The sequence below is a fragment of the Pomacea canaliculata genome, linkage group LG7, assembly GCF_003073045.1.
Source record: "Pomacea canaliculata isolate SZHN2017 linkage group LG7, ASM307304v1, whole genome shotgun sequence".
NCBI lineage: Eukaryota > Metazoa > Mollusca > Gastropoda > Architaenioglossa > Ampullariidae > Pomacea > Pomacea canaliculata.
In genome coordinates, this window is record NC_037596.1 from 26352293 (window position 1) to 26473632 (window position 121340).

Consider the following 121340-nt stretch of genomic DNA (forward strand, 5'->3'; position numbering starts at 1 on the left):
CTTACAGTGTATACATACTGTTTACAGTCTATTCAAGGCGTTCCTGCAATGACAGCTCCGTGTATATAGTTTATACAATGTATGTAGTGTATGTAGTGTACTTTTAGTTTTTAATTTCACACAAGTCAAAAATGGCAGGTAGCTGCTGATGTATCTTTCCCCATGTCGATTTGTACGAGACCAGATGTCGGAACTTGTTTTCTGTCTGCATTACAATTCATTACAAAGGTTACTGAACATTGGGATTTCTGTTATATGTCTGCATTCTCTATACTTTTGTGGCTTGTTAATGTATGATACGTGTGTGATTATCTAGTTCAGAGGATGAAAATATTGGTAAAGATGTATAAAAGTCTTAGACAAACGAACATCTCACCCCGTACTTGTATTACTGGACTGCCGGCAGACGATTTATTTCCAGTTAATGCAAGCCTCCGGTTTAGTCATATTTCAGATTAATTATTAAAACGAGGCATGAGACAAGAAAGCTTCCGGCTTAGTCACATTCTTTGTTTAGGCTCACTGAGACTAACAGCGGAGAACTTCGCAAGAGGCTAAGTGTTGGTCTCGGCAGACAGACAGCTATCCACCTATACACATCCATGCTAAAAATACAGCGCCAAGGGAGACAACGTCGAAAGCTGTTAGACACGGGGAAAGGGGGGTAAATCATCTTTACAGCGAAGCGAACTCAGTAGTTTCCCTTGACATATGACATTCACATTCGTGTTAAGTGTTAATTTTAAAAAAAAAGTATTAGCCGCTTAAATTAAGTAGACAGTTTCAACTGATGCTGTTAAGTCGACTTCCTTGGGCAGTGTGCTGTGAGTCATACTCATGACAACTAACCTTGGTTATATGTTTTACAAGTGTTTGTGCGTGGACATCATAATTCCTCTTTAAGCAAATTGCAAACTTAAGAATGAAGCTTTGAATATTTTGTTGTCATTTAATTATTGCCGTACCCATGTGTTTTACTCCTTTGAAATCAGAGTCAGCATGTTGTGGACTTAAAGGATGGCCTTATAGTATAACAACTGGGAATTGAAGTCTGAAATCAAGTCTGCAAAACAGTTTTATCTTAATCTCACTCTGTTTGGTTGTGTTCATACAGATTATAAATAATAAGTATGGGTGCAAAGACTGTCATTTGTTGAAGTTCATAATGACTAGAATTTATAATCATTTTGCTTATGAATGTGAATTGGTAAATAATTTTTACACTGGTCATCAACTTTTTTACAGTTAAATAGGTAATAAAGTGCATCGCTTATATCCTTAGTGTTAAAATTCTATAGAGTTGTTTATTTCTAGGGATATCTGTTTGCCTACATTTATTCACTGGAAGATGGTTATTCCAGGACTTTAATTTTATTAAAGGAAGATAATCATGGGGAAATATTTTTAGGTAGAGTTCTAGTAAAAAACTACTTTTAAAAATTCTATAGCTTGAATATATTTGTTTGAAGTCTAGTTCTCCTCAATCCAGTTCTGGATATACTAATCAGTCCTGAAAGGAACTCATTTTTTACTTTCTTCTTGAACCAGACACCTGACCTGTTTATGTGTTTCTGGTTTATTCATATTCCACTTAGACCAAGATCTTGCAGTATTCTCTGAACAGTACTGATATAGATAGACTTAAGGATATTTTTTCATGTAAATTTAAGTGTATTCTATACAAAATGCTTGAAAGTTTATTACTATTATTTGCATTTATCAATTGAAAACTGAAACTGAGCATTCTACTTTTAAAAATAAGACACCAGGGAAGTGACCACACTCTTCAAGTACTGTACAAGATGGGATGGAGTTCTTACTTTAAGGATTATTTTGTAAAATTTTAGCTGTAGTTTAACACAAATATCACTAATTTCTTGGTGCCCATATTTACCAACCCTAAGGAAGTATTGAAAGAACAATTCTGTCAAATATATCAAGTTGTATATTTAGTAAGAGCTGTGACTGTTCACATTTTCTTAGTCGAACAAATCAGATTCTTGAGGCTCTGTCATATAAAGCTTTTTGTGCTACAAGAAATTCATTATAATTTAGTTTCATGCCAAGACAGAGAAAATAGTCTACTATTTCAAGTCTCTCACTGTTTTGTATAAATGTTGGTTTCTTTCTAATTTACCTCTAGAAAATATAACTATTTTAGTTTTGTCTGATTTGTTAGGTTGCACTTGTCACAGTATTTTTTCCCCTTCAATCCTGATTCGGATATCTGTTGCAAATAGTCTTCTGTCATCTGCTCGAGCTGTATTCCATTCACGTGAATCATAATTTTCTGGTTGTCTTGTACATGTATATTAGAAAGAAGCAAAGTGCACAGTGCAATAAGTTGGTTTAATATTTTTAATGAAACTAAACACCTAATTAGCAGGTCAGTGAGAGCAGTTGTCTTCCTTGACTTGTCTAACAGTGTAGAAAGGCTGCATACTACTTATGCTAATTAACTTTTGGGAATAGTAATCTGAATTCATTGCTACAGAAAAAAAATATTCTTATGTTTCTTGTGTTACAGGACATGCTCATAGGGGGACATAGAAAATGTATTAGGAAATTGTGTTTTCAGCAAAGTCTTGTAATAATTGTGTTGTTTGTGCTTTCTATCTTATTTGAGTTACTGAATGAAACAAAGAAAAACTGGTCAGCTTGTAAATTGATAGTTATAATTAATGTACTCGATTAATCATTAAGCCAATTAAGCAAGAAAACTTACACTAAAATTTCAGCTTCGGTAAAACACACTTGTTTATTTCTCAGTGGTTGTTTGTTTGTTTGTGTGTGATGGGGCAACTTAGGGTGGGACATGAAAATCTCCCTAATTAAGGTCTAGTGCTTACGTGACCACACGCCTCGAACTAGAGAACACTTAAAAATATAAGAATGTATTGGGTACAAGCTGTCAGAGGGCATAAAGTAAGACATTTCACCTATTAGTGACTAGAAAACAATCAAACCAAAACAGTGATGTTTATTCTTTTGTCTTCCTTTTGTGGAAAATTTCTATACTTTATCTTCAGTTCAAAATATTTAAATAAATGAATAAATGAATAAAGTCGACTGCACATTAAAACTGAGAAAAGTATATTCCAGATTTTTTCATGTTTAATATATGTATTGGGACATGTATGCTGTGTGACCTTAGAATTAAGGGGCCTAGATGGCTGTGTTTAGAATATCCTATGTAAAGATTTAATTTAGGAAAGAAAATGTGAGCCTTAGTTGATGTCATGTGTGACAAAGACTGTAGAAACATCAGAAAACAAGCTTTCTTGTGTGCTCAGTTCTTCTTTCTCTTTGACAGAAGCATGTACAGAAACACGCACACACTTGCATCAGACGCCATCATGTACATACATAGATACAGATGGCCAGGGTAAAACATACAGTGAGAGAGTCCAGAGATTACAAGAGATGGAGAGGATTTATGAGCCATAGAAAGGAAGAGATTTTAACATTAACAACCCTTATCAACCATCACACACCAAGTGATTACAGTCCCCAACACATTGGAATTAAGTGTTGGTATTAACTCATCCCTTGTCATGTTCACAAAACACTGTTAAGGAATTAATGTACATTAAAAATGTGTTGCTTGTTGATAAAAGTGTTTTTGAATGGTGTCCTTCAGATGATTTTTTTTTTATTGAAATCAAGGCAGCTGGATGGCAGATGGTTTAATCTGTAACACTTGCTCAAAATGATAGTCAATAATGGAAATGTAAGGTGTGTGTGTGTGTGTAGGGGGTGGGGTGAGTGGGTGGGTTGCTCGATTGGATGTTGGTGTGAGAGCCCACACCCGTACCCACGTGTGCACATACATAAACACTCGCTCATATGCGCCCCACTTCCAATTACACACATGCAATCACACAGCGATAGACACACAGACAAACACACACACAGAGTTGACAGAGACTAATGTCTTATCAGGAAACATGTTTATTATCTTGAAGTTTCAAAGCCGAACGGTTTCCGGCTGATTTCAAGGCTTCGGGCTGTCAGGCGATTAGTCACATTCAGACTGTGGTGTCCAAACTTCTGTCTTTCCTCTTACTGGCTAAAAAGAAACTCATAATTTAAACGATAATTGTAAAGATTGTAAAAAAAAAAACTTGTAAATGTTTTGATAGGTAATTGTGAATATTATTATACCATTAACGCCCAATGTGTTCATTAAGAAACCCATATTTTTATATTATTAAATTAGTTCATCGCATTGTCAAGTCTTTGCTGACATACAAACAAACTCCACTATGACATGAGGAATATTTTGACAATTTCTTTTCTTCATATGACCTGCTTCTGACAATTCAAGAACAAGACATGAAAGCATTTGTCACTGTTTGTGAGAATAGACTGAAGCAGTGCTGATTAATGGATATGAACAAAGAAGACAGAGGTTACAGTGAAATGACATGATAACCAATGTGTTGTGGTTGCTTCAAACTGCAATAGTATCGAACTGTTGGGAAAGGCAAGAAGGTGGAGTTCTGCCAAAAAATTTCAGTTTTATTCCACAGCCAGCGGTCATTGGTTTATATAATGTTCACATGGGTGGGGTAGACCGACTGGACAGGCTACTGGACAACTATCGTCAAGTGTTTCGTTCAAAGAAGTGGTGGTGGTGACTGTTTGTCAATAGCATCAACATGTTGATTCATGTTAAAGTTGAAGGCAAAAGTTACCACTAGAATTTCGTGTGCACATTGTAACTTACTTCAGCACTCAGAACATCATGCACCATCAACATCTATACCGTCTAGTACGCCAGTTAGTGATGTGAGGTTTGATGGTAACAGTCATCATCTAGTCTCATCAGAAAAACAAAGAACATGCAGGCTGTGCAAGAAAAATACTCATAATTTATGATCTGCTCAAAGTGCAAAGTTCTCTTCATCTACACTGTGGACATCAGTAACACAGCCGCTGAACTCTGGAACATTCAACTTTTTGAGATGACATTTTAGTAAAATGATCATTAGAGCAGTTGTATAAAATAATAAAACTGTTGTTCACATATGAGAACAGAGTGCCATCTAGTGTATGTAACCAATATCAAAAACATTTTTTCAATATGCTTTAAGATTTTTGTTTTATACTGTAAGTAAAACTGAATTTGTATAGGAAAGTTTGGGCTATAAAAGGTCAAATAAATTTAGAAAAGTAATTGGTAAATAAAGATAATTATAAATATTTTGAAAGATATTGTGTTTACATACTTATTGTTACAAATATAAGGAGCATGTCCACATTCCAAGCTTTTAATACCCTAAGGCTCATGACAGTTGGTAGACTTTCTCTCTACAAGTACATGCTCTTTAAGCATTATGTGTTATGATAATGAAAGCATCCATGCAAATAATATTAAGTTGTATTTAAATACAAATGTAAACACAAGCCAGAAAAGTTTAATCCAGTAATATATAAATATACACGCATATGATAGAAATTGTTTTCCTACAAAATAAACTCCGAGCTCACGTAGATAGCATAAAATCCAAGCAGCTTGTGGTATCGGCCATAAGGTGTTGACAAACCACACGTGGAGTAAAAATATTTAAATCCAAGAGCTCAATACCGTGAATACCGTGAAAACTTTGAATACCGTAAATACTATAAATACCGGGAATACCGTGAATACTATGAATAATACCGTCAATACCGTCAATAGCGTCAATACCGTGAATACCGAGAATACCGATCGTCGACACAGCAGAAAATTCACATGATCCCAAAATGTCGCATTTGTTACCGGATAGCGATTATTTCAAGAAAAATGACAACACACATAATATTTGTTTGGAAGTATTTTCAAAAAGGTTGCTTTTTCTAGCAATCATAGATTTATTTATTAAATAATAATTACGACTATAAGATTTAGAAAATGGGCTTAAAATTTCATGGGATTAAACAAGGATCAAATATGTTCCCGGATGGTACATTTTCATTATAGTTTCCTGCTGAAGCTCACAAAGTAGATTAAATATGTTACCATCATTACCAAGTCCAAAGAGTCAAAAAAGCTAACCAACCTTAGCAGATACATTCTTCTAGTCGCCATTTGCAACACTGATTGCACATCAAAAGGAGAATCATGTATGACTGCACTCAATGAACTCCCTGACATTTAAAGTTAAATTTTAACCTGTGTAACAATTCTAACACTGCAATATACCTCTTTTAATGCTACTAATTTCCCTAAGCCCACTCTCCATTCACTCATTAATGTCCACTCCCTGTCAATGTGTCGTCTGCCAACAGAATAACGCCTCTTTACCGAACTTTGACTGCGCTACCCGTTAATATCTCTTTGTTCTCTTCTTGATTTTCTCCCAACTATGTGCGTATAACTCTTCATAGCCCCCTCCCCACGAGCAAATCCAAATGCGTATGCTTTAACTCGTTCTTATTATCAGTATTTATTTTCATTCTCCCTCTCTGATCTGTTCCCTGTCTTTCATTCCGCTTTCTTTCCTTTTGAGATAGACAGCAAGAAATAAAGCAGACTTGAGCGAGATTAGCTAGAAAGAACAGAGCAGGAATGATTAATGTAGAAGACAAAGAAAAGAAAATATCAAGGGAAGATATATATAGAGAGAGGGACAAATAAAGTAAGAAGAAAGAAAAAAGAAGAGACCGAAAAGAAGAAGATTCGGAAAGAGAGAGGGAGAGAAAGTAAAAGAGTCAGTGAGGTATAAAAGAGAAACCATTGTGGCCATACTTGCAGCATCAGAGGAATCGCTGTGTACATGACATCGTGAACACGTCTTCCTGCAAAACTCTTGTACAAAACTGTCGGCACAGCGCGTGGCGAGACGTGGACAGTCCGTTAGGTTGTCTGAACACTCGGCTGGAAACACTACAATACACGAGTTGTGTTTAGCTCCTCAGCCCTCAAGTGTTAAATAAATTAAACAGCCATTTATTTAAAGACACGTTCATCTACGAAAGACCCCCACATGCATTCACAAACATGTTCACTCACGTGTACGTATATACCCGCACAAAGGCATGTGTCTGTTTTCAATAGGTAGCCGTACAAGACGAATTACAATTAAACAGAAGTGATTAATCATATACAAGACTAAAAGACAAATTATAAATAAAAAATAGTAATGACACGTACACGTTACGCGAAGTGTCCAGTCTCTGTCAGCAAACGTATTTCTCGCCCAGTGTAGACGACAACTGACTCTGGCATTGTTGTCCTCACGAACAGCGTCACGTGACAAGACGATGACCTTCTGACCGTACTGTCCCGTGTGTTGTAGCTGGTCATTATAGAATAAAAGCAGACGACCTTGAGGCTCTCCTACATCGCTCGTGCTGCACGTGCAGTTGATGTTCGAGCCTTCCATGACGTCAGCAGGGCAGGTCAGTGTCGGCGCCTTGGGAGAAACTGTTGCAGATGAATAGCCAACATAGTCTTAACAGCAGTTTTCAAAAAAACGTCTTACAGAGAAGCGAACTACAGTAAATTCTGCCTGTGTTTTACCTAGTGAAACTTGTAAACCTAATGCCTGCCTGTTAAAAAAAAGCTAAAAGCCAATTCCTTTTTCTAAAACAACTTCTTGTATTCTAAGGGCGAATGTCTAATTTTATTAATAATTGTAAAGGGGATGACACCACAGAAGCTGTTTTACTCCTGGAAATAACACGATCTCACAGGTGCTTTAGCCTTTGAAAGTGGTGAAAAATATGCCCCGGGGTAAACAAACATGAATCAGTATCCGTGTGGTCTGAACATCGAAATTTAGCTACGAATACAAGTCGCTTTTCTCTGGGTTCTGCCATCTTGCCCTGAGAAATGTATTTACATCATCTTCATAACTACGGCTCAAGATCATTTCGCCATTTGTTTAAATCTTCTATGACAAGACATCTTTTTCCAGGCTGCAATTTCTGACAGGTTAGTCAGTTGAAATAAAATGAAAGGGGATTATTAAATGTTGGGCCAAAATGATATGAAAGTAGCCAGCAACAAAAGACAGAAGTTGAGTGCTTCTTTGGTCAATAAGGATAAGGGATTGTTGATGAAGAAGTTGCCAATAGAGAAGTTATTAGGTATTAAGGGTGTCACACGCTGAAGTCAGTCTGTCATCTTTTACTGTCTGCTGACATATTTCACACAAATCAAACAAACAAACAAACAGGTACATCTTGACTGTTATCTTGATGTCTGCATATCATTCAAAAATAACTTTAAGAAGAAAACTGAGGATTTTCTGTTATCTTCAGACATTTATTTTTAAAAAATAAGCTCCAAAGCAGCTTTATTTGATCATGAAACATTTACAAAAGAAATCTTATACAAATCATTTTTGAAGCTAGATAATCACGTCCATATACTGACAAAATGACAGAAAATGTGAAGTGAATTATGAAAAGAGAAAGAGCATGTTAAGATAGACTTGTTTACTTGCCTACAGAAACATTGATGATGGGACTCCATGTACCTCCAGGGTTAAAGTACATTTGATATTTAAGTTCTCTGCTTACTTCACTCAGTTCAGGAAAGTCTCGAGGAATACTTGTCTTAAAGCCACACTTTCCTCTCTGTAGTTTCCTTCCAGGTGTGATTAGAGACAGATTGAAGGAACTGGAGATATTGTTTGTCTATGTAAAACATAAAAATTCATTAATTCAGGACTAATGTAACTTGTCGAACATATTTTCTTTTTGCTGTTAAAAAGCTCTAAAATCTTGTTTCTTGTGGCTTGAAACAACAACGAAAGACTTTAAATAGTATTAAAATAATGTTTGGGTTTTTTTTTGTAAGCATTTGACGAAATAAATGTTGATGTAAAATTTGTAATTACACCTGTCACCTTGCAATTCCTCCAACATTTCAAAAGCAATTGACAGATTTTGATAAGCGATGGACAATTATTTACAACCACACTTCAGCACACGTAGAATTGTGTATACTCGCTTCTCGTTCAATAAAAATAACTCATATTAACAAATAAGCAAAAGTGCAGACAGACAAACAAGTATATAGAAAAAATCTTTCTGTTTAAATATGAGAGATTTTATTTAAGTCATACTCACATTATGTCCTTTAATTTCACGCCATTGACAGTCATACTGATTGTTACTTGAAAATACTTTAGTAATGTCACAGTAACCCATCACCTCCCAGGTGGCGCTGCTGGCTGACACATGACATTCTCCAAAAGATGCATTTTCTGTAAGTACACAGAACATTAACATCTACCTTACAGGAATAATAAAAATAAAATGTAGATAGGCGTTTTTGTGTGTATCTGTTATACTACGTTCACCTAGGACAGTACATTAGTGAACTCGTCCTTCCAGTCTGCAACGATGACCAGTAGAAAAGAAATAAATATATTTTTCTACCGATATTTAAACAAATCATTTACTTACGGTCAACACGAAGTACAATTGACTTTTCCTTTGGTGAGACCGTGTTGTTGGCCTGACATTTCACACTCAGCCCATCGTCTTCAACTGATATGTTAGGTATCTCAAGACGTGTTGTGTCATCATCCACTAGAGAGGTCCTTGTTCCTTGTCTCGCAGTGTCCCACGTTAGTGTCGCTGGTGGAGATCCCAGGTCAAGGCTGCTGCAGGTTAAGGTCACCGTGACACCGGCACTTAATGGTGAGGTTTGTGGGTCTGTGGTGATGGAAGGTACAGCGGGTGCTCCTTGGAATAAAAACGTTTGAAATGAAGTGTTTGTGTTCGTCAGGTCTCAGCCTTTATGCAGTCACAAGCACAAAACACATGCAGTCAACTTTAGTTCGATCACCTTCAATCGGCCGAAAATGCTGATATTGAAAGTAAGAGCTCAATACAGATTTTGAAGACAGCAATTTTAGCTGTACATTTACAACACACACACACAAACACAACTACACCTTAAAATTAAATGATTTATAAAAATTGTTAAATGAACATAACCTTTCTTTCCATTGTCGTATTCTTTTGCTTGTATCATACATGTATTCACAGACAATAGAAGGTAGAGAGACAAGAACAAAAACTAACGAGAAGAAATTCTGACAGAGAGTGAGAATAGCGAGTGATAAAAAAGAGAGCAAAAGTAAACGAGAGATCATCCTACAGACTTAAATTATTCATTTTGACTCACTCGGACATTCCTTAACATTGCAGTCTTGGTATTCAGAGTAGTTCCCCTGACAAGGTCGTACACAGTCGTTGGATTCTTCACACGTCCTTGACCTTGTTTGTGTTCCTCCACCACAAGATCGAGAACACGATGACCAGCTGCCCCAGATGCTCCACTGTCCATGTCTAGGAACTGTAACAACAGAACTGAGCTGCTAAGTGATGTGAACAGCAGACGACAGCAACGCTCAGTACCAGGTCCTTGTCAAACGTGTCTACACAAACAGGTCAAAGTTCACAAGTAAACTATGCTGGAGAGGAATCTGTTGGAGTGAAAGCATTTATTCACATTTTCATAGAAAAAAACCGATATTATATAATTTTTCAAATCTTTTCCTGGCAACTAACACATGTGTAATCGTTTCCATGGTGGTGGGGAAAAAAGCTAAAATTAAAATTAAAGTTTGAGTTTTGCTCTCGGTACTCAATAACTACATCTGCTTTGTTTAGCTAGTTGTCTCTTTTGAGGAAAAGTATTTGTAACTATGTACAATCTGTTTATAAACTAGTAATATGCCACCTGATGTATCCATTGATAATGTCATAAAAAGTAAGCATTTTCATATGATTTATTTCCATTAAAGAAAATTGGGAACCTGTCTCTTGCGTTTATGATTGCTATTGTAAGAAAGGTAGCATGAATGTATTTTATAACTTACTTTATAATTAGCGTGTGTCACATCAGGGTTAGACAAAGCTAATCTACTGATAAATGTTTTTTATTTATCATCTACTTGTTTCAGTCGGTTACTTCCAGTGGCTGGTGTCCAAGTCATTTGATTATGATGCTGTTATTCTTGCAGGCATTTGACATTCGATAGCAATCTTGTCTAATGTGATGCACGCTTAATTCCTGAGATGATGAAGAAATTCTGCTTAAAGATAATTTAACATTTTTAACGTTTTAAGCAATAGATGGTCTCAGTGGACCAGGCGAAAAGCTCTGTTAACAACTGATAAACACTGGTTTCTGTTGACGAGGAACAGCCTGACCAGTGACAAGACAGGATATATAACAGTAACCATGACGACAAAACGTGTAAACATTACCGCAACACGCTGGTCTCTCACAATCTCGTGTTTCACTCGCGACACCTGCACACGTGGCGCCTGGCGGAGTACAGGTACGTGTCCTTGTCTCTGTTCCTCGTCCACAGGTGACGCTGCATGTCCAGCTGCCCCACACTCCCCATGCTGCAATGTTTCGTGATTACAAAATTCAATAATTACAGTCTACTTCTGTTTAGTTTTGAGTGAATATTGAGCAAATGTCTTTTTCATGTTTTCTACTAACAAAAATTAAAATCAACATGCAAATGAATCTGGACATTAGTCAATACAATATAAAACAAAAGTAATACTAGTGTACAGTAATTGGAATGCTATTTTTTGGCGTAATAAACACTAGCTGAAGAGATTCTTGGGAGGCAAAAAAATCGCGGGAGCATTGTGGGATTCTAGACCTTCGCGAAGGGAATGTTTTGAATACAAAATAACCACCCAGCAAACACGCAAGATTAGACCAAGATTGGTCAAAGCTTAGTGAAAGCTTGTAACGTTGTTTGCCCTTTGCGAAGCACCCGCCAAGCAAACGCCAGAGTTAGCCAGAGTTCGCGGTGTGCACTTAATGCGATCTGTGATGGAGAGATTGGCAAGCCGCTTAACCGCCACGATTTGCGACACAACCGTGGCCGCCGTCACTGAGCCAGTCTTGCTGACATGAATATTCATGACTATTGGCAGGCGCTTGTTTATAAATATAATTATTCTGTAGATTGTTAAATAACATATAAATTTATTTTATACAGTTTTCACAGCCTCAACAAATATACAGTATAAATATTAGCAGGAACGCTTTCTCGCGCAAACCTTTGCACGTGTTTCTGTGTTTGCCATGTAAATACAATGAAATAATGTCCCTTGCTGTCTGTTTTTTTTTTAGTCTTCAGTCACAGATCTTCGTATATCATACAAAGTTTTCAAGGTACTAGTGTCCAGGTTTGAAATATTCATCGTTCAGTATCTCAAATATTAGCAAAGATGAGCGATTCTTACTTAGCAAACTGGAGAGGCACCGACAGAAATGACACAAGTGACATGGAATTCCCCTCATAGAAACGTAGATCTGTCTCTTAGGTAACTTTTTCAAACAGAATTTTAAGTCTTTTCATAAAATTAACGGAGTTATAAGCTTTTTAAAATCTTTGTTTGGGCGCAATTTTGGATTGTTTCCATGGCAACCGATAGTGTGAGAAGTGCAGTAAAACCATTTTTTGAAATCCCTTTCAAGGGCTAAATGGTTGATAAAAATGGTTGATGAAAGGAATCCGCGCTATGCCGTGAAACGTGCTAATTTTTTTCGACAGTAATCTCCTTTTGTGTGTTGCTATGGTCACAGTGTCCACTGAACTCATGTATTTAGTGTGTTTCGGTGTCACTAGAAGATTGTGATTTTAGTTATAGAATCGTATCAGTATAGGTATTAGGCTTGAGATTAATGCAAGCAAACCCATTTCAAGCACTCATGAGCAGCTAAAAGGCTATACATTCAACGTGTGAGATGTGGTTTTAATGAAACTGAAAGGAGAAGCAACTGAACTGACAAAGATTCAGCTTTACAGTGGTATTATCGCTTTAAAAGGAAAAAAAATCTCTCGGCTTTTGCATTATCATTTTCTTCTGTTATTATTTATTGCCTAGGAAGTTTGACCTTTGGAAACTCATGCTGATTATGCCCAAAGTATGTTTGTAACAGAATCTGCAAAGATATACTACTGTGTCCACTAACAGACTGGTGCGATCTACACTTTTTTACTTCTAACTTTTACTCCTGTGTGTTAAATGTCTGTATGAGTATGTATGCCTGCCCTTGTGAGCTTAAGACAAATTTCTGTCTTGGGTATCCTGGACAGACAATAAAGTCTGTTTTGATTTTGATTTTGATTTTGAGTACCCGTCTCCCAGTCCACCGCTAGTCTAGTGGTCACTCCTGGGTGCTGTGTGAACACGGCACCTAACCTACCCTTTGTCTCTCACCGATTTCACACCCACCCGCTCCTCTCAGCGTCTTATTTTAAACAGGGTAAGGCCGAGCACAGTGTACTATGTGGTTGATACTGAAAGGTCGGTCAACTACACAAAAGACTTGCCGTTAAATACAATTTCACAAATAAGTATCGAAAGCCATGCAACTAATACGACTGTAAATCAAAATTTTGCTTGCTTTATAGTGTCTCAGAAAAAAAAGAAATTTAATAAAGCTGATGGACAAATGTATAAACAAAAGAAATATTATTGCTACTTGTGCAGATAGAATGATTGACAATGTCTAGCTTTGTTACCAGGTGTTTCATAAAATACAAAGCTAAAAACAAACAAGAAAAATATGCTACGGAGAAGGGGGGAAGAAAGAGAGCTTATTGTAAGATTGAATTTTTCAATGGGAAAGTAACAACATAAAATATAAAAGTGATGTATTAGATTTTAGCTCGTACTTGTAGTAGTTGTCGAGGTTGTGAAGGTCGTAGTTTCATCTCCCACACCTCCTCCTCTGACCTCTTGTACACAGGCCGAACACCTCTTCCTACACTGTACTTTCCACACGTTATTCCTACAGTCGGCTACAGAGCAGTCACTGCGCAAGTCCATGCACTCTGTGCCCAGAAACAAAATAAAAGAGCAAACGTGACATTTTACAATTACCTTACACATATTCATATTTTTAAAGTATACTATGAAACAAAACTCTCTCTCTCTCACACACAAATTACGAAATGGCATCTCGCAAGAAGACGCTGACCTTTCAAGAGGCGGAGGTCATTTTACTGAAAACGATGTTCCATATTTCACCTATAGTCGTTTCCACGCAGTGGTTTTACTGTTTTGTACTGTATTGTACTGTTTAAGTGTTGACTCTTACTAATCAGTAGCTTTCCATTTTACCAGTGCATTGATTAATAATAAATACCACTGTAGGAGGCGCTACTCTGTAGCTTGACCCCAGCGCTGTTTCGTCCGTAACGCTTTTTGTCTTTTTCTGCTTATAAGTTGTTGCCAACGATAACAAAAGGCCCATTTGTGCATTATAACTGCATAAAACTAAATTAATTAAAAACATAATAGCTGTCATGCACCAATGTGAACACACGTCAAACAACAGAGATAGCTGTGACAGAAATATTTTTTTATAAAGGACATGGAAAAAGTGTAAAAACAAACTTGATTGACAACTACATTTGAAGTGCTTGGTAACAATATTTTCTTGGCACCAGATACTATTTATTCATTATGCGCTGTTCCAACGGGATGAACTTAAAAATACCAGCTAAACCGATTTTATTCATCTGAATATTGAATAATAGAATTATTAAGCATTTACTTACTGACTTTTTCTATAATATAAGATCTCTCAAAGTGAAAGTAAAGACAACCACAGGCTACCGTGAAATTTTAATTCCCTTTTACTCGCAGTATTGAGCTTGCTCTATTTAGGAAAGTTCAGAGAACAAATGTAAGACATCGAAACTAACTGACGTTAAATGCTGTTTCCTAAAAATACTTGTATTTTCGGATTAAGCAGAGAGTTTGTTCATATACTGCACACATCAAGCCGGAAGGTCAAACCCTTATTATGAAGGAAAGGTCACATGCATGAATAATGCTCCGAAATAGTCAATCACAGCGACTAATTAATAATCTTTTCATTGGGTGTTCTGTTTGATCAATGCAGCAAACAATTAGCCTTTTCGCAGGTGTTTATGTATTTTTTTATGTTACCCCTTTCGCATATTTCAGGGAAATTACCCTGGTGGCCTCAACTAATCGTTGGCTAATTAATGAGTCGAGAGTAAGTCTGCTGAGTTTACTTTTCCCAAGTTTAAACATATTTTATCTGTCTATAAATTGCAGATGATCATGATTGTAAGCACTATAACTAGAGGAATCAAAGTATTTATTAAGCATACTAGTCAGTGCTTGGTAAATCTCAGTTAACTTGATGTGAAAAACCAGGTTTTCTTCTAAATGGTATCATGATAATCGTGTAGCTAAAGTGTAGGAATATTGTGTATCTATGTGGTAGGTATGATAAAATGGAGAGTCACAGCGGTTTTTCCTTTTTAGAGTCGAGGGGTGAAAGGTGCATTAATCTCACAGATAATAGCTTGCCTTGTCTAGAATGTAGAGATTATTGTTCTTTACAGCGCCTTCCTCATTCACGACAGTTAAGTGATCAAGCTTTAAGACATTTTTTTCTACAGGTAGATGACTCAATCAAGTAAACTAGTAAAGTAAAATAGGATAAACAGAAACGACAAATGACTTGACATTAGGTCTTTCTGACAAGAATGCGTTCCCCAAAGATATGAGAGCTTATTACTTACCGTCACATAATCCACAAGTACTCCTACACTTGGGTCGGTAATAGCTATCATTACATATTTTGGGGTCTCTGCTAAACGCATTCGAGCAGTAATTATCATCCCATGTGTCTTTACAACCTGAAACAAGGAACAACGTCTTAAAAGTGATGAAAATTAGCTACTAACTCATTATCAAACTTGCACGTACATACATATGTATATATTTGTGCGTATGTCTGCACGTGTGTTCCTTTTTATTACTATGCATATGCGTACGTGTGAGTATTTGCACAGGTGTGGGCTTGTGTTTGTATGTGTGTGTCGATGAGTGTGCATGCATGCAGATGTATTCGTGAATTTATGGATGTGCAATCAAAATGACTCTTTTGATAATAACAATAACTCGAAATCAAGTGGATTTAACAAAACAAAATAGTTTGGACCCTTCTATCCCCCATACGCACACACCACACAACAAACATACCTAGGCTCATTCACAGACAGCTCACACACATACATACGTGAGCACGTACAACACCTCCCGTACAAAGACACCGCTCCGTACACACTGCACAAACCCTGCAAACACACATGCACAAGCGCATAAAACACACACGCGCACAAATACACATAAACACTTTGCACCTGCCCTTGATCACACACACACAGAGAAACACAGAGACACTGCAATGTCTATTCACGCACTCAGAAAGTCACTGCAAAACTGGCAACAGAAAGTTTTCATTCCACTACAACTTACCAGCAGAGTCCGCCCTGCAAATGGCCACCATATGACAAACAACGACAAACACAATTATTGTCTGAAGACACAACATCATTAGACAGTCAACATCAAGGGCTAACACCGTCTGTCGAAAGCCTGTCGCTCGCTGACTACAACAACCTCAACATCGTCTGATGAAGGATGCGAAGTGAGCAGCACTGTCCCTGTCCTCGCGCCGCCCGCACTACACCACCAGGAAGTATTTACAGTGTCTAGTCATATATACAATGATACAGTATATCACTTGTTACACTGCAGATTACAGTGAAGCAGCTGGTAACATTGGGGTACACATACAGACACTGAGTCAGCTTGGGACAGTGATGATAAAACTTTATGTGACACATGGATTCTACACCAATAATAGTTGTAATAATGGTGTGTACATCCATAATGTAAAACAGTTGATATCAGCGGTGTGTAAATAAAAACTAATAATAAAATGTTTATAGCTCACTTCCTCACACGGAGGCCAGATCAGTGTACTTTACAAAAGATAAGGGACAGCAGATAACATGCTTTATGAAAGAGATACTCATAGCGATCAGTCAAGCATACAAACACACACACACATGACAGCATTTAAATGTGATTATCACTTTAATCTTTTGATCAGACTGTTGTTTGTACCATGTATGTTTTAGTAAGATAAAATTCAAACTTGTAAAGTTTTGAAATATTTCTTGCTGGACAGACTCAAGGAATGATTTTGATGGTATATTGAAAACCCATCTTGATGGAAAAATAATAATTTTGCTCACAAGAAAAATTTTGGTGGTTTTACATAGAAAATACAGTAGACGTGTACTTGCTGTCAACAAGGGAGCGCCATTGTAAAGTACGGACTGAGGTGAATTCAGATGTTGTAATGATGTTTTACACCTGTCACGATTGACAAGTTTATTAAAGTATAATGTGCTTGATATTTTTCTTTACTAGTATGGTTCTGAGATGTCTGTTTTTAAAACAATTAAAGGTAGAAATGTTTCATGTGAGAGTTGGCAGAGAGCAACAGGGACGTCACTCCTGTTCCTTCCTCAACTAAATATTGAGTTGTCCCCCTTGATACGAGAATATCTGAATCTTCATCGCTGTCGGAATTTGTATTTCTTTCTCTTACCGCTAATCAGTGTTCGTGTGTGTGTGTGTGTCTTTTTAATTGATAATATTCCTAAATCGTAATTTTTAAAAGTCCTGGTGCTGTCATAAACCCCTCGCTGGTTGATACGACGCCGTCCTGTAGGTTGCACGGGTATCACCCTCCTCTCCATCACCTTTGAACAACTTCGCAGGCACATTGTGAACTTTCTAGGAGTTCCATCCCTTCAGGCTCCGAGTGGCCCGTTCAACCTCTTCTCGCAGAACTTTGGTTAGATGATCGTGTCTGTTGTCATCAGAAAATTGTCAGGGTCAAACGGTTTAGGGGAACTTTGTCATCAGAGACCAGACGACTATCAATGGCGAGCGTCCCTCTTTGGTCAGGGTATTACAGTTGTCGCCCCACGCCACTGTTTCGTTAATCTCGAGTAATCTGTCTTTGATTAAGGTTTCTTTGATTGCCTTTAAAGATTGTCACCACTTAGGGCTGTCTCCCTCTGTCGACACCTCTGCGCTCCCAACGCACACAACACCTCTACACTGGCACGTACGCCACCCTTTCCTCGTCTGTCCCTCAGCTTGTCAACAAGCCACCCCAGACCTTGTGCAAGTATCAAATCTTTCGGTGTAAGTTGTTTTCGCTTCCGCGGACAGGTACATCGACAGAGCAAGACAAGTGGTGAACTGCTCTCATTCATGCTTTAGGCCGCTCAGACAACAGTTTCAGTCTATTGGAAGAAGAATGCATAAAAAAGTAGTTATCGTATTGTTGGCTTACTTTTCGCCTTCTACTCTCACCTTTTCTGTACATGTTTTAGTTCGCGACTATAAGGCTTAGACAGTTTTCACACAGCCGAAGATACGCCCATAAACAAATTTAGTTATTAACAACCAAGTCATTCATTAAATTGCTCGAGAAGTGTATTGATTCAATATTCTTTTTATTGTTTAAAAAATCGTTGTATCTGAACAAAGACCAACGCCAGTGATTTCAGTTCACCCACCTTCCCCACAGAGATGATGCTCGCCGTTATTTCGATTTTAGACCTACACATGGTTATGTCGACTTCAGACTCTGATTACCTCCCTGTAGCTGCTACACAAAGATGTGATGTCGAGCTGTCACAGTAAATTTTCATGCAATACAGACATGACTGACATGACTGACATCAGGTATCTCCAGATCCACGAAGCTCAGCTTACAATGACCGTTAGTGTGTTGTTCTCACAAGACTTGTGTTGATGTAGCGATATTTCTATCTACGAAAGTTGGACACTGCACGAATTTTATATAAGCGAGAGACCAAGGTGAAACATATATGCGAACACTTCAGTGATTGTAGATCTTCGTGTTTATGTGCATTTCACATTATTTATTATTTCATGAGAATGATTCCAGACTAGAGAAGCAGATACTTTTGTGTTCTAAATAGGCAACAGTTTCGTTAATAGTGCAACAATCCAATGCACTGAAGGTAATTATATTGTTGATATCACAAGTCTCATTAAATTCCATCTTCGCGCTGCTCCTCCGGAAGTAAGGTCGTCTTCTGGTTCGCCGAGACTGACAGCGGAGAACTTAGCAAGAGGCCAAGAGTGAGTCTCGGCAGACAGACATCAGTCCACCTATATACGTGCAGGCAGACACTAAAACACAAAGGGACATTACTCTTTTGCAAAATCTTTATTAAATAAAATGTCAAAGTAATGTTAGTGTCGTATGGCATTCACACACACACATAGATACTCACACACGTATACTGCGGAGAGACAGAGACAAGGAGAGTTTACAGATCGGAGGAGATGGAGAAACAGAGATAGCACTCAAGCACTTCCTTGGGGAGGAGTTTTTTTTTTTTTACCAGACCTATGTTATCGTAGTTTTCTAAGACAGATGGTAAATTTTCGTTGTAAAGGATCCATAATACACTCCATCCCTGGCTAGAGTAGTTCTTTACTCTCGTCATCATTGCACTGAACACCAGCCACGCCAACGAAAAAATGTGAAATGTGTTTCGCTTTAAATTGTTTCAGAGAAACATCACCATTTCAACCAACACCAGCTGTAACCACAACAACTATTATATGATGCAACACTTGGCATAACAATACAACTGACAAGTCTCCTCACCTCTCGTACACAAGTCACGTGACGTGTAGACCGTGTAGACATGAGGTCTCTGTCAGTAGCTACTGATGTTGAATAGCACACCATAACGAGGGGCAGCATTTTGTCTGCAAATAATCTCTGGAAACAACACATTAGTTTAATATGATCTGTTATGCTTATTAACAAAATATTTAGTTGTTAAGTTATGTAACGCCTCTTTCACCCACTGACTGAGGGTACAAAACTAATCAACACTTTTTACATGCAGGTGAGTAATCACAAAACAAAAACAAAAAGCTATAAAATCCATCATATCGACACACACAGACACAGACAGACAGAGACAGACAGAGACAGACAGAGACAGAGACAGACAGAGACAGACAGAGACAGACAGAGACAGACAGAGACAGAGACAGACAGAGACAGACAGAGACAGACAGATTGAAACCAAAATCCAAACCCAAGACATTCCAGATATGACTGTGATGGTGACAGGTTTTTTTTTATCCACTGCAATACTAGCTATTCATTTTTGAAACTCCTTACTTACTGTGGACTACACCATGTAACTGTCTCAGGTTTTGTAAGTCTTTTAGTCTGTAGATCAACCCATTATGCTCTGGTTCCTTCTCTTGAGGTGGTTCTCTGTATGAAGCTTTTCTGAACAACATAACACACACGTAAATAATATTTATCTGAAAAGTACTGAAGACACTTCTTGGTATATTTCACGTGTATAATATCTATTATTCACTTTTTCTTCATGTTAATATTTGCAACATTACACATCTATCACTAAATTTATCGACTTACAGAAGGTTGAGTCTTTGTGGTTGTAGTTATGAAGCGAGGTGAAACATTGCCCAGAGGGAAAGTGGGGAACAACAAGGGCAAAGCGGTGTGTAGACCCACTTACATTCCCTTGTGTTACTTTATTCGAAGGAATCTTGGCTACTGCCTTATAATTACTGTCACATGGGTAAAACTACTTCTGTAGTGTCTTGACACTGTTTTATATTTACAGACTTGTTCCACCTGTAGCCTGAGGGCAACTCTCGCTTTATAACTATAGCTACAGGTTATAATCAGCTATAGTAATGCATACTAATGAGGATATTATCAAATCAGTTCAATCATACAGATTTACATTATTAAATAACTTTCCGAAAGCAGTTTTGCTGTAAAAAAAACAAAAAACAAAAAAGTAAACAGGTACTCACGCTTACAGACATTAGTGGAAGGTCGACAGATGATCACCAATACCGATGGAGGTGTAAGACACGTCGCATGAATAAACAAATATACAAAATTCGAAGTAAACACCGATCATTAACAGCCACCGGAAATTTCAGCGCTGTACTCACAGATGTCTTTGTACAAATCTCGCCTTTTACACGAAAGATCGGGTACTTGTCGGAAATGTGTAAGCAGTAGTGTCACATTCGCAGTTTTGTTAACAACCACAGTGTTAATAATTACACACACATATATACAGTATATATATATATCTTCCCGCCAGTGAATTGTATTTAATGTGTCCTCGCTAGTGTCATAGGTCTGTCTCAGTATTAATGTCATGTCTGACACACCAGCCCTTTATGTATATTAATTAAGTCGCAAGGTTTTCATGAATCACATGGGGGCAAAGGAAGACAGGAACAGAAAGAATTATAGAAGTTGTAATGTCACCCTCGTTAGTCTAAAGTGTCCTCACAGACAACACCAGCTATCATGGATCATGGGAGTGATGACTTCACCCTCATCAGTCAGCACCAACTATTGTGGGTCATCAAGTGGATAACATTGGTGGTGCAAACAAGGGAGAAGACTGAAGGGGATGTCTGTGTGTGTGTGAGAGAGAGAGAATGTGTAGTCGGACACGGACTTCGCTCGAACACAAGTGAGACCGTTTAGCTGTTCTGTTTGCATTGTAACACTGGTCTTAAATCTTGAAAAGGGTGTTAATAGCTGGGGTTCCCCACTTGAGAGACTGTAGACTTTGGAAGTTTCAACTTATGTGTAATGAATAATTAATTTTAGTATGTAGAGGTTTTATGACCTTTAGAGTGAGAGTAACTTATATAAGGGAAGTGTTATCACAGGGACAGTTGTTATCAATTAACTCTTACCGGTATGTCCATAGAGCAGTTTTTTCTTGCCTCCACTAACAGATAATCAAAACTCTTGACAATAGCAAACGTGAACAGCCCATGAACAGGTCTTTGTGATTTGTTATGAGAATAAAAACGTGTGGGACACAGTAACTGCTGGTGTGTATTGTCAGCATTGTGTGTCCCGGATACTTTGAGAGGCCTGACAGAGAGTAACCTTGTTTATCTGTTCAAAAACTGTGTACACATTAAGTTTATTAACAGTTAATAACAATTATTCATTCACTGGGACTCAAGTGCCTATACAATTGCTTGTATCCTGGTTAAGTTGACATTACCAATGCTCATACTCCAAGTTTGGAAGTCAACCATACTGTCAATTTTAGAATTTTTTCGGTGCCTCCTTCTTTTTAGAAAACTTTGCTATATTTGATTCGTTTTGAGTTTGCTTAAACAACAGACAAAATAAGTATTGAAGTGGAGAAAGGAAAGATGAAAGAAGCAAGTTAATAACGGCAGAAGAATTTGAAAGAATACGAGAGAGAGAGAGAGGGAGAGAGGGAGAGAACGCATATTCCATACTTCTGCTTGTTTGTTTACGACACCCTGAGCATGTCTTCCAGCAAAACTCCTGTACAAAATGTTCACCACAGCGGCTGGCGAGACTGGGACACTCAGTCAGGTTGTCTCTGCACGCTAAGAACAGAACTCAAATTAATGTTTGTCAATATAAATACGCACTACCAATAAAAAGAGTTTAAATATAAGCACTCAGAATACAAAGCAGAAAAAATAATTACGAATTTTACTGTTAAACACATCAGCCTCCTGCCTATTAACAATTCTATATAGCGAGGAGTAGTAAGAGATCCATATAGATAAGAAGTAAATAAAACAATATAAACAAGTCTTACTCTAAAAGCTAAAAGCACTAATGCATACCTGTCACACGGAGTTGGAAGGTGACAGTCATGGCGCCCTTTGAGTTGCTGACGTGGACACTGTACAGTCCGGTATCTGTAGGCGTGGCTTGTGTAACATACACAGTGCAGGTAGCCAGGTGAAGGTCCGGTGTCTTCTGCTCGCATTTCCCAGTAAAAAGATCGGATCTGACTGGCTTCTCCTGAGAAGAAGAATTCATCTTTTCATGGTGAGAAATATAACCGTCGATAGTTGGAACTGGGGAGGCCATAACTTCAAAGGTTGTCTGTCCTTCTAACCCTTCCGTCACCTTTAGTTCCGTGGTTGTTGCTAAGGTGTCGCTGGCCCACTCTGGTGAACCTAATTGAGAATAGTAGGATTCTATGAATATTTTTGTTAAATCACTTTTTATGATGAATTTCTGTCTTTCTTTCTGTTTTTCTCAATCAGTCTATGAAGTCTCACTTATTTTCTTTTAATTATAATTTTAAATTTACTTTTGACAATTCTACTCAGTGTGTGCAAAGACGTTAGTGGAAGTCGTATGTGTATGTACACGTGTACAAATATCGCCTCTAAAAAAATGCACGTCCTTACTTGTGTTGCTTGTTTAACTTTTCAGTGGGTTACAACTTCTATATAAACTGCTTGTGTCCACTGACACAATCACGTCCAATTATTAAATTTTTGCAATAAAAAAAGGTCAAGTCAGTAAGAGAGCGTGACCGTGAGGTGTCAGGTGAGGAAGATGAATGTAATATTTTAATGACATACACTACTTACACAACACACTGAGCTGTACTGACGTGGAGTTAGTTTGTCCCAGTGTGTTGCCAGCCCGACAATAGTAGATACCCGAGTCACCACATCCTGCTTTCTGTATTCTGAAGGAGGGAGAAGATGTGCTGAGTCCTTGAACTATTTGTAAACCATTTCTTGTGACCTTCAGCAGTTCCAGGCTCTCTACAATGCCGGCACCTACTCGGCAGGTAAAGTCAACACTGTTGTTGACATTCGTGGTGCAGTTGACGGTAGTTTGGTTGTCGATTAGTAAGAAAGGCATCTCAGGAGGATCTGAGATAAACAGGTGAGTAACATAACAATGAGACAACAGCTTGTCAATAGCTATTACTTTATAAACGTACATAAACAATATAAGTTCAAATATCACTTATAATCCGTCCTTTGTTATTGGGCCAGTTAAGTATTTTCGGCTTGTGTTTCAAACCTACATAAATATGTGTCTATGTCGTCGCTGTCTTCCTGAAATATGGGAAGTTTAGTGATATACCCTTGAGTTCTATCATCTCTGCTTCTTTTTTTTTAATATGCTAGCTTCTCTCTTTTTTCTACTTTTTCGATCGCTTCTTTGTTTGCTAATTTTTCCACAAGTCTATCATGACTATCGATACTCTGCAATATGTGTCTAGTCAAAGCGTTACCTTCTTACCCCATCATTTCACCTTTCTTACATTTTAACTGGCCGCATTTTAACAAAAGGAGCAATAATAAAAATATGTTATTTGTCTAAAACCCTCTGGAAAGTACTTGATTTCGAATGTTATCCATCAAAATACAGTAATCAAAAGAAAATAGTGCAATTCTTAAAAACATCGTAATTAAATTATTAACAAAATAAATCAAATTCTGGAGTACCTGTAAATATTTAATTATTACTGATCTGCTTACTAATGTAGCACATGACGCCGACATCCTCCCAGTGTTCACAGTTGTGTGTGTAGAGCCCTCGGTGTTGACACAGCGCCAGGCTGGTTTCGTTCCCCACACACCGCAGGTTATTGAACAAAATATCACCAGAGCCTGCTCCGTACTTGTCTGACCCCACGGCTACTGCTGTTGTGCTGTCAAACATCGGAAACGAACAGGTCAAAATAAAGACATTGAAAATAAGCATACTCCTTACACTGAATAAAGGCAAAGGTATGTAAAAATATAAGTATATACGATCGTGCACACACACCTATCTTGGCGCGGAGCAACCCTTGTTTTTTTCGTGTGACTGTTACAGGCGCTGTTGTTCTATTTGCTGCTCTTAACTTTTCTCCTCTTGAGAAACATTGCCTGATAGTATTCCTTTTAAATTTATTTGCAGTGTGAATTTCCCTTTGTCTACTTTTCTACAACCTTTTCATACTTGCCCTCTATCGTGTTAAGACCAACGAATACGTACGGAGCACCGTAACCTCTCTCGTGGGCCCACATGAGCCCCTTCTGGCAACAGTGAAGCGGCGCAAGCTCGCCTGGTTCGGTCACGTCACCCGCCACAACACCCTGTCCAAGACGATCCTACAAGGAACCCTCGAAGGGAGCCGTCGTCGTGGTCGTCCGAGGAAAAGCTGGGTCACCAACATCAAAGAATGGACCGAACGCGAGATGCCAGACCTGCTCTCATCTGCTCAAGACAGGACCGGGTGGAAAATTCTGTCTGTTGCTGCTGCCGGACGGTCCCCCCTACGCCCGGACCGGGCATGGGATTGACCTGACCTGACCTCTATCGTGGCAGGTTGGATGTTGTTTTTTGGCATTGTACCTGTAGCACCTTTCATATTATTAGCTTGTCTGTATCTGTTTTTACTGGTCACTCAAGCCACATCTTTGTTAAGTTATTCGTTGCAGGCATTTTATAAACTTCTGTGGTTTACAGCGTTTGAATTTTTCAAAGAGTTTACGTCTCAGTCTGTCTGACTTGCAAGTCTTGACTACCTGATTTTTTGTAAATTTGCATTGTTCTGGTAAGCGACACGAACTGCGACATATGTATATATTATTTGTAGATATAGATGAAATAAGTCAAAATAATATATTATACACTTTAAAAAATACAGCGTTAGAAAACGAGTACATACTCCTGTGTGTCGTGAACTCCGGGGAGCGAGCACGCAATGGTGGTCAGAGGTCGCGATTCCCCCTGCCTCGGCTGATCACACTCTCGACACCTCTACCACCTCGCACCGACATAAACGTGTTCGACACTTACACTAAATCGCTAATTACACTTTCATTGACTCGAGCCCCCAGCGTACATCCCCAATAAACAACACAAGGCAATTTAGTGTATTTAAGAAAGTTAATAATAATCGAGAATATTTCCAACAATTTACAAGATAATGCAATCTCAAAATATGGCCGTTATCAAGGGTGTCCCGTTATTTATCTATTTCTAGCCTAGGTAACGTCAGCCACTAATTAGCTTAACTAATACACACAGCACACGCACTCGCCACTTATCTTTTCAGATAAGATCAATATTCTTGATTTATGTATTCTATTGAATTACAGCTGACGGAAAAATAATTGCACTCATGATTAAACACGTTTCGAAAGGTCCCTTGAAAGAGCGTATAAGTATTAGTGTTTGCTGTCTCAGTTTACAGCAGACGACGCAATGTTGTTATGAAGCCTGCATTTTTTTTGGTTTTGTTTTGCTTTTTTTGTTGTTTTTGGTTTTTTTTTTTTTTTTGGCGTGGGTGGGTGGGTGGACGTGATTTTATTAAGATCTATTTTCTCGAAGTATTTTATGTATATATATATATGATGCCTATAACAGCGAATTCCTATGACAAGAGAAAGGAGGAATATAAACAATCCCGATATTGTGAACGTGAAACCGGAAGTTTAATTTCAACGTATAAATATCGATGAATTTTGGTTTGCAAAATTTGTGTTTACCACGTCTCCACCTACACAAAATTACGATAAAACATGAATACGACTATGTCAAACAAAAATGACAAGGTCTATGCAGAATCGACTGAATGGCAAAAGGCCACAAAGCGAGTCGCCACATTGGATATAAGCTAGCGTAGCTGTGCACTGTGATTGGTAGGAGTCTGGAGTATGGCAACATACACTGTGACCGTGGGCCGATGTCTTGTGCTCACTGAACCACTCTGGCGCTACTCTCACCCTACTGAGTGGGGACACTCCCAAGCTGATAAGGTGGGTTCGGTTGCACCGTCGTGCGGCGTCTGTGGCCGAGCGATTGGTTGTGTTTGAGCGGCTGTGCGCGTGCATCCGGTGACACCGGGGACCGTTACGCGACACTCGCTAAGCGAAACAAAATCTCTGACAAGCCGTTAGCTAGGTTTGTGTAATACTTTTTTTTCTAACCATCTAACTGCTGTTCAGGACAAATATCTAGAATATTATAAAGCCACCCTGTGCAAATTGTTTCTTTCCTCTGTAAAATCGCCGAAATTTAACTACGCAAGAAACAATTCAGGTGGTGCAGCGAATGAAATAGTTCTTCTTTTATTTTTATGATTGTTAAACCACTCCCAATTCTCAGTAAACCACACAATTTTTTTACCCATACAACAGTGTGTCCATTTGTTATAAGGCTGCAGAGAAATTCCAACTAAAAGTCATTTCAATTGTCCCAAAGTGTGATCTTATAAAGTTGGATCGCCAAGAAAATCAGTAGCATCAAGCGTTTAACGAGAATGTCAATAAACAGATGGCCGAAAAGAAATTTCTCTTCTAAAGGTTCGATGGGACATAATATCTTAAAAATACTATTTTGAGGCAGAAGGAAAAAATCTTTTAATTTCTACTTCTATTGCAAACTTTCGCCATTGTCATAAAAATTTGCATACCTACAAAAAAAAAATTATCTTCATCCACTAATAGTCAGTAGATGGTGTTTGTTTTACTTATAAACAATCCACGAACCTCACTGGTGGAAAAAGACAATTTCCACCAGAGGCAATACTAAACGTTAAATACCGTTGAACTTACAACGCTTTAGATTACTACGCTACGTGGTTTTTTTTCATCTTTAATGATGATTTATGCCATGGAATCAATTGTGTAAAAAAGAGAAAATAATTATAGGGGAAATGTGTTTAATGATTTCGTTAGACTACACCTACCTGTTGAATCCTAACATTCTGCAGGCTACCAAAGCTTCTTCATGTCCAAACCAGCTACCACACACTGTGTTCCAAGTTCCAGCGTAAAAGATTTCCAGACGTCCCGCCTCCGCTGTGCCACCGACTACACGAGCTCTTAACTGTTGAGCTAACATATAAAATACCAACATGTTCCAATTATAAGTTAGTTACATTTTTGTCGTAAATCCAAATGAACACGATATTAAAAAGTGTCATGTTGCATGATTAACAGATGAATACATAATTTATTTCTTCGTCTTTACTTAAGCTGTGCTAGTAACATCGTGCTCACCTTATGTATGTATGTGCAAATGATTAATTAATAATATAGCCATGTAAAACATCACTATTTGATACATTCAAGCCGTGCACCTGCAGGCTGCAATAATTGGAGGGGCATAACACTTCTTTCACTCACCTGCAAGATCTCAATTGTAACATACCTTGGCTATGTGCCATATTGTTTGTAATTGTAATATTGCTTGGATTTGCCCAGCGTGAGGGATAACTTGGGTCATCCTTCTCAACTCGATGTGTTGGTGACAAGGATTAGTTTGGAACGGATCTACGGGTTGGCGTGTTTCTTCGACCCCCTCTGTAGGAAGAAGGGTTCCTGTAGCCCTGTTTTTTTTACCGAGTGTTTCAGGGCATCTGTCTCTCTGTGACTGTGAACACGAAGGTTGGGAACCGCGGCTCACGATGGCAAACATGGATGTGTCGATCCTTCTTGCCAGACTCTCATTTGGATGTGCCGTCTGGTAGTACTCAGCATGCTCTGGGTAGGCCCCTCTGTATCGCAGGTAGACGGATAAGTCTTTTGACACGTTTTAGTAGTATTGTTCTTTTAGTATCAGATCTCTAAAGTGTTCACAATCATTCGGTATCTGTTTACGGGAAATCCACCTTGCACTAGGATGGACTTTCTTTTTAAATAGGTTCTTCATGGCTTCTGTACCTTGAGGCCGAACAGTCCTAAATTATTTTTTGCATTCTTTTCCTGTATGTGGAAAGTTCCATTCAATAGTCGTTTCTTCCTTAACATCTCAAAACTAATTTCTCCCTTGAGACCAAATGCATGGTACTCATTAAATGCTTTCCTTGTAAATGAGAGGTTAAGTACAAGGGCCACATCTTTTTCGGCCAGTTGAGTATTCGTGCTTGTGCTTCAAACCTATATAAATATGTGTCTATGTCGTCGCTGTCTTCCTAGTAAATGGGGAGTAAAAGATTATATACACTTCAAGTCCTGTCATCACAGCTCCTTTTTTTTATAATTTGCCCGTTTCTTTCTCTCCCTTTCTAATCTTTGTTTTCCTTCCACAAGTATATCATGACGACCTATACCCTGCAATATGTGTCTAGTCAAAGTGACACCTTATAAACCCATCATTTCAACTTTTTTACATGACGCAACATCAAATAGTAGCTGGATATACATGTCGCCCGTAAAAATAGCAGGTCAGGTCAGGTCAGGTCAGTCCCATGCCCGGTCCGGGCGTAGGGGGGACCGTCCGGCAGCAGCAACAGACAGAATTTTCCACCCGGTCCTGTCTTGAGCAGATGAGAGCAGGTCTGGCATCTCGCGTTCGGTCCATTCTTTAATGTTGGTGACCCAGCTTTTCCTCGGACGACCACGACAACGGCTCCCTTCGAGGGTTCCTTGTAGGATCGTCTTGGACAGGGTGTTGTGGCGGGTGACGTGACCGAACCAGGCGAGCTTGCGCCGCTTCACTGTTGCCAGAAGGGGCTCATGTGGGCCCACGATGGAGGTCACGGTGCTCCGTACGTATGCGTTGGTCTTGTGTTCGCGGTACGAGATGCGGAGCAGCTTTCTCAAGCACTTGTTCTCAAAGGCCTGGAGCTTCTTTTCCGTTGCGGCAAGCAGCGTCCAAGTCTCGCAGCCGTAGAGTAGGATTGACACTACGAGGGACTTGTACAGCCTGTGCTTGGTACTGAAGCTGATTGAGTTGCTTCGCCAGATCCTATCCAGCCTGGACATTGCGGATGTTGCCATACCAATCCTGATACGGATCTCTGCTGTACAGCAGCCATCTCTAGTCAGGGTGGCACCCAAATACTTGAAGCTGTTGACCTCCTCCAGTTTCTGGCCGTTCATGACGATGTTGCTGCTGCTGTCGGTGGTGGAAATAATCATTACTTTGCTTTTTTCTGAGCTTATTTCCATGCCATAGGCCCCCGCTCGCCTGGAGAGTCTGTCCGTCAAATCCTGAAGTTCGTTGTTACTGCCTGCCATGAGGTCAATGTCATCTGCAAAGCGGAGGTTGCACAGGGTCTGCCACCAATGGAGATTGAGGTAAGGTGGTTGTGGAGGGTGTCCTGCATGATTTTTTCAAGGAAGATGTTAAAAAGGATGGGGAGAGAGTAGGCACCCTTGACGGACCCCGATCGTCATCGCGAAGAACTCGCCTAGTTGGTTGTTGAGTAGTACCGCGCTGGAGGCGTTCTTGTAGAGTGCTGCTACCATCTGGATCAGTCCCTCCTCTATGTTGAATGATCTCATGACCTGCCAGAGTCCATCGTGCCAGACACGATCAAAAGCTTTTTGAAATCGATGAAGTTATGGTATAGTTGACGTTGATGCTCCAGGTGTTTTTCTATCATAACACGGCAGTTAAAGATCTGTTCTACCGTGCCTCTTCCAGCCCTGAAGCCAGCCTGTTCTTCTGCCAGCAGTTCCTCTGCAATAGGTTTTAAGCGGTTGAGGATGATTCTGAGCATTACTTGCTTGGGTGACTTATCAGACTGATGGTTCTGTAGTTCTGGCACTGCCTCAGGTTCCCTTTCTTAGGGAGTGGGATGATGATAGACTGAGCCCATTCTTTTGGCCATTTCTTTTCTTCCCATATCTTTTGACACAGTGTGGTGAAGGCCTTGGTTGTTGCGTCTCCTCCATGCTTCAGCAGCTCAGCAGGTACGTTGTCCACACCAGGTGACTTTCCTCCCTTCAGACTGTGCATAGCTTCTCTCACCTCATCAGTGAGGACTGGCAGGTCTTCAGCCTCTCTTGTCCCAGTCTGGTGATGCTGGAGAATGCTGGTGTCTGGTTCGATCTTGTAGTTGTACAAGTCTTGGCAATATTCAGTCCAACGACTTAGTACAGCAGCGTTTTCCGTAAGGAGCTGTCCGGCGCTGTCTTCGATGACTGTGGCTGGTCGCTGCTGAGTCTTGGTGAGGGCCTTCAGTATTTCATATGCCTTCTTGCTGTCTCCGCTAGCCATGCCTATTTCCACACTGCAACACTGGTCTTCGATCCAATCTTCTTTTGCCTCCTTCATCCTTGTTCTGATCTGCTGGTTGACAAGTCTGTACTTGTCTGCTGACGTCGGGTCTCGACCTCTCCCTTTCTTCAAGGCTCTCCTTTCGTCGCAAAGATCAAGGATGTCGTCTGTCACCCAGGGTTGTTTGCGCTTCCTCTGCTTCCCCAGCACTTCGTCTGCAGTAGAGAGTAGCACCTCTTTGATACTTCCAGCAAGGGCGTCTATGTCGCAGTCTATAGTAGCCAGGGCTGCAAATTTGCCCCCACCTGGGCCTGGAAGATCCTCTCTGTGTCCGGATCTTTGAGCTTCTCAAGTTGAATCGGATGCGAGGGCTCTTATTGTTGTCACGTCTCAACTTCAGTTTCAACTTGAGGCTAGTGAGGACGAGGTTGTGGTCGCTGCCTATGTCAGCGCCAGGAAAGGACCTCGTTTGTGCTTTGTTGATGCTTGATTTCAAACGCTGAGGCAGCAAGATGAAGTCAATCTGGTTATGGACCAGACCTCCCGGCGAATGCCACGTTACAGTTCTTGACTTCTTGTGCGGGTGGAGGGTATTGGCAATGGTGAGACGGTGACTCTGAGCGAATTCTAGTAGCCGTAGGCCTCTTAAAATAAAGAAAAATAAAAATAAAAATAGCAAACAAACCAAAAAAGAGTTCACCTAAGATTATCTACACAATACAATGTGGATAGCAATATAATCACACTGTCAAACTGTCACTTCACAGTAATTCTCAAAATCACAAAGTGCTGCTGGGTGTTGGACCGAGGGCGATCGAGGGATGGTTTGGTGAGGCGATTCTTCCTCATCCAGAAGGCCTCCAGCTCAATCAGCCCATACAATCAAAACCTCTTCTAGGCGAGGTTAATCCACAAGGGGTCAGTACCGCGCCGCATCCAGTGGATGGACACTACCCTGGTGTACTGTGTCATCTCAACTTGGGACATTTACAGGTCGGCACTCAGACACGTCTTCCTCCTTCACTATCCCCGGCCTGAGTCAATTTTCTACTTCATTCCCGCCTCACAAACTACTGGTAAACTGGGTTCACCATATACTTTGTGTCACGGTTATCACGTCCCCATTTAATGTTTTCATCCATTCTCCCATACAATAAACATACACTTGCAGTCCGTAACCCGTAAACGAGTTAAAACAATCTGAAAAAACAACGAAGCACGGAGTGGTTTGTAATAAACATAAGTGATGTCGGTGATAAACAAGGGAAACTCTTCCATCAAGACATCTCAGTCATTGAATATCATAACAAAGGGAAGAGCAGTCTGATTATCATGGGCGGCTTTTGTTTTTACAGAGGGAAAGTAATGTTTCTTACAGGAGAAAGTCAAGATTTAAGCGACATTACCACCAGCAACACTCGAATAATATTATAACTTTATGCCCTGACTGTTTATAGTCTTAAATGAAATAGCAACTTATAAATGAGACAAACTAGATATTTTAAATATTACCAGTGTAATCAGCATGGTAGATTTACAATGTATATAAAACACATAAATTCTCTTTTTTATATAATTTTTCTAAGTTGTTGCAAAATGTGACAACAAGTGTAGAGACACTGGACACCGGACACCGACAATAATATGTTATTGTCCTCCCGGTGCCCCTCTCGTTCGCACCAATAGCACACAAGTGCCGCCGGTCGTGTGGTGCGGGTGGGGGGACATTACTTTGTTGTGTCGTGTGAGGTTGGTAGGCCGCCTCCATTTACAACTGTCTGATTCGTGCGGTTAGGCGATCTATTTCATCCTCCCTGTCATCATTGCCCTCCTCTCTCTCTACACGCCGTGCGGTCTTAGGAGGTCAGCAACAGAAAAGGACTCGTGGTCAGCCAGATGTCTGGACGTTTCGCTTCGTACATGGCTATTTTTCAGTCCCTTAACAAACTGGCCGTTCGCTTTCGCCTGCAAATTCTGGAGCGTCGCGGCGTATTCGTCGACCGCCTCATCACGTCGCTGTCGGCAAGTGTAGGAACTGGCAATGATGTCGACATCTTTCCGTTCGCCGTACGCCTCCACTAGGACACCCAAGATCTTTCTCGGTGTATCTATTGCGACATGCGGGAGCATCAAAACTTGACGTCTGGCAGGTCCCTCCAGCGTGCTCAAGATGTAACCACGAGCCGCATTCTGAGACATCGGGTTTATGGCGAGAGCTAACTCGACCTCTCTTTCAATCTCGTCCACGCTCGTTGGTCCACCGGCAAACTACTGAAAGCGGAATAACTAGTATGCTCGTAGAGCCTCTGCTGTGCTGTCGTCCTCTGCGACCATTGTGCACCTCTCTGCTGACACTCATCCTGCTCTCAGCGCAAAAGATGAACCGAGTGTTGGGGGGGGGTAGCGTATGTGACGACAACAAACGTCCAGCACTCAACAAAGCAGAAACAGTCAGCAGGTGTGCGCCAAAACTAGTCCCGCCAAAACTAGCAACAACGCTAGACTACCCGCCCTCTCCAAATCCATAGAGCGCTGAAAAAGATGTTGACAGGTTGGTGTGCACAGGAACGTAATGTTCTGCCACAAATACCATCCGGACTGGAGACCTTGCAAATATTCACTCGCTGAAACCGCTCCACAAATTACTCATGACAAATCTCAACCTTCTGTACATATTTCATTTGCACTGAGAAGTCATGAGACTCGAAACGAGCAAAGAAAGCATTAAGAGCATTAGGCATGGCCGTACTCTCAACGCCTGAGATCGAGATTTTGGCTTTCGACCCCTTACTCTGATCGTCAATATTGGCCATGATGTTGAGTCCCTGCCAAGCTACTCGGATGTTACCTGTAGCAAACTGAGACTCGATTTTTGACTTGTGCTTCACCTTGACCCAACGGATAGCATCACGGACCTCTCTATGTACCAATTTTCTGTCATGGGCAGAACCCGTGAAGAACACATGTTTCTTTTTATTACGCACTGTTTTTAGGCCCTTGGTCTCCCAAGGTTTGTTGTTAGGATAAACATAAACTGCTTTGATGGACTGGTGCAATCTACACTTTTTTACTCCTAACTTTTACTCCTAACTGTGTGTTAATGTCTGTATGAGTAGGTATGCCTGCCATTGTGAGCGAAGACAAATTTATGTCCTGGGTCTCCTGGACGGACAATAAAGTTTGTTTTGATTTGATTTTGATTTGATTTGTTTTAAACAGTAAGGAACATACTTATTTCTAGTCTTATCCATCAAAAAGCTTTAATTAAAAGCTCAAAAAGCTATTGTTCACAACACCATGATTAATGTTTTAGGATAATAAAATTAACGCTGAATTAACTGTAAATATTTAATTATGCTTACTAAAGATACACGCGACGCCGATGTCATCCGAGTGTTCACAGTTGTGTCTGTAGAGCCCCCAGTGTTGACACTGCGCCAGGCTGGTTTCGTTCCACACACACTGCAGGTTACTGAACAGAATAGGACCAGAGCCTTCTCCATACTTGTTTGACCACACGGGTATTGCTATTGTGCTGTCAAACATCACATACGAACAGGAAGAAATATAAACATTTAAAATGACTTACTCTATACACTGAAAAGAGACTAAGGTTTGTGGAAACACATGCATGTAGTATAACATACCGTGACATTAACCTAAACTTTGCTCGTTAAGTGAATACAAAACCTCTTACACAGAGGTTTGTGTGATACTTTTTTGTAACCATCTAACTTCGGTTCACGACAAATACCAAGAATATTACAAATTCATCCTGTGCAACACATTTTTTCTTTCCTTTTTAAAATTGCCGGGATTTATCTACACAAGAGACAATCCAGGTGGTGCAGCGAATACAGAGGAATCCAAACTAAAAGCCATTGAAAGTGTCCCAAAGCTTGATCTTGTAAGGTTGCTTCGCCCAGATGGCAGGAAGTATTTTTCTTGTAAACGTAAAATGGCACACACTTGAAAACATTTTTGAGGTAAGAAAAGTTCATTCTGATTTTTACTTACATTGCAAAGTGTCGCCATTGTCATGAACATTTATATAACCAAAATAAATATAAGTTCACCCATTTATGGTCAGTAGACGGAAGTTTGTTTTACTTATAAACGAGGCACAAACTGTCACTAGTTCAAAACACTTTTCCTCTCACAGGCAATAGTGAACCTTTAATAATGCTGAACTTAACACACTCTACTGCATGAGGCTACGCGGTTCTTGTTTCATGTTTAAGCCATTGGATTAAACGTGTAAAAGAAACGAAAAACATTGCGAGTTAAATGTGTTCAATGATTGTGTAAGACTACACATACCTGTTGAATCCTAACATCCTGCAGGCTACCAAAGCTTCTTTCTGTCCAAAACCTCTATCACACACTGTGTTCCAAGTTCCATCGTAAAAGATTTCCAGACGTCCCGCCTCCGCTGTGCCATTGACCACACGAGCTTTTAACTGTTGAGCTAACATTGAAAATACAAATATGTTCTAATAATAAGTTAGTTACATCTTCGCCGAAAAATAAAAAGAAACACGATGTGAAAAAGTGCCATGTTGTATAATTAACAAAAAGCTACATATTTCTTTCTATTTTCATATGCTGTGCTAGTAACATTGTCCTCGCCTTCTGTATGTACAAATGTTTTATTATTATTAAAGACGTGAAAAACATGACAACTTGATACATTCAATGGCAACCTTTAACATGTACACACTGTGCCCCTACAGACGGCCACCACGCCAGTATATATTAAATATAAAACAAAGGACGAAGGGGCCGCCATTCGTTTCTCTGCCCTGACCCGCAACGAGCCTACAGCCGACCTGATACACGTTTGTGATAAAGTCGTTTTATTGCCATCATCATTATCGTCATCATCAGCATTACCTTTTATGTATCCGCAGATAAATTAAACACTCATTACTAATGTAGATGTTGTATTCAGGAGTCTCATTATCTGCCTTAGACATACAGCACTGATCAACAGTATAATGAACTTTTCCTTTGAATATAATAATAAAGAAATATCAATAAATTGCATAGTAAAAAAGTGGAGAAGATTTAAATATGGATTAAACAATCGGCTTAAAAGAAAAGAATACGGTTAAAGGTAAGAATAAAAATTCTTAATATTGGAGACAAACAACCTTCGTTTTACAGCAAAGTGCAGATTAAAATAGTAAAAAAAAAAACCACCAAACAAAAACAAACAATACTATGGCAACATTTTGGACTTAGTTGAGACCCATCTCTATGGTTTTGGCAATTGTAGGCTATGTTGCCATATTGTTTATAATTGTAACATTGCTTGGATGTGTCCAGCGTGAGACATGACTTGGGTCATCTTTCTCAAGCCGATGTGTTGGTGACAAGGATTAGTTTGGAACGGATCTAGGGGTTGGCGTGTTTCTTCGATCCTCTCTTTAAGACGAAAAGTTCCTGTAGCCTTGTATTTTACCGAGTGTTCTCAGGCGTCTGTCTCTCTGTCACTATATATGAAGGTTGGGAACTGCAACTCACGATGGCAGACATGGATGTCTCGGTCCGTCTTGCCATACTTTTATTCGGATGTGCAGTCTGGTAGTACTCAGTTAAGTGACATTACCAGCAGCAACACTCGAATAGTAATATAACTCTATGCTCTGACTGTTTATAGTCTTAAATGAAATAACAACTTATAAATGAGACAAAATAGATATTTTGAATATTACCAGTGTAATCGGTATGTTAGAATTACAATGTATATAAAACACCTAAATTATTTTTTAATATCATTTTTGTAAGTTGTTGCAAGATAAGACAACAAGAGTAGAGGCTCCGGACACCGGACACCGGACACCGGACACCGACAATAATATGTTACTTGTTTTAAACAGTAAGGAACATACTTATTTCTAGTCTTATCCATCAAAAAGCTGTAATTAAAAGCTCAAAGAGCTATTGTTCACAACACTATGATTAATGTTTTGAGATAATAAAATTAACGCTGAATTAACTGTAAATATTTAATTATGCTTAGTATGCTTACTAATGTTGCACGCGACGCCGACATCCAGCCAGTGTTCACACTCGTGTTTGTAGAGCCCCCAGTATTTACACTGCCCCAGGCTGGTTTCGTTCCCCACACACTGCAGGTTACTGAACAGAATAAGACCAGAGCCTTCTCCGTACTTGTCTGACCACACGGCTGCTGCTGTTGTGCTGTTTAACATGACATACGAACAGGAGAAGATATAGACATTTAAAATGACATACTCTGTACACTGAATAGAGACAGGTTTGTGAAAACGCATGCATGTAGTAAAACATTCCCGGACAGTAACCTCAACTTTGCTCGTTAACTAAAAACAAAACATCGGTTACACACGTTTTGTGTTATATTTTTTTGTAACCATCTAACTTCGGTTCACGACAAATACCAAGAATATTACAAAACCATCCTGTGCAACACATTTTTTCTTTGCTTTGTCAAATTGCCGAGACTAATCTTAAATCCAGATGGTGCAGCGAAGAAAAGAGGTCTTCTCTTGTTTTCATGACTGTTGAACCACCCTCAATTCTTCAGTAAATCACAAAAAAATTTAACCATACAAATGTGTCTCCATTTGCAATAAGAATGCAGAAGAACCCCAACTAAAAGCCATTTAAAGTGTCCCAAAGCTTGATCTTGTAAGGTTGGATCGCCCAGAAAATCAGTAATAATAAATTCTCCCATTCCTGGTCAGTAACGAGGAACAAACTGCCAGTGGTTAAAAAAGACATTTCCGCTCACAGGCAATAGTGAACCTTTCTTTAATAATGTTGAACTTACCACACTCTAGTGCAGTGATGCCCAACCTTTTTCGGCCTGCGGGCCATTTCCATTTCCGACACACGGGCCGCTTCACAGTAAAAATCAAGAATGAAATCCATCGAAAGATTGAGAGACGCCCCTACGTAGGGATAAATACTTCTTCTTCCCTTTTTTTTCGTTTTTTTTTTATGTTCGGTTTTTTTATTACTAACATGCTGATTTCATGTTCTGTGGGTAGAAGCTTTGCGGGCCGGACGGCACCGCGTCGCGGGCCAGATATGGCCCGCGAACCGTAGGTTGGGCATCCCTGCTCTAGAGAATCAGGCCAAGTGTTGTTTGTTTCATGTGTAAGCCATTGGATTAAGCGTGTAAAACTAACGAAAAACATTGCGAGTTACATGTGTTGAATGACTGTGTTAGACTACACCTACCTGTTGAATCCTAACATTCTGCAGGCTACCAAAGCTTCTTTCTGTCCAAAACGGTAATTACACACTGTGTTCCAAGTTCCGTCGTGAAAGATTTCCAGACGTCCCGCCTCCGCTGTGCCACCGACCACACGAGCTTTTAACTGTTCAGCTAAAATTGAAAATACAAATATGTTCTAATAAGTTAGTTACATCTTCGTCGTAAATAAAAAGGAACACGATGGGAAAAAGTGTCATGTTGTATGATTAACAGATGGCTTTATATTTCTTTCTTTTTTCATCAGCTGTGCTATTAACATTGTCCTCGCCTTCTGTATGTACAAATGTTTTATTATTATTAAAAAGTTGAAAAACATGACAACTTGACAGAGACAATGGCAACCTTTAGCATGTACACACTGTACACCTACAGAGGGCCGCCACGCCAGTATATATTCAATATAAAACAGAAGGACGAAGGGGCCGCCATTGGTTTCTCTGCCCTGACCCGCAACGAGCCTACAGCCGCCACTGATACACGTTTGTGCTAAAGTCGTTTTATTGCCATCATCATCATCATCGTCAGCAGCAGCAGCATTACCTTTTTTGATTTTGCAGATAAATCAAACACTAATTACTAATTTAGATGTTGTATTCAGCAGTCTCATCATCTGTCTTAGATATACGGCACTGATCAGCAGGATAATGAACTTTTCCATTGAATATTATAAAAAAATATCAATCAACGGCATAGCAAAAAAATTGAGGAGGTTTAAATATCGAGTAAACAATCGGCTTAAAAGACAAGAATACGGTTAAAAAAGAAAAATAACAAGTCTTAATGTTGGAGACAAACAACCTTTTTTCTACAGCAAAGTGCAGATTAAAATAGTCAACAACAAAAAACAAAAAACAGAAAAAAAACGATTGGCACCACCGGGGCATTGTACAGTTTGTACAGGATAGTGAAACGTATGGCTATGCCAAATCCTATCTAGTCTAGCCATCGCCGTTGTTGAAGGGAACACAAGCGTATAGCTACCGTCGTTGGAGAGGGTGGCTCCAAAGTATTTAAAGCTACTTACCAATCAAGCTGTACTCCGTTTATATAGATGTCGCTGCCATGGACTATAACTTTGCCTTTCGCAGTGCTGATATCTATTACATATCCGTTTAACCTGTCACAGTCACCTTAATAAGGTCTTGCAGTTCTTTGCCAGTACCTGATAAAAGGTATATGTATATATCGTTTGTAGATCGTAGGCTGCAGCCCTCAACCAATAGTAATGTAAGTATAGAGGTCGAGAAGAGCTTCTAGCACCTGTGATAAGTAGTGTTACTGACATACGCCTGCAAATGTAAGCTTCTACTCTTCTGATAGCACTTTCTCTTCGTAGGTACTGATGTTGTTCTGTATGGACATTAAGCATAGGTGAATAAGGCTAATGGTTCTGTTTATCTGCCACTGTTTGCTGTTTTCTGCGATAATTTAAGTAGGACATTCCTTGCGTTCCAAAAATGTTAGGCACAGAACAGCACCGACCTTTGTAGTTTTGTAGGTCTTTCCACCGCTTACTGTACGATTTGTAGGTTTGCATGTTCTATGTTTCCAGTCCGGTCTGATGGTGATGGACTGGAGTGACAAGTAGTACAGGTCTCTGCAGTTTTCAGTCCATCGATAGAGTACAGCATTGCCTTCTGTGAGAGACTTGCTATTCCTTTTTTCGATGACTGAGGTCATGTTGATCTGTTTTAGTGAGGGTTGTTAGACCTTTTGCTGTCACTTCGTGTCATTCATTCCTCTCGCCATTTGCTCTTGATCCAGTTTCTCTAGTTGCCTTTATTCCTCTCTTATAGCAGTGTTTACTTCTCTTTTTTTGTAGCCGATTCGTATTTTTCTTTTTCCTCTTTACTGAACTCTCAGGCAACTGAGATTAATCATGTGACTAGTCATCCATGTCAGCTACTTATTCTTTTGTCGCTAGAACCTCCTGAGCTATTGACAGTAGCACCTTGTCGTTGTTTCTAGTGTGAGTGCCCACATCCCATTCCATGAGAATCCACACGGCTAATATTGTTCCAACTGTAACTTTAAAGACTTTGCAACGTTTGGGGATTGCATGTTCGCGAAACTCAAGCGAGATTTTAGGTTGTTTTAACTTGATTATTAGGTTCATTTGAATAAGGTTATGGTGGATATCTATGGATCAGTTCTTGTAATGGCCTAGGTAATGCTGGACTTGAAGCGAAATTCGTTTTAATTGATTATGAACCATCCCTCTGTGGCCATCATGTTTGTAATTGCAACATTGCTTGGATGAGCCTAGCGTGAGGGATGACTTGAGACATCCTTCTCAAGCCGATGTGTTGGTGACAACGATTAGTTTGAAACGAATCTAGAGGGGTTTCCTTGATCCTCTGTGTAGGAAGAAGGTTTCCTGTAACCCTGTTTTATTAACGAGTTAAAACAATTTGAAAAACACCGAGGCACAGACTGGTTTGTAATAAACATAAGTGATGTCAGTGATGAACAAGGGAAACGCTTCCATCAAGACATCTCAGTCATTAAATATCATAACAAAGGGAAGAGCAGTCGGAATATCATCTGAGGCTTTTGTTCTTACAGAGAGAAAGTAATGTTTCTTACAGGAGAAAGTCAAGATTTAAGCGACATTACTACCAGCAACACTCAAATAGTAACATCACTCTACGCCCTTACGGTTTAGAGTTTGAAATAAAATAACAACTTATAAATGAGACAAACTAGATATTTTAAATATTACTAGTGTAATCAGCATGTTAGAAGTACAATGTATATCAAACACATAAGTTATTTTTTGATATAATTTTTGTAAGTTGTTAGAAAATGGGACATCAAAGGTAGAGAAAACAAAAGTAGAGACACCCGACACCGGACATCGGACATCGGCAATAATATGTTATTTGTCTTTAACTCTAAGGAAAGTACTTATTTCTAGTCTTTCTCATTAAAAAGCAGTAATTAAAAGCTAAAAAAGCTATTGCTTATAACGCCAGGATTATTTTTTAAGAAGATAAAATCAATGCCGGTGTAGGTGTAAATGTTTCATTATTTAGTCTGCTTACTAAAGTTGCACATGACGCCGACAACCCGCGAGTGTTGACAGTACTGTCTGTAAAGCCCCGGGTGTTGACACTGCGCCAGGCTGGTTTCGTGCCCCACACACTGGAGGTCACTGAACAGAATAGGACCAGAGCCTGCTCCGTACTTGGCTGACCCCACGGGTACTGCTGTTGTGCTGTCAGACATCACACACGAACAGGAAAAGATGTAAACATTTACAGTGACATACTATTTACACCGAATAGAGACTAAGGTTTGTAAAAACATATTCATGTAGTAAAGCATACCCATATATTAACCTCAACTTTACTCGTTAAGTGAATACAAAACATCTGACATGCAGGTTTGTGTGATACTTTTTTCTTACCACCTAGCTTCGGTTCACGACAAATACCAGGAATATTACAAAGCCATCCTTGACAACACATTCTTTCTTTCCTCTGTCAAATCGCAGAGATTAATCTACACAAGAAACAATCCAGGTCGTGCAGCGAATAAAAGAGTTCTTCTCTTGTTTTCATGATTGTTGAACCACCCTCATTTCTTCAGTAAACCACATACAATTTTAACCATACAACTGTGTATATATTTGTAATAAAACTGCAGAGGAACCCCAACTAAAAGCCATTGAAAGTGTCCCAAAGCTTGATCTTGTAAGGTTGGATAGCCCAGAAAATCAGTAACATCAAGTGTTTCATAAGAATTTCAATAAACACATATGGCAGAGAGTATTTTTTCTTATGAACGTAAAATGGCACACAATATCTTAAAAAATAATTTTGAAGGAAAAAAGTTGATTCTGCTTTTTACTTACATTGCAAAGTGTCGCCATTGTCATGAAAACTTTCAAAAGAAATACAACTTTATTCACTCTTGGTCAGTAGACGGTGATTGTTTCACTTACAAACACGGCACAAACTGCCACTGGTTAAAAAAGACTTTTCCCATGACAGGCAATAGAGAACCTTTAATAATGTTGAACTTAACACACACTAGACAGACTTGGGCAAAGGCCGGCCCGCCCGCCAGTATATATACTATATATACAGTATTGGGTAAAACTGAGTTAACTATATTAGTCCGGCCCTCTCAAACCATCCCAATTTCTCATGCGGCCCCTTGGGAAAATTAATTGCCCACCCCTGCTCTAGAGAATCAGGCCACCCGGGTTTTGTTTCATGTGTAAGCCCTTGGATCAAACGTGTAAAAGAAACAAAAATAATTCTGAGTTAATGTGTTTAATAATTGTGTTAGACTACACCTACCTGTTTATTCCTAACATTCTGCAGGCTACCAAAGCTTCTTTCTTTTCAAAACCTCCACGACACACTGTGTTCCAAGTTCCATCGTAAAAGATTTCCAGACGTCCCGCCTCCGCTGTGCCACCGACCACACGAGCTGTGAACTGTTCAGCTTAAATTGAAAATACAAATATGTAGCAATAATAAGTTAATTAATCACTTCATAAATGAAACTTATGACTGTGTCAGATGCTATCTAGTCTAGATATCGCCGCTGTTGCTGATGGAGACACAGGTGTAGCTGCCTGTCAAGGACGCCGCGTGTCACAGAGCAACACACACACGTGTCTGTACGAGTTCTTGTGACACAGAGACAAACGATTGCCTGAGGCTGTACAACACATGTTATCAACTTGCTCAGGATTTTACGGAATAGAACTCAGATAATTATATTCATACTAAAATGTCTGAACACACAGTTCGTTGGGGAAGATGGTAAAAACCATCTAAGATAAGTAAACGTATGATAAAGCAATAGTGTCTACTCTCTATTATATATGTATACCATTCCGTCAGTTTGTAGCTTACAACGGTTTCCAATGTTCTAATCTTCAAAGTAACCGTTCCTAACCACGTATTCCGACTCACAAACACAACCTCGCTAACCATTTTCTCAGTACTTCTTCAAAACATCAGTTGCCTGTAACCTTTCTCGCGGTTTGTTGTATGACTAGCGTGGGGTTGTCCTCCTTCGCAACTAACACAAATCACACTTGTAGTTCATTCGAAGTGGTTTTTTCTTCACCGACGGGGTAAGAAACTCGTTTGTCACTCCGTGTAACTCAGCGACGGTTGACACTAAGGCCGTTCACTAGTGACGTGTGAGGGGAGGAGGATAATGCAGTCGCAGCAGCTGTCCCCCAATGTGACGTCATGAGGCGCTCGACGAGTGGTCTGAGTAGGTGATTCTTCCTCCTTCAAAAGGGCTCCAACGCATTTAGCTCGTACATGAGTAAAACTATAACTTGAACTTATACTGTTATCATCAACAGCGAATGGGTTAAAATAACCTAAACACGTAGAGGCACGGACTGGTCCATTACACCGTCTTTGGAAAAGGGTTGCTCCCAAGTATTTAAAAGTACTCACCATTCGAGTTGTACCCTGTGTATATAGATGCCGTTGTCACTGACCATAACTTTGCTCTTTTCAGTGCTGGTCTCTATTACATATCCGTTTGACCTGTCACATTCACCTTGTTAAGGTTTTGCAATTCTGTTTCAGTATTTGATAAAAGATTATGTAATTTACACATCGTAGATTGCAGATCAGCCCTCAGTGAATGATTATGTAAGTATGGTGGTCAAGGAGACCTTTAAACACCGGTCGTAATGGCATCATTGATGTACGCATACCAATGTAAGCTCGTGCTCTTCTGCTTGCATCTCCTCTGTGGTGGTGCTGATGCTTTTCTGTACGACCTTTGGCATGGGTTTATAATGAGGCTTATAGTTCAGTAATGATGGCACTGTTTGCTGTTCCCTGCCTTAATTTAAGTGGAGAATTTCTTGCTTTTCAAGAATCTTGGGCACAGAACCGCAAAGCTTTCGTTGTATCTACTCCTTCTTGAGCATCTCAGATTGGACATTAGCAACTACCTTTATACTGTGTACAATTCTTCACACCTCTTTCCGTACGACTGCTAGGTCTGCATGTTTACTGTTCGTAGTCTGGTTCTTTTGAAGTGTAATTGCGTAGAACTTTCATGACAAGTAGTACAGGTCTTTCCCTTCTTTAGTCCATCGACAGAGCACAGCATAGCTTTCTGTAAAAAAATTAGCCATTACTGTTTTTTAAAGACTTAGGTCATGTCGATCACTCTTAGACAGAATCATTGCATTTTGTAAACCTTTTTCTGTCACTTCTTGTCATTCCATCTTCTATGTCCCATAATATGGCGCTCGATCCAATTTCTCTAGCTGCCTTTATCCATTTCTTGATGGTACTCTTTACGTCTTTTTTTGTAGCTGATTTGTGTTTGTTTTATTTCCCTGTTTACGGCACAGTTTTTGTACAAGAGATGTCATTCGTGATATATGGCTGTTTTTTGTAGATTGAACTTTAGGTTCATTTGAAAAAGGTCATTGTCCCCATCTATGGGTTGGTCCTTGTGTTGTCCTTCTTGATAATGGCTTTCAAGCGCAGTAAGATCCAACTGATTATGAACGATCCGTTTCGTGAGTGGACGTCCTTAATAGGGGTTTAAGGTGTTGGCTAAGGTAAATCTCTATCGTTGAACAAATTGTAAGACTTTGATGTCCTTGTCGGTTTATTTTTCTTTTTAGCGAAGGGCCATATTTGTTTACAGTTCTTGTTCATTGCTTGCAGTAGTGAGGGTTAACCTTTGCTTTCTATAATAATGTGTATGTACTTTGTCAGACTGTATTCACAACTTTGTCTAGCTGTTTGTAAAATTTAATTTTTTTGCTGTCTCCTTGCGTGAGAGTGGTTAACTATACTTAGAGTGTGGTTATATTTTGGGATTGCTTGAGACATGGAGAACGGATTGCCGGATACGGGTGTACTAGTAATACAGGCTCTGTCCACCTTGATGTGCATGAGGAAGTCTACCCCTTACTCAGGTCAGGCGTCCCCTCGTTGTACTACAGGTTTTGGCGAGGTTCGTTGTTGTTTCCTGTCTGACCTTCGCGAATCCCACAATGTCCTATCGGTATGTAAGTGGTTAAGTAATCGTCAACAAACAGCCTCATCAGATTCGGTCCCAAGTGTTGAGCAATAACTGACATACAATAAGAATGCTCGCGCGCACGTTTATTTTTGAAGACAATTTGCACGTGCATTAGGCGCGCGGCTCAATGTACCTTGTACCTTTTCATGTCAGCGACACAGTGGCCTCAGTGCAGGAGACTGTAAAGTTTGCACCACACGACTATTTAACACGAGCAAAAATGTTGGGCATTTATGCTCAGTCTGTATCACAACAACAGTCAATGAAAAGTATTGAGAGTTTTTATATCCGTGCGAGGAAATAAAGTAAAATAATGACTACTTAGTAAGGCTTGGCACCAGCAGCAGGTACATCAGGTAAGTAGTGACCACCCTGTACCTCATGATGCTCGTTTACTCTGGTGATGAAGACTTACAATGATGGTGTGTCTGTGACTGACAAGACACTGGACGTCGACCGCAGCGCCGCAACTTTACAGACAGCGACTATGGTGTAAACCACAGCGATAAAGTAACTGTTTTTCTCGTGTGAGAAATATTGTTAAAGTATCTGTGATGATCCAACAGATATTGGTTTATCGATGTGAGAGTGAGTTCACCATCTGTGTTCTTAAGTTTATAGGATACCCGTGTCACTAGAAGTCATAATTTAAGTACTGAGTGCCCAGCAAAAGATCAATAAAAGCAATGAAAGGTCAATGACAAACAAATTATTCTTGAGAATCCCAACAATTTATACTTTCCACCACCTTACATTAGGAAGCATCTGATGAAGAATTTTAAGATTTTTAAAAAAGATTACAACATCCATTTCAGAATGTTCTAAATCATGCAATGTTGTGAAAAAATTACTTTTGATAGGTCCACAATCAGAGATTTCCTAAAGATACCTTTTTTTAATGAAAGTAATTAGGAGCTGGGAGCATGGACTTTTTTTTTAGAGCATTTGTCAAAAAGATTCTTGAATGAAAAAAAAATAACTATAACGATGTAATGGCAAGGATGCTGACTACGGAAACATAGGAGCTCGAAATTTACTAAAATTCACTTTCTCTATTCACATTTTGTTTGTTTCCTAACAAAAGTGATGTCAGTAACGAACAAGGGAAACGTTTCTATGAAGGCATTAGTCATTCCCTAACAAAGTAAGAGCAGTCCGAATACCATGGTCGACTTCTGCTGTATTCTTAAAGAGGGAAAATAATGTTTCTTACAGGAAAATTCACGATTTCAGCGTCACTACATCCAACAACAGTCAAATAATAATGTTATGACATGTGTAAACTGTTAATAGTCTTGAATAAAGGAAATAGTTTGTAACGTAAAAGTGAAACCAGCAAGTTTTTATTTTTTATCACCAAATAAATAAGAATGTTTCAATTATCTAGTAACAACTACTGCTACAAACAACTACAAAAACAACTTTAACTACTACTGCTACTACAACAACTGCTACTACTAAAACTACTAAAACATCTACTAGAACGACATCGACAACGAATATAACAACTATAACAAACAACTACTATACTATACTACGCCTTTCCTTTCGTCTAACTACTACTGCTACTACAACAACTGCTGCTACTACAGCAAGTACTAAAATGACATCTACTACAACGACAACGATAACGACTACAACAACTACAACAACTACAATAATTACAACTACAACAAAAACAACTCCAACAACAGCTACAACTAAAACAATCGCAACAACAGCAGCAACAGTAACAATAATAATAACAATAATACCAATAGAAACAACAAAAACAACAACAACAACAATAATAATGTTATTTGTCTTAAGGACCCTGGAAAGTGCTTGATGTCTAATCTAATATATCAAAGAACAGTTATTTAAAGCTAATAGACCAATTGTAACCAGCACCGTACTGTAATTTTTAAGAAGATAAATTAAGTGCTAAAGTAGTTGTAAATATTTCTGGTCTGCTTACTAAAGTTGCACATGACGCCGACATCCTCCCAGTGTTCACAGTAGTGCATGTAGAGCCCCGAGTGTCTACACTGCGCCAGGCTTGTTTCGTGCCCCACACACCGCAGTTCACCGAACAGAATAGGACCAGAGCCTTCTCCGTACTTGACTGACCCCACGGCTACTGCTGTTGTGCTGTCCGACATCAGAAACGAGAAGGAGAAGATATATACATTGAAAAAAAAAACTTACTCTTTACACTGCATACAGACTAAAGTTTGTAACAACATGTATACAAGCTCGCGCGCGCACACGGGGCATTAGTCACAGAGCAACCCTCAGGTTATGTCATGTGACCGTTGCTGGCGCTGTTGTAGTTGCTGCTTTCGACTTTTGTCTTCTTGTTAAACATTACCTCATAGTTTTCATTCTTAATTCTATCACGGTCTGCACTTTCCTTTCGTCTAATTCTCTACAACCTCCATACTTGCCCTCAAGCTTGGCAGGTTGGATGTGGTTTTCAGCACCGCACCTGTAGCACCCTTTATAATATCAGCTTGTCTGGATCTGTTTTCACTGCTCACTCAAGCCACATCTTTGTTGTCTTATTCGTTAAAGACTTTTTCCAAACTTTTTGTGTCTAAGCCTTTTTTTTCCAAACGTTTGAGTTTAGTCGCAGTCTCTCTCACATGCAAGTCTTGACAACCTCAATTTTTTTAAATCTTCATCTTCTGCGTTAGCGACACGAATTATCCAATATTTAAATATGTAGGCAATAAATTAAAATAATTTTTTCTTTCGATTAGAACATACAGTGCTAGAAAATGATGGCATACTCGTCTGTCAAAAAGCAAGTTCAGGACTTAAAGACATGCAGTGAAACATACACGGACATCAACCTAAACTGAAATAGGTAAGTAAATACAAAACCTTTCACTTGAAGGTTTATGTGATGCATTTTACTAAACATCTAACTGCTGTTTGCAACAAATATTAGAAATATTACAAAGGCATTCTGTGTAGCACATTTTTTTTCTTTCCTCTGTAAAATCGCCGAGATTAATCAATACAAGAAATAATTGAGAAAATGCAAAAGAGTTCTTCGCTTTTTGGATGATTGTTGTTTCACACCCCATTTTGTTAGTAGAGAATAAAACATTTGATCTGTATAACTATGTATCCATTTGTAATAATACTGGCGAGAAATCCCGACTAAGAGCCATTTAAAATGTCTCTAAAAGAGGATCTTGTAAAGTTTGATCACCCAGACAATCAGTAACATCGAGCATTTCATAAGAATTAATAAACACAGTTGGTATAAAATACTATTTCTTTGAAATGTGGGATAGCATACGATGTCTTAACAATATATTTATTTTTTTTTTTGGCACAAGAAATGATTGTGAATTCTAATTATATTGCAATTTGTCGCCATTTTCGTGAAAATGTATACAACTAAAAGATATACTTTATCCACACGTAGAGAAATAGACTGTGTAAGTATTTTTTTTTATTTTTACTTATAAACGAGGCAAGAACTGCCACTGGTTAAAAAGACTTTTCCCATCAGAGGCAATAGCACGCTCTACATTATCAGTCTAAGCTTTTTTTGTTTCGTGTTTAATGCTGAGACACTGGATTAAACGTGTAAAAGAAACAAAAATCACTGTTATTAAGTTGTGTTTATTACGTTAGACTACACATACCTGTTGAATCCTAACATTCTGCAGGCTACCAAAGCTTCTTCCTGTCCAAAACCTCTATCACACACTGTGTTCCAAGTTCCATCGTAAAAGATTTCCAGACGTCCCGCCACCGCTGTGCCACCGACTACACGAGCTTTTAACTCTTGAGCTAAAATAGAAAATACAAACATGTTACATTAATAAATTAATGAGATCTTTGTCACAAATAAATAGGAAAACACTGTGAAAAAGTGTCATGTTTCTTGATTAACAGATGGCTTCATTTTTTTTTTCTTTTCTTATGCTGGGCTAGTGTAACGGACAAGTGCGCAATAGAGGGGGAGAAGGGGGGAAAGTCGACAACCGTAGTTGACCTACTTCATGGAAAGTGTAAACCACGAAATTCAGCGACTTCCATGTGCGGGTGAGGCAGTGTACACACTTGGTCTAGTGCAGTGGTTCTCAAAGATTTTCTGACCGCGGACCACTTTACTTAAGTAAAAAATATGGCGGACCACCAAGGACTAAAAATCCCTCTGTACTATGAATTTCTAATTTAAATTGCCGCATTTGTTTCATTACAATTCAAAACTAAATGTACTTATGTGACAGTAGTATAGTAATAAGTTGACATAAAACTACATATCTCGTTCTTCCTTACGCTAACGCACCGACCACCACCAGGGAGGGTACCGGTCAGCTGCGACTGACCGCCGGAGGAGGGGAGGCTTCCTCTTAGTTTCATCCCAGCTACATCTTGCTCTACCCACCCACCTGACAGCAACTTATCGGTATCGTAAAAACACTCTTTTCACCATTTATTGAACTGTAGAAAAGAGGATTAGAGTTGACTACATAAAACCGGAGACCGGAGAGCTGCAGGGACTAAACGGTTATTAACTTGTTGGATTTAGTCAAAGACGTACATGTGTTATGTATGATGATAACACTGTGGATATAAATTGTCGGACTGCGTCAAGGATTATTATTGTAACTCTCTGATTGATACCGTGTGGATTCCGGCAGAGTGACATGTTAAACTTTGATGGTGTGAACGTGATGGTGTGTTGTTTCTATTGACGGGTGGATTACGGATGATATTTTGTCTTCTTTTAAACTTTTGTTTGTTTTAATAATTATTGGTGCCTCTAAGGAGGGACGCCCACCCTCAAGCGATCTGCTTATATTTGTTTGTGGAAAGAATGCGCATGTATGTGGACGGTCCGTGACAGCTAGTGATATTGTCCTCGCCTTATGTATGTACAAATGTTTTATTATTATTAAAGATGTGAAAACATGGCAACTTGATAGATGCTTGCACTAAAGTCTTTTTTTATGATTATAAGCATCATCGTCAATATTGTCGTTGTCACTGATAAATTAGAAAGTCATTATTGAGTTACATTTTGTATTCAGTGGTGTAAAACCGCTCATTATCTAAATGAAACTATCGCACTAAGAAGCAGGCTAGGGAACATTAAGCTAATATCATCTCATTGTATAGTGAGAAAAACCGAATAGGAATAAAAGTAAATGAATCAAAAATAGTGAATACCACATTATGAGAAATATAGTCAAAAAAGAACAAATAAGAAATCCCAATGTTAGAGAAAAAAACATAACCTTAATTTAAATATCTGCAGCAAAGTAAACACGAAAAAAAAACCTCACAGAATAAAAACTATCGGTACCAAGCAAAACCAAACAACTAATTAACTCTTATCCGTGGGAGAAAAAGTTCATGTAAGTACAAATTGTTTACATTCCGTGCAGTTAAAGATTTGTGACAATAAAGGGATCAACGTTCCACAAAAGCCATAGTAACATGTTACACTAATTTTTAACTCTGTACATCATCATGTATTTTGCTGATAAGAATACACACAGATCTTTTGTGTGAGAAGACACAGATCGTAGACCTCGGTGTGACAGTTTCTTGTGTCGGTCAGTCAGTCGTCCATTGACCAGCAACTGTCGGAAGGGGGAGTACATGGATAGAGTCGGCAGCTGACAGGGTTACACCTTATTGTCTATATTGCAGTATAGTGAGCAGGTGGTTTACACGACAAGAAGTTCAGTCTTGACGTTAGTAAGCATCTATTTCTGTGGCCACCGAGGCATCAAGGCTTTCCAAGGTGCTTTAAACGATATTCTACCTGGTGTTTTGCCGACTCACATGACTAAAGAAGACTTGCTGAAACTGGGATACTGTGTAATATAGAGGTTCCTGGCCAAGAGTGACAATCGTCCTTCGTAGAAAGTAGTTGGTTCTATCTTCTCGGTATGAGATCCGGAGCAGCCTCCTTATGGACTTAGTCTCCAATGCTTCGATTCTTGGAGAAAAATCCACGTTTCACATCCGTAGTAAAGGATGTTAGCTTCCAGAGATTGTTTATTACAGCTGGTATTTGATACTCCAACTTATAGGCTATGCCAAGTCCAATCAAAAATAGCCAAGTTTACTATTCTGCCTAACTCCATTTCATGTACAATTGAACTGTTTGTCAGTTTGTTGGTGCGACCTTGCAGTTGTTTGTTAGTACCTGCTAACAGATTATGTCGTCTGCAGAGCGTAGGCTGCAGATCGTCTTCCAACAAATGGAAGTATGATGGTCGTGGAGACCTTTAATCACGGTAATAAAGGGTGTTCTTTACGTGCACCTTCTGTGGTGCAAAGGTAAATCCCGTTATTCTGCTAGCAGCTTCTCTGTGGTAGTGCTCATACTGTTTTGAGTTATATTTAGCATGAGTTTGCTCATGTCGCTGATTTTAGTTGTGTAACTCTGGCACTGTTTGCTGTTTTCTGCGTCCATTTGTGGGATAAATCCTTGCGTTTCCAGACAAGAACAGTGAAGACCTTTTTAGCTTTGTTCCCGTCTGGCTTGAGCAGCTTAGCTGACTCATTATCAACGTTTTGTGACTGTACGTCCGTAAGATCTTTCGACCCCTTGTCGTACGACTGGTAGGTCTGCAGGTTAACTGTTTCTAGTCTACTAGTTTTGAAGGGTTTTAATGCTTATCAGCTAAAAAAGTACAATAATACATGCAGTCACTAATTGTACCTCTCCCGAAAAAACGAAATAGAGAACAATCCAAGCACTACAGAACCATAAGAATTATTAGCCACTTTTTAAATTCATGCTGAAGGTAATACAGAACGGCATGAGCGCCGCAGAAGAACCTGTTACATGGTTATAACAGGTTATATAGCTATAACAGGTTATATAGCTGTAACAGGCTATATGGCTATAACCAGCTATATGGCTTTAGACTACCTAAGAGCACAGTTAAGCAGATATTCAGATGTCGCAGAAAAGCGTCTCAAGGGGGACCTCTCTCACAACTTCATTGACTTGAAATAAGTATTTGAGAGACTCTAGCACGTTGGGCTATGCCATGTGATGTAAAAATTCAACATCAAAGACGACCTCGTTCTAGTCGTGGAAGTGTTGTATAATATCTCATCGAGTACATTGCTGCTGAACAAGAAAATAGGAACAGACTTTCAAACCACAGGAAGCTTGCTTCTATCACCGATGATGCTTAATATCTGATTTGGAGAACATCGTGGTCAAAACTCTTCAAGACCATCATACTTTGGTCTCAATTGGTGGAAGACCGATCTGCATGTAGTCTTACTTTTTGTAGACGACATTGATGTGATAGCAGGCACTAACAAAGAATTACAAGACCTAACCAACAGACTAACAGACAGTTTAAACACAAATGAAATGAAGACCAGAAATAAAAAGACCAAAGTTCTGGTGAATGGCAACGGCAAAGCAGAGATTTATATGAACAGGGTACAGCTCGAATAAGTAAGCAGCTTCAAGTACTTGGGAGCAACCCTCTTCAAGGACAGCAGCTCCAAGCCAGATATGTAATCAGGATCGTAAACAGCAACAGCAGTGATGGTTACGCTAGACAGGATTTAGCATAGCCATGAGAAAAGGTTTACTAGAAAGTACAAGCTGAACAAATCCCGGGTAGTGATGATTTTGCTCTACAGATGTGACACATGGACACTGCACGCCGAGACGGAAAAGAGACTCCAGCCATTGGCGAACAGGTACCAGAGGCTGCTCCTGATCTCATGCAAAGAACATAGAAACAATTACTTTGTACGAATCAAGATAGCCGCACTCGTAGGACACCAGGAAGCTAATTTTCAACAGACAAGCGACGTAAGCTGGTCTTCTTTGGTCATGTGACTCGGCACGACACCATGTCGAAGACTTTTCTCTAAGACATGGTAGCCGACGACGCGATGGCCAGAGGAGAAACTGGCTTACGAAAGTCAAAGACTGAACTTGTCGTCCTATACAGGACCTGCTGACTATCGTCCACAAAAGGCAAGTGTGGCTAGCCTGTCAGCAGCCGCGTCTATCAATGTGCTCCTCCCATTGACAGGTGCCGGTCAAGGGATGTAAGGGAAGAGAAGGTCATAAAATAACGAGGACAGATTGCCAGAAAAGATATTAAATGGTCAGAAACAGTGATGCAAAGAATGGCCCCTGCCGCAAGAGGAAGTAGGAGCGACGCCTGTGGAGATAGACCCAATGATAACTGTCATCGACCTTTCGTCTCTTCTAACGAGAAATCTGGTAATCTAACTGACATAATTTGTCATAAAACGCGTTTTCTAATCTTGCCAGTGGGACCTTTCACTACACACTAGTTTTACATCCTTGACAAGTTATTGCAGTAGTATGATGACTACTTACCCAGGCTTGGCACCAACAGCAGGTACATGAGGTAAGTAGTGACCACCCTGTACCTCATGATGCTCGTTGACTCTGGTGATGAAGACTTACAATGATGGTGTGTCTGTGACTGACAAGACACTGGACGTCGACCGCAGCGCCGCAACTTTACACACAGCGACCAGGATGTGAAGGTCCGCGAGCAGCGATTGGCTGACATGTCACGTGCCTTGCTGTGATTGGTCGGCTTCAATGTTTTATATTTTTATATGTCTCTCTCTCTGCCTGATGCCGTGCGTTTGTATCTAAAATGCAGTTGGAGTCGTGCGGTGCATTGAGCCCTAGAAAGTACAGCTTTATTGACAAAACAAATAAAAAAATCTGGTTCGGCTAAATCTTGTTTGTACTGGGAAAAGCTTTGCAACTAAAGTTACTCATGATTGAGTCATATACAAGATAAATATTCCTCCTAAATGTTGTGAGAATAAGACAAACGTACCTTTAAGAAAGAGGTATTGGCAATAAGAAGATTTTTTAAAAGACCTTTTAATACGCTTTTGTTTGTGTCGTAGGTATTATTTACTTCATACATAAGACGTCTGTGCGTGCGTGAGTATATGTGTGTGTGTGTGAAAGGGAAAGATAGAAAGACGGGTTTTAAATAGGTATCACGGAAAAAAAACTGACGCTGTATAACAACCAAGATGTTACAGCGATGTCAGAGGTCGTCTTATCCTTCATAAACTTTGCTTGCTACAGTAAACATCGACTCGACCTTTAGTTGCTGCAGGCGATGACTTGAGGCTGAGAAAATAATCCGCTTAGTGTGTTAATCCAGTCCATACTTGATGTTAGCTTGTTATCGTCACAAAACACCTTCTTGTCTGTTCGTCCTCAGATGTAGCAGTTAAATAAAGGTATCTTCTAAGTAAGCAACAAGCAATGAAAGCTGTGAAGAGGAAACGCCAAAAATGAAAGCACAAAAATATACAGTAAGAAGAAAATTGAAATGAAAAAATCGTATCATTTTCGCTGTGTGACACAAGTTTCAAACAGACCATTTATCTTGTCAGAAACAAACGAACTAACAAACCTGCCGTTGCATACACAAGGCGAGTAACTTACCGAAGAGAAGTTTGACAGAAAACACAAAATTTGTGGGAGGTCCCCTAACACCATACACTTTCTGTATATTGTAGTATACACACGTGACACTGTGAGTGTGTGGTTTGTTCGTGTTTGGTCGACACAACCACACAGGAAGTCAAAGAGTATCACAAATACAATGAAGGTGCTGTCATACGAGTTTACAACAAACTGCACGTAGTGGTCGACGTATTTGAAGATAATACTCCATACCTGTGATTTTGATATCAAGAGGTCGTGTTCACTTTCTCTGTTCTTTCCATGTCTACTGTATCCCGTCCGTTCTTTCTTTCTATCTATTAGAGAGGGTGGCTGGATGGAGGGATTGATGGCTGGGTGGATTGGTGGGTGCTAATGACTTCGTGAACCGGTGTAAACAGCATCCGCGGTTGGCTTATAGTTGGTTAAAATTAATATTCTTTACATTGATGTGAGCTAGTATAATGTACAGTAGGTGTTCAAACATTATAAATTCTCTGTAAAACATGAAATGAAAATCCACCAAAAAAGGAACCCATGTACGCCAGCGCGCACTCACACACACAGTATATTTATGTCCCCGTTTTGTCTACATATACTCGTGTCTGTGTTAAGTGTTGTAACTGCAGTCTCGATAGTGTTATTAATTTCAGGTACAAAGTTCACTAATGACATACACACAACGCTCGCTCTACCCAGGAGAGGCTTCAAGCACAAACAACAAACGACTGTAGCCAGCGAAATACCCGGGGTCTACTGAGGTCTTCATGTAAACAGATTGACCCCTCTACTCTTTATTTTATAAACGCATACATGTATCCAAAAACTTATGCTAGACTACCACTACACTACTACTATAACACATCTACAGTTAACCTCATTATAATTTCAAATGATTAATCAAGATAAGACTGATGCGTCCGGAGAAGGAAACTTTATCCATGATTGAGTCTGGGTACTGAAGTTTGTGAAATCCTGCTCAAAGATTCTAAGAAATTGCGGGATCAATCGTCTGTCACTAATGTAAGTGTGTTCCTTGCTTCCGGCTGCAAAAGTATTATGAGCTCAACACCACCCATCAAGCATTTGTGTAGCTAAATATCTGTCACTTATCATCATCACTACCACCAACATCGTCATCGTCTTTGTCATCGTCGTCGTCGTCGTCGTCGTCGTCGTCTTCATCATCATCATCATCATCATCATCATCATCATCATCATCATCATCATCATCAGTTTGAAGACAAGTTTCTTTCCCTGGTCAAATCTGACTGCGATGTAAGTGCTCTCTAAAAAGATCAAAGTGGTGTTACTTTCAACAGCAGCAGACGGCCTGGGAGACACAAGTAACATCAAGGTCACGAATAACTTATAACAACACTTCTTCTTTCATTCCAAGCTGATGCTGACACCTTCATTCGCTCTGTACGACTAGTCCTGATTACATTTTTGCTTCTATCACAATATTCTTCATGTGTGAATCATATGAATTATACGCAAATACACTATTCATCATAGAGTTTTATACCCCTTTTCGAAAAAAAAACACTGTCAGAACTGCAGAACCATACACCTTAATAGCAACCCAAGCAAAGTCATGCTGAAGGCCATACAGAGCAGCATCAGTACTACCGACGAGATGCACGCAGAACAGCAGAAATGGTTCTCACTACGATCTTCAACTGTCGCATTCTAAGTAACAAGCATCTTCAGCATCAGTGGAACTGCAGCCACAACTTCATTGACTTTAAAAAGGCATTTGACAGAGTCTGGCACGAGGGGCTATAGTTGATGCAAAAAGTTAGCATCGAAGGCAGGTTTGTTCAAATCATCAAAGCGCTGCTCAATACACTAACCCTGAACAACCAACTAGGAGCTTACCTTCGCACCCCAGTAGGTGTTGTTTAATATCTTGTTAATAATAAATGCAAAATTTGTAAAGTGCATACTCACATTACTAATGAGCATACTCTTAGGGCTTAAGGACAAAAGAACATGGTGGTGGTGGTGGTAGAGATGTGTGTGTCAGAGAGAGAGAGAGAGAGAAAAAGAGAGAGAGAGAGTACAAGTAGGAGGGAAAATAAACTCCAGTAGATAACAAGCAAGTTATTACAACGATATCGACAAGTATATAATATATATATATAATATACAATTATGATCCCTTTAAAACTTTGTTTACTATATAGCATCACTGATCCTTTCATTGCTGCAGACGATCTCAATGAGACTGAGAAATAATCCGCTTAATGCCGCCAAGGCCATACTTGATGTTTGCTTCTTATCGTCGCAGTCCACCTTCTGGCTTTTATCCTCTTAAGATGGCGCACTTAGCTAATGGCATCTCCAAATTAGTAATAGAACATAGGACATTTGTTGAGGAAGAACAAACATATATTCTATCTGCTCTATACGTTTCCAACACGCTTTATCGTAGCAATAACAATGAATAAAAATCCCGTTTTCAAGCACATGGCAAGTGAAGACAGACTGGACAGAGTACAAATAACGAAGGTGGCACAACATGTCTGGCACATTACCTGACACCCTAACTTTTGTGCATTTAGCATTTTATAAATAAAACAAAATGCAATCAAATACAAACATGAGTGTTTGTGTGTGTTTGTGTGGTGGGGGACTTTGTGAAGATGTGTGTAGAGGTATCATACACAGATAAGCACTGACATGGGAGAGTACATTTTTCCTTATTAAAGTGTGTTCGTCTGTTTCCTTACCACCATCAGCGTAGACTATTCTAGTATATTCACTAAATAAGGCGATATCATGAGGATTAATAATTAATCCGCTTAATTTGTGTCGCCCCGCAGCTCACAGAGACACAACTCGTTATCGCCGCAACTTCCTTGTTTCTTCGACATACTCAAGTGGGGCAGCTAGTGCATTGTCGTCTGCTAGGACTTCCGGGGAAGGAGACCGGTCAGACATAAAAGTCCAAAGTCCAAATGTGCATTAAATGGAATGTTATGAGTGAACACTGAATACCAGGAAGAAGTAATGACGAACACGCCTTCGTTGCTTTGTTGCAAGTGATTACCGTTTTAGCTCGTTAAAGTCATTAATCACAACCTAATAGTTTCTCCTTGTTTCTTAACAGCTCTAAGAAAATCACGTTTCTTTACAGTTCCAGTAGTAAGATGGGACAGCCATTCCAAGCATTTATCACGCGACTGTTAAGAGTAGAACGAAATATGCGGCAAGTTACCTGACATCTCTCATGTACCTGGATTGTATGTAACATCTTATAGGTAAAGCCAAATGAGGCAGTATGTCCGAATAGGTGATTCATAATATATATATCCCCACTTCTCTGCATCACACTTGAGATATATTTAGCCAATCACCGTTGCATAAGACCAAGCCACAGTTTTCTAACTTCACTTTTTCTTAAAGTTGTTGAACTTTTGAAAGAAAAGTGCCTCACCTAAAGTAACATCACACTGTAGGGAAAATGAGATCTTGGAATATGTGAAGTGAAATATTCGAAGGGAAGCCTTAGGGGGTGTTTGCTACTGCCGTTGTTGTTGTTTACTGTTTACGTTATTGTTTACTTTGCCTGCTGCCGTTTATTTCTTGATACACGTGTCTAGGAGGCCTGCCAAGACCTCACTGGTAGTGAACTGTACTGGTTCCCAGATCCCTAATAATTTTCTCTATTTTATGGTAACCATCATCACGAGTAAACATTTCTTTTTTAACCAACCAGCTTCCAATCTGCCACCTCTGCTTCGAAATCTAGCCACTCGTTAATAGACGAACGTACACTTACCTTACATACGCACGACGTATTACACACAACACAACGCTCGACGAGCCCCCGCAGAGGACGATGAGGATGAACAGGTTTGTAGGTGAATCGAATCGAAGAGGCACAAGTTCAGAGGAATGTCACTGAGAGTCATAAAGAAGATGGCGGAGAAGACCGTTGTGTTTACCCGCTCACTCGGCCATTTTTAGAACAACTGCATGTCTCTTATATATGACGTCATTTTCTGCTTCAAGTGACGTGGAACAAATGACGCACACAAGACGTCAGATACATGACGTCATTCGTACATCAAACAATACAACGCCGACCACAACTCACTCCACACTCTAACAACACTGCACACATTATTCAACTTGGAGCAGCAAGTGTAAATATAGAAAGATGAAAAAAGAACAATTATTATCACGTGTGTTTACTATTACTTACAAGTCCATATCAAAACCTAATGGTGTATTTTCCTATATAACTTGCCACTTTATGTACAGGGTTCTAATGTTCCAGGTCCCTATCCTGATTCTTGCCTTGGTCGTCAAAAGATAACTCCGTGAGCTGGACTTTCACGAGCACGTGTCCTAAGCTCTTCTAGACAGGAATCTTCACGACCAGTCGTGGTTTCTGTAACATCATTATTATTTTTTAGGTAGGCTGAATGTGAGTGGGTTTAATTGAATTATTTTCACAAATGATCATTAATAAAGGTATTTTCTCTAGTAATGAAATAAAAAAAATGGTAATATTTCATCTATGAACAGAGAGAAGAATACATGAAAGGAAAAAATGAACAAACGAAAACAAAAATGCGAAGATAAATGGTATAAAATAGTTAAAATAAGAGAAAGTCGAAAGACCATGTAAATAGGTGCAGTGGGAAAAAAAATCAAGTCAATTATTTATGGCAAGTTGAAGGCCCACTGGGGTCAGTGGCTACATGCGATCGTCGCCTGTTTCTAGTTTGTTTAATGAGCCCTTTGTCTCTTTGAAATGGTCACTTCAGTAAGCGCTGACTACCTGTACCCCACTGAGCCATTACGTAACCACTCATGTAAGACGGGAGTGTCACCTGTTGCTTCTCAGATCTTTACACCTTCGCCTGCCTGCGGCTTAGTCACCTGTTGACAGCTTGACAATGCTTGTGGGACTACAAATGGGGGATGTGTATGAAAGAAAGAGGAAAAAGAAATAAACAAAGGAAGAACAAACGAATGTTCAATTGACAATTATTTACTTATAACATGTCTTATTAAATGCAAAGTACAAAAAAAGACTTTAAAAAATTACTAAAATATTGTGTAAGTTTATAGATATATACACGGGTTCTGTTTATGTAGTTCCGATAACCCATGAGTATGTAAATAGTATATCTAAGAGTACTCCACAGTGAAGTTTTACGATTGGAATTTTTGTTGCTTATGACCCGAGGGAGACAAGTGTCCAGTGTTAATGTTTACAAACTAGGAAACTACAAATACCATTATCTGCACATTCCTTTCCCCTCATATGCCTACACGTGTGAAAAGCATATATGTACAAATAAAAATTTTATTAGCTCAAATCAGCAAAAAATATATTTCTAGAGGTGCTGATGACAGATTTCTCGACAAACACTAAGAGCAAACAATTACAGGTAAGTCTACTGCCATGAACAGAGTACTTCTCAGACATGTTGCACAGAGCCAAAGTCAGGAGAGTCTGTGTGGGTCAGTTTATGTTGACAAATATTCCTTGTGCTAACATGTTCCTAAGCAAGAAAAAGAATGTTTTGGCAGTCTGAAATTAAAGAGAGGGCACCTTTTTTTGCCATAGAATTATGCAACAGTCGTTTTATTATACTTTTAGGGAAGTCCTAAAATCATACCGCCAGGTAGTACAAATTATCATAGTCTGTCTACAAAATATTTTTTTATCTTTCTTATTAGCTATCTGTCTGTAGGAATGCATGCAGTGTACCCCTCTATATAGATACGTTTGTGATCAAAGAGGTGTTTTTGTGTTACGGAAACAAAGAGATAAATGGATGGTCGGACAGATACACACATAGACAAACACTGAGAGAAATAAGTCAGCTGGAGCCAGTGACAGCTGACTGCAAGTAAAGACAGAAGTGAACAGAGCTTGTAACATGATTTAATTAATAACTATTTATATTGTTGACATGACGGAATTTCACAAAGTTCACACGGGTTAATTTATAAATTAGTTGGTTTGTCCAGACTAATCTCAGTAAAGACAACTTTACAGAAACTGCACAGGAACATGCTATTTTATTTATTTAACGTCCCCCTTTCTTCTCTCCTTTCTCTTTTACCCAAACACATATATAGACATAAATAAGTAGCTAGGTAGTGCGAGCACACACACACGTTTATACACAAGCACTCGTACTGCGCACGCACGTATACATACACACAGACAGTGACGAGCCTCTACAGACCGGAAGAGATGGAGATGAAGCTCGAGGAGATTGAACATCCATAAGGAGGAAGTGACCTTACCAGGCACCAACCACCATGTTACATGGGGAATTCTGTGTACTGAGACCTCTCTTGTTAAAGCCACTTATATTGTTCGTATTGCACTGATTTTCTTGAACCAGCCATGTACACCACAGACTACAACTTCCGACTGTCGTCGTTCTAGTCTTCACCGTCTACATCTGTGAATTTTTCTTTTTTAATGATATTCTTTGAACTCTAGTCTTTTTTAGTTAACCTAAAACAAAATAGAAACATTGACGACGACGACGACAACAACAACAACAACAACAACAACAACAACAACAACAACAACAACAACAACAACAACAACAACAACAAAAGCCAGAGTCCTTTTATGAATCTAAAACCTTTAATATCAACATAAGGAGACGAGTTGCTTTTAACTGATAATATTTCTTTAAATATTACAGCGCAGAAATCGACGGATGATTATTTTCTTCTAGACTGTGGTGTCCAGAAAACTTCTTCTGCCACAGAGACCAGGACAGCAGACTGGGAAGAAAACTGATCATTGGGAAAGGAATTTGTACAATTAGACGAAGACGTATTAACAACAATCAGAAATACACGGTGTGACACGCGCCTGTGTGTGTGTGTGTGTGTGTCGGTGTGTCGGTGTGTGTGTGTGTGTAGGGGGTCGCTCTATTCCATGTGCTATAAGAGCCGACGCGGAATCCTACTACGCACACAACACACACAACTATAGACAGAGACTAATGTCTAATCATGGAGAATTATTATTATCTAGAAGTTTCTAAGCTGATTAGTTTCTCGCTAAATCCAGGCAGCGGACTGTCAGGGTTTGTCACATTCAGTCTGTGATGTCCAAAGGGTCTCCTTTCTCTGCTGCTGAGACCCACGTGACTGTCAGGGGTCTCAAACTCGCGGCCCGCGGGCCAACTGCGGCCCGCCGGACAAAAGTTTGCGGCCCCCACCTCAATATCAAAGTTTCATGTTAGTGCGGCCCGAGTTTGATACTGTTATATCTTCTCCTCTCTCGCTCCCAACGTGTCTTATTTGCACAGAGAAAGTTGCAGTGCACAAAGAATACAATTTGAAACGTCATTACACAACTAGACATGCTGAGGAGTATGCAAAATACCAGGGAGATGAGAGAGTCAGCCGGGTTGCTAATCTTAAAACACATCTACTGAGGCAACAAAATTTCTTGAAGAAAGCAACCAAAGAGAATGACGCAGCAGTCGAAGCTAGCTACGTGGTTAGTGAGATGATTGCTAAAGCAGGAAAGCCATTCAAAGAAGGTGAATTTTTAAAAATGTGCATATTACAGGCTGCAAGTATTGTCTGTCCAGAAAAGAAAGGTCAGTTTAGCAACATCAGCCTTTCTGCCAACACCGTAGCAGAGGCAGAGCGCATTTCTGACCTGTCAAGTGACATTTATGATCAACTGTGTGAGAAAGCAAAATGTTTCATATATATTATTTCATATTGTATACTCAGTCGCTCTTGATGAGACCACAGACATCACCGACACTGCCCAACTCGCAGTCTTTGTCCGCGGTGTTGATGACACTTTTGAAGTCATAGAGGAGTTGCTCACAGTGATTCCAATGCATGGCCAGACCACAGCTCAGGAGATATTTCACCAGCTGTGTGATGCCATTGAGAATGCCGGATTGCCTTGGAGGAGGTTTGTTGGAATAACAACTGATGGAGCGCCATCAATGACAGGGAGGAAAAATGGACTGGTGGCACTTGTTCAAAAAAAACAAACAAAACAAAACAAAAAAAAACAAACAAACTGGAAGAGGAAGGTGTGGAGGAGGCCATTGCTGTGCACTGCATTATTCATCAGCAGGCCCTTTGCAGCAAATGCCTGAAGTTTGACAATGTGATGTCTTTCGTTGTGAAATGTATCAACCAAATCAGATCCAGGGGCTTAAAGCACAGAAGGTTTCGAGCTTTTTTTTAGAGGAAATGGAGTCAGAATATGGGGATGTGCTCTACTTCACCGAGGTACGTTGGGTCAGCAGGGGAAACATATTGAAGAGATTTTTTGAGTTGAGAGCCGAAGTGAAAGCCTTCATGGAGAAAGATGGGGTTGCTGTTCCTGTGCTAAGTGATCCAAAATGGCTCATGGACTTAGCTTTTTTAGTTGATATGACACATGAGCTTAACGTACTGAACAAGAAGCTACAAGGTCAGGGGCAACTTGTCAGTGTTGCCTATGACAACGTGAGAGCATTCTCTACAAAACTTATGTTATGGAAAGCCCAGCTTTCTCAGACAAACCTTTGCCATTTCCCAGCATGCAAGGCACTCATGGATGCAGGCACACCGTTCAGTGGTGAAGAGTATGTGGATGTCATTTTGAAGCTACAGGAGGAATTCGATCACAGATTTTTGCGGATTTCAAGACGCACAGAACCAACATTTCAAATTTTTGAGGACCCCTACTCCTTTTATGTACAAGATGCTCTCCTGTGCTTCAAATGGAGCTCATTGACCTGCAGTGCAACTCTGAACTCAAAGCCAAGTTCAGGGAGGTGAGTGGAAAAGCAGACAAGCTCGGCAATTTTTGAGAGAATTGCCCCCTAGCTTCCCTGAGCTTTCCGAATGTTCAAGCGGGACCCTGTGTCTTTTTGGGAGCACATACTTGTGCGAAAAGCTCTTCTCTACCTTGAACTTCAATAAGTCCAAGTACAGATCCAGACTTACTGATGAGCATCTTCAAGCCGTACTGCGGGTCTCAACTGCTTCCTCCCTTAAGCCAAATGTGGCTCGGCTATGCGAGAGTAAGCGCTGCCAGACCTCTAGCAGCAAGAAGTAGCAGAGAAGCCATGTTCAGACAGTTTATGTTCAATGTTCCATTCATGTTCAGAAAGTTAAATGTTAAAGAAATGCTAATACAGACATTTGAATCTGAATAATAATAATTACATTTCTCTGGTCAGCAACTATATTTTCTTCAGTCTTCTATATCTGCTGTATTATTATTATATTTTCATTTTCAATTTATTCATTTATTACAAATTGATTTATTTTTTCTTATGAATTTGTTAATTTATTTTTATTTTTTAACACAAAAATAAGATGAAAAAATAAGACATTTGATGACATTGGAATGTTTTTATAAGAGCTTTTCTTGAGGAAAACCTGATGCGGCCCGGCCTCATCCAGACTCTGCCTCCAGTGGCCTCCGGGTAAATTGAGTTTGAGACCCCTGGTTTACATATTCTTTGTTACACCTGTTAGGACAATGTCAGCATTCCCAGCTTTGTCTTTAGGTATAGCTGGTATACTCTCCTTCTACCTGTTCATCAAATATTAGGTGCTTACATCTTGTCTATGCGTACTATATCTGTGTGTACTGTATGTGTACTATATCTGTGGATGTTATGTATGCATGTACTAAATCTGTGTCTGTACTATATCTGTGTGTGTTATGTCTGTGTGTACTATATCAGCGTGTGTTATGTCTGTGTGTACTATATCTGAGTGTGCTATGTCTGTATTTACTATATATGTGTGTACTATATCTGTGTGTACTCTGTGCATACTGTCTGTGTGTACTATATGTGTACTATATCTGTGTGTGGTATGTCTGTGTGTGTTATGTCTGTGTGTACTATATCTGAGTGTGCTATGTCTGTATTTACTATATATGTGTGTACTATGTCTGTGTGTACTAAATCTGTGTGTACTATGTCTGTACTATATATGTGTGTACTCTGTGCATACTGTCTGTGTGTACTATATGTGTACTATATCTGTGTGTGTGGTATGTCTGTGTGTACTATATTTGTGTGTACTATGTGTGTGTACTATATCTGTGTGTGTTATGTCTGTGTGTACTATATCTCTGTGTTCTATATCTGTGTGTGTTATGTCTGTGTGTACTATATCTCTGTGTTCTATATCTATGTGTGCTATTTCTGTGTGTACTATATGCAAACTACTTATTTTTCTACTATGTCTGTATGTACTATGTGAGAGATACGCGTCAACGGATATTAACTTGAGACAGAACAACCTGTACACAAGCTTTACAGGGAAGCGAACTCAGTAGTTTCCCTTGACAAATGTGAGCAGAATGTGTGGCTAATCATGTGATTAATATTTTTGCAAGAGATTTATTAACCTTGAAATTGAGTACAAAGTTACAACTGACGCTTACAGACATTAAAATAAAACCTCTGTTCTATCGTCGCAAAAAATACTTCCTTGAACAGTGTGAGTGAGTCATACTCACGAGAGCTAATCCTAGTTTAGTGTTTTACAAGTGTTTATACGTGGACATAATTATTGCTCATATGGCAAATAGTATGTCTTTGCAAACTAAATGATGCATCGTTGCATTTTTGTTGTCATTTAATTCTTGCAGCATGCTAGTAATTTGTGCTTATTATTTTTTTAAATCTTCTTTAAATCGCTAACAGTTTGTCAAACCCGTTAAAGAGAGCCGTCTAATTGTAACGCCTGGGAATTGATGTTCTCAAATCTTTATCTCAGTTTCCGTGTTCATGAAATGTATAAATAATATGTGTGCAAATGTAAGGTTGTTAAGCAAAAGTAGATGTTTAATGTCCACTAAATCTGTTAGACACACAGCTTGTGACTGTAGAACCCTCGGGTTCTCGAACTTTATACTAAGCACATCCCGTGAACAGGTTTATGTTAGAGATGAGGTAGCACGTCTTCGATGATGTCAGTGGTGTTAATATATTAAAAACAATCGTTGTTTGCTATTTCTTACTCCCCTATTTTTCCTTTCTTTCCTCCAAGACATATGTTTAAAGACTAAAGTACACACCCACACGTGAGAACACTCTCTAAAACACACAAAGGGACATTACTTCCTTGCAATACTTTTGTTGCACAGACCCTAGAAGTCATTTCAGTGTGTAGTGGTACTCACACACACACGCACGCAAGCACCCTATGATAGAGACAGAGACAATAAGACTCAGATCAGAATGGAAGGAGAGACAGACCTCAAGTATTGAATTGTGTGTGTGGGGAAGTTTATTTCACCAAGCCTCACTTTTCTCTCTATCACTGGTTAGAGTTGTTCAGTTCTCTCATTATCATTGCCCCAAACAACTTGCATCAGGTTTGACGTTAAAGACAAAAAAATGAAATGTGTTTCACTTTAAATTGTTTTAGTTCCTAGAGTTCATTATGCGATATTTTCACTTTGTAAAAAATAGTTTTCAGCAATATTTTGTATTGTTCTTGAAATACAAACAAAGAGTACACGCCACTTGTTTTTAAATATTACAAATTTAACATCTACTCAGGGAAACAATATCACAATGACGACTGCTTTTAAACTGAAAAAACGTTTTTATCAAAATCAAGGTGGCAGACAGTCGGGTGACTCATCTCTCAGAGTGTGGTGTGCAAAGAGCCTCTTCTCTCGGCTGCTGCGACCTAAAGGTGAAACAAACAAAATAGTCATAATTGTGAATGAAACAGCAATGGTAAGATAAATCTAAATATAAGCAGAAACAAATTAAGAAGTAGTAATAGCGAGAAAGATATTGAGAGAATGAGACCATTAGTGATGATATTATACAAACATGAACGATGTCCACTCGCCTAGTCTCTGACAACAGGAATGACCAACACTAGCTACAAGCACAACAATTATTATATGGTGCAACACTTGTCATAACAATATAACTGACAGGTCTTCTCACCTCTCATAAGTCACGTGACGTTGTGTAGACCGTGTAGACATGAGGTCACTGTCAGCAGCTACTGATGTTGTGCAACATTCACACCGTAAAGACGGGCAGCAGTTTGTCTGTAAATAATCTCTTAAAACAACCCATTGTAATAGTAAAAAATTGTTTTTTGTTATGTTATGTAACGCGTGATTGAGGGCTAACAGCTCATCAACGTGTACTGCATGTTGGTTATGGTTAATCACAAAATCAAAACAATTGCTATGAAATCAATAGCACACACAGGCACGCACGCATGAACGCACAGAAAGAGACTGGAACCAAGATCCGAATCCAAGACACTCCAGCAATCACTGTGGAGGTGACAGATGCTTTAGTCACTGTGACATCAGCCGTCTCCTACAAGCTTTTTATAAAAACTTGACTGTGGACTACACCATGCAACTGTATCAGGTTCTGTAAGTCTTTTAGTCTGTAGTTTGTTCCATCTTTTGAGGTAGGTCTCTGTATGAAGTTTTCCTGAAAGACATAAAACACACGTAAATAATATGTATATGGAAAGTACTGAAGACCTTTTTTTTGCATATTTTACATTACAATATCTATTATTAACGTTTTCTTCATGTTTATATTTACAACATTACACATCTATCACTAAATTCATCTGCTTACACAAGAAGGTTGAGTCTTTGTAGTTTTAGTTATGAAGCGAGGTGAAGCATTGCCCTCAGGGAAAGTGGGAAACAACAAGGGAAAAGTGGTGTGAAGACCCACTAACATGCCCTTGTGTTACTTTATTCTAAGGAATCTTGGCTACTGACTTATAATTACTGTCACACTGGTAGAACTACTTCTGTAGTGTCTAGCTACTGCCTTATAATTACAGTGACTCGGGTAGAACTATTCTGTTCGTCTGGACACTGCCTTATACTTACAGACTTACTTTCGCTTGGTAACTACAGTCCAGCTTGTAAACTCAGGTATAGTAATATATACTACTGACGATATTAACAAATTAGTTTACTAATACAGGTTTACATCATTAAATAGCTTTCTGAACAGAGTTTTACTATAAAATAAAAGAAGTGGTACTCACACTTACAGTACCTTAGTGGGAGGTCGACAGATCATCACCAATACTGATGGAGGTCTAAGACACGTCGCTTGAATAAACAAATATACAAATTCGAAGGTAAAACCAATCGTTAACAACCACCGAAAGCTTCAGACCTCTGCTCACAAATATCTTCTCAGAAATCTCGCCTTTTACACGAAATATCGAGTACGTGAAAGACGCTGTGAAACGTTTCTGAGGGAAAGAGACTGGAAATGCGTGTGAGTCCTGGCCTAGACAAGGTAATGTATATGTATTTTTTTATAATTATCTTTGTAATGGTCAATGGAAAAATGAGGTGAAATCTTAACTTGCTTTCTTAAAACAAGGACTAGACGTGCGTTTATTAATTAAGTCGAGAGGTATTTAGAAATCATTTAGGTTCAAAGTAAGACAGGAACAGAGAGAATTATAGAAGTCGCAAGGTCGCCTTCGTTAGTGTAAAGTCTGAATGGACAACACCAACTATCGTGCATCGTCAAGAGGATAGAACATGCGATACATACACCGGAGAGAACAATAGAGAGAGAGACATTTCTATTAAATACTTGTTTGATTGCTTGTTTGTTTACGACACCCTGAGCATGTCTTCCAGCAAAATTCTTCTACAAACTGTTCACCACAGTGGCTGGCGAGACTGGGACAGTCAGTCAGGTTGTCTCTGCACGCTGAGGACAGAACTCAAATAAATGTATGTCAATATAAATGCACACTACCAATAAACACATTTAAATGTAAAAACTGAGAAGACTGGTAATAAGCTTTTATCTCATCAGTTACTAAGTACCAAGATATTTGCGAAATACACCTGTCGTCATCAATGTGAAGTAAAGATAATTGTATTAAGCAACAAACAGTTGATTTATCACATCTCCGTCTATTACATGAACTTTCTCGGTTCTCTAAATATGCATTTTATTGTAAATGCGAAAAAAATAATTGTTAGCGTATATTTTTTTAATTTTCAGACTAAATAATATGTAAAACTGCATACAAGTGAAATGCTAATGCTGAGTTTGTATAAGCATGCATCTCTAAGTAAAACCTGGACCTTCACATAAATCAGTTGTTTGACAGAAAGTAGAGCGAGTGAAAACTGAGTTACTTGGCCAATGATGTTTTAAATGCCCAAAGCTTATTGCGTGAAAGCAAGAATAAATGAAAACGAATGACGACAACGATGACGATGATGACGAGGAGTGGGAAGACATCCAAACAGATAAGAAGTAAATAAAACAATATAAACACGTCTTGCTCTAAAAGCTAAAAACACTAATGCATACCTGTCACACGGAGTTCAAAGGTGACAGTCATGGCGCCCATTGAGTTGCTGACGTGGACACTGTACAGTCCGGTATCTGTAGGCGTGGCTTGTGTAACATACACAGTGCAGGTAGCCAGGGGAAGGTCCGGTGTCTTCTGCTCGCATTTCCCAGTAAAAAGATCGGATCTGATCGACTAGCTTCTCCTGAGAAGAAGAATTACTGTCCTCTTGGTGAGAAATAAAACCGTCGATAGTAGGAACTGGGGAGGCCATGACTTCAAAGGTTGTCTGTCCTTCTAACCCTTCCGTGACCTTTAGTTCCGTGGTTGTTGCTAAGGTGTCGCTGGCCCACTCTGGCGAACCTAATTGAAAATAATAAGATTCTTTGAATATTTTTGTTATATCCCTTTTCATAATGAAGTTCTCTCTTTCTGTCTGATTTTCTTATTCAGTCACTGCAGTCTTACTTTTTTGTGTTTTTATTTTAAACTTGAATTTATGTTTGACAACTCGAAGCAGGGTGTGCAAAATCATTAGTGAAAGTCGTATGTTTATATACACGTATTCAAATATGGCCTCCACAAAATGTAAATCATCACTTTTGTTACTATTTTAACCTTTCACTAGGTTACAACTTTTATATAAACTGCTTGTGTCCAGTGGCACAATAAAATCATTTAATTAATGTAATAACAAGAGGTCAAGTCAGTAAGAGAGCGTGACCGTGAGGTGCCAGGTGAGTAAGCCCGCAGGCCGAAAAAGGTTGGGCATCACTGGTGTACACTAATTCAAAGGCGATATGTTAGCGTAGTAAATACTAGCTAAAGAGATTCTGGGGAGGCAAAAATAGAGGGAGTGTCATTGGATTTCTAGACCTCCGTGACAGGAATATAAAACAACCACCAAGCAAGAGTGAACCAACATTGGTCAGAGCTTAGTGAAAGCTTGTAACGTTGTTTGCCCATTGCCAAGCATCCCCCCAAACAAATGCCAGCGTTAGCACTCAACGCGATCTGCGATGGAGAGATTGGCAAGCCGCTTAACCGCCACGATTTGCCACACAACCACCGCCGACATTGAGTCAGTCTTGCTGACATGAATATTTATGACTGTTTATCAGGGCGTGTTTATAATTATAATTATTCTGTAGATAGTTAAATAACACCTAACTATATTTTATACTCTACGGTTATCGCAGTCTCAAAAAATATAAATTATAAATATTACTAAGAATTATCACTGGGGTAAACCTTTGCACCTTCTTTGTCACTAGAAGATTGTGCTTTTGGTTTAAAGATCCTATCAGCGAAGGTATTAGGCAAATGTCAAGCATATGCGTGCTCAAATCAATCTGTGTTTTGATCGAATACCACGAACCTTATAGTTCATTGGTCTCTCACAGTACATTGTTGTTTGAGCCTGTGTGTTTGTAACAATGTGTGCAAGATAGAAAGAGAAAGCCTGTGTATAAACGTGTGTCAAACGAGTGGATTAACAGTCCTCATACCCATTGATTCCATATATCTAGAAAGTTGTTGCAAGGTGTGATTGCATTATGACCTATAACATCCTATTATTATTTACTATTGATACTGTATATTTTCTACAAAACCTATGATTAGTTAACCTCAGGCATACAAAAGTAAAACCACGCGCGCTCAAGCACACACACACTCACTGATTAGAAAGTTCAGGAGAAGAAAGGTATCACAGAGTATATAAACATATCAGTAAAAAAGCTGTAAGTAGTTCCACCAACCTACCAGGAGACTCAGCCGAAGAGACGGTCACCGAGAGGAGGCACACAACGACGTCCACGATAATTGTTGGAAGACGAGTCATCATCAGAAATCCAATAAAGGAATCGTTAGCAAAACCTTTGTGAATAACTGCAGACAGTGAATGTGAAGCCTGCCACTGACTACAACAACCTCCACAACACTTGACATCAGCATCACTGACTGTCCGACACCAGCAGCTCGCGCCGCACTCACTTCACTACCAGGAAGTTTGTAAATTGTATACAGAATGATGAGTACACATAATATCAGTGTACAGAGTCGTATACAGGCTCTAGCTGTAGTGACTTTAGTGTGATTTAGTACAACACCAGCATTGTAGTCTACTTGGTAAGTTTCTGATGTCACTAACTGCACAAATGAGTTTCTCCTAAATATTTGGGTGATGATTGCCACAAGAGTTTACTGTCGTCTGCTGCAGTCTACAAACACTGTCGATGTTAGATAATACAACACTGATGGAGGCACTGAAGTATTTTCACTCGTGTCGGAAGGAATGACGGATGAAAAATAAAGTTTGCGTATGCAGCTAAAAATAATATAATAAAATAATTCATCCCCTGTTTTATCTTTGATCACAGACATTTGACTGGTGATAGTAAGAATATCGGTGAGACGAGCAGGCAAGTCTCTGACGACAGGGAAAGTGTATCCTGCCTTTGTGAACAAGTGCCTGACTGTTCTTAGTGTTTCTGACAGACAAAGAGAGAGCACCGAGTCTTTCCTTTGTTGCGATTCTGTGTAGGAGTTGTCTTTCCGCTTCTGCTATATGTGTTTGCTTTAATCATGAAGACAAGAATTTGTGAAATGATTCTTTGTTATAAGTTTAACTGCATGATATTCTTACTCATGTGTGTAAGACAGAAAGAGAGAGAGAGAGCACTCACGCACTTTGCCAGACTTCGAGAGGTACAGAAAAAAATGTTGCCATCTGAATGTTTTCTGACCATTTAGTATCGGAAAGGGGAGAAGCACAAGAAAAAAAAAACATTCTTTTTCTTTTGCTTTAAATCCTTGTTGCATATGTGTATTTATATTTGTGAGTAAATTTTGGGTCATTCTTTTCAGTCATTTTTTTTTTCGTTCTTTATTTTGCTTGTTTTCCTGACCAGCCACATCTGTACATATGAACCTACTATCCTGTACATTGTTAAATGTGACACAAGTTTGTTCAGGTGTGGGTGAAAGTTTCTTTAAAACTTATTTTTGCTATTTCATATACTTTACAGTTAGGGAATTGTAAAGAGAGGCATTTAAACATTTTTACCTACTTGCCTGTATCCCTTGATTAGTAGCATCAGACAAGCGCTGACCGTTACTGACCCTTTATTGGTAAATAATTTTCAGTCTAGTCCTCACATTTGTTATGGTTAAATAGGTAATTAAATGCATCGTCTATATCCTTAGTGTTACAAAATCTATAGAGTTGTTTATTTGTAGTGATATCTGTTTATCCCCATTTATTCAGTGGAAAAAGGTTATTCAAGGACCTTAAATTTGTTAGAGGGAGATAATCATGGGGAAGTACTTTTTAAGTAGGGTTATTGTTAAAAAAAATTACTTTCAAACATTCTACAGTTTGAATTTATTTATTTGGAGTCTAGTTCTCGATTATCCAGTTCTGGATATAATAACTAGTCATGAAGTGACCTATCTACTTCCTTCCTGAACTAGTCACCTTACATGTTTATGTGTTTCTGGTTTATCCCTATTCCAATTAGACCAAGATCTTGCAGTATTGTCTGGACAGTACTGATATAGATAGACTTAAGGATATTTTTTCATGTAAATTTAATTGTATTCTATACAAAATGCTTGAAAGTTTAGTACTATTATTTGAATTTATCAATTTGAGCCAGACTCTGTGCATTCTACTTTTAATTAATAAAAAGACAACAGGGAAGTGACCATACTCTTCAAGTACTATACAAGATAAGATGGAGTTCTTACTTTGGGGATTTTTTTGTAAAATCTCAGCTGTAGTTTAAAACAAATATCACTAATTTCTGATCCCATATTAAACAACCGTAGGCAAGTCTAGAATTTACTGGAAGTTGTGACAGTTTACATTTTAATAGAGCAAACATGGCTCTTGAGGCTATGCCATATAAATCATTTTGTGCTACAAGAAATTTATTATAATTTAGTTTGATGCCAAGATAGAGAAAATAGTCTAGTATTTCAAGTTTTTCACAGTTATATATAAATATTGATTTCTTTCTTTTTTTTACCTCTAGAAAATATAACTATTTTAGTTTTGTCTGGGTTGATAGGTTGCACTTGTCACAGTAGTTTTTCACTTCAGTCCTGATGCGGATATCTGTTGCCAAGATGTCTTGTGTCATCTGTTAGAGCTGTATTCCAATCACGTGAATCCAAGTTTTCTCGTTGTCGCGTACATGAAAGAAGCTAGGTAGAGATTTTAAGATTAACAACCCTTATCAACCATCACACACCAAGTGATTACAGTCCTCAACACATGGGAATTAAATGTTGGCATTAACTCAACCCTTGTCATATTCACGGAACGCTGTACAGCAATTCATGTACATTTAAAATGTGTTGCTTGTTGATAAAAGCGTTTTTAAAGATGATATTTTTGCGGTTTTTTTTTCAGATGATATTTTTGCTATTGAAGTCAAAGCAGCTGGGAGGCCGATGATTTAATCCGTAATACTTGCTCAAAATGATAGTTAATAGTGGAAATGTAAGGAGTGTGTGTGTGTTTGTAGGGGTTGGGTGAGTGGTTGGGTTGCTCGATTGGATGTTGGTGTGAGAACCCACACCCGTACCCACGTGTGCACATACATAAACACACGCTCATATGCTCCCACTCCGAATTACACACATGCACCTAAACATCGATAAACACATACAAACACACACAAACAAATTTTGACAGAGACTAATGTCTAATCAGGAAACATGTTTATTATCTCGAAGTTTCGAAGCCGAACGGTTTCCGGCTGATTTCAAGGCTGTGGGCTGTCAGACGATTAGTCACATTCAGACTGTGGTGTCCAAACTTTTCTCTTACTGGCTAAAAGAAACTCATAATTTAAACGATAATTGTAAAGATTGTTAAAAAAACTTATAATTATAATTATAAATTTTGTGAAAGATAATTGCAAGTATTGTGTTTACATACTGTTACGAATATAAGGAGAATGTCCGCATTCCATTCTTTTTATGTTCTGAGGCTCGGCTGGTAGACTTTTTCTCTACAAGTGCATGTTCTTTAGACTTTATGTCTTCTGATAATAAAAGCATCCATAAAAATAATATTAAGTTGTATTTAAATACAAACATAAACACAAGCCATCAAAGTTTAATCCAGTGATATAGATATATATGTATACGCATATGATAGAAATCATTTTGATACAAAATAAACTCACTCACGTTAGTTGCATAAAATCCAAGCAGCTTGTGGTATCGGCCATATTGTGTTGACAAGCAAGTCTTCCACACGTTGAGTATAACTATTTAAATCCAAGAGTTCAATACCGTGAATACTGTGAATACTGTGAATACAGTGAATACTGTGAATACCGTGAATACAGTGAATACCTATCGTCGACACTCAGCCGAACATTCACGTGATCTCAAAATGTCGCATTTGTAATCGGATCGCGATCACTTCCAGAAAATAACAACGCACATAACATTTATTTGGAAGCATTTTCAATAAGGCTTTTTTAGCATTCATTTTAGTTTCCAAGACGCGTGAGGCGAGTGGATTGATTGGTGGATTATTCAGACTTAATGTGAGTGTAAAGAGAGTTCTCGTGGGTGACCTAGGTCAGGGTTATAACTATAGACTCACTGAAGTAAGTTTTTTTTCTAATTATGAAATTCGTGCTTGGTGAAACGGTATCACAGGAAATAGTTATGTGTTCTTATCGTCTCTACTGAAAGGTCATCAGATTTTCATCTGCTTTTAAAAATACCTTCATTTATTAAGCCACTAATCGCGAAGAGGTATTGCAGGGGGCCAATAGTGACTCGTGCACACACAATTCAATTAATTTTTATTTGCGATGACGTCTCCACAGAGATCTCTATACAAATTTATTATCTCCATGGGTACCAGGTAATCGCGGTTAGGATTATTCGTGGATGCTGTCCCAGAAATTTTATCTTCAGATTTGCGAAAAGAGCGTTTGAGCTTATTTCTCTTGAACGTGAACTTGGCGTGAACAAGAAACAAATGTACTTTGCACTTCTGGTTTTGAAATACATTATTTAGAAAATGAAAAAGCAGCTGATTTGTAAAAACTTTAAATCTTCATTGTAGTGTTTCTCCATATTAAAAATGTATATTTTGGCAGTAGTACCAAACTGTAAGGACTGCATCTATGACGATGACATTCTCCTATATATGGACACAAATAGTGTTTGTTTTGAGACAGTTATGATTCTGCCTGTGTGTTTTTATTGAATAGAAAAAAATTTTCTTCGTAAAGCACTTTGAACTAACCTTTGATAGTATGGTGAAGTGCAATATAAATTCACTTTTATTATTATTATTAACGTGAAAATTTTTTGAGAATGACAGTCTACATAAAAAATCATATATTAAATAAATGAATAAATGAATGTAGCCTCATTGAATAAATAAATTAGTAAGTCAGCTGTTAACTGAGCTGAACACCCAGCTTCATCTTGGTGTGTGTGTGTAAGTCGACTGGCAATCCTGATATTTTAACAACATGATTTTAAACAGGACCTACATTTGTAGGATTATTGAGCTACTCGACTTTTGTTGTTTTCTGAAAGGTAGAGTGTTTGTGGTGTAAAAGGAGGCTAGATCAGAGGATGATAGCAACGAACATTGTGATAATGATGACGACTACTATCATAACGATGACCACGACAATGATGATGATAATTGATGATGAGGAGGAAGAGAAAGTATACGTTCATACGTTTGAGGATCATATCAATAGAAAGCTCAGTATGTGCCATGATTTTGACATTAAGATATGATCAAACACGAATACCTACCGTCCACAATCAGTGTGAAGGGTACATTAATGGATCCTCCTGAGTTCCTAACCTTGACATTGTACATTCCGTTATCTTTGTTCATGGCGTCTGCAGTGGACAAGGTGCAGGTCACCAGGTGAAGGTCGGGCGCATTTTGCTCGCATTTCCAGGTAAAAAGATCAGCTCTTACTGGCTCCTCCTTGGACATACTATCTCCTTGATGGTAGCTGACACCTTCGATAGTTGGAGTTGGGTAGCCCATCACCTCAAAGGTCAACTGTCCTTGCGACCCTTCCGTGACCTTTAGCTGTTTGATTCTTGCTAAGGTGCCGTTGACTAGCTTTGGCGAACCTAAAATAAAAAAATTGTGAGGTGTAAGATTATATTTGCTGGATTCTTGTTTAAGACTTTGTCTCCCCCAATGGAATCTTATAAGCGAAATTATTTCTGCTTAACTTATTCAGTCTCTAAGGTATCACTCATTCTGTTTTTTAATTGCATTTATTGTGATTTGACAACTCAGCACATTCCAAAGAATGTGTTTACATCAGAGTCCAGGAAATTTATCTTTAACCTTGACTTTGAAGGTTTCCTCAAGATTTGGTTCTTGCAGCTTATCCAAATCAAAGCAAATTCGGGGATGTTCATATTGTTTTTTCGACTAATCCAAGTAATGTAGATTACTCTGAGTTCTTTTAATGTTTAGAGAGTAAATGAACGTATCAAACTAACAATGACAAATGCTCAAAACAATTTAAGGTCCTTAACGATTTCTAATTAGATTCGAAACTGACACTACACACTCTCTAATTAAGTTTATGTTCTACTAGTCAGTAAGAGAGCGTGGCCTTGAGGGGCCAGGTGAGGAAGATGAATGTAATATTTTACTGACATACACTACTTACACAACACACTGAGCTGCACTGATGTGGAGTTAGTTTGTCCCACTGTGTTGCCAGCCCGACAATAGTAGATACCCGAGTCACCACATCCTGCTTTCTCTATTCTGAAGGAGAGATAAGATTTGCTGAGTCCTGAAAGTATTTGTAAACCATTTCTTGTGACCTTCAGCAGTTCCAGGCTCTCTACATTGCTTGGACTGACTCGGCATGTAAAGTCAACACTGTTGTTGACATTCGTGGTGTAGTTGACGGTAGTTTGTCTGTTGATTCGTAAGGAAGGCATCCCAGGGGGATCTGAGATAAACAGGTGTGTCAGATTAAAACAACGGATTGCCACCCGTAATTATTACTTTATTAATGTGCAGAGAAAATATCGGTTCATCAGCCATCCTTTATCATTCCTCCATTGATCCGTATTCTATAAATATATGTGCGTCCATCCATCTACCTGTTTCACTTATTCATCCATCATCTACCTGTTAATGTGTCACTTGATGCACGTATTATTAAGCATGTGCATTCGCATATAAACACTTATGCACACATAAGCACGTGCAAGTTTTCGCTAGCTCGCCGTACAAAACGAATTACAATTGAACAAAATCGATTGATCACAAACACACACTACGTTGGGTTTCCAGACTCTGTAGGCATCCATCCTCCACAATTAGTCCATCCATCCATATGTCACAAACGTGCACACGAGCATTTGCATGATCATTACAATTATAAAATAAGAAACAAAAATTAGTGATGACAAGTACACATTACGCGGAGTGTCCAGTCTCTGTCAGCAGACATGTTTGTCGCCCAGTGTAGAAGACAGCTGACTCTGGCATTGTTGTCCTCACGGCGAATGTCACGTGACAAGAAGATGACCTTCTGACCGTACTGTCCCGTGTGTTGTAGCCGGCCATTATAAAATAAAAGCAGACGACCTTGTGGCTCTCCTACATGGCTTGTGCTGCACGTGCAGTTGATGTGCGAGCCTTCCATTATGACGTCAGCAGGGCAGGTCAGTGTCGGTGCCTTGGGAGAAGCTGTTACAGGTGAGGACACAAAAGAATCTCAATAACATCTTACAGAGAATCAAATTACAGTAAATTCTGCCTGGGTTTTTACCTAGATAAAAAGGTGAGCCTGATGTACTAAAAAGCTATAAGCTTTTAGTAAAGTCGCCTTTTAAAAATATTTTAGCAATTTTAGCTTTACACTCACTGCTGACACGCACCTGAAAGACGTGTCGCTTACATCAGCAGGTATCTTTATTTTCCTTTCCTTCAGTAATGATAGTGAGGAAGCGAGGGTAAATGAGTATAAATTTTTCCAGTCATTTTCGTATCACACTTGCAACTCTTAATGTAAACATGACAACACATCAGAGAATTAAAGAGGTTATGACACTTAACTCTACAGTTACAAAAATTGCAATTTATGAACTAAAGTAGAACATTAAAATACGAAATGATTCACGCTCATATTAAAACTGTAATTAAAGATAAGAGCATTTGATTATAGTCACTTTTTTGTACTCTTTGATGTTATGGACGTCAGCTTCACGAGCTCATTATGTTTAAGACAGTCTTTGCTATTCGTGCTGAGACAACTAATATAGCGATGGAGAAAATAAAAGTGCATTATGGATTTGAAACGCAAATTTGAGCGCCTCTACTTTCTCAGAAATTGAAATGGGAAGCTTTAAACATTTTACTACAGGACTGTTCGTATGATTAATATCACAGTTAATGCGTTGTCATCATTTGACCTCGACCACCTCTTTATTGCATTTTCTTTAAAACTACTTCCTGCACAAAGGTTTTCATAAAAATCTGTGCATGAGTTCGAATTTAAAATGAATGTAGAAAAAAAGCGAATATATTGAAGTTGTAAAATAAATTAGGTTAGAAATAAGTCATGAACAGTACAATATCTTTATAAAAATCGTACATAGAATCCATTGCAGTTAAAATTAGTAACACACACACACACACACACACACACACACACACAATGATGAGCAAATAAAGCATAAACAATGAGATGTGATGAATATACACACTTGCTAAGGTACACTTTAAGCTGGTATCACTAAAGTACCATGAGACACTACAGTATCATTATCGACTTTATCACAGAAGTCTAAGCTACAAGCACAGTGTATTTAAACAATACAACATCAACATCAACATCCTCATCAGGCTAAGATGCTCAAGTTAACAACTCACCAGATGAAGCTGCCGGGTGGACTGCCACCAAGAGATACACCACGACACAGATCATCATCGTTTGAAACCTCTTCATCGTCAGAACTGCACTGTGAGTGACTCAACGAACCAAGCATCGACAGATAACCGCAGCAAAGTCTGTTAAGTCTAACACTCGCTTGATACAACATGGGGTCTGGTGGAGGATGTAAATGCGAGCTGGTAAGTGTCTACACTAGCAACATCCAATGACCTCACTGCACGATCAGGAAGTACTTACAGTAATAATATTAAAGGGATTGTAAAGGCAAAATAAAACTGCTTAGAATCGTCTAAAGACTAGGATCCACTTGAATCTCGCGTCTGTTCATATGGGAAAAGTTGGTTTTATAGCGACGGCGACAGTAGCGTGCAGACAACTCCGTCTACCCACGTGAGAAACACGCTTCTTTCCCTTTGAGTCCACAAAAATAATAAAGTTTCTACAGAGATTCTGCAATACAAGAGAGTCGATTATGAAATAAAAAAATAAAACTCCTGTGAAATCAAAAGAAAAGAATCTTCCTTTTTAAGTCACTGTCTTTGTCCGTTACGACAAATAGTCGTTGTCTGCACATTTTTCTTAACCCGTTTCTTCATTCTCTCTATATATAATATATTTACAAGACCGATGGCGTTCATGTTACGTTTCTTTTATTATGAGCCCGGGTTAGCTTGTTGAATATCAAGCGATTTCCAGCACACCGATCATCTCATCCTCTTGCCATTTCTAGTAGGCTGCCGGGTCACACACACACATGTACACACATGTGTATATCTACAGAAGTGTACCTAAATATACGTAGCATTAGCTTGAAATGGTATCGGTCAAAAAATATGATAAAAAGCGGATAATTAATGACAGTAAATAACGCTAATAATACTACGGACGACGACGACGACGACGACGATGATGATGATGATGATGATGATGATGATGATTATGATGATAGCAGCAATGTAGAAAGAATACCGTTTGTATCATCCTTTCTAAATGTTATAAAAAGGCTAAGCCCACTTGCTGTATGACTAATCATCTTGTTTTTTAGTGAAAAAAGAAAAATAGGAAGACGATTTACATTAACTGTTTCAGGTCAGCGCTTCACTTCCCAGAGAAACACGGCGACTGCCGAGACACTACGTGTCTCCCTAAAAATGTGTGGTATTTGTACTTGAGACTTTTTGTATGCTGACTTTTACCTTTATTTCTTTAAAAGATAGGTAATGTGTTGTCTTTGTTGTAACTGTCAATAGGCGCAGTCTGCAGGGCGGGGAGATGGGCCGTGAGTGTCTGGGACTGGCTAATGCCACGGAGTGATGGGCCTGGCAGATGCCTTAAAATATCTGAAGAGTTTTTGTTTTTTTTGTTTTGTTTTGTTTTGTTTTGTTTTGTTTTGTTTTGTTTTGTTTTGTTTTGTTTTGTTTTATTTTGTTTTGTTTTGTTTTGTTTTGTTTTGTTTTGTTTTGTTTTGTTTTGTTTTGTTTTGTTTTGTTTTGTTTCTACTGGTCTTCTGGAGTATATGGCCGAGGAAGACAACGTCTGACCCCAAGAGCAGCGTTAGATATGTCACAAGGCAAAGGTCGCTCGTGCTCAGTCATTTAGAGGACAACGTCTGTTCCCGAGTGGACATGTTGGTTGTGTTTTGTTTGTGTGATTGTTTGCACCATTTAAGAGAAGTTGTAATTGTTAATATATATATATACAGAGAGCGAGAGAGAGATTTATGGAGAATTCGTCCATGGAGACAGTTGATACAGTGTAAGATGTGTTGTGCCCTACTTTACACTTCATTACTCTCAAGTTGATCAATATATGTATTTTTATTTAAAATAATTAATTATAAACAAGACTTCAAAAGAGTAGAGTTATTTTGTGACAAAAGAACGCGAGAATGTCCAGTCGTGTAGGTGAATGCCAGAGTCCGTCACAGTATGAAAGGGAGACCAAAAACAATCTAAAGAATAAAGAAGCTTTGTATACCTCTTAACTGCAACTGGGGGAAGGAGTACACAGTACTTAAAACACAACATTGTCATATGAATTACTGGTTCTCCTGATAGCCTCCCAGTGGAGGATTACTAAGAACAAGTTTCATTAGCATCAGTGATAATGAGTCCATTGCATGCAGTCTCAAACAAAACCACTAAAACACACATTTTTTTGTTTCAAATTTGACTTTTATTTACTTGTAGTCTGTAGTCCTGACATCATAGCAGCAGCCTGTTAATCTTATGATAATCTCTTTTATTTACTTGTAGTCACTAGTCCTGACATCATTTCAGCAGACCGTTAATCTCCTGATCAGGTCTTGGCGCTTAGGAGATGGAACTGAGCACCTGGCAACATCAGAACATAAATGTAATCATATTTGTAACTACCCTCAATTATATGCTACATGTACATGTTTTCAATATGTGGATCTCCTAAATACCACTATTTAAATTTATTAAGAAGTCCAATGAGTCAGGCGATAGCCTGCAGTTTTACAGAAAAAAACGCGTGACCTGCAGTTTGTAGCAACCTTCCAGAAACAATGATCACGACAATAATTCTTGAAATCATCAGGCAACACTATTGTATGTGGAGTAAACAAGTGGACATTGCAGTCTAGTTCTGTCTTTTTATCTTCCCTGACAGATCTTGTGCATTTTATTTTGTAGCAAACGTTCTAGCTAGCAGACTAGTTCTCATTCACACACATGTCCTGACTTCTTATTCTTTTTGTCATCATTTCTAGCTCTACCTCTTCTTCAGTCTTTATAATAAGTCTCAGTCTTTGCACTTATCTGTTTTACTGTCGTATAATGAGAATATTATTACCTGATCAACAACAGTTTTAAACTCCCCAAATACGGCTTTCCTGTTGTCTGGAAACAAAAATACAATTTAAATGTTTTTATCAATGTCGTGTCTGAATTCTGAACTATAAAACATTCAAAGTAAGTCGATGAATTTGAAACGCAGTTGTCTATAAAACAAATATTGTGTTTCACGTTTAACATATAACCAACTCAGTTGTGTTTTATTGCTCATTATTTTACATGTCCGGAGAGATAGAGGAGGGATGTGACTCACTGTTAGCATCCAGGAAGGCGAAAAGGCGGCAAACGATGGATGGATCCAGAACGCCGTCAACGTTGTCGTCCATTCCATCGAAGAAGACAAAAGTACCTTCGATTAGACTTGATGGTATCTCAGGAGGGAACCCAGCAGCATATTCTTCATAGCTCACCTTTTTATCGTCTGTGACAGAGATTTGTCTAAAACTTATTTTTAAGATTAGAAATGCATTATTTTCTTACCTAGATATACAGCTACGATCATTGTTCCGTGTTTAAGTTGATCATTTGCAAAAGAATATACATGTGTCCAAAGACATATAAATTATATATATTTCTAAATTATTTATTTAAACGTAATAAATATGAAGATACTTCTAGCGCTCACCCACACACAGACACATGTGTGTTTGCTGACTGACCCTCAAGAAGAGTGAGATTTCTACAAACGTTTAAATGTACCGACATACAGGCAGCAACACCTCGAAATGATATTAGTGAGAGAATGTCAGAAAAAGAGGATAATGCATGACAGTGAATAACGCGAACATTCGAAAACAGTTGACAGAAACACATTGGTGAAGGCATATTCTCATCATGATGATGATGACGATGATGATGATTGATGATTGATGATGATGATGATTGATGATGATGATAGCAGTAAAGAAATAATACCGTCTGTATCATCCTTCCTAAACTTTGTGAAAAGTTCACTCTGGTGGATGATTCCATCCATGTTCCTGTCCAGAAAATCGAACACTGCTCGGATCTGTTTTGTGCTGTAGCTGAAAGGAATGAAAATATATTTTCACTAGTTTTAATTATGAAATTTTAGTTAAAATTTTATATGAAGTGTCAGCCTTCCTGCTAATGCTATTCATCGCTTAAGATGCTAGTGTATATATATATATGTATGGGGTGGGTGTTTCTGTGCGTGTAGGTACATATGTTTTTGAATATTTGTGTATAAATATTAGTGTGAGAGAAAAGAAAAAGAGATTGATTTCCAAACTCTTCCTAAAAGCGGCTAGTCAAGTTTTTAGTTAATTTATATTTTTTTCAGAGCTTTTCATATTCACCATTAATATGTTACTACAATTGAATAAAATGTGAAAGTGTTGATTTTTACCCCGATGAATCGATGGCGAACGCAGAAGCCAGAAGACCAAAAAGGAGGACGATCTTCATTATGTAAAACTATGGTTAATCTGAAAAGTCACAAATCGAAACCACAGAAATTTGTAAAGTAAGACTCACATGTTGTGGACAGGTTTTCCTTTCAGTTAAATATTCTTAAAAGAAGAGTTTCCGATGCCAGTGTGAACAATTCGATAAGGTAGAACATTGCATGAAACAAATAATTTCCAGTGAAGTACTAAAGTCACCATGTTTACTAAGAATAATTTTTTAAATTGCAAAAACGTTTTAACATAAAAGATGTCAATAAAGGACAACGAATTTCTTTGTCTGTGTGGAAAATTTCATATTTAAAACAATGACAATCATCTTTGGATATTAAAACAAACAATGACACTTAACAATTCAACAAAAATTATACTGTACATCTTTACGTGAGAAGCATAATTTCATTGTATTTTCCATCTTACAGAGTACTTACCACCTTACTTGCAGTGAAGTCAGCAGACTGGGAATGTCTGAGCAGTGATGAATCTAAGGATGCCGCCAGGACAAACTATATACCTGGCTTCTGAATCAACAAGTCCGTAAATCAGGATAAAACTTGAGCAAACTTCCCACAGGCTTCACTTAATCTGACAGATGACCGCTTCAGGAACTTGGAGTCGAACTCGTGTTGACATCAACAACAGTCTGTCCTGGACAATATCACAATACAATGTACGTCTGTAAACACACTGTGGGAAGCCAAATAAAACCCGTATGATAACAAAGAGATTACTAACGGTAAGAAAAATGCAGGATCGTGGTTTGGTTGACCGGTCATCTGAGTGAGATGGACCAGATGTTGCAGTATCACCATATCCGCGGTTTCGATTGCAGTTGAGCAGTGGACTGAAATACCAACTCTTACAGACATTAAAGTACTGATGTCTCCACGATGCTACTAATTCTCACTTCAAAAGAATACAATTTTCTTTAAAAAATCAGTTTGAAAAAGATTAAAGTTGTTAAAAGAAATTTATTTTGTTAAATTCACTCCCTGTTAGCTATTAAAATTGTTTATCCTAGCACATGAATGTAGTCAAATATTTATTTTAAAAATACCGCCACGCTGTTACCTAAAGCTTGTGTCGACATCAATCTTGTTGACATCAATCTTGTCTAGAAAAGTTCGATCTCAGATTCAGACAGAGGTCATCTTTCAAATGCCAGAAATACACATAGTGCGGATGTTTCTTTACTTTATATTAATCCTGACATGAATTTGTTTTTAAAAGACAGAGTATAATGTTTGTTAGCTCCGTCACCCAAAGTGCGAATTATTTCAGCAATGTTAACACGGTCTCAATGTTTAATCTCTCGATTGTTACTTGATCATTAAGGGGAGTATTCAGTTCCAGTTTGTTTGACAGGAATCGGAAAGTTGGGATGTCAGTTAAAGTAGCGAAATGCAAAAGCAAAATGTAACCTATGACCTATGAAGCCGTAAAGTAACGGGACTCCCGGTGTACCTCTGTGCAGCTGCGAGGGAAGGTGAGGATGGTGTAGAAGTGACATCACTGGACCTCACTGTCCGAGTGTGGTTAAAGGACATGGTGGTGTTAACGGGAATAACACCACTGTAATATTGCAAGTATGGATAGTACGGGAATACTATTATGTTGTTTATCTGTACTTGCATCTTTCGTATGTTAAATAAATGTTTATGTTTGTACTTTATGTCACACATCTTTAAATTTTGTCCGTGGAAGAGCTGGTGTGGGCGCACGTGAGCTTGTAGAGGAAACTGTTATCGACTAAAGTCTTATTAGTGCACATCTGGTTCCCCTGCAAGATTATGTTTATCTGATTGAGTTCGGAACCTAGGATTAAAGTAGAGAGTAGCAAAAAGCACAACTTGGCCAGAAAAATTGTAAGAGTTGAAACAGAATTTTAAAAATATTGAAAAATCACCCATCATTCGCTCTCTTCCCTTGCTAGCAGTATAGCCTATAGTCTTTTCTACTTTGACTTATTCCACCATTTCTGGTATTTCTCCCAACTCTCGTTTATACGTCTGCATGACTTCTTTGCTCATCTTCTGAAATCAAGCTTCTTCGGAAACAAAGATGTATGGACAGAGATATTTCTCCCACAAATGTCCACACAGTATTAGGCTTTAAAATTTTAAAAACAAGAACGAAAAAAGAAGAAATATTTGTGTAATATTACTGCCACGCTGTCACTCATACCTTGTATTCACCTCAATAATCTCAACACAACTTCGATTTCAGGTTGAGCATGCGGTCACCTGTCAATATCAAATAAGAAGTCTAGTGAACATTAATTATCAGGCTTAATCCTGACATATGTGTGATTACTCATACACAGACTATATAAACTGTCCTGCGATCTTCCTAAAACACAACCAGAGCTCAAGTTCTTGGTTCTGCTCACATCTCTGCACTTCAAGTGTAAGTAGATTGAAAATAGTAAATACAAGTAAAATATTTTACATAGCATCTGAAAGTACAGGTAATGAAGTGTTAAGTCATTTTTGCCAAACCTTTAATACAGTCAAACTAATTTCTGATTAATGTATTTAAAGTCGTGTTGTAACTAACTGATGTGATTTTTGTAAGCATCTTCATAAACACTAAAAATATCTTAGGAAGACTGTCTCGTTCGAAGAGCAAGTAAAGTTCTGTGAAGCCTCTCTTCTCCATTTTCACTATCTGCTTTACATGAAATGTTTCACGTGAAATTGTGATCATGACTTTTGTTTTATGTTGTGATTTGTGTCTTTTTCTCTAAAATCTTTTTTTCACTTTTTTAGCGAAATAATCCGCCATTGTTATGTCAATGTTAATGTTTATTCTTTGTAAAACATACTATGACTACACACAAATACATTCAGATACATTTTTCACTTGATGATATAATCACATAAGTAATTTAAAAAGCTGTCCTCTCACGTCAAGTAAATGTGCATTTAAGAACATATCTCTAAAAGAAAAGGTTTAAAGAGATAACAAATATTCTAATTTTTCATTTGTTTTCTTACTACCCACTTTGCAGATTAATCAGATCAGAATGAGAATCATCATCCTTTTTGGACTTCTGGCTACTGCACATAGTGAAGTTCTGTTTCGCACGGGGTAGTAATTTATATAACAGATAAGCATTATATTTTCTTATACGAGATGTGACAAAATAAAATGTTATCAGGTCTGATCAAATATTATTATGTATAGACGCTCGATGAAAAGTGAAGGAAATGCATCAGGAGCCTTTAGTAAGATGCATCAAACTCATACTTACAAAACTTAAATTTCTTGCAGAAACTAGTTCTATAAGTAAGAAAAATTGAACTAATTATAGATGTGCACAAAACACAAATGAACATGCAAATAAACAAAGAAAATGTCACTTTCAGTTGCAGCAAAATCAACTTTCTCAGTCCATTTCATTAAAGTTCATAATTTCATCAAATTGAAAAAGAATTTTATTTTTTGATACTTTCAGCTTTACCAACGAGGTAGATGTCGAGAATTTCAAAGCGTTCGACCTTAATGGCGATGGAATCCTCCATTTCAGTGAAACTTTCACAACTTTCAGGGACGTTGATACGAATGGTACTTTTTCGATGTTTTCTTGTTCGTCGATGTTTGTTTTAGTGATCGTCGGTGTTCATGTCAACTTAGAAAAATTTAACACGAGATTGAATTTTTTTTTAATTACAGATGATGGAGTCTGGAGCTTTGAAGAGTTCGCTGATAATTATCCTCCAGATTTTCCTTCTCTTCGAGCTCAAATCGCATTTGACTTTGCGGACTCCCTGGACTCCGCAGTCGACGGTGTCATCGATTCATCGGTGGCATGCGCATTTTTCAGCATCATGGATGTGGACAGTGAGAAATCTTCATTCTAAGTCAGTTCTGTCGGACCTAGAAATAAAGCGTATTATGATATAATTTAAGAGGTCATAAAGTAAACTTTAGATGAAGGATTTGTTGTTCATGCCCATCAATATTTCAAATTTGTTGATTTTGTAAACTGAGAAGTGGTTAAAATAATTTTTTAGGTGTATGTCGCCCTGCCTAAACATCTCGATTGTATTTACCTTTTCAGACAACAGGAAAGCAATTTTAGGAGAATACAAAAACGCATCCCATCAGGTAAGATCGTCATGTTGTAGACATTCGGTGACATACATACTGAAAGAGAAGGGTAGGTAGATGAATAATGTTATAAAAAATGAAAGACTATAATTTATCAAGAGAGATTACCTCTTGGGAATAACAGATGAGCTTTAACTGTAATTTGGCAAGTCAAAAACTAAATAACCCCTTCTGTGGTTTTCAATGTTTCTTGCCAGGACAAGATCATCTGCACCGACTGTTTCAAACTGCATTTTTAGAAACTAAAAGTTTATTCATAGTCCTGAAAAATAAAAACCACTTTTAGCGATGAAATAGTAAAAGACTTTAAACCAAATATTCACGTAAAGACGAGAAAGCGGATAGCCGAGTGGTTAGAGTTGTGGTGTCCAAACAGACAGCGCCCTGGTTCGATGCCTGATCAACGCAGCAAACTTCAGTCGATCCAGCTGGCAGGAAAGTGTAAGAAGTTAAGAAAAGTAAGTCTTACCTCATAGACGATGTATCAATATGTGATTGCATGTATTTTTTTATGTTTCCAGGCAGGAAACTACTTCAAAAAAGAGCTGAATAACATCGCGGGATGTTGACAATCTGTTGCAATCATATGCAAAAGAAACTCCAAATAAATTCAAATTTGTCAAAACAAATTTATGTTTGTTTATTTATTGTCTTTTAGTGGCGTGATGTTTCGCTGCACATCATCTGCTTTTTCATCTCTGATGCTAGTGACTTTAGTTCTTGTTTTTTTTCTGTCATAACTTTGATGTCTCTCCACCATTTCATTCCTGACCTCTGATGTTTTTATATTCTGCTATTGTGGTAGCTGAGCTAACGACAAAACCATTTTTCTAAAAATATTTTGAAGACATAAACACAACATTAACATCAACAATATTTGTTTTTAGAAAAGATTTAAGAATAACAGAGAGGGGAAAACTTTAATTAAGCGTACTTATATCAAAACTAATTTTGTTGAAATGATTAAAACAGCGGTTACAAACACGTGTACTTTGCCTCCAAAATTTGGATTAAAGCTGCTGTCTTTATCCAGTCGCAGCGGAACGTTCCAGAAACTGTCTTTCCTCTGTTCCCACGGCCATGTTACGTAACGTGTGTGTGTGTGTGTGTGTTTGTGTGTGTGTACGCGTGTATGTTTGTAAAAGAAATAGAGATATTTCGTGCATCTGCAACTTACGTCTACTTTTGTCTTATTACAACACACAAACAGATGAACAGGAATGTAGTGACAACATATGTGTGTATGTGTTTGGAGATAAGTTGTTTGTCTATTGGAGAACCAAAGAAACATTTTCTCTAATCACAAAAGACAAATGATTGCGCTTCAACTTTTTTTATTTTCACCTTGCATTTTCAATGCCACTTACAACGATAAATTTCGAAATCTTAGAACACGTTTTAAAAAAAAATTAGACATTATTTTCCACTCTTTTTCTTTTTGTAGAATTGTTTGCTTTAAAATTACTTGTGGGATAAAAGACCTTGGGTTATAAGGTAGACTCTTGCAGAAGTGTTTACAGTTGACTACTCTTTAGGGTTAGCTTGTGTACATGTTACCTGTATGTTTCCTACCTTTTCATATCATCTTGTGACAGAATAATCAAATATCAAATAACTATCTGCGAAATGTTTTTTTCAAGTAGTTTAAATGATAATTCTAACTGTAATCGATTATTCTTAGAAAATGTACTTTTTTCAAAATAACATTTAGACAGTATCAAAATTGCAGATCATTGAATATAGTGTCATACTTTTGGTTACTTTTGTTGTAATATTCTTGACATGTTCAATTGTAAAGAAAATCATTAGCAGGGTTGTGTGCATGACACTGTTGAAGAGTGACAGTAGACGTTGACAGATATTTCTTGGAATTCCAGTTAGCGGATGAGCAAGGTGTTCCATCAGGTGAATAAACTCTGCACACACAATGTAAGTTCCATGAAAACAAAATAGGAAAAACATCAAATAAAAGGATACATATTCAACAATTAAATAGCTTTAAGTCCTTTGTAACTAAGAAAATCTGAAAGTTCTAAAATATTTTTGCCATGAATCGCTTAAAGCAACAATTTAGTCGTCTTTATCAACCTTTACACAAAACTAGTTGTAAAGTACAATCGCTAAGTTTCTAGAGTGTTTACTTTAAAATGGACATAAATAGGCAAACGAACAATATCAGATTTATGTGAATATGTCTGCCCAATGAAATTTTTATTCTGTATGTTGCATATTTTAATATATTGTACACTATATTATATATTAACATTATATTATGTATCATATTATGGATACATATATTTTACTCATATAGTTTTAGCTTGAGGTTTTGCAATGCAAAAAGTGTAAGTACATATCATTAAATTTTCAACAAGAATTACAGACCTGGTGATTTCTAAATGAATATAGATACGTGTGTCTGAATGATACTTTAATACCTTTATGCTGGTTGGTCAGTGCCGGATTGAAAGTCTGCACCCAGGTCGTTTACCTGATGACAGTCATTGCCAGACGATAGATAAACGTAAATGTAGACTGATGTTAATTAAACAATTTGTGTAAAAAATTTTATTGCATTACTTTCATCCAACAAAATCAGTGTTAGTCATGTTTAGAATTTGCTAATGTATAGTTGAATGTTGTAGAAACATCTACACTCTTCTACAAGATGTTAAATATACTAGTTTGAAACACACAGAGCAACAAATTTGGTCTTTTTAACAAAGAGTGTTAACATTATATTTTTCTGATATATTCGGAAAGGTAACTAGGATATACTTATTTCTTCTGGCTGGAGCATGGGACATCAGGCTGGAGATTCCTACTTAATTGAGAAGTCGCTGATATCCAGCACACGCACTTAAAAATGTGATTTGTTTTTCCCCAAACCGTAATCTGTGAGCAACAGAAAAGCAGAAAAACCTGGTACATGTATGGTAGATACAAGCTTAGCGACAAATGTGTAATCACCCTCAGATATCATAAGCAATAAGACATTTAATGTCTTTAGACACGTTGAGAATTCTCTTTTCTGTATCATTGAGATTTAAATTTGCAAAAAGGACAAACATGACAAAATTTCATGAAATACGCATTTTGCAAATGAATACTAAGAAATTTTCTTGTAAAGGCTAATACAACGCATTAAACATTCTTGTCTTTATCCTAAAGGATGTAGTATAACTAAAGTGATAACCAGGCAAAATAACAGTCGGTGTGTCAGGTGCCATTGGAAATATTGTCTGCCTGCTGCCATTAGGTTTAGGTAAAGTAGTCTTTAACTGCAAATTCCTTGGGGGACTTCCCGCATGTGTAATGCTTTGTTAAGAATATATTTAACTGAGTAAATAAACTATAAATTTTAATAAATTTTAATAAATTTTCAAAATTTATTTTATTCTGAACAGTAAACAATGCTGTCCGTGGTAATCAGTTGTGATATCTACCGCAGTTACCGTAAATGCTGTGATGTGATTCAAGAAATGTGTCCACTTAAATGAAATAAATCTTGCAGAAATATTGTTGTAATGTTGAGCCATGTCCAGTAGGGAAAAATATAGGACTGACAGCTTGGCTACCATTACAGTGTTCCCTCGTTTATCGCGGGGGATAGGTTCCAAGACCAGCCACGATAAACGAATTTCCGCGAAGTAGGGACATACACGCAATAATAATAATATATACATGTAAAACAATATCATGTTAGTGTAAAGTAATATATTAATCATGGTATCAATACAGTACAATAACACTTAAGTGTAAAAAAATTATAACTGTACTCAAAGAAACCCAAAAAACAGATGCGAACTGGCTGCGAGATGGGAGATAACAATCATGGCTCGTCGCTTACGCATCGCAATGGATTTCTCATACACAATTATTTTTTCGTCTGACTATTCATAAAATTACCATGATATTTGAATAGAAATACTAATATAGCTAAAATTTTAAAAAAAATCTTCAATAGAAACCACTTACTGGAGAAAGAATAGACTACAACAATAACTTTTTATTATTCCTGTAACTGTTGTGTTTTTTCAGGTTTAAAGAGAACAGTCTTATGACATTTATAAAACATGAACGTGGCACAGTGAACAGATGTTGTGGTGCTATTGACAGCTGCAGTAGATAAGTATTTGACACAAGCACAACAATTTCGTTTTTTTATTAGCATTTAATGCATAGAATGGTTTTTTAATAATATTTTACCTTATCGAGATGCCAGTCAGCAGCAGCGTTATTACCGGCAGACCTGATGGTCACTGAGCACACTTCACCAATGTCGTCCGTTGTAACATTGAATTTGTCTATCTGATTTCTCTCAAAGTCGTTGCCTAAATTGTCTAAAATCATTTCTTTGGAAGATCCGCGAGATCCATGGAGAGTAAGAAAGATATCGGAGTCTGTTCCCGCGTCTTGTATGCCCGATGTATGAATTAAAATCTCCCATTGGACACCTAGAAAAAAAAAAAAACACACCAACCAATATGCTAAAAGTCTCTCTTTCCATATCGTTCCACATACTGTTCAAGCGTATAGCTTGAGCGTATAACTAACATAGAGGATAACATGGTTCGCTCTAGAAATATAAAACACACCAACATTAATTATTTATCTTTTTGTAGTCTTTTGTCTTTTTCTAATCTTCTGTTTTATTCTTGACAAAGATATTTCTGTCTGTGTACTGTAAGTGTTTTTGTGTATTCTCAATGTACATTACAATCACTGTTACCTTGAACACCAAAACCTTGAATGAAGCAGAGCAGAAAGACGAGAGGCCACATCCTGTTGCTCCCACTCGACGCCAGCGGCTCCACTTGTGGAAACTTTCTAAAGACAGTCTGTGATAACGAATATATATATACTTACTACAAATTATATTTTCGGTCATGTGACTTTATCAATATTTCTATTGCCTTTGACAACAAAATCACGCAGATGGTTTGTGTACGTGGTAGAAATAAAATTAAAAAGATTATTTGTCATACAAAAATTACTCATCCCGGATCATTTTCACATTACGGTCTGAGTGCGGCAGCATCGAAAATAATTGCAGTAGTAAAAAAGACGATGGCATCAGTGCCCAGAGCTCGTATCACATGAAAATTAACTTTTATTATTTTTGTTAGGGCAACGAGAGGCCATGACAATATGATGTGGCTAAAACAGATGGTGCAAAAATACTGCACACGTCAGCTTAAGATCTCAAAATATATGTTCCTTTGCTTTTTATTTTATAGTTTTATGTCATGCATTTCCAGCAGTTGTTGTCATCATCAACCATTGTGCACAAACGATAATATAAACGATGAAGGAATACGTACTTCTTGAACTTTCTCCTTTTCTTATGTCATACTCTTAGTGTTTTTACATGTAGGCAAACAATATTTGTACACAGAATTCCCGCTTTTTACTTTCGTATGCATTTTCTTCATTTGCGCATTCAATATCTTGCTGAAATCCAATTATCTTTTAATATTGTTTTGACTTTCAAAACTTCTAGGTGTCACGGATACTTTAACACATATCCATCACTTCTCAACTCTATCTGACCTTTACACGTTTCTCCGTTTCAGAGGCCCTGTCTGTTAACTACAGACTTACAGACACAAAAAAGGAATGTTCTCGCTCATATAAATTCAATTAGACCCAAGTTTTAGTCATTAAAAATAATGATGTTCCACGTCACAAAAGGTTATCAATACAATCACCTTGCACTTCTAAATATATGAGTGGAAATTTTCTCTCTCCGAATGTGAAGGACAATATTTTTACACTCACTATTTTTGAGGAATGTTTTGGTGTCATTCTGCAAAGGACAATGTTAGCCATCGATAACTTTTTAATTCTTTTAAAAAAGTGTAAAATATAAGGCTGGAAGGAATTAAATATACAATCATATACAAGAAGTACATCATATTATTTTTGAAGGATTTGCAAAAATGTTTGTTGTAACAGCCGTTAATCGTAACTTGAAAACATTTAGTTTGGCGAGGTGTACACACAGCCCGTTAGAGAAGAACAGAAAAGAAGATTGGTAGGAGGATCCCCAGATAATAGAAAAGAGAAGTTATTTTACAAACTTTTGCAGAGACACTTGCACTTCCATTTACATTTGGCTAATGTTTATGTTAGCAGTAAGCTTTCTTCTTTCTTCTCACACATTTTATATGATTATATTATTTATGGTTTCATTACTTAACATTTTTTTTCTACGGGTGATGATTACATGAATTTTTCCTTTCACACACATAAACAAAAATGCAGACAGTGAGTAGTCGGTGGTAATGACGCGTACGTCGAGCTTTTTCTCGACAGCCGCGCTGGACTTCGATCGCATGTTGACACGTGATCACACTCTCCCCCTCTGTTTTCCTTCCCATCTGTCTCTCCCCCTTCCCGCGTGTAGCTGCGACAAGTCAAGGTACAGGGTCAGATGTACAGGGTCAGGGTTCAGTCTTCGCTGTCACCTGCGCGCGGACTTTTTTTGATGTGCGTCCATCTCCAAGTGAAACACCGCCGATCTCTGAAGTAGGGTTATGGTTATTGAGTGAAAGATGCCATTAAACAACTGTACTTTGTAACAATGGGTAGTCATGAATAATTTATGATCGTGTATAACTATTGTAGTGCTTTTTTGTGAAATGTTTCACTTGTAACCTGCAGGTGTGATGCTCTCAAACACAATACATCCGATAGCAACATAACTCGCTGTTACACGACACTGTCTTGTAGATATGCTGTAAATAGTTTAAACTGTTTAACCACATTCTTATTGATGTAAATAGTCAATTTGTTTAATCGTATCTCTTGCCTACTAATTGCACTTATTTACGAAATCAAATGCTAAGCTCAACCCTCGGCTGACCGCACACTCGCGCAGCGGGGTCACGAGTTCACACGCTCTTCCTCTCCTCAAGCTAGAGCGGCCCGGTGGCTCAACGGGTAGCGCCTGTCACCAACACAGCGAAAGTTGTCTGTCCTGATTTCATTTCTCGTCTAGGACACTCTGTGCTTTCTCTGCACGTGGAATCTGTTTACAGGGCTGGCTGCCTTGCCGTGATGTAGCCTTGGTTCTTGGCTCGGGGTAAAACACCAAATCACCCCCTCTCCTCCAGCTGCCCCCATCCTTCCTCTTGTCCAGGTATGAGACGTGGGTAGGCCGCTGGTCACGTGTCGCCCTGCTCGCCGGTCCCAACCCTAGCTACTACACGCGAGGCAAGCCGCACGCTCGCGCAGAGGAGTCACGAGTTCACACTCCTACGAGGTGCTGAGGGTGCAGGGTGGACGGTTGACACAATGGCGGACAGTAGCTCGAAAAGAGATGAAGCGACAAGGACGAAGAACAAAAATGGTAAAGTAGAATACGACAAATATGTAGAACACGAGGAACATGTTGAATACGGAGAAGCCTGATGAAATTTGCAAGTGCGTCATGGCAAAGAAACAGAATGAGTCAAAAGGAAGTCTTGACCTTTGTGACCCTGATGTGCCTTTAGCTTGAAGGTAGCGGCAGAATACAGGAAAATCACCCGCGATATACAGAAAGATATCAAGGTGGCCAGAGAAACCCGGATCAAGGACAGATAACTCGAGACTTGATACAGACAGACGACGACTTTTCTCTCCAGACCACGAACACGATGTCCATCCACAGCCCACACAACAGTCTACAGTCTTTTTGACACCTCCTCCCTTACTTTATCCGTTCTCTGCTACTTTCCTATTCGTCTTCCTCTCGCAACTTAGATTATTATTATTTGCACAGCGGTAAAAAATATATAAGAAAAAAAATGTAAAGTTAACAGAAAAAGAAATAATATTTTGAGACCATGAGCTGATGTGTGCAGTATGTTTAGCATTATCTACTCTAACCACGTCATGTCCTTTACTTAATTGCGATCCTCTCTCGTTGCACTACTAAACAATAGATATGAAATTGAAATTGATCATAGTTGACACACCCCGCGCAGTGCAAAATCAATGTCGTTTACGGGTTACTCAATTCAACATGGATTTGAACTCAAATACAGACAATAAGAAAAAAAAAGAAAATAATATTTATATTTTAATGTATATTCTAAAAGCATTTGTGTTTCTTTGGTACTTTATGTCTTTTTATATCGTGTAAATAATTTTATTTTGTAATTTTTTTTTAATAATTGACTTTCTTTCCGATTAGAGAATTCCCTGTGGCATACAGTTACAATCATTCATTTGTTTTTACTACTACTAAATAAAACTTGAAATTTTTTTAATATTTACACCACGTAAATGTTTTGAAAATGCTCATTAAGATGGAGTATCAGAGATAATTGTGCACCTTGTAAGTTAATAGATATCAACTTTAAAAATACCGGTCGAAATTTTATTCGCGGCAATCAGCGGTTAAGATAAGCAAACAAAGTAAAGATATGGTCAATTGTACTATAAGCTCTTCTAAAGCCTGCCTGCTCTTCTAGAAGCTTTTCTTCTGTTTCCGCCCATCTTGACAATCTCTTATTCAATATATCTGTGTAAATTTTACTACTAACACTAGTTAGTGCCACTCTATAATGTTCTGGTTCGTTTATGTTTCCTTTTTTATGTATTGGTAGTATGATAGATTTGTGCCATTCGCATGGGAAAGTGCCTTTCTCGAATAAAATGTTGAACAGTTTTAGCAAAAAGTCAAAAGTAACCTCATTTGAATTTTTTAACATTTCACTAATAATTTTGTCCGTACGTGCACTTTTTCAGCGCTTGGTCTACTGGTAGCAACCACACTTCTCCCTATGTACTGACTGAGCTGTAGGAAACGTGGAATAAAGAGGCTGTTTGAAGTTTAATTTTTTTTTTCTGCAGTGTCTCCTTGAGCTGTATGTGTATGTGTGCGGATGCGTGTTTGTGAAAGAAATAGATATTTCATGCATATGCAACTTAAGTGAGCGCTTGTCTTCTTACAACACATAAACAGATGAACAGGAATGTAGTGACAACATATGTGTGTATGTGTTTGGAGATCAGTTGTTTGTCTATAGCAGCCATCAAAGACAATTTTTTCAAATCACAAAAGACAAATGATTGCGGTTCACCTTTTTTATTTTCAACATGCATTTTCGATGCCATTGACAACGATAAAGTTCAAAATCTTAGAACACCTTTTTTTCGAAAAATTGGACATTTTTTTCCACTCTTTTTCTTTTTGTAGAATTGTTTGCTTTAGAATTGCTTGTGGGGTAAAAGACCTCACAATTATTGACTCATATTAAATATGCTTTTATTGCCACATTGCAGTGCCTTAAGGGATGTCTGATAAACTGTCATAATTTTGGTCACTTTTGTTGTAATATTCTACAGACTTTCAAGTGTAAGCAAAACATTAGCAGGATTGTGTGCCATGACACTGTTCAAAGGTGACAGTAGACGTTGACAGATATTTCTTAGAATTCCAGTTAGCCGATGAGTAAGGTGTTCCATCAGGTGAATAAACTCTGCACACACAATGTAAGTTTCCTTAAAGGAAAAAAGGAAGAACATCAAATAATAGGATAAACATTGAACAAATAAATAGCTTTAAGTCCTTTGAAAATCAGATGTATATTCGAAAATCTACAAGTTTTAAAATGTTTTTACAATGAATACCATAAAGTATTAATTTAGTCGTCTTTATTATTTTTGACACAAAAATAGTTGTAAAATTCACTTGCTAATTTTGTAGAGTGTTTGCGTTGCTTTCAAATGTCTGTTATTGACTTTTAATATGCAAACTAACAATGTCAGATTCGTGTCAGTATGTCTGTGCAATGAAATTATTATTCTGTACATTGCATATTTTGATATATTGTAGACTATATTATATATTAACATTATATTATGTATCATATTATGTATAAATATAATTTATGCATATAGTTTTAGCTTGAGGTTTTTCAATGAAAAAAAAAAGTAAGTTTATTGTCACGGACCAGTCTACATGTATTAGGAACAGGGGGTTGTTGCCCCTGATTTTGTTTTTCAAAGATTATTGCCCTTACCTTACATATATGAGTGTGTTGGTTGCGTCGTGTTTTGCGTCAGAACACGACGTCATTTTATGACGCAATTTGAGAGGGACGTAAGGTGAAAATTATTTGGAAGAGAGCAGACGGCTGTGAGCAGTGAAGAGAGGCGCTGTGTGGAAGTGGATCATGTGTTGATCCCCGGGAATATATATGTGGTGCCCTCTTTGGGTCATGTGTTGATCCCCAGGAGTATATTTGTGGTGCCCGCTTTGGATCATGTGTTGATCCCCAGGAATATATTTGTGGTGCCCGCTTTGGATCATGTGTTGATCAAAGTGCCCAGTCAGCACCTATTATTATTATTAAGCATAGGAACGTGTATGCACCACTGTTGGACAAGGCGCAGAGAGGATTTTACATAGACCTTGCAATTTTGGGTGTGAGTAACTAAGACTAGCAATTTATTCAAAAACATACGACAGTTGGAAGTATATTGAAATTGACATGTGTATGTCGTCTTGGTGACATTAAGAGAACTGTTGGAGTTACAAGGCGCTGTGTGGAAGACCTATGGACTTTGTATATATTTAGTTAATGTTGATTGATTTAAAGTTTTGATTCCTACGACAAATCTTCGTGATATATGATTGAAAGAACACGCAAGGGGACGCGTGCGTGTTGTGAGTGAAAGTGAGATCAAAAACAGCGTCCCTGACATATATATAATTAAATTGCAGCAAGAATAACAGACCGGGTGATTTCTAAATGAATATAGATATGTGTATCTGAATGATGCTTTAATACTTTTATGCTGGTTGGTCAGTGCCGGATTCAAAGTCTGCACCCAGGTCGGTTTACCTGATAACAGTCATTGTCAGACGGTATATAAATGTAAATGTAGACTGATGTTAATTAAAAAATGTGTGTTAAGAACCTCATGACATTTTTTTTATGCAACAAAATCAGTGTTAGTCAAGATGTGAATTTGCAACAGGAGAGTTGAATGTTTTAGAAACATCTACACTCGTCTACATTATGTTAAATATACCAAGTTTGAAACACACATAGAAACTAATTTTCTGATTTAAAACAAAGAATGTTAGTATTATATGTTTCTGATATATTCGGATAGGAAAGTAGGATATACTTATTTCGTCGGCCTGGGGCATTGGTCACTAGATCGGATATACTTTTTAAGATGATAAGGAAGTTTAAACCAACAGTTGCAAAGAAAAGTGTGCTGTGTAGGTCCCTCAACCACAACCTGTGAGAAACAGAAAAGCAGAAAAACCTGTTATATGTATGGTGGATACGAGCTTAGCGACAAATGTGTAATCACAATAAGAAATCATAAGCAATAAAACATTTAGACACGAGATTTAAATTTGAAAAAGGACAAACATGACAAAATGGCATGAAATATGCATTTTTGTTAATGAGTACCAAGAAATTTTCTCGTAAAGGCTAATACAAAGCATTGAACTTATTTGTCTTTATTCTAAATGATGTAGTATTACTAAAGTGATAACCAAGTAAAATAACAGTCGGTGTGTCAGGTGCCATTGGAAATATTGTCTGCCTGCTGCCATTAGGTTTAGGCAAAGTAGTCTTTAACTGCAAATTACTTGGGGAACTTCCGCATGTGTAATGCTTTGTTAAGAATAGATAAAATTTAACAAATGAGCTATAAATTTTATTAAATTTTCATTATTTATTCTAAGTTGAACAATAAACAATGATCTCCGTGGTAATCAGCTGTGCTATCTACCGAAGTTAACGTAAATACTGTGATATGATTAAAGAAATGTGTTAACTTACTTGAAATAAATCTTTGAGAAATATTTTTGTAATGTTGATCCATGTCGGCTCCAACTATGACTTCTATCATGGTACAACAATGTCAAAATATTTTGGCCCAGTAGGGAAAAATACAGGACTGACAGCGTGGCTACCATTAAAGCTCTAGGGCGCAGTCGTAGACATATATATTTATATGTATATATTATCATCGTACTGGAAGCTTAGATTGGTCGTGTTCTGTGCCGACATATATAAATATGTCAGTCACGCATGGTAACCGCGAGCCATCATCGGCTACCTGCAGACGACGTGTTACCATGGTGACAGCCATGTAGCGGTATTGTCTTACTGGCCGCTGTATCGTTTCCATCCTAGCTTGAGGCTAGCTGTCAGTGGCCAAGATGGCCAGTACCTACAAGCGCTGGAACCACATTGGTCCAACCTTTTGTGCTGTCTGGGATGTTTGTATCGCAACGTATGGATCACATAATTACGAAATTAATTATCATTTATATCTTGGTGTCTTATTGACAAAAGCTTCGTAAATAGAAGTAACTAAGTTTAGAAAGCAAACACTACAGTTCTATTTTACCTTATTGAGATGCCATTCGTTTTGAATAGTACCAACCATACACCTCATGTACACTGAGCACACTTCACCAATGTCGTCCGTTGTAACATAGAAAGTATCTATACTATTTCTCTCAAAGTTTTCGGCATCATTGTTTAATTTCATTTCTGTGGAAGATCCGCGACTTCCATGGAGAGTAATATAGATATGGGAGTCTGTTCCCGCGTCATGTACGTCCGATGTATAAATCTTAATCGCCCATTGGACCCCTAGAGAAATAAAACACACCAACGAATGTGTTAAAATTCGCTTCTTCCATATCGTTCCATTTACTGTTCAAGTGTATAACTTCAGACGTTCCCCTCCTAACATAGAGGATGACATAGACATTGGAGTGTGTAGCCGCATCAGGTATCTTCAATGTATACACAATAAACTTCCACCAAGTAACAAAAAAAAAAAAAAAAACAACTAAAAATGAGTCTTACATTCATTATCTATCTTCCCCCCCCCCTCAAAATTTTTTTCCTGACAGAAATATTTCTGTCTGTGTACTGTAAGTGTTTTTGTGTTTTCTTAATGTACATTACAATCACTGTTACCTTCAACACCAAAACCTTGAATGAAGCAGAGCAGAAAGACGAGAGGCCACATCATGTTGCTCCCACTCGACGCCAGCGACTCCACTTGTGGAAACTTTCTAAAGACAGTCTGTGATAACGAATATATATACTTACTACAAATTATATTTTCGGTCATGGGACTTTATCAATATTTCTATTGCATTTGAGAACAAAATCGCACAGATGGTTTGTGTATAAAATAGAAAGAAAATTAAAAAGATTGTTTGCCATATAAAAACATACTCTTCCCGCATCATTTTCACATTATTTTCTCAGTGCTGCGGCATCGAAAATAATTGCAGTAGTAAAAAAGGCGATGGCATCAGTGCCCAGAGCTCGTATCACATGAAAATTAACTTGCATTATATTTGTTAGTGCATCGAGAGGCGAAGACAGTATGATGTGGCTAAAACAGATGGTGCCAAACATTGTGCACACATCAGCTTCAGATCTCAAAATATTCGTTCCCTTTCATTTTAGTCTTTACTTTTATGTCATACATTTCCAGCAGCTGTTTTCATCATCGACCGTTGTGTGCGTGTAATAATATAAACGATGAAGGAATGCGTACTTCTTGAACTTTCTCCTTTTTTTGATATGTCATACTCTTAGTGTTTTTACATTTAGGGAAACACTGTCTGTAAACACAATTCCCGCTTTTTACTTTCGTATGCGTCTTCTTCATTTGCGCAATCAATATCTTGCTGAAATCCAGTTATCTTTTAATATTGTGTGACTTTCAAAACATCTAGGTGTCACTGATACTTTAATACATGTCCATTACTTCTCAACTCTATCTGACATTTACACGTTTCTCCGTTTCAGAGGCCCTGTCTGTTAACTACAGACTTACAGACACAAAAAGGAGTGTTCTCGCTCATATAAATTTTATTAGATCCAAGTTTTAGTCATTAAAAATAATGATGTTCCACGTCACAAAAGGTTATCAATATAATCACCTTGCACTTCTAAATATATGAGTGGAAATTTTGTCTCTCCTAATGTGAAGGACAAAATTTTCACGCTCACTATTTTTGAGGAATGTTTTGGTGTCATTCTGCTAAGGACAATGTCAGCCATCGATAAATTTTTATTCCTTTTAAGAAGACTAAATTATAAGCCGCTGGTCACGTGACCCCCTGCTCGCCGGTCGCCATCCTCGTTGTTTTACACAAGGCTGGACGCACACTGGCGCAGCTGCGTCACGTGCTCACACATCGACGAGGTGACGATGGTGCAGGGTGGACGGTTGACACAATGGCGGACAGTAGCTCAGCGAATTTTACCAGTAAGTTTATTTTGTCTCCCTTTATGATTTCATGAGGATCACTATTCAAGCACAGGTTTTGTGTTTCTAATGGTCTACATGCACATCCTTATTATATCATCTAAACATTTTCTGTTAATAAAAAAAATTTGTCAATAGACTTACATCCATAGTTTTGTTTTGTCATTACTTTAAAGACTAAAAGTAATATTTTGATTTCAAATACATTTTTGAACAGAGTTCTCAGCAAAGTTGATGAGAAGAGCAAAGCACTGCAGAATGTAGTTCACAAACTGAATCAGGTCACCCTGCTTCTTCAAAATATGGGGAAAGAGGAGATGATGAAGAAAGGATTTAGAACAAAAGTGGTATGTCATTTAAGTATCATGTGTAAGTACTAGACACCTTTTTTAAATGTTACCTTTAGCTTTAACTCATATATCAGTTAATATATATGTTATGCTTTACAGTCTTGATAAACCATTTAACAAAAAGGCAGGCGTAGCATGGGCTTACAGGTTAACTCTCCTGACAAGGATCTGTGGTCAGTGTAATATTTGTATTAACAAATAATACACATTTTATGAAGTACAAAATAAAGCAGTATTTTATATGCATAGATTTTATTTATAAAATAATTCTGTCACAAATACAATTTCAGTAGAACCAAAGGGAAAAAAGTTTTGTGTGTGTTTTTTATTTTTTGTGTTCTCGATTTTATGTCCATGGTAATATATCCACTCTACTAAGACTTTATTTGATGTTTGTGCTGAGTATCACTATCATGATTTTTTTCTCATCAGATTGATGGAGAATGTTTATGAATAAATCCCGACACTAGAAGCAGGTATAACTATTATTTTGTCCATCAATCCTAAAACGTAAAATTTGACAGGTTCAGAAGAGGAGGGGAGATAACTAGTAAAAACTACTTGCGTTGCAGTGTTTATTTCCCTTCTGCAAACTTGTGCTTTTACTGCAGATTATGCATTTAAAATGATCTAATATGTATTCATTTATTACATTTTCTTATAAACATACTTAGGTTCGGTCAAATCTCTACAGACATCAAATTAACACGTGGTCATTGATATATATGTTCTAAAAGCAACAGGTAATGTGATTTATAAATGTTTCTTCAAAGGCTTTCATCCTATGTCAGAGTTCGGGGTTTCCCTATTAACTAATTTGTTGGCTATTTTTAACAGCTATTTTAACAGCTATTTTTAGTACTGAATCTCCAAATCCTTTTACGAAAAGTTAGTTAATGGAGAGACACACTTACCTGTGTTGACTTCGGAGTAAACATGTATGAACTACGTGCAGCTTCCGAGATTCTAACGTCTGAAGTTTATGATAAACATCATCACTGTGTGAAGGCGGTGTCACGAAACTTTAAACTTTGACACGATATTGAATTTTTTTTTAATTACAGAGGATGAAATCTGGAGCCTTGAAGAGTTCACTGATGTGTCTCCTCCAGATTTTCCTTCTCTTCGAACTCAAATCGCATTTAACTTTATGGACACTCTGGACTCCGCATTCGACGGTGTCATCGATTCATCGTTCATGTGCACTTTTTTCAGCATCATGGATGTGGACAGTGAGAAAAGTAAGGCAGTGATAGAGAGAAGATACGCCCCGCCCTCACTTAAAGATGGCCGCGAAAAGAGTGTGCTCACTTGCACCTCACTCTCCTACTGTCCCAAAAGGTTTAGGGATGACCTAAGCTTTACCTCATAGACGATGTATTGCATATATTTTTTTATGTTTCCAGGCAGTAAACCACTTCAAAAAAGAACTGAAGAACATCGCGGGATGTTGACAATCTGTTGCAATAATATGGAAAAGAAACTCCAAAATAAATGAAAATTGTTCGAAAAAATTTATGTTTGTTTATTTACACTGTCTTTTAGTGGCGTGATGTTTCGCTGCACATCATCTGCTTTTTCATCTCTGATGCTAGTGACTTTAGTTCTTGTTTTCTTTTCTGTCGTGACTTTGATGTCTCTCCACCATTTCATTCCTGACCTCTGATGTTTTTATATTCTGCTATTGTGGTAGCTGAGCTAACGACAAAACCATTTTTCTAAAAATATTTTGAACAGGTTACGGCATGAAAATTTTAAACAAACAATAAAGACATAAACACAACATTAACATCAACAATATTTTTTTTAGAAAAGAACTAGAAAGATTTAAGAATAACAGAGAGGGGAAAACTTTACAATGGCACGTTGATGCTGAAATGAGTAAGTGTACAAATATCAAAACTAATTTTGTTGACATGATTAAAACATTATTAAACAATACATTTTTCTAGTGTAGATTTGTGCTCTTGACCATTTATTCGTCTTAGGATGAGGGAAAATCGGTTTCAGAAAACTAGATGAATATTAGAATTATTTTTTTTATATTCAATACTAACGAATCAAATGGTTATTTAATTCGTTATCTTACAAATGTGTTTATTTTTCTGCATGTTTAGACACAGCCTGTCATATAAATGTGACACTAGGATGACGAGATTAAAGAGCATCTTTGCACAATGTGAAAGCAATCTTTATGTACTGCTCCACGATCTGAGTTATATCTCCATTAATATAGTGGGCAAGCTGGCATGATATCTAGCTGACAGTTGAGAAAACAGATCCGTGTTTGTCAATAAGTTATCAAAACAGAAATCATCAGTTGTGGATCAGCAGTGTATTGTATAGTATTCAAGACTGCGCGAGAAACAAGAGACACATGCATTTACAGTATTTTTTCACCCGAGCACATGATCCAGTATGTATACCTAAATCTTGTGGGCTTTTCTTTATGATTTGTTTCGGACTTCTTATTTAATAATTTATGAACATATCACAATCACTGATGTTGGTTACTAGCCAAACTTGGGGAAGTTCGAATTCAAGAGTTCAACATTTGCTTCACATCAAATGATCGATGACCTTTTCTTTGCTACTATAAAACTATCCATAATAATAAATATTATTCTTCAGTATGTAGAACAGGTTTTGAGAGATAGCATTTTTAACGAAAGGTACAACAAGAGATATTCTGCATCGTTGTGACGAGACTTTATGACATCCAGTTAGAATCCAAATCCCAAGAAAATTTTGTAATTATTAAGCTGATGATTGACATTCGGGATCGCTTTCAACATCAGTTGAATAGATAGCAAACTGTTTTTCTATCCATTGCATGGTATTCCTCTCACAAAAAAAACTCATCAAAGAATAGCACGGGAGTATTTTGTCCTGAAGTTTGTCTCCATTCTTATCTGCTATAGCTTCATCTTGTAACTATCTGGTTGATCACACAAATCTCAACAGAGGCTGCCAGATAATTGATGGTATTTCATTAGGGGCTGTTAAGTTCTGACAGCTGGATGCTATGAAAAAGCTATGAAACTTGCTCTGGGGCTAATTCAACAACTGTTAAACACTATGAAGGGCTGCATTAAATTAATTGCGACAGTCAAAATAACTCAAAGCCTAAAACTGATGAGAGGTAAAGGTAAAATAAATGAGAGGCAACAACGCAACAGAGACAATGTTTAACTAAAAGTAGGTTAGATTAGAAAACATTGGAAGCTGCGCCTCTGTAGCCTGGTGGTTAGGAGCGTCGTCTTTGAATTGATAGGTGTTCTGTTCAAATCTTGGAGTTTTTTTTTTTTTTTTTTTTTTTTGTTTTGCTTTGTGATGTTTTCGTTCTCTAATATGATACATTTTCTATCAAGCCTTTCACGAAAACCTGTTGATTGCCAAGTGAAACTATATATATATATATAAACAATTCTATGTCAACCATTTCATGAAGACCCACTACTATATACACAGCATTGGACAATTGCTTCACTAATTGTTTTGAAGATAGAAATCGCATCGGCAAATCGACAAAAGTAAAAGCAACAGTCAAGGCTCTATATGGTAATCTGTTAACAAATTTTACTTTCGGTCATGTGACTTCATCAGTATTTCTATTGCATTGGAGAACAAAATCGCACAGAGGGTTTGTGTATAAAGTAAAAGGAAAATCTAAAAGATTATTTGCCATCTAAAAACATACTCTTCATGAATCATTTTCACATTATTTTCTCAGTGCTGCGGCATCGAAAATAATTGCAGTAGTAAAAACGACGGTGGCAGCAGTGCCCAGAGCTCGTATCACATGAAAATTAACTTGCATATGTTTTATATAGGTGTCATGGATAGTTTAACACATGTCCATTACTTCTCAACTCTATCTGACCTTTACACGTTTCTCCGTTTCAGAGGCCCTGTCTGTTAACTACAGACTTACAGACACAAAAAAGAAGTGTTCTCGCTCATATAAATTCAATTAGACCCAAGGTTTGCTCATTAAAAATTATGAGAATAGAGAGTAGAGCTGAACTTCCGTCGCACTCCACGCAGTTCAGCTCAGCTCCTCTGTTGACACACAGTGTGACAAGATCAAGATCGTGACATGTGACAGGATCCATGTAAGATCCACAAGGCGCGAGAACATGCAGCAGCGATCTCTGATGCTGGTCAACGTGACTCGCCCTCGTAAAACTGACAGGCCATCCCTGTCCAGGCGGTTCAGGTCAGGCTTGGCAACGAGAAGGTCACAGACACGTGACCACATGTTGAGTTCTGCAACCAGCCCGACGAAAATGTACAGAATTTTCTTGTCCTTGCAGTCCAGAATCGTTTGTCGCGAATATCTCCAAACATAGCTAAGAACATCTATTTGCACAAAAGGCTTTTTTTCTGAGTATCTGGCTTTTTTCAACAATCTCTATTACTGACAAAAGTTTTGTCTCATCTTCCAGCTGAAGGCTTGGTACCGAAAGGAAGTTAAAAAAGCTTACATATATAATAATGCGGAATTGCATGTGTAAAGATATTTTTGCCATAAATGTCATATGATGTTACAGTAATGGTCTTACTCTAGTTTTATCAAAAAATATCCGATTTTTCTTATAATATCTGATCTTGATATTCTCCAAAATTCAGGTCTGTGTAATCACAGGGCGACTAGCCATTTACTCGCACATTGAAAACAGGATGTGGAGGTGAAGATGAGTCATCACGAAATCAATAGAACTGTACCACATGATTACTTGGTGAAACCTGCACTGACTGTAGTTCGAGCCTAATGTGTAGGTCCGTGTGAACGATATCAAAGATCGTATGGTGCAAAACAAACTGAAGTTTAACGATGATAAAACAAGGGTTTTCTTGTTCATGAAAAGGAGAAAGGAGAAAAATCAACTCCCAAACTCGGACCATCTTTATACCATCAACCTCGATGAGATCAGCATAAGCTTTGTCTCATCGGTCAGAAATCTTGGCTTCACCGTCGCTGTTGACTTGACCTTTGACACACTAACTGCAACTTTATTAACTGGTATAATCAACGCCATCCGCCAAGTGTTCTCCATCTGTCCACACACACACACTGCTAGCATCCTTTAGTGGTCGTGGGCTCAGTCTACACTAAATTACCTGACCTCTTGACCTCAGGCTGTCGCCATATCTCATTCACAGATACACAAATTAGCGGGATGTGAGCCCACTTTTCCGAACCTCTCCTCTCTTATATTCTAACCAATAGAATACTACCTCTAGATCATAACATTATTTTTGCCATTGATAATACTGTCTAAAACATCTAAATTCAAATTCCGGGTTTCCTGTTGAGCATTGAATCACAATTTTGGCATCGTTAAATAATTAATCCTAGCAGACTAATATTTAGTTACTCAACTCTGGACCTAACAATAACTAAGACAGAAAACAATTGGTAAGAATGAGTACAGATATAACAGTAAATGTACATTGATTCATCAACAATTAAAAGGAATATGAATAATCTATCAATATTTATTTATCAGAAGAAAAAAATTGTGAAACAAAAGCCAAAAAAGAAAGGTCTCGCAGTATTTATTTGGTACATGTTAAGTGCATCGTTCGGGGTTCAAGTCCTGTTATCATGTGAAGAATGTGTGGGGCTTCCTTGTCAAGTCCCACCTGTACACCAGGATCAGAGATAACATCAAGCAGCCGGTAGTTTTGTAGCATGAATGGAAAGAGAAGGGACATATCCGTGTCATTTCTGGTCTACAAACAGATTTGGTTGAGGCCTTGCGAGGGACTGTTTCTCCCATCCTCCTGTGATTCTTTCGGCTGATACTCGGTGTAAAGGTGATAGAATAGACTTTAGGCATTAAATATTACTATTTTCTTGTAATTCGCAGGTGTTTGAGAACAAACCGATTTCAGATTAGTTACCCGCAACTACTGCAAGAATGGCGCTTTGGTCAACTAAACCTCGCCTACTTTCATGCATAATAAAGTACCTGATTGGTTGACAGTTTCTTTTTTTTTTTAATATATTAAATCTGATAAAGGGAAGTAATTTCTGCTAGAACAAATCCTAAATGAAACCCGGAGTTGTTTCCCTTAATTTTGTACTTTATTTCAGCATAGTGCGATGTGTTGTACGACACTACTCTAGCAGGACAGCTTCACACGACCGCGAACTATGCGGAAGACGAGAAGCAGTTTCCAAAAGAGGAGATAACTGGTTCTAACGTGTATGGGTTAAAATCCTTGGTGGCACGCTCAAGCAATAAGAAGAATATCTTTCGTGTACATGTAACGGACTGACTCCTCACTGGAGTAGAATCCTGAGTAGTGATTGCAGTGCGTTGTCCACAAAGCTTCGGATAAGTCTGTTCTGTTGACAGATTACCTTATACAGCCTTGACTGCTGCTTTTACTTTTGTGACTACAGCACCTCCCCGTGTTCTAATTACCCATCGGCACAAGTAAAAATGTTCCTTGTCAGTGTCATTGTCATCGATATCAAGGCCTCGCTCAAACAGGAAGGAGACCATAATCACATGATCTTTCTTTTTGTATCCCATCATCATTTTGTATATAAAACTCCTCCGATCGCTTAGGCTGCTCATATCAGTTTAAGAAGTACATTTATGTCGTTCTTTTGAAAACTCATAATTTAAAAGACCCTAAACAGTTTTGAAAAACGTTTCGACCCCTAATATCTGTGATTAAAACAATTTTAAGCATCGTTGTATCAAACACCTTAAACAATTCTATTCACTTAAGGTATGTCGGTAAACAATGTTCATTTTGAAGATGACGAACGTTTCTCATCGTCACTCACATCTTCTTGTCCTCCTGGGTCTATCAGGAAAATAAAAATATTGCTAAATTACAGCTGCCACTCTCTGACTTGTACCTTCATGCAGTCAGAAGGATGGCACATAACATCATTTCGGACCTAAAGCACCCTCTCTATCCCAACTTCCAGCTGTTGCCCTCAGGCAGGCGCTATAAAGTGCCACGTGTACGGAAAGTTGCCTACCAGAGGTTCTTCGTGCCAGCAGCCATCACCATCCTAAATAAAGGCACAAGGACTCAGGAGGAATCAAAAACAGCATGAAGAGGGTGCTGACATCCACTATCAGCCATCACCTTGTTGAATGTGTTTTCCCTTTCGAACATACAACAATGTACCTTTAGTCCTATGTCCGTTAGATGTCTGTATGAGTATGTATACCTATCACAAACCTGCTGGTTTTTTTTATGTAATTAGGAAGGGGATAGGGAGAAGTTACTGGAAGGGGGAGGTTGGGAGAAACCCATTACAGTGGCTGTCAGTGTCAACAGCTCAGACGTGCCGCGCCACACAGGGATGGCCGGCCGGTCTTTGTTAAGTAGGGGTTGATAGGCTTTTGTTGGAACAAAAGAAAGAGTGTGGTAGTGTTTTGGATGTTTGTGGTGTGATTGGTTTTATTTCTTGACTGGGAGCAGGGAGAGGGAACAGTCTCCTTTCTGTTGTGTCCGCAGCGGACGGTTTTTGTTTTGTAGCAAGTCTTGAACCGACTTGGTGTTGTAGTCTGGGTACAAACCCTGACCAGATTTGTATAGCATTGTACAAGTCCTGAACAGACTTGGGAAGTCACCAGATTTGTTTGTATCATAAACATTGAATCTGTTGAGGTTTTTGTTTTTGTTTTTTAATTGTTCTCTTTTTTGTGGTCCCTAATCATCGTATCTGCCTGGACTTTGGATTAAATGCAAGAGGACACCTTGCACTACTCCAAGTGTGGATTGTGTACTGTTTAAAGGGGAGACTTTGTGGGGAATTGTGGAAAGTATCCTGTTTTTAGACATTTGAAGAAACGTGTGTTAAGACTGTTGGTTTGGAAATTTGGGTTCGTTTTGTGTTTTCTTTTAAATTCAAATTATATTATTTTTAAGTTATAAATTTTTGTTGGTGTTTTATTTTGATTTATCATCCTTGTCTGAAAGGCACTGGAGAGTGCAGGTGACACTAACCTTATGAGCAAAAGAAAAATGTCTTTCTTGGGTCTCATTGACAGAAAATTATTTTTAATGACTAAAACTTGGGTCTCATTGAATTTATATGAGCGAGAACACTAATTTTTTGTGTCTGTAAGTCTGTAGTGCATAGACAGGGCCTCTGAAACGGAGAAACGTGTAAAGGTCAGATAGAGTTGAGAAGTAATGGACATGTGTTAAACTATCCGTGACACCTAGATGTTTTGAAAGTCAAAACAATATTGAAAGATAATTGGATTTCAGGAAGATATTGATTGCGCAAATGAAGAAGTCAACACGAAAGTAAAAAAGCGGGAATTTTGTGTGCAAATAGTGTTTGCCAGAAATATAAAAATACTAAGAGTATGACATATAAAAAGAAGGAGAAAGTTCAAGAAGTACATATTCCTTCATCGTTTATATTATCGTACCTGCAGAATGGTTGATGACGAGAACAGCTGCTGGAAATGCATGACATAAAAGTAGAGAATAAAAAGCAAAGGAACATATATTTTGAGATCTGAAGCTGACGTGTGCAGTATTTGTTGGCACCATCTGTATTAACCACATCATACTGTCTTTGCCTCTCGATGCACTAACAAATATAATGCAAGTTAATTTTTATGTGATACGAGCTCTGGGCACTGATGCCATCGGTTTTTTTTTTTACTACTGCAATTATTTTCAATGCCGCAGGACGTAGAAAATAATGTGAATATGATGCGGGAAGGGTATGTTTTTATATGGCAATTAATCTGTTTAATTTTCTTTCTATTTTGTACACAAAGCATCTGTGTGCTTTTGTTCTCAAATTCAATAGAAATATTAAAAAGTTACCTGACCGAAAATATATTTGTCGTCGTTATCACGGCAGAAATATTTGATGCCAAGAAAATAAAGTTGGGGCGGTGAAAAAAAATAGATAATGAATGTAAAACTCATTTTTAATTAATTTTGTTTTTTGGTGGAAGTTTATTGTGTATACATTGAAGATACCTGATGCGGCTACACACTCCAATGTCTATGTCATCCTCTATGTTAGGAGGGAATGTCTGAAGCTATACGCTTGAACAGTAAATGGAACGATGTGGAAGAAGCGAATTTTAACATATTCGTTGGTGTGTTTTATTTCTCCAGGGGTCGAATGGATGATTAAAACTTATACATGGGACAGAGATGGCGCGGACACTGACACCCATATCTATATTACTCTATTACATATGTGTGTATGTGTTCGGAGGGAAGTTGTTGTCTACAGCATGCACCAAGAGAACATTTTATCAAATCACAAAAGACAAATCATTGCGATTAAACCTTTTTATTTTCACCTTGGATTAAAAGATGGTGCGGACACAGACACCCATATCTATATTACTCTCTATGGAACTCGCGAATCTTCCTCAGAAATGGAATTAGACAATGAAGCCGACAACTTTGAGAGAAATAGGATGGATATCTTCCATGTTACAACAAACGACATTGGTGAATTGTGCTCAGTGTACATCAGGTCTGGCGGTTATCTTACTGAACACGAATGATATCTCAAAAAGGTAAAATAGAACTGTAGTGTTTGCTTTCTAAACTAAGTGACTTCTGTTTACGATGCATTTGTCAATAAGACACCAAATTTTAAACACTAGTTAGTGCCACTCTATAATGTTCTCGTCGTTTATGTTTTCTTTTTTATGTATTGGTACTATGATAGATTTGTGCCATTCGCATGGGAAAGTGCCTTTCTCGAATAAAATGTTGAACAGTTTTAGCAAAAAGTCAAAAGTAACCTCATTTAAATTTTTTAACATTTCACTAATAATTTTGTCCGTACCTGCACTTTTTCAGCGCTTCATCTACTGGTAGCTACCACACTTCTCCCAATGTACTGATTGAGCTTTAGGAAACGTGGAATAAAGAGGCTTGAAGGTTTATTTCAATTGTTTCTGCGGTGTCTCTTCGCGCTGTGTGTGTATGTGTGCGCATGCGTGTTTGTGAAAAAATAGAGATATTTCGTGCATCTGCAACTTAATGCGCGTTTGTCTTATTACAAAACATAAACAGAGGAACAGGAATGTAGTGACAACATATGTGTGTATGTGTTTGGAGATAAGTTGTTTGTCTATAGCAGCCATCAAAGACATTTTTTTTAAATCACAAAAGACAAATGATTGCGATTCACCTTTTTTATTTTCACCTTGCATTTTCGATGCCATTGACAACGATAAAGTTCAAAATCTTAAAACGTTTTTTTTTTCGAAAAATCGGACATTATTTTCCTTTTTTTTTTTTTGTAGAAGTAGAATTGTTTCCTTTAAAATTACTTGTGGCGTAAAAGACCTTACAATTATTGACTCATATTAATTATGCTTTTATGCTTTTGGTCACTTTTGTTGCAATATTATACAGATTTTCAAGTGTAAGCAAAACATTAGCAGGATTGAGTGCATGTCACTGTTCAAAGGTGACAGTAGACGTTGACAGATATTTCTTAGAATTCCATTTAGCCGATGAGCAAGGTGTTCCATCAGGTGAATAAACTCTGCACACACAATGTAAGTTCCCCGAAAAGAAAAAAGGAAGAACTTCAAATAAAAGGATAAGCAATGAACAAATAAATAGCTTTAAGTCCTTTAAAAATCAGATGTAAATTCGAAAATCTGCAAGTTCTAAAATGTTTTTGCAATGAATACCATAAAGTATTAATTAAGTCGTCTTTATTATTTTTTACACAAAAATAGTTGTAAAGTACACTTACTAAGTTTGTAGAGTGTTTACATTACTTTCAAATGTCTGTTATTGACTTTGAATATTCAAACTAACAATATCAGATTCATGTCAATATGTCTGCCCAATGAAATTATTATTCTGCACGTTGCATATTTTGATATATCGTAGACTATAATATGTTAATAATAATATGTTATTAATAATAATATTATGTGTACACATATTTCATGCATATAATTTTAGCTCGAGGTTTTGCAATGACAAAAAAAGTTAATGCATATAATTAAACTGCAGCAAGAATGACAGACCTGAATGAATTTAGATATGTGTGTCTAAATGATGCTTTAATACCATTATGCTGGTTGGTCAGTGCCGGATTCAAAGTCTGCACCTACTTCGGTTTACCTGATAACAGACATTGTCAGACGGTATATAAATGTAAATGTAGACTGATGTTAATTAACAAATGTGTTAAAAACCTCATGACATTACTTTTATGCAACAAAATCAGTGTTAGTCAAGTTGTGAATTTGGAAAAGGAGAGTTGAATGTTTTAGATAACATCTACACTCTTCTACCATTATGTTAAATATACCAGTTTGAATCACACAGAGCCACAACTTTTCTGGTTTAAAACAAAGAATGTTATCATTTTATGTTTCTGATATATTCGGATAGGTAAGTAGGATATACTTATTTCGACGGCGGGGGGCATCGGGCTCCACGTGGGAAAGTCCTTGAAAATCGAAAACGCCACGAAAGCCAATTGTTGCACATAAAAGTGCGGTGTGTATTAGGTCCCTCAAGCACAATCTGTGAGCAACAGAAAAGCAGAAAAACGTGTATATGTATGGGAGATACGAGCTTAGCGACAAATGTGTAATCACCCCCAGAAATCATAAGCAATAAGGCATTTAATATCTTTAGACACCTTGAGAATTCTCTTTTCTGTATCACTGAGATTTAAATTTGCAAAAAATGACAAACATAACAACATTGCATGAAATAAGCATTTTTAATGAATACAAAGAAATTATCTTGTAAAGGCTAATACAAGGCATTAAACATTCTTGTCTTTATCCTAAAGGATGTAGTATTACTAAAGTGATAACAGGTAAGATAACAGTCGGTGTGTCAGGTGCCTTTGGAAATATTGTCTGCCTGCTGCTATTAGGTTTAGGCAAAGTAGTCTTTAACTGTAAATTCCTTGGGGGACTTCCCGCATGGTTAATGTTTAGTTAAGAATAGATTAAATTTAACAAATGAACTATAAAATTTCAATAAATTTGCATTATTTATTCTAATTTGAACAGTAAACAATGATGTCCGTGGTGATCAGTTGTGATATCTACCGCAGTTACCGTAAATACTGTGATGTGATTCAAGAAATGTGTTCACTTAAATGAAATAAATCTTGGAGAGATATTGCTGTAATGTTGAGCCATGTCGGCTCAGCTATACCTTCTATCATGGCACAATCATGTCAAAATATTTTGCCCAGTAGGGAAAATACAGGACTGACAGTGTGGCTACCATTAAAGCTCTATGGCGCAGTCTTAGACATATATATTTATATGTATATATTATCATCGTACTGGAAGCTCAGATTGGTCGTGTAGTGTGCCAACATATATACATATGTAGTCACGCATAGCAACTGCGAGCCATCATCTGTTACCTGCAGGCTGCGTGTTACCATGGTGACAGCCATGTAGCGGGAGTTTCTTACTGGCCGCTGTATCGTTTCCATCCTGACTTGAGGCTAGCTCTCAGTGGCCAAGATGGCCAGTACCTACAAGCGCTGGAACCACATTGGTGCAACACTTTGTGCTGTCAGGGATGTTTGTATCGCAACGTATGGATCACATAATTACGAAATTAATTAACATTTATATCTTGGGGTCTTATTGACAAAAGCATCATAAATAGAAGTAATTAAGATTAGAAAGCAAACACTACAGTTCTATTTTACCTTATAGAGATGCCATTCGTCTGCAAAAGTATCACCGGTAATCCTGATGTACAGTGAGCAGAATTCACCAATCTCATTTGTTGTAACATTGAAGGTATCTATGCTATTTCTCTCAAAGTTGCTGGCTGCATTGTCTAATTGCATTTCTGGGGAAGAGTTGCAAGTTCCATGAAGAGTAATAAAGATACTGGCGTCTGTTCCCGCTTTATCTACGTTCGATGTATAAGTTGTAATCCTCCATTCGACCCCTAGAGAAATAAAACACACCAACGAATATGTTAAAATTCGCTTCTTCCACATCGTTCCATTTACTGTTCAAGCGTCTAGCTTCAGACGTTCCCTCCTAACATAGAGGATGACATAGACATTGGAGTGCGTAGCCGCATCAGGTATCTTCAATGTATACACAATAAACTTCCACCAAAAAACAAAATCAATTAAAAATGAGTTTTACATTCATTATCTATTTTTTTTCACCGCCCCAAATTTTTTTCCTGGCATCAAATATTTCTGCCTGTTTACTGTAAGTGTTTTGTGTTTTCTTAATGTACATCACAACCACCGCTTACCATGGGCACCAAAGCCTCCAAGAAGCAGGAGCACAAAGAAGAAACGCCACATTCCTCTGACTTAACAACCGTAAGCGACTGTATGTGTAGAAATGTTCTAAAGACAGTCCGTGATAACGAATATATATACCTACTACAGATTATATTTTCGGTCACGTGACTTTATCAATATTTCTATTGCATTTGATAACAAAATCACACAGATGGTTTGTGTATAAAATAGAAAGAGAATTAAACAGATTAATTGCCATATAAAAACATACTCTTCCCGCGTCATTTTCACATTATTTTCTCAGTGCTGCGGCATTGAAAATAATTGCAGTAGTAAAAAAAAACGATGGCATCAGTGCCCAGAGCTCGTATCACATGAAAATTAACTTGCATTATATTTGTTAGTGCATCGAGAAGCGAAGACAGTATGATGTGGTTAAAACAGATGGTGCCAACAATACTGCACACGTCAGCTTCAGATCTCAAAATATATGTTCCTTTGCTTTTTATTCTATACTTTTATGTCATGCATTTCCAGCAGCTGTCCATCAACCATTTTGCAGGTACGATAATATAAACGATGAAGGAATATGTACTTCTTGAACTTTCTCCTTGTTTTGATATGACATACTCGTAGTATTTTTACATCTAAGCAAACACTATTTGTACACAAAATTCTCGCTTTTTTACTTTCGTATGCGTCTTCTTCATTTGCGCAATCAATATCCTGCTGAAATCCAATTATCTTTCAATATTGTTTTGACTTTCAAAACATCTAGGTGTCACGGATAGTTTAATACATGTCCATTACTTCTCAACTCTATCTGACCTTTACGCGTTTCTCCGTTTCAGAGGCCCTGTCTGTTAACTACAGACTTACAGACACAAAAAAGGAGTGTTCTCGCTCATATAAATTCAATTAGACCCAAGTTTTAGTCATTAAAAATAATGATGTTCCACGCCACAAAAGGTTATCAATACAATCAACTTGCACTACTGAATATATGAGTGGAAATTTTCTCTCTACGAATCTGAATATTTTTACGCTGAATATTTTTGAGGAATGTTTTGGTGTCGTTCTGCTAAGGACAATGTCAGCCATCGAATTGCCTTCTCTTTGGAGTGCTTCAATGTTATCTTTTCTGTGATAACTGTTCATTTCTTTTAAAAAAGAAATCCAATCAAAATCAAATAAAATCAGACTTTATTTTCTGTCAATGAGACCCAAGAAAGACATTTTTCTTTTGCTCACAAGGTTAGTGTCACCTGCACTCTCCAGTGCGTTTCAGACGAGGATGATAAATCAAAATAAAACACCAAAAACAAAAATTATAACTTAAAATAAATAATTTAATTTTTAAAAGAAACACAAAACAAGCCCAAATTTCCAAACCCACAGTCTTAACACACGTTTCTTCAAACGTCTCAAAAATTTTCAATGATACTTCCCACACTTTCCCACAAAGTTTCCCCTTTAAACAGTACACAATCCACACTTGGAGTAGTGCAAGGTGACCTCTGGCATTTAATCTAAAGTCCAGGCAGATACGATGAATAGGAACCACAAAAAAGAGAAAAATACCAAAAAACCCCAAAGAAAACAAAAGCCTCAACAGATTCAATGTTTATGATACAAACAAATAGTATGTATGAAAATCGACTGAGGATAACTCCAATTAGCTGCTAGTCCCGGAAAGCTAGTCGGGACCTACTCCCGATTACGGTCTCTCCGGATTCCGCATGCACAAAGCGCTAATCGCCCTCAACTAGTTCTCCGGGACTGGCTGCGGGAAAGTGGAAGACAGGGCTCATCTTCAAGTTACCCAAGAAAGGAGATCTTGGAGACTGCAATAATTGGAGGGGCATAACACTTCTTTCCCTTACCAGCAAGGTCTTCAGCAAGATTGTTTTGTCAAGACTGACGCAAACTCTTGAGAAAGACCTCCGACCACAGCAAGCAGGATTTCGTCCTGGGCGATCCTGCTCCGAACAAGGACATCTTCAATTCTGCGACAAATTCTGGAGCAGAGCAACGAATGGAACACACCACTGTACATCAATTTCATCGACTCAAGAAGGCTTTTGACAGCATCCACCGCGATTCCTTTTGAAGATTCCTGAGGCATTACGAGTCCCTGCCAAAACTTGTTCAGGTCATTGCAATGCTGTACATCGATTTCAAATCCCAGGTTGTCTGCAACACGTGAGCTCACAGACCCCTCAACGTCAGTACCGGGGTGAGCAGGGCTGCATTCTGTCACCGTTCCTCTCATCCTGTGCCATGGACTGGATTATCATGAAGACTCCACCGACAGTGAGAGAGAGGATCATTGGACATGGACCAGACTATGACAGCAACAACACCGCTGGAGACTTGGATTTTGCTGATGACATTGCCCTGCTGTCACACCGCCACCCCCTAAGACATCAGGAAAAAAACAAAGGCCTTCTCAGAAACAGCTTGAAAACTTGCTTGAAGGTCAGCACAAAGACAAAGGAAAGTATGAGAGTCAACGCCAGAGTTCAAGACAGCATCAAAACAAATGGAGAAGAGTTGAGGAAAGTTTGACAGTTTCACCTATCTTGGGTCCAAAATGTCAAACACCGGGGATGTGGAGGTGGAGATTCGAGCCCGACTGGCGAAAAGCCAGCCAGGCCTTCGCCTCACTCAGGAGCACATGGAAGGCAAAAAAACATCAGCCAAGAGATCAAGCTAAGCAATCTTCAAGTCAAATGTGATCAGCACCCTCCTTTACGGATCAGAATCTTGGAAGATGACCAAAACCATCAGTAACAAGCTGATATCTTCCAAAACAGAATGCCTCAGGCGCATACTTAACATCTTTTGGCCAAACACCATCACCAACGAAGAACTCCACCGTAGAACAGAAACCGAAGTCCATCACCACGCAGGTTCAACGAAGGCGTTGGCGATGGATTGGACATGTGCTCCGCCAGCAACAGCAACCTCTCCAGAGTCGCCCTACGATGGACTCCAGACGCCGAGAAAAACGAGGCCACCCAAAGAAACTTGGAGAAGAATAGTGGAAAGGGAGATGAAGGGAAAGGGCTGGACATGGGGTCACCTAGAGCGGGCTTCAGCCGATCGAAATCGGTGGCGGACTCTGGTTGAGGCCTTGTGTGCAACCTGATGCACGAAGAGGAATAGATAGATAGATAGGCTGCGGGAAAACCCGATGGCTGTCATTGGAGGTGAAGGAGGCTAACTACTTCCTATGGTCACCTCCTTCTTTCCTTACATCAAACTGTCGTCTCCGAGGTCCCACTTACTTAATTAGCAAGTCATTGTCTCAATGTTAGGTATTTGACCCTGTTGTAGTCGAGTCAAGTGACTCAGAGTGTGAGACAGCGATCTCTCACCTTGGTGTGTTTGCGTGGTTTCTTGCGGAGACAAAGAAAGAAGAAAATAAACAAAGGTGCGAAAGGATTTGTCAGAGAGTGCCCACGGGTTGCGATGTCACTACCAAAGAGAGTTGTATCTTGTGACTATATTACATGTGCAAAGTTTAAATGTTTAAGAATAAACAAGTGCGCAAGGCCAACTTCAGCGTTCCGACATTGCTTCGAGGTAGAAATCTCCTCAAGCATCATGTGCCCTCATTATTTGGTCCGAAGGTCGGAATACACAGATCCTCACAACCTAAAAAAAAAAAATCATGAGAGACAAACATGCAAAGGTGAATACCTGCATGTGGTTGGCACTAGAATGCCCCTGAGTGACAAAAATGACGACAAATGAATTAAAGAGCCTTGAGCCTGAGATGTAAATATGACAATATATATATAGCCTTTCAGTCTAGGTGTGTTTAATTCGTTTACATTATTACACAGATGATCATAATTAACAGTGAAAGCAAGTGACTTTTAGTATACACACTTCGATAGAGAGTTCATTGCATTTATAAAGTGTCTACAACAATGCCTAAACACACAGAGTGGCATTTAGAGGATGGAGCAAACATTTAGTTTTATGTCATGTGACCAGTGAACAAGCATTAGTAATACCAGATTGGTTAACTTAAGTCTGCTAAGTGCAACGCAGGTGCTCAGTTACAAAAGAAAGTGGTACATCGTAAAAAAAAAGAATGGCTTGAATAGAAAAATTCCTAGTTTTCCTACATCTATTCTAGGACCATTACGCCTTCCACACTCACACACCTTTCACTTACTATTCAGACAGTTGAGAATGATAAAGAAATGATTTATTTATAATTATATTGCTTCGCACTTTGGAATAGCATTAGGTTTGCCTGAATTTAATAAAACAAGTTCTGTTCCTGAACGATATGTTCAACAATTGAGTAAATCCAATTTCCTGCAATTACTAATTGCAACAAAAACCCAAATTCTTCGCTTGACACGAATGATCTTATAACTAACATCGGCAATTTTGTTTATGCTGTTCCTATCATGGACAGAACAAGCACAGCATTTTCATGCTTAACCATGCTTGTATTTGTGGGCATTTGAGTTTATAACCTTTTACTTAAGAATTCCTGAAGAAATATTTGTGTTAATCTAGCACTTCTTGACTTGGTCATTCCTTACATCTTCACCAATGCACTTAGTTCTTGTTTTTCACAGTGTTCATCAGTTTGTGAAGCTTATGCCATTCAAGAATCTTTTTTTTTTCACCCTTTCGAAGGAATTGAGATATTCAAACTATACAATATTCACATGCTTTACTAAATTAATATGCAATATCCCTCCCACACACACATTCACTGGTCAAGTAATGTAACAGTTAATACATTAAAAGCTAACTTTTTGCCTCACCACTTGTCGTTCCTTCTTCAGCAATTCTAGCCCCTTTAATGCAAATTGCATCACTGATGTGTAATCAAATAAATCAAATTAGTAATAAACACATGTACACAAACAAAAAGTTTGGAGGGAATGTTTCTCCCCTCCATTTCACAACTCTTACCTAAACCACAGATATATACACATACATTTTACTTATATCTGCATACATATATAAAATCCACCCTTACACACATACTCACTGATGCATTTTATATCACACAAGCCACATGCACACACATATAGATATATAACACCTCCCCCTGACACACACACCGACTCATAATCAGTATACTAACGCACACACATTTGCTTATTCATACATGCAGGCCTGACGAGAGCGGGACAGGGGTCTGGTGTACCCGGCCCGCGGCTGTCAAGGGGGCCCGGCCTTGGTCAGTGGGATTTTTTTTTCTTCTGCCTCGAGGGCAACAACTGGAAGTTGGGACCCTGGAGAAAGGGTGCGTGGGTCTGAAATGATGTTGTTGCCCATCCTTCTGACTGCATGAAGTACAAGTCAGAAAGTGTGCAGCAGCTGTTGCGTATACCAATAATTTTATGCCTGATAGACCCCAGTGGACAAGAAGACGTGAGTGACGATGAGAAACGTTCGTAATCTCAAAATGAACATGTTTCACCAACAACCTTAAGTGCATGAGAATTGTGTTAAGTGTTTGATTACAACGATGCTTAAAAATTTGTTTAATTCCCAGATATTAGGGGTCGAAACGTTTTCTATAAGCTGTTTACAGCGTCTGTTAAATTGGTGAGTGGCAAAAGAAGAACATAAATGTACTTCTTAAACGACATAAGCAGCCTAAGCGAGTTCGGAGAGTTTTTATACATAGCAAACATGATGATGGGATACAAAACGAAAGATCAATGTGATTATATGTCTCCTTCCTGCTTGAGCGAGGCCTTGATATCGATGACAATAACACTCGGACAAGGAACATTTACTTGTGCCGATGGGTATAGAAACGGAGTGGGGTGGAATTGGTGTTTACGCCGTGTCCAGCACTAGGCATACTTTACGCAAAGCTGCCAGCCTGAACAATGCCACGTGCAGAGAAAGACAGCGTTCCGAGCGAGAAATGAACTCAGGGCAGCCAACCTCATTGTATTGGTACAGCGTAACAGCGCTAACCGTGCCCACCGGACGCTAACACGGGAGTGCTTAATAGTATAGCATGTTGTTTCACCCTCATTTGGGGACCCGTGTTGGGGCCTGACGTCACATCCCCAGCTTCCGGAGTCGCATGGGTGCCATCTTGAGATGATGTCACATGCGTCGGCGGCCATTTTGTAATACCTCCTCGTCTTGCTTACCCGGATATGTTGCTAGACCCCACCCCTTGTTTGTTTGGGAAAATGTATTGAAAGGCCCATTTCGTCAAAGCTTAGAAAGTAATAATCCTTTAATAAAACTGTTCACCAGTCGCCACGAGAGGCAGGGCTCTGTTGACTGGTGGGCAAAATGTGTTGACGCACAAAGAACAAGAAAAACTTTTTATCACAGCCTTGAAGATATACAGTCTAAACGGGAGCAGCAGTCTCAAATTCCAACGTACGGTAATCACCCCATCGCAAGGACTTTCTCCT

The 121340-nt window shown here is 38.3% G+C and overlaps 4 protein-coding genes and 2 long non-coding RNA genes across 15 annotated transcripts; 1 reads left to right on the plus strand and 5 right to left on the minus strand.

The window, feature by feature from the left end:
• Positions 1–3933: 3933 nt before the first annotated feature.
• On the minus strand, positions 3934–16546 carry LOC112568845 (SCO-spondin-like). 3 transcript variants are annotated; one of them, XM_025246355.1, is made up of 11 exons: positions 16288–16546; positions 15549–15665; positions 13662–13820; positions 11218–11361; positions 10130–10300; positions 9403–9684; positions 9064–9200; positions 8436–8628; positions 7139–7411; positions 6734–6871; positions 3934–4065 (listed from the first exon to the last, which is right to left on the minus strand). In XM_025246355.1, the coding sequence occupies exons 1-11, from the start codon at positions 16364–16366 to the stop codon at positions 4019–4021; spliced, it is 1740 nt and encodes a 579-aa protein (XP_025102140.1). In that variant the 5' UTR covers positions 16367–16546; the 3' UTR covers positions 3934–4018. The 3 variants fall into 3 exon arrangements, with proteins under 3 accessions (XP_025102140.1, XP_025102142.1, XP_025102141.1); XM_025246356.1 differs by having other exon boundaries at positions 3937–4069; XM_025246357.1 differs by lacking the exon at positions 7139–7411.
• A 1191-nt stretch (positions 16547–17737) lies between these two features.
• Positions 17738–53639, minus strand: LOC112568840 (deleted in malignant brain tumors 1 protein-like). 4 transcript variants are annotated; one of them, XR_003100209.1, is made up of 15 exons: positions 53350–53639; positions 48647–48794; positions 46963–47135; positions 42281–42428; positions 41018–41190; positions 37937–38084; positions 36741–36913; positions 35027–35174; positions 34069–34241; positions 27447–27594; positions 24244–24416; positions 23338–23628; positions 22576–22914; positions 19541–22329; positions 17738–19056 (listed from the first exon to the last, which is right to left on the minus strand). XR_003100209.1 is itself a non-coding variant. In XM_025246349.1 (14 exons), the coding sequence occupies exons 1-14, from the start codon at positions 53546–53548 to the stop codon at positions 22016–22018; spliced, it is 2748 nt and encodes a 915-aa protein (XP_025102134.1). In that variant the 5' UTR covers positions 53549–53639; the 3' UTR covers positions 19257–22015. The 4 variants fall into 4 exon arrangements, 3 of the variants coding, with proteins under 3 accessions (XP_025102134.1, XP_025102135.1, XP_025102136.1); XM_025246349.1 differs by lacking the exon at positions 17738–19056 and having other exon boundaries at positions 19257–22329; XM_025246350.1 differs by lacking the exons at positions 17738–19056; positions 41018–41190; positions 42281–42428 and having other exon boundaries at positions 19257–22329; positions 53350–53637.
• A 12117-nt stretch (positions 53640–65756) lies between these two features.
• LOC112568851 (hemicentin-2-like) lies at positions 65757–78842 on the minus strand. 5 transcript variants are annotated; one of them, XR_003100213.1, is made up of 8 exons: positions 78680–78842; positions 77219–77494; positions 76458–76748; positions 68784–69126; positions 68049–68168; positions 67483–67549; positions 66399–66905; positions 65764–66129 (listed from the first exon to the last, which is right to left on the minus strand). XR_003100213.1 is itself a non-coding variant. In XM_025246365.1 (5 exons), exons 1-4 carry the CDS (start codon positions 78753–78755, stop codon positions 68798–68800), a joined length of 972 nt encoding a protein of 323 aa, XP_025102150.1. In that variant the 5' UTR covers positions 78756–78842; the 3' UTR covers positions 67262–68168; positions 68784–68797. The 5 variants fall into 5 exon arrangements, 2 of the variants coding, with proteins under 2 accessions (XP_025102150.1, XP_025102149.1); XR_003100212.1 differs by having other exon boundaries at positions 65763–66129; positions 67483–68168; XR_003100214.1 differs by lacking the exons at positions 76458–76748; positions 77219–77494; positions 78680–78842 and adding an exon at positions 70528–71048 and having other exon boundaries at positions 65757–66129; positions 67483–68168.
• Positions 78843–80861: 2019 nt separating this feature from the next.
• On the minus strand, positions 80862–83427 carry LOC112568855. The gene is made up of 6 exons (XM_025246370.1): positions 83379–83427; positions 82890–82968; positions 82436–82545; positions 81774–81941; positions 81519–81565; positions 80862–81034 (listed from the first exon to the last, which is right to left on the minus strand). The coding sequence occupies exons 2-6, from the start codon at positions 82946–82948 to the stop codon at positions 81014–81016; spliced, it is 405 nt and encodes a 134-aa protein (XP_025102155.1). The 5' UTR covers positions 82949–82968; positions 83379–83427; the 3' UTR covers positions 80862–81013.
• A 2801-nt stretch (positions 83428–86228) lies between these two features.
• LOC112568860 lies at positions 86229–87476 on the plus strand. Its single transcript, XR_003100218.1, has 3 exons — positions 86229–86514; positions 86623–86790; positions 87011–87476. It is a non-coding gene; the product is annotated as an uncharacterized LOC112568860 (long non-coding RNA).
• A 901-nt stretch (positions 87477–88377) lies between these two features.
• LOC112568859 lies at positions 88378–91922 on the minus strand. The gene is made up of 5 exons (XR_003100216.1): positions 91790–91922; positions 91267–91514; positions 89836–89952; positions 89496–89548; positions 88378–88976 (listed from the first exon to the last, which is right to left on the minus strand). It is a non-coding gene; the product is annotated as an uncharacterized LOC112568859 (long non-coding RNA).
• Positions 91923–121340: the final 29418 nt, after the last annotated feature.

Coding starts and splice junctions, on each gene's coding strand:
- LOC112568845 (XM_025246355.1), bottom strand. CDS start 16,366: ATGATGTTGTGTCTTCAGACAATAATTGTGTTTGTCGTTGTTTGTCAT. Junction 9,685..10,129: donor CAATGTTAAGGAATGTCCGA/GTGAGTCAAAAT, acceptor TTTTATTCCAAG/GAGCACCCGCTGTACCTTCC. Junction 4,066..6,733: donor CGATTCCTCTGATGCTGCAA/GTATGGCCACAA, acceptor CTTTTTAGCCAG/TAAGAGGAAAGACAGAAGTT.
- LOC112568855 (XM_025246370.1), bottom strand. CDS start 82,948: ATGAAGATCGTCCTCCTTTTTGGTCTTCTGGCTTCTGCGTTCGCCATC. Junction 81,942..82,435: donor TAGGAAGGATGATACAGACG/GTATTATTTCTT, acceptor TCTCTGTCACAG/ACGATAAAAAGGTGAGCTAT. Junction 81,035..81,518: donor TTAAAACTGTTGTTGATCAG/GTAATAATATTC, acceptor TGATGTTGCCAG/GTGCTCAGTTCCATCTCCTA.
- LOC112568851 (XM_025246364.1), bottom strand. CDS start 78,755: ATGAAGAGGTTTCAAACGATGATGATCTGTGTCGTGGTGTATCTCTTG. Junction 75,904..76,457: donor AGTGCAGCTCAGTGTGTTGT/GTAAGTAGTGTA, acceptor TTTTTATTTTAG/GTTCGCCAAAGCTAGTCAAC. Junction 74,046..75,570: donor CTTCACACTGATTGTGGACG/GTAGGTATTCGT, acceptor GGATTTAAATAG/TTATACTCAACGTGTGGAAG.
- LOC112568840 (XM_025246349.1), bottom strand. CDS start 53,548: ATGTCAGCCAATCGCTGCTCGCGGACCTTCACATCCTGGTCGCTGTGT. Junction 38,085..41,017: donor CGGCGTCATGTGCAACTTTA/GTAAGCAGACTA, acceptor TTTCAATTTTAG/CTGAACAGTTAAAAGCTCGT. Junction 34,242..35,026: donor AGGATGTTAGGATTCAACAG/GTATGTGTAGTC, acceptor GATGTTTGACAG/CACAATAGCAATACCCGTGT.